The sequence below is a fragment of the Drosophila arizonae genome, chromosome 3 (genome assembly GCF_054131065.1).
Source record: "Drosophila arizonae isolate 15081-1271.41 chromosome 3, UAZ_ARI_1.0, whole genome shotgun sequence".
NCBI classification, from domain to species: Eukaryota; Metazoa; Arthropoda; class Insecta; order Diptera; family Drosophilidae; genus Drosophila; species Drosophila arizonae.
In genome coordinates this window covers 1,150,234-1,283,830 of record NC_142923.1, presented here as the reverse complement: position 1 = coordinate 1,283,830, position 133,597 = coordinate 1,150,234, and the positions used below count along the sequence as shown (strand labels likewise).

The 133,597-nt window shown below is 38.3% G+C and overlaps 19 protein-coding genes across 37 annotated transcripts; 6 read left to right on the top strand and 13 right to left on the bottom strand.

Annotated features, from left to right (window-relative positions):
* Positions 1-33,758: 33,758 nt before the first annotated feature.
* Positions 33,759-36,982, bottom strand: LOC108611211 (WD repeat-containing protein 82). 2 transcript variants are annotated; one of them, XM_018003718.2, is made up of 2 exons: positions 35,747-36,982; positions 33,759-34,939 (listed from the first exon to the last, which is right to left on the bottom strand). In XM_018003718.2, the coding sequence occupies exons 1-2, from the start codon at positions 35,999-36,001 to the stop codon at positions 34,010-34,012; spliced, it is 1,185 nt and encodes a 394-aa protein (XP_017859207.1). In that variant the 5' UTR covers positions 36,002-36,982; the 3' UTR covers positions 33,759-34,009. The 2 variants fall into 2 exon arrangements, with proteins under 2 accessions (XP_017859207.1, XP_089320979.1); XM_089464853.1 differs by lacking the exon at positions 35,747-36,982 and adding an exon at positions 35,024-35,228.
* A 13,367-nt stretch (positions 36,983-50,349) lies between these two features.
* Cyp309a1 (Cytochrome P450 309a1) lies at positions 50,350-53,089 on the bottom strand. Its single transcript, XM_018001162.2, has 6 exons — positions 52,848-53,089; positions 52,429-52,786; positions 51,944-52,363; positions 51,752-51,875; positions 50,745-51,008; positions 50,350-50,535 (listed from the first exon to the last, which is right to left on the bottom strand). Exons 1-6 carry the CDS (start codon positions 53,042-53,044, stop codon positions 50,369-50,371), a joined length of 1,530 nt encoding a protein of 509 aa, XP_017856651.2. The 5' UTR covers positions 53,045-53,089; the 3' UTR covers positions 50,350-50,368.
* A 2,070-nt stretch (positions 53,090-55,159) lies between these two features.
* Cyp309a2 (Cytochrome P450 309a2) lies at positions 55,160-60,031 on the bottom strand. The gene is made up of 6 exons (XM_089464478.1): positions 59,574-60,031; positions 59,027-59,372; positions 57,978-58,403; positions 57,798-57,921; positions 57,279-57,542; positions 55,160-55,509 (listed from the first exon to the last, which is right to left on the bottom strand). Exons 1-6 carry the CDS (start codon positions 59,873-59,875, stop codon positions 55,346-55,348), a joined length of 1,626 nt encoding a protein of 541 aa, XP_089320604.1. The 5' UTR covers positions 59,876-60,031; the 3' UTR covers positions 55,160-55,345.
* A 2,495-nt stretch (positions 60,032-62,526) lies between these two features.
* LOC108611212 (4'-phosphopantetheine phosphatase) lies at positions 62,527-64,531 on the bottom strand. The gene is made up of 2 exons (XM_018003719.2): positions 64,383-64,531; positions 62,527-64,319 (listed from the first exon to the last, which is right to left on the bottom strand). The coding sequence occupies exon 2, from the start codon at positions 64,068-64,070 to the stop codon at positions 62,991-62,993; it is 1,080 nt and encodes a 359-aa protein (XP_017859208.1). The 5' UTR covers positions 64,071-64,319; positions 64,383-64,531; the 3' UTR covers positions 62,527-62,990.
* On the top strand, positions 64,521-65,372 carry RpL37A (ribosomal protein L37A). The gene is made up of 3 exons (XM_018003720.2): positions 64,521-64,668; positions 64,853-64,981; positions 65,048-65,372. Exons 1-3 carry the CDS (start codon positions 64,666-64,668, stop codon positions 65,192-65,194), a joined length of 279 nt encoding a protein of 92 aa, XP_017859209.1. The 5' UTR covers positions 64,521-64,665; the 3' UTR covers positions 65,195-65,372.
* A 909-nt stretch (positions 65,373-66,281) lies between these two features.
* Positions 66,282-90,816, bottom strand: Pgant5 (polypeptide N-acetylgalactosaminyltransferase 5). 3 transcript variants are annotated; one of them, XM_089464477.1, is made up of 11 exons: positions 90,533-90,816; positions 90,126-90,178; positions 75,552-76,395; positions 75,126-75,481; positions 74,838-75,004; positions 73,899-74,217; positions 73,471-73,648; positions 72,978-73,158; positions 69,097-69,236; positions 68,693-68,926; positions 66,282-68,636 (listed from the first exon to the last, which is right to left on the bottom strand). In XM_089464477.1, the coding sequence occupies exons 3-11, from the start codon at positions 75,729-75,731 to the stop codon at positions 68,490-68,492; spliced, it is 1,902 nt and encodes a 633-aa protein (XP_089320603.1). In that variant the 5' UTR covers positions 75,732-76,395; positions 90,126-90,178; positions 90,533-90,816; the 3' UTR covers positions 66,282-68,489. The 3 variants fall into 3 exon arrangements, with proteins under 3 accessions (XP_089320603.1, XP_017859206.1, XP_017859205.1); XM_018003717.2 differs by lacking the exon at positions 72,978-73,158 and adding an exon at positions 70,727-70,907; XM_018003716.2 differs by lacking the exons at positions 90,126-90,178; positions 90,533-90,816 and adding an exon at positions 80,601-80,749.
* Positions 90,817-91,344: 528 nt separating this feature from the next.
* qtc (GRIP domain-containing protein quick-to-court) lies at positions 91,345-106,996 on the bottom strand. 9 transcript variants are annotated; one of them, XM_089464470.1, is made up of 8 exons: positions 106,842-106,996; positions 102,122-103,536; positions 96,329-96,729; positions 94,906-95,788; positions 94,417-94,515; positions 93,559-93,651; positions 91,889-92,088; positions 91,345-91,800 (listed from the first exon to the last, which is right to left on the bottom strand). In XM_089464470.1, the coding sequence occupies exons 2-8, from the start codon at positions 103,511-103,513 to the stop codon at positions 91,680-91,682; spliced, it is 3,189 nt and encodes a 1,062-aa protein (XP_089320596.1). In that variant the 5' UTR covers positions 103,514-103,536; positions 106,842-106,996; the 3' UTR covers positions 91,345-91,679. The 9 variants fall into 9 exon arrangements, with proteins under 9 accessions (XP_089320596.1, XP_017859729.2, XP_089320595.1 ...); XM_018004240.2 differs by lacking the exon at positions 106,842-106,996 and adding an exon at positions 106,429-106,607; XM_089464469.1 differs by lacking the exon at positions 106,842-106,996 and adding an exon at positions 104,161-104,250.
* Positions 106,997-107,144: 148 nt separating this feature from the next.
* On the top strand, positions 107,145-110,049 carry Rpn11 (regulatory particle non-ATPase 11). Of its 2 annotated transcripts, none has more exons than XM_089464480.1 (3): positions 107,145-107,318; positions 107,372-108,157; positions 108,849-110,049. In XM_089464480.1, the coding sequence occupies exons 2-3, from the start codon at positions 107,393-107,395 to the stop codon at positions 109,008-109,010; spliced, it is 927 nt and encodes a 308-aa protein (XP_089320606.1). In that variant the 5' UTR covers positions 107,145-107,318; positions 107,372-107,392; the 3' UTR covers positions 109,011-110,049. The 2 variants fall into 2 exon arrangements, with proteins under 2 accessions (XP_089320606.1, XP_089320605.1); XM_089464479.1 differs by having other exon boundaries at positions 107,147-107,318; positions 107,386-108,157.
* On the bottom strand, positions 109,108-109,968 carry His3.3A (Histone H3.3A). The gene is made up of 2 exons (XM_018004239.2): positions 109,687-109,968; positions 109,108-109,552 (listed from the first exon to the last, which is right to left on the bottom strand). Exons 1-2 carry the CDS (start codon positions 109,966-109,968, stop codon positions 109,424-109,426), a joined length of 411 nt encoding a protein of 136 aa, XP_017859728.1. The 3' UTR covers positions 109,108-109,423.
* Positions 110,050-110,772: 723 nt separating the features above from the next.
* Positions 110,773-111,099, top strand: LOC108611764 (uncharacterized). Its single transcript, XM_018004557.2, has one exon. The coding sequence runs from the start codon at positions 110,773-110,775 to the stop codon at positions 111,034-111,036; it is 264 nt and encodes an 87-aa protein (XP_017860046.1). The 3' UTR covers positions 111,037-111,099.
* Positions 110,773-112,660, bottom strand: senju (UDP-galactose transporter senju). Its single transcript, XM_018004555.2, has 3 exons — positions 112,507-112,660; positions 112,333-112,450; positions 110,773-112,274 (listed from the first exon to the last, which is right to left on the bottom strand). The coding sequence occupies exons 1-3, from the start codon at positions 112,589-112,591 to the stop codon at positions 111,299-111,301; spliced, it is 1,179 nt and encodes a 392-aa protein (XP_017860044.1). The 5' UTR covers positions 112,592-112,660; the 3' UTR covers positions 110,773-111,298.
* A 164-nt stretch (positions 112,661-112,824) lies between these two features.
* On the top strand, positions 112,825-114,334 carry eIF3h (eukaryotic translation initiation factor 3 subunit h). Its single transcript, XM_018004556.2, has 3 exons — positions 112,825-112,959; positions 113,220-113,897; positions 113,957-114,334. Exons 1-3 carry the CDS (start codon positions 112,882-112,884, stop codon positions 114,212-114,214), a joined length of 1,014 nt encoding a protein of 337 aa, XP_017860045.1. The 5' UTR covers positions 112,825-112,881; the 3' UTR covers positions 114,215-114,334.
* Positions 114,335-114,736: 402 nt separating this feature from the next.
* Positions 114,737-121,728, top strand: LOC108610442 (uncharacterized). 5 transcript variants are annotated; one of them, XM_089464473.1, is made up of 4 exons: positions 116,036-116,137; positions 117,122-117,189; positions 117,270-118,532; positions 118,697-121,728. In XM_089464473.1, the coding sequence occupies exons 2-4, from the start codon at positions 117,186-117,188 to the stop codon at positions 119,056-119,058; spliced, it is 1,629 nt and encodes a 542-aa protein (XP_089320599.1). In that variant the 5' UTR covers positions 116,036-116,137; positions 117,122-117,185; the 3' UTR covers positions 119,059-121,728. The 5 variants fall into 5 exon arrangements, with proteins under 5 accessions (XP_017858028.1, XP_089320599.1, XP_089320600.1 ...); XM_089464474.1 differs by having other exon boundaries at positions 116,052-116,137; positions 117,066-117,189; XM_018002539.2 differs by lacking the exons at positions 116,036-116,137; positions 117,122-117,189 and adding an exon at positions 114,737-115,154.
* On the bottom strand, positions 119,055-126,318 carry LOC108610450 (uncharacterized). 2 transcript variants are annotated; one of them, XM_089464481.1, is made up of 4 exons: positions 126,177-126,318; positions 120,995-121,101; positions 119,988-120,194; positions 119,055-119,918 (listed from the first exon to the last, which is right to left on the bottom strand). In XM_089464481.1, the coding sequence occupies exons 1-4, from the start codon at positions 126,185-126,187 to the stop codon at positions 119,680-119,682; spliced, it is 564 nt and encodes a 187-aa protein (XP_089320607.1). In that variant the 5' UTR covers positions 126,188-126,318; the 3' UTR covers positions 119,055-119,679. The 2 variants fall into 2 exon arrangements, with proteins under 2 accessions (XP_089320607.1, XP_017858042.1); XM_018002553.2 differs by lacking the exon at positions 126,177-126,318 and adding an exon at positions 123,863-123,919.
* Positions 121,149-126,318, bottom strand: LOC108610452 (uncharacterized). 2 transcript variants are annotated; one of them, XM_089464483.1, is made up of 2 exons: positions 126,177-126,318; positions 121,149-121,599 (listed from the first exon to the last, which is right to left on the bottom strand). In XM_089464483.1, exons 1-2 carry the CDS (start codon positions 126,185-126,187, stop codon positions 121,200-121,202), a joined length of 411 nt encoding a protein of 136 aa, XP_089320609.1. In that variant the 5' UTR covers positions 126,188-126,318; the 3' UTR covers positions 121,149-121,199. The 2 variants fall into 2 exon arrangements, with proteins under 2 accessions (XP_089320609.1, XP_017858045.1); XM_018002556.2 differs by lacking the exon at positions 126,177-126,318 and adding an exon at positions 123,863-123,981 and having other exon boundaries at positions 121,149-121,604.
* On the bottom strand, positions 121,637-125,101 carry LOC108610453 (uncharacterized). The gene is made up of 3 exons (XM_018002559.2): positions 124,959-125,101; positions 123,313-123,416; positions 121,637-121,948 (listed from the first exon to the last, which is right to left on the bottom strand). The coding sequence occupies exons 1-3, from the start codon at positions 125,038-125,040 to the stop codon at positions 121,748-121,750; spliced, it is 387 nt and encodes a 128-aa protein (XP_017858048.1). The 5' UTR covers positions 125,041-125,101; the 3' UTR covers positions 121,637-121,747.
* Positions 126,319-126,339: 21 nt separating the features above from the next.
* On the top strand, positions 126,340-129,787 carry LOC108610445 (reticulocalbin-2). Its single transcript, XM_018002547.2, has 6 exons — positions 126,340-126,481; positions 126,542-126,630; positions 126,701-127,248; positions 128,291-128,438; positions 128,598-129,054; positions 129,315-129,787. The coding sequence occupies exons 3-6, from the start codon at positions 127,005-127,007 to the stop codon at positions 129,513-129,515; spliced, it is 1,050 nt and encodes a 349-aa protein (XP_017858036.2). The 5' UTR covers positions 126,340-126,481; positions 126,542-126,630; positions 126,701-127,004; the 3' UTR covers positions 129,516-129,787.
* Positions 129,788-130,369: 582 nt separating this feature from the next.
* SP555 (SPRY domain-containing SOCS box protein SP555) lies at positions 130,370-132,269 on the bottom strand. The gene is made up of 4 exons (XM_018002548.2): positions 131,394-132,269; positions 131,160-131,317; positions 130,820-131,038; positions 130,370-130,710 (listed from the first exon to the last, which is right to left on the bottom strand). Exons 1-4 carry the CDS (start codon positions 131,914-131,916, stop codon positions 130,666-130,668), a joined length of 945 nt encoding a protein of 314 aa, XP_017858037.1. The 5' UTR covers positions 131,917-132,269; the 3' UTR covers positions 130,370-130,665.
* A 20-nt stretch (positions 132,270-132,289) lies between these two features.
* Positions 132,290-133,373, bottom strand: LOC108610447 (uncharacterized). Its single transcript, XM_018002551.2, has one exon. The coding sequence runs from the start codon at positions 132,884-132,886 to the stop codon at positions 132,290-132,292; it is 597 nt and encodes a 198-aa protein (XP_017858040.1). The 5' UTR covers positions 132,887-133,373.
* Between the last annotated feature and the right edge of the window lie 224 nt (positions 133,374-133,597).

The window sequence follows — 133,597 nt, the reverse complement described above, 5'->3', positions numbered from 1 at the left end:
TATTATTGTTATACTCCCATAATTTTGTTATATTTGTCGTACTCATATATTATTCTTATACTCATATTGTTATACACATATATTACTGTTGTTATACTCTTATTGTTATACACGTATTCAAATATTGTTTTTATACTCATATATATTGTCATACTCATTTATTATTGTCATACCCATATATTATTGATATACCCATATATTATTGTTACACTCATATGCTATTCCCATACCCATATATTATTATTATTATTCTTAGTATATCTTCAATATATTTCAGAAACTGAGTTGACCAAAACTTTCGAAATTTCCTCGTCTCCCCATTCAAGTGTATTTGCTTAGTGTGCTTTACCCATTTGAAGAGTGTTTGTGGTGTGGGCTATTCCTTAAGCATGATTTATGTACACATTTTCGTTCATGTTGGCATTAAACAAGTGCGCTGAAAGCGTTTGAAAGTGCGCTTTAAAAAGTATAGTAAACATTTTTATGTCTTCCACTCCACATTGGAGCTCAATAAAAATTGATATTGCGCTGCCTCTGTCGACGGCGCCCAGCGAGCAGCGAAGACAGAGTCGAGTGAGTGTGGCTATATATGTATATAGATAAATAGAGAGGTATATAGATAGATGTGGATATGTTGTTGTAGGTAATGTGTGTTCAATTTTTATGCCTGGTACGTACACACACACACACACACGTATGTAACTGTTTGTTATTTTGTATTGCTTTTGGCCTTGTGGCATTTTCCGGCTGCAGCTGCCAAATGTCTGCCAAAAATATATATACATACATACATACATATATATGTATGTGGGGAAGTCTATTAAGTTAATGTCGCGTAATTTAACAAACTGTCAAAATGGCTCGGGAAAAAGTAACGGCAAATGCACACGATATGTACAGTTGCCACGTTCTTTTGGCATTCGCCGCGTTCGTCTTTTCGATTTTCCTTGCATTGACGACGCCGGCGACGCCAAATTGTATGCCACACGCTTTTCTTTCGATTGTTGCAGCCGAATTGTGTTCGCAGTTTCATTTTTATTTTCTTTCTTTCTTTTTTTTTTCAACGACAAACTGCATTAAACTTGGCACAGCTTAAAGTTGAGCCCCCAGCTTGGACGACACACATTTTCGACCAGGCCGCCAACATGCCACAAAATGTCAGCCGCAGCGCCAGAACTTGCAGCCGGAAAATGCGACACGACTTTCTGCTGTTATTATATTCGCATTTAGCTCGACAAACTTTCGCGCGCCAGTTTCAGCGTTGCGTGAATTATATAAATAGCAACAATTCTATACAAATAGCAGACATGCATACACGTATGCACACACACACACACACACACACACACAGAAGTGTGCACCCACATGCTTACGCTGATTGCTCTGTGCTAACATTTTTAATTGGGCTTAAAAGCTTTCACTTAATTATATACCCTATATGCATATGTACCCTACAGGACTTTAAAATATCATGATGATTATTAATATGATGATGATTATTAATATCATGAATCATTGTATTATTGTATATTGTATATATTAAAGAAAATATTTAAATAAATCATAAAAGTATTTTTATTCTTTTTGTTAATTATTTGGTGAAAAGATAAAATTAAAAATATTTAAAAATTTTATAAGTAGTAAGCATTAATATGAATACATGGGCATATAGGAAATTTGATATCAAAAAGCTCTTAGAATTGAGATTTTAATCTATGCACTAAACACTGAAATGAATCTGGGTTTAACCAAGAAGCATACTTATTTCACCAACTGTATTGCAACAGTGATTTACGATCAATACCTGTATCAGGTTTCGCTGCTTTAATCAACAAACAAACAAAAATAGCTGCAAGTGCACGCAAAACATTTAAAATGTTTACCAAGAAAAAAAGATTTTTAAATAAGTAAATGCGAAAATGCGTAAATACTTTGCTCTTCTGCTATATTTTTTCGCAAAAGAATTTTCTATTTTATTTTTTTTTTTATTTGTTTTTTTTTTTTTTTTTTTTTTTGGTATTTTGTTTTTAGCAACGCTCGATTGCCGTTGATGCGTTCAAAGTCGTCGAAGCGCTGCAGCTATACAAATTTCATAGCATACTTTTACGGGCGCTTCCGTTTTGTAAACAAGCGGCAAACGGAAGAGCGCGGAGCGGGGAGCGGGGAGCGGGGGCGTGGTAAAACGAATGGGAAGCAAAACTTGAAAAAACATAAAATTGATTATATGCATTGGCAAATGGTCATAACAGACGCAGCCATCTCTAAATGAAGTTAAATCCCTCGCCCCACCTCTGGCAGAGATATGCTCAGAGCTCGCTTGAATATGCATGCGATTGCTTGTTTGCAAATTGCTGCTGCAGTTACAGAATTATGCGTGCAACAGCCGCGCGGTAAGTGCAACAAATTTGTGCACATTTCGTAACTTATTTTGGGTCAAATATACATATGAATACACATATAGATAAATACATATATATGAGTGTTCATTTCGCACTGTTAATTGGCAATGGAATGCGCGGTTCAAATTTGTGCCGCATGCAACAAAATGCTGTAAATAAATTATTTAGGCATTCTGCGTGTGCTGCCAAATTCTGAATAGGTGTATATATATATATATATATATACATATATATTTCTAAATTATCCTGCAATTGGCAGTTGCATTAATTCGCTTGCAAATTATGCTAATGGAATAAATGTAAATTTTGGTATTTTGATATTTTGATTACTATTCATGGCATTTAGTCACAAATATGGCATATTATTTAATAATGCTTAGCTAATTTTGTTGAGCCAGCAAAAAGAATGAGAGGGCGAGAGAGGGAGAGGAAGAGTGAGAGAGATGGCACATTTAATAGTCATGTAGCTTTAATACGCTTACATTGAATATTAAAACTTAAATAAATATTTGATTTCAATAAATACAGATATTAATGCAAGCATCAATAGAAATAAATACAAACAATTATGTAATAAATGAATAATTTAATTAAATTAAGCAGTAATTTATTTTAAATGCCAATTATTGTTATTTTTACAGTTTTCGAGTTATGACAAAAAAACAAGTAATTCTTAATCTACCACATATCGATTTTTATCGATAAGCAGTAGAAAACATGTTCGACTTCTGCTTCATAGAAGACTTTTCTAGAGAATGTACAGAAATTACTTTCTAATGTAAAATCTTAAGTAAATTTTAAATAAATGCATATACCTTAAGCTATGGCCAAATACCATATACATATATACAAATTTGCATATAAATTCACTTTAATTTCTTTCATAGATTTCGATGGAGTCGCTGAAGTGTAACGGCTTTAGCAGTAATTGCTGCTGCTTCTCCTGCTGCAGTTGCTGCTTCTGCTCCTGCTGCTGCTGCTGGTGTCCTGTTGCAAGTGGCAGCAACAGTGAAGTACAATGCTTTGTTCCGGCTCTACTTAGCCGTCACGTGTGCCTTGTCCTGCTTTGGCAGCTGGTCATGCGTTAATTTTGAGCCAATTTCATGCGCTTCGGCGAGTTCGCAATGCGAAGAAGAAGCGAAGGAAAAGGATTCCAAAGCGAAGCTCAAGAGACGTGGCGCCACGTGGAATGTGAAATGGCTCATGGCTCAGTTTACGCGCTAATGAAGTGTTTAAGTGTGGCATTACGCATTACGCATTACACATACGCCGAGTGTGCGGCTCACATTACGCATACGCCCGGCTGTGCGTAAGCTAAAAACTCTCAAAATAAACATTTGCATATCGCAGAGCCCAGCACCGGCTGGGATTTTGTTTATCTTCCATGCGGAGGAGCCCGACAGAACGGATAAGAAAGAAAACGCTGCAATAAAAGGAAAATTGAAATAGGGCAGGAACAAGTTAACGTTGATTGCACAAAGCCGGGCGGATTTGTAGACCGCTGCACAGTGCCGGAAAAGTTAAGCAAAACACGAAATTAAGGATTGCTTGTGCCTGTATATGTATGTGTGTGTGTGTGTGTGTGTGTGTGTGTCTATGTGGGGGTGTGTGCACAGGATACATTAACAAAATTAGCGCAGCAAGGCGTTCAAGGGAGGCAACATCTAAGTACACACACACACACATACACACACACACAGAGTGGGAAGAGCCGCCGGCAAATCAACAACAAATCGACCCGAGCAGCTGGAAGAAGCCAAATCCGAGCTCAGGCTCCACTCAACACTCTTTTGCCAAATTGCCGGAAGTTTTGTGCGATTAAAGCGCCATTATCGATGTGAATTATTTTAACATACACACACACACACACACACATACACAGAGGCACCTTTTGAATGGCAATCAATTTGTAGCGGGCTTTAAAATGTAATTGACGCGCATTTGTCGCAGCGGCAAGTGTGAAAAAGCGAGAGAGTCAAAGGAAGAGAGTGAGACAGAGTAGAGAAAACTTTGCCTCAACTTGCGCAAATTCAAATTAAACTTTAGCTAGTTTCTGTGATTTGTTGCCCTGCGTTTCGCACTTACATTTATCATAAGGCAGTCAAAACTTTTCGTTTGACTTCTCAGCCGCAGCTAATGAAGTCTGAATCGGGTTTGGCACCGCGGCCACTGGGCTGGTCTACTGTAAATATTTCATTAGTTCAATTTACCTGCCAGCCGCAAGATTTATCGACCATTGAACGAATTGTCTCGCAATCAACTCAGCAACTGTTGCAGTTGCAGCTGTTGTTGATATTGATGCAGGTTAAACTGTTGCTCTCTCTCTCTCTCTCTCTGCCTCTCTCTCTCTCTCTTTGTTGCCGTCTCTGTCCACTCTGCCCACATTTCGTCGACCAATTTGCATAGGCCGCAAGACTAAAGACAATGCCTCAATGACTGTCTGTCTTAAGTTTGGAGGCGTGGCATTCCTTGGCATGCAACAGCGGTATTTGGTAAGCTCGTAGCTAAGCAACACATGGCAGGAATCTGTTAAGCCAGATAGCCTTGAGTAGAGCAGCATCTATTTTAAGCTGGGCATAGATTGGCATAGTTTAAGTAATGCAGGCTATAAATATATTAAGCTAGCTGTAAATATACTGAGCCTGCTAGGTAAGTGGTGAGGCATAAGGACTTTGAGTGGGTTGCAAGTCACAAAGAGTAAGCTAAGATATGTGCATGTATGTGTGCGTGTGTGTGTTTGTTATGTATACCATCATCTATAAAAGCTTAAATCTTATATGCCATAAAATTATGTTTATTTGCGATGGAGAATTTGTCCTGCATGTGGGCAAAGGTATCGATGCTTGACTACAACTGCAGCTCTCGGCTTCTCCCCTTTAAGCTGCCGCCCGTCCAGAAAGCGACCGACCGTCTCGAGTTTCAAATGAAAACTGATTTTATAGCAATGTGCACGAAGATTACGCTGAGAGTGCATGCATGCTTTAACGACTTCGTTTCTTCCCTTTCGCTCTCCCTCTCACTCTTTCAGTTCACTTACATACAGTGCACTAATCCAAATGGCTTAACCCTCTCTTTGAATAACTTCTAGCAAAGATTTTGCTTCTCTTCATTCTTTTCCATTCTCGTCTTCCGACGGCCAGTTGCGAGAGAGACGGAGGGAAAGAGTAACACAAAAATAAACCGTAGCATACGAAAATGCGACCATTCCGTTTGGGCGATCGCAACGCACTGATTTTGACGTGCCTTGTATTAACTGCTCGAGCCTCAAGCGAGGGAGCCGAGCAAATACGAAGTAGTAACACGAAGCGACTCGACGCCTTTACGCGTTGGCATTTTTATCATTACGTTTTAGGCTTCATTTCTTCTCGCTCATTTTGTTGAAGGTAGTTAATTGTGATGCACTCCAACTTAAATTCACTCAATATGTTCTATGCATCTCTCTCTCTCCCTCGAATTTATATTGAATGTAAACTATGTGACGCATTTTGGGAGTGCAGTCATGAAGCCCTCTGCACATTTCTACTATTTATTTTTGATATTCAAGGAGACATTAAATACAAGAATATTTTCAGTATTTAATAGTACAAGAAACCTTCACTTAAATACTTCAATTTGTTTTACACAAGCGCTGACTGTTCAGCTCTGCTGAATGTGCAGGACTCATGGGAGCTCGTCCTTCGGGGCCACTTTCTTAATTGCACAAGAAAATGCAACTAAGACAACGGAAGCAACTGCAATCGCAATCGCATGACAATCAATTGCTTAATTTGGCCGAAAGGACGACTCGGTTTGGCTCGACGGCAATTAGGTAATTGAGAGCTGCATAAATCAAGTCAAATGAATTGTATATATCTATATCTATACATAGCCATTGAAAGCGAGTTAAAATCAATATCAATATTGTGCTTGGCAAGTGGTCGGCGATAATGCAAATTTCATAATTGAAAACTAAGTGCGGAACAAAAACTTTGCCATAAAGCACTTTTGGCTATAGACGGCGCCTTTGTAGAGGCCACTCCCTCTCCCGCCCTTGGCTCCTCCTCCCCTCTTTTAAGCTAAAATTATAATTTGGCCCATTGGCGTGAAAAAATGAAAATAAAGTTGAGCACTTTTGTGCTGAGCAAAAACTTTGCCACGCACACACACAAACACACACACACACACACACACGCGCAAACAATTGACTTTGAAAGCATTCGAATTGGGGCTTTGTGGGGGCAACTGGGTTCATTCTGACTATTTGTTGGCGGTTGTCGGGAGGGAGGGAGGGGCTGGTGTTTACCCTTAAAAACCTTTGGCGCAGCCATTCAATTAAACTGAGTGTAGTTTTCAATAAACTGCGCGCTGTTTGAAAAATGGCAAATAAGTGCGAGCGTAACGAACGCAACTCGAGAACAAAATAAGAAAAGCGCAATGGAAATGCATTGAGTGAATTGCTAAAAAATACCCACTAATAAACAAGTGAATAGAAGTAAAGAAATATTAGATTGAAACGAAAATAAATAACTACCGCAAATTATAAGGTATTATTTATATACATACATATACAGGCTAAGGTAACTAATGCTCTTCATGAAAGAGCAGAAAATTTGTATTAGATTTTTATTTGTAGCAAAAAAAAAAAACCATTTATTTTAACATTTTTTTTTTTTTTTTTTTTTTTTTAATTTGTATTTTCATTTTTTTTTTTTCTTACTTTTATATATATATAAATATATATTAAATATTTAATATTGTTCTTTACTTACTTATTTCTACATAGAACATTCTTTATACATATTTTATTCAGCTTTATTTATTTATTTTCTTTAATATAAAATTTGTATATTATTTACTTTACTTTGTAATACTTTTTTTTTATTTATTTTTATTATTTTTTATTTTTAATTTTAATTGGTATTTCAAACTAAATTTTGTGTCTTACTTAAAATCACATTTATTCATCTGTTACGACCACGCCCCTTCTTAAGCATACCCTTTACTCTTCTTTGTAACAGCGTAAAGTTAAGTAGCTAAGGCTTGATAAGCAAAGGGATAAGTATGGCAATAGAGAGCGAGAAAGATTGAGAATGAGAGAGGGAGAAAGAGGAAGAAAGAGGGGGAGAGTGTGAAAGAGGGCGCAGTTGATGCTACTAAATGCAATTTGTGCTCAAGTTACAGTTAAGCGGATTGCAAAGCACTAAAGCACAGGGCACATATCGAATATTTATGTACACATACATATACATACATATATTCGACTGTGTGTGTGTGTGTGTTAGTGTGTGTGTTTATGCAGGGGCTTATAGCTGAACAACAAACTGCACAATGGACAATGTGGACAGTGGAAAATGAAAACAAGTTTCACTTTTGCAACAACAAACGGCCTAAGCGTAAGCATTTTCAAACATTGTTCAATCCAGAATACACTGGAAACAAATGTTAAGTTAGTTAGAAAGTTAACAAATGTATATTAGGCCAATGGAATAGCACTGTAGTTAACTATCGGCATTTAACTATAACTATCGATACTTAACTATCGTGTTATAGACATTCAATGAGAATGTCATCAGAATTTCTTCGAGTGTAATTTGCCGCTTATGGCTTAGCTCTTTTATTTATATTCATACCTTTATTTAATGGCCAACCGATCCGTTGTCTGGCTTAAACTTACTTTTGGCCCCGCCTAATGCAGCTCTATCTACCGCCATCTCTCTCTTCCCCTCACTCTCCATCTGTGGCCGTATCCGTAAATATATTTCGATTTGCTGCCCGCCTTGCTTTGTTTTTATCTGCACTTTTTGCTGCTCTCGCCCTCTCGCCTGCTCGCCCTCTTGCCTTTGCCATTTATCCAATTTTTGTGTTTTGTATCTGCCTTACATGTGTTTTATACTTTTCTATCCAGTGGTGGGCTACGGCGGGGCAAACTGCGGGGCGGCATGTGCGTGGCACGCTGTCGTTTTTAGCTGCCCCACGTCCACAAAAAGGAAGGAAAACTTCGATGTCAGCCAATGTTGAGCTGAGCGATAAGCAGCGACAGCAACAGCAACAGCAACAGAGAGGGGAGGGTGGATAAAAAAGAAAACTTTGGCAGCAAAACTTTGTTAAAAACTGCAACTAATTGTTTTGGCCAAGTTAGCGACGGCACGTGACTAAAATAAAGCTGCTGGCCAAATCAATTATGCGCGCGCAATGAGCCGGCTAACGAAACTTCTTACAGTCACGCACAAAAGTGTGCAACAGTGGCTGCACAAGCAGCAGCAACAGCAATGCAGCTGCAACAATTGCTCGTCACACATCATCAATAAAAGATTTGTGGGCTAGAACGCAAACCCCAAAAATTGTGGCCAATTGCAGAATGAGAGAATGAGACAGAGGGTGGGAGGGGGCACTCTACATGTGTGTGTGCGGCATAAATCAATCACTTCCGCTGGCTAGAGCAATTGGCCACGCCCCATGTCGCTCGCTCTCCGACTGCAGCCTGTTGCCTCGCTTGGGTCGCTGACTGTTCAATTTTATTTATGGCTAGCCAAGAGAGAGAGAGAGAGATCTCGAGAGAGAGAGAGAGAGAGAGAGAGATAGAGTGGTCAGTCATTTGGCCAATTGTTTTTGGCTTTCAATTATTTTGTTGACGATTTGTGGAGCCCGTCGCCGCGTTCGCTCTAATAACTCTGATTTTTGAATGGCTGCCGAAGCAGGAGCAGAAGCGGAAGCGGAAACGGAAGCGGACGATGCCCCGGCAGGGCCTGCCACAGTTGCAGCAGCAACATTGACGCCCGCTTGTAATGAGGCAGCTGCAATATTTTTAATGAAAACTAATGGAAATTTTATGGACACCCAAATAACAACAGCAACAACAACAACAAGAGCCAAAGTATTGGGGCGTGAATAGCCTTCAACTTTTTGGCTGCTCAATTTTATTTTACTTGTTTGTTTGTTGATAGACTTAAGGCCTAATTGATGGCCGGCTGCTGCATAGACATTGATTTATCGCCCCAGCAGCAGTGGACAAGGCACGTTGCGTATACGACGTGTGCCGCTTCCAAATTAGGGAAGTCACTTTTTTTTAAACATTTTTAATGTATTTTAAAGAATAGAATATTTAATATAACATATATAAATGCTATATTACATATTAAATCATTCTCTTGAATAATGATATTCACTTTGAAAACAGTGAATCTGAATCTGTTTTTATTATGTAATTAGACTTACACTAAATAAAAATATATATATTTTTTTTAAATTTACTTTTCCTTTTTTTTTTGTGTTTTATTAAATATAAACCAAATAAATTTGTATTTTATTAATTTTTAAATGAATTTGAAATTGGCCAAATTCATTTTGTATCTATATTTTTATGTACAGATGTTATTATTATTATTTTTTATTTACTTTTTTTTAATAATTCTACTTGATTTGATTATTATGTTACGTTCTTTACATATTTTTTTTAGTGCTTCAATAAAATCGCTTCTTATGATTTTAATTTTTTTTTTTTAAATATGTTTTATTTTCAATTTATTTTTACTCCATTGGCATTGTATTATTTTTACTTTAAATTATTTTAATATTTTATGTCCACAACACAGAGTTGAAAAAGGTTTCAAAGAACTCTTTACAAACAGTGTTGCTGCCCTGTGATGCTATGTAAATTCAAATCTCTTTTAACTTGTTCAATACGTACAAAAATCGATTTACATTTATTTATTTAAGCCACACTCAAACCATTTGTTATCTGTTTGTGTAACTTTTGTCATTGATTTAAAGCGTATTTAAGACTTGTTACCCCCTGGAGTTGATATCTTTTTATGCACATATCCACACACATCCGCCCACCCGGCCATGCCCACTTGGAGCTGCTCCACGGCGTCGCGTCGCTCACTCCGCCGAAGTGCCACGTTTTACTACATTATGCACTTTCAACACTCGGCAGCTCATTCATTTTATTTATTCTGCTCTTCAAAGCCGTGTGTTCTCTGCTCTCTATGCTCACCTGTCCAAACACCGGACCGAACAGCTCAGCCCGCACCTGAGCTGCGCTGAGCTGAGCTGAGTTCAGGTGAGCTGAGGTGAGGTGAGCCGAGACGAGCTACACAAAATTTGCATAAAACACAAGCGTGCAAAAACTTGGCACTATTTCATTTCAGTTGTTGTCACTCACTGCCAGCAATCAGGGTAGCTGAACTATGACTCGCTGTTTGCCAACTGCACACAGGATATCAAAATATAATTGAGAATCGTCAGCAAAAATATTTACCTGTTTACGAAGATTGTGTATAAGGTAAGAGAAATAAAGTACTTGATATAAAAATTGAATATAGGGAAAAAGGTTAGAGAGAACAACTGGTTCCTTTGAAATCGAAGACCGATTCATCTAGGATTCAAGGATCAAGTTTTTCGAGGAAATGAATATACAAATTAGAACAGAATTACTCGGAAGCCATTCCTGAGACTGAAGGAGCCCATGAAAGGTGAACGCAATGATACGATTGAAGAGCGTTGAGCTATTTCACAGAAAATAGTTTTTCAAACTGCTTTGTTTGTTGGAAAAGCTAATATAATAAATTTGATAGGTAAATAATCATTATCTAACTATTTTTGAAAATCCATGAAAACCCTTGAGTCTTTTCCATATACATATTATATTTATCAGCATAAGGGAAAATGCATCAATTGGATTTATCCTTCACTGAACTGAATTTATCTAATAAACAACATAAGTTTGGCCCCTAGAAAGAATTAATTTGTAAATATGTTTTACTTGATTTTTTTTTTCGCTGTTGTAAATTAATTTATAAGATTTTTTTTGCATTTATATTTGATTCATTAACATATTAAATTTCCACTGTTTTATAAGAGATAATTTAAAAAATACAAAATTTTAATTTTTTGTATATATTTCAAATTTATACTCAATTTCCAATATATTAAGATTTAAAAAAAAATTGTATAGTTTTTAATGATGCTCAAGTGTATCTCAAATCAGTCTATAATTTGTGTGCATATATATTTTATAATTTTGTACAACAATTTTATAAATACTTAATTTCATATCTATTCACTCAATTACCAAATCGTTATTCTCACCTGTCTCTCAAATCAGTCTATAAAGAGTATTCGAGTAGAGCCTACGCTCACGTCAGCTCACATCATTAATGTGTTTGTTGCTGTCGCAGGTTTTATGCACCTGCCTGTGCTTTGAGTGCGTGTGCGTGTGTGCGTGTGTGTGTTTATTTATTTTGACATCAGTTCTTCATTACGTTTATCACGAATGCGCATCAGCCGAAAAGCAGCTCAAATTGTGGCTTCAAATTGTATTTAACGGCTTCAAGCTGCAGCAGACGTTGCGCATGGCATTTAAACGGAAATTTAATTTGATTTGCCAGCCATTTCTAGCTCACATTCATGCTCCCCCCCATCCCCCATCTCTGGGCAACGCAAAGTCGCTTTTCGGCCAGCACGTTGCAACATTTCTAGTTCATTTCCGGCTAAAAATGAGCTGCTGTCCGGTTGGGTTTAGTGCCAGCGCCGCCTGGACGTGGCCCACATATCGTGTCTTGGCCAACTGCGAGCTGCATAATATTCCAATTAGCATCAATAATAGTGTGGGCTTGAGCGGGAAGGGGGGAGTGCATTAAAATTAATTGAGAAATTATTACGCGGCACTTGGCTTGTGTTGGGCAAGCGAATGCCCGTTGCCAGTTCGAACAGTTTGCACTTTAATTACCGTTTAGCATTTGCATTTTGGCCAACTTCCTAGCCTTTTTTATAAGTTTCTTCTTTTTTTTTTTGTGCTGCCAGACATTGCATAAATTCGCCGGCAATGGCCAATAAAATGCCCCATGGAATGGCAATCATTTCCTCCCCATCTCTCTCGCACTCTCACTCTCTCTCTCTCTCCTTTCGACTTGGCCGTAAGCCAGTGGACCTCAGCTCAGCCATCTCGCAATTTGTTGAAAACGGATTGAGCGCGTGTTGCAGGGTGAGGGGTGAGGGGTGAGGGGTGTCGGCTGCCATCCCTGAATGTGAACAGCATGCGAAGCAGTTGCTCCAGTTTATCTCAAATCAGTGACACTTCTCGTCGCATCACATTTGCAATGCGAATTGTCAGCTAAAACAATCTGAGCGAATTGAGAAATATAGATTCCTATCTGAAAGCGGGAACTGATGCGATGTAAATGGAAAGCAAAACGGATAGCGACGGACAGCGCACAGCAGCCAGATTGATGCCAGAGATTTATGTTTTGAAGCACTTGATTACTAATCTCGGTTCTTAAAGCAGGGTAACTACATTTCAAATAGTAATTAAGGCTTGAGTAAGATAGAAAGCTGTATATTTTTAAATATAATAATATATGATTATATTTTTCAATATATACATTATGGTTTATATTTATTTTTTATTAGTTAGAATGACATAGAAACTATACAAATTACTCTGTTATTATTATTAAAAAATGCATAAAAACTCAGATTATTAAAAAAAAAAAAAAAAGTAGGTCCAAAGCTAGTTCGAAACTTGAATATAGTATACTCGAATGTATAAGTATATAACAGCCTTAAAATCATCAGTTTAGATGAAAAGAGTCTTATATTATCTCATATGAATAATGAATCATGAATATTATCTGTTCTGACAGATATATTTAAATTAACTTTATTGAATATTGTATCTAGATAATTTTATAAATATACATATGTGATAGATATATTAATATTCATGAATTTCCTTCTCTGCTATATACTCTCTAAAGTCTATTCTCTGCAGTAAACACATATTATTTGGCGGAAAACTTTGATATGTTCTCTCTCTCTTTACTCATATACTCTTCCCAGTTAATACATTTCCCTTGAATACAAATCAATTTGGCATGCATTTCTGTAATTATTCTCTTAACCAACTCAATCGCTTTACATCTCTAGAAGCCCTTGGTTAATTGCCTCATCAACTCGTTCAATTTATGTATTACGTCGTTAAGGTCTGCATCTCTGTATGTATGTGTATGTGTGTGTGTGTGTGTGTCGTCGATTAAAACAGCTTTTAGCCAGTTGATGGCAAATGCTGTAACCATTTGGCATTTGCCTCGCACAGCTGTCGCTGCAATGAGCTACGTGACATGCAAGCAGGCAGCATTTCCACATTGTTTTAAACTTCCCACACACACACACACACACAGGCACATGCACACACCCACACAGATATAGAACGACCTGCATAGCATCAAATCACAATCGTCAACAGTTGCTACAGCCCCATGCCGCACAACGCCCGATGCTGCCTCCGCTCGCTTAGTTTTTTGTTATGCATAGACAAAAGTGCAATATGCATTCGGTTGCCTATGCCAGGTGCATGAAATGAATACACAATGAGAGCCGAAACGTAGAGGCACGCACACACCTGCAACACCTGTTGCCATTCTGGCATTTGAAGCTTGCCGCAAAATGCCGCCCACTAATTGGCCCAGCCGCACGGCAATTAAACAACTTGCTCTGCGCCCTCAAAAGTAGGCAACAAAATATTGTGCTGCACAAGTCAATAAAAAACACAGCTTAAAACTTGAACAAAAGATGTGAATGCATCAGCTCACTCATCGCCCCACTCACTCTCTCTCTCTCTCTCTGTCTCTCTCTCTCACGCTCTCTTTGTCTTTCTCATTATTTTTAGTTTTCAGTGTTTTTCTCACTCAACTTTTCATCGAAGTTTGACTTGCAGTTAAAGTTTAGCTCTGTTCCCAGCTCTGGGTTTACCCTTGTTCACGGCATTATAAATACGCCATGAAGTTGGCAACGCTCTGCTTAGTTTCTGCCACTAATCACGGGATCTGATGTGCTTACAATTCAGTTCAGCTACTGTGGGGAATGCCTAAGCACACTTTGCATTACTTTGTTTAGGAACAATTCGCTTAAGCTAAGTATTGAACTTTTGTGCAACTTATTTAATTTTTAATTTAATTTTTCTCAAAGCATAAAATATTAAATATTGCTACAAATTAATATTGTAAAAATATTTAAAATTTTGCAAGACATTGATTTATAAAATTATAATATATATTGTAAAAATATAAAATATATAATAAATTAAAAAGTTTGTTAGATATTTTTAACATTTTATTTCAAGCTAAAATTATCGCCAAGATATGTAATATATATATAGATATATATATATATATATTTTTTTATTTAAGAAGATGGGCTAACATCTTCTATGAATTTTTTACATTTTTTAAACTAGTTCAAGCATTTTTTTTTAATTTTGACTGTCTTTTAACAAACATGTAGAGCATATCAATGGCGTTGCCCTAGAGCTAGTTGCCTTTGCCATCTCTGCTGTTGTCCAAGGGGTTTTTTGTCATCTCGTTGGAACAACAGCAGCAACAGCAACGGCAGCAACTACAACTACAACAACATCAACAACAACAACTACAACAGCATCAACGAGCTGCAGAACAATCGCATTTGCCAACTTCATTTATTGTTTTGTTAAGCTGCTAACTTTTGTTTATTGCAGGCCGTCAGCAGCAGCTACAACAGCAGCAACACCAAGAGAAAAACTCGTTCTATATATATATATAGACTATCTACACTGCCACTGCCACTGCCCCTGCCATTGCTGTGTCTCTCCCCTGGCAGTCGCAGTCCATTCACCTGTTCGCTCTGCATATAATTTGTCATATTTTTAATGACTTTCCAAGTGCGCATCGTGTGCATGGTAATTGCAAAGCAAAGCGCCAGCAAAATGCAAGTTAAATAGAAACAACAAACAGACAACAAGCAACAACAATAACAACTATGATAATAACAATGTCACCTTTTTGTTGTTGCTAATCTGTCTATAGCAATATCCCTCTTTCAGTTGCACGCGGCGTATGCGTAATTTGCTGTTAGCAGCACAACACGAGCTTGAATTACAACTGTTGCTGTTGTTGTTGTTGCTGTTGCTATGATTGTTATTGTTTCTTATGTGTTGTGTAATTTATTTGCGGCCAGCCGCATTGCCTGGCCATTTATTATGCAAATGGCCAACAATTTTTGGGCCACAAACTCAAACAAAACCTGGCGCACAAATCATTTTCATTATTTAGTTACGTCCAGCGCTGAGCGCTGAGCGCTGAGAGAATTGTGCTTGTGTTAGCAATTTTTGGTCAATCAACCGCAACCCTGGCAAGGGCAGTAATAGAAGAATTACCGTTGTTTGCATACTGTTATACTGTTATATATTGTTATAATGCTATTAAATGCTACTTTCATTATTTCAAATGAAAATGTTTTGCAATTGATATTGACTTTCATTTGAGGTTGGCTCAATTTGGCATTTATTCGCAATTTATTTAGATTTATTATTATTTTCATTTATTTTGGGTTGCTTTTAATATTTTGGCAAATATTTGGCAAATATTATTTGTTAGCTGGGCTGAGCTTCGAATTAGTCAACTTATTTTAAATAAGAGAACAAGTTTCTTTAAGCAAAGTTTTAATGAGTAAAATGAAAATAAGTAAATATTATAATTGATAAGGGCTTTTCATATATTTTGTCGAACAAAAATTATTCAAAATTCAGGAAAAAATTTTAAAAATAAATTTTTAAAAAGTTTTAACTAATTTAACATAGCGCATTTATTACTGCTGGTTACCTCTGATAGCCTAAATATGCCCCAATTTGACCGATTTCCACGTTGCTAGGTAAAGAAGCATTGGGTAGGAGCGAGCAAGGGACAGAGACAGAAAGCCGAAGTTCAGTCAATCATAGCAGCTCTGATAATAAGGCTTAGGTCTGAAACTGCGAGCTGTTCACCTGGCAGCAGACTGATAGACTGAAATAATGATTATAGATTCATTTACATTTTATTAACAACTTCTTCTTTATCTAAAAACTTTTTTTAAAAATTGTATATTTTCAATTTTCGAACCAGAAAAACTCACAGAAACAATCTCAGCCATAATCCCAGCTCAAATACAGCATTCATTTGGCTTTCTGTCATGCTATCTAGCGTGTTAGCCAGGCGAAACCAAACAATTTCTGCGGCAAACACTTTACATTTGCAATCTGATTTTTTTTTTTGCGCACAGACACACGAACACACACACACACACAGACACACGAACACAAGTGTCAGCGAGTGGTGGACGAAGATGCTGACATAGACGGGCAGCTATGCGGTCACATGGCACTTCCACTTCCGACTGGCGCCGCAAAGTATGCCACATTCTTTTTCGCGCGCGACCTGGCAGCCATTTTGCTCAGCTCTCACGCACATTTCTCGGGCGCAGTGAGTGAGTGAGTGTGAGTGTGAGTGGGCGGGTGTAAGTAAATTGCTGTATGTATATGGCTACGTCACTCACACTAACTGTCACCTCGACTTCTATATATGTCAGCTCATGTTTTATTTCACTTAAGCGACAGCAAATCGGTTTTTAATTCCCCCTTTGACTTGCAGCTAATTCAGTTCATATTTTTCTTCATATTTATTTATTTATATGCAGTGAATTAAATATTTATAAGTTATTTATTATTTAATTTATAATTTTTATTTTTTAATAATATTATAGACCAATTAATTTTGGATTTATTTATTATTTAATATCAATTTCTAATTATTTTCAGTTTATTTATTTATTTATTTATTTATTTATTTTTTTTTTTTTTTTTCATTATATTTTTACTTAATGGTTTTTTGTGTATCAGTTTTTTATTTATTTTATGTTTAATTTTTTTTAAATTTTTTTTTTTTCATTTTGTCTTTTTATTTAATTTTTAATATTTTTACTTTTTTTTGTCAAATATATATACCTAATTGAATTTTATTAATATTATTGTATTTTTATTAATATTTAACATTAGTATATAGTATACATTTTTAACTTTTTTTTTTTTTTTTTCATCCTAACAAATCATCAACATTTTCATGAAACTATCTCTAGCATTTCGCCTGTTTTCAATCTTTGAATTAAAAGCTAAAATGTTTTATTTGCTGAAATATGCGAATCTGCTTCGAGCACTGCCTCTCAATCGAACGAAGTATTCGCTGTAGCAAAATCTAATATCAAATAGCCATACAAGACTCTTCGAAATTTTTGTTCGTTACTTTTTCAATCATATTTCGCACACAAATCTTGTCTTTCAACTAGCTTTTCCCTGCGCTCAAGCAACATTCCATAGCCACATTCAATTAAAACTCTGCATAGGAACTCATTATGAAGTTCGAGCAGGCATAAAGCTCTACAGATAACACAAACACACACACACTTACACTCGTATATATATATGTGTGTGTATTCATGTATATTGTGCATATGTAATAATCTTTGAAATTGCGCTCAATTGGTTATTGAAGTTGGGCCTGGGGCATACTTAGCATGTGGGGCCAAGTCCTGTCGCGGGGGCAATTGCTACCTGAAGCACCTTTAGCACTCACATCACTTTATTGATAATATTGCCGCTTGGCAATTTCAAAGGCATTCACATTTACGTGTGTGGGTGTATGTGTGTGTGTGTTTCTGGCAGTTTTCAATGGATGTGGAGCAACCCTTGCATGTCTTTCGAACTTTGTAAAGTTGTATTTTCTTTTTATTATTTTTCTATATTTTGTAATGGAGCGAAATCCCAACAATTTTGTCGTCGAACTTATCGAAAATAGTTTTTCCAACATGACGGCAAACTTGCGTGTCGACACACACATGCACACCCACACACACGCACACATAGAGGCCTCGCCCACTCACCCACACACTCAGACAGGCTTGTAACTGTAGTTTTGATAACTATATTAGTTTATATAGGCAGCTTAAGTCTCTCTCTTCCAATTTCGCTTTGCCTTGTGATAATTGCTAAACGTTTTTATTGCTGATAACGTGCCACGCCCCTAAATTTAATCAAATTTATGCTAATGCGTTTCTATTCATTCTCTCTCCTTTTTTATCATCTCCTCTTTATGGCGCCTGTAAATAAGCATGATAATAATTTTATAGTGTTAAATGGCGCACAATATCAAGAAGGGCAGCAAAAAATGTGCGAAGCGAAGAGAAACCAAAACCCGAGCGAGAAACCCTTTCAAAGCCGTTACACTACATTAACTTTGCCGGGCGACACATTTCGTACGTCGAGCATATTTTCTTATCTAAACCGAACACACACAGTCACACTCACTCACACACATTCGCACACACTCTATCACACTCTTGGGTTCTGGCTGACTTCCTGTAACATATTTCATTAGACAGAGCGCATAAATCATCACAAAAAATGATAATTAACCAGCGGAACCTCCCTTTAGGGATGCTAACATGCTAACATACTTTCACACAGACACACACACACACACACTTGCACTGGCACTCACACTCACACACACTTTTGAATTGAAATTCGTTAAACATTTGACCTTAAAATATTTACGCAATTTTATTTCGACTGCAATTGCAGGCAAAGGCCGCACTAATTAAACGTCAAAAATCGTTTTATATACAATTAATGAAAATGCTATCAACTGTTAAACGCTGCGCAGAGAGCTCTGGTGTAGCTCAAAATCAACGGACAGATATGCGGCGGCACAGTGTGGCAAACTGGACATTTATTGCAAATAAAAATTTTGGTATTATAATTTTGAATAATTTTGGGAGTTTTTCTAATCCCAAAAAAAATAAATATAAGAAATAATTCATATTCGAATGAATAAATATAATATATATTTCATATTAAATATATTATATATTTTTTATGGCGCTTGTAATGAATTCAAATTTTACTAAATGAAAGTTTTACTTTAATGTAACTCGACCTAAAATCCAAATTATGCTAATTTCAGTAGCTAACAGCGCTGCTCGTCTGTTAACAGTTATGTTAAATGTATTCGATTATTAACTGTCTATAGCACTGTTAAGGCTTCATATAGAAAGCTTATGCTTGATCCATGATCATATACATACTTAAATTATGTCCAATATTTTCATAAACTTTAAGAATTTAATTTAATAGCAAAATGTCCTTAAAATGATTTTAAATATTTTATATTAAAATTTATAGAATTTTAAATTTGTTTAAACCATAATTTAGTTGTAAATTCCCTGAAAATCGTATTTATATTTTATTTAAAATATATTATATACTTATATATATTCACAAAAAAAATTACCAATTTTCAAAAAAATGAGCAACCTGTCGCAAATTGTATTTCGGTAAATTCTCTGTGAAGCACACAGTGCGCGACACTTGAAAAGGGGCAGAGGCGGGCAATCGCCACATCCGCAGAGGCCCGGCCATAACGTTGGCTTATTTAATGGGCAGCCACGTTAGCAGCGATTGCTGTTTGGGTAGCCTCATTAAGAAACCATCAGGGCACCGAAAAACGGTAGCTGGGCATCTTTGGCAGCCGCACAGCTCGCATGGGCCCGGGCAGCCCCAGTGTCCACGCTGTGGGCCGCCGCCATATGTCCGTGAGTCTATAAATGAAATCGGAGCATGCAAAAAAATTCATGCCGCCTGTCGAATGCCGAATGGATATGGATAACCGAGTATTTGCATGCCAAGTGCCTGAGGCAACAATGCTCAGCAACACTGCACGAAATGCCAAGTCTTAAGGCGCAAACCTCCAACAAATGCAAAAATCAAGCACGTTCTCTCAGCTTTAATCTGCCATCCACTTCAATCAAATTAATTAAAATGCAGCACGAACTCCTGCAGGAATCAAAAGCAGCAGCTAACATCCAATGAGACGTGCTGAAATAGCTCAGTGTTTGCCCTTAAGGTTTAACTACAGCTCTAAGCCCCTCGATCCCTCAAGCCTTGCTTGCAGTGTCAGCTTGTCAATGCACAAAGCCTCAGAGGCTGAAATATATCCACATGACGTGCAAAATGAGTCCTCAGCTTACATATTGATTTCATTTGATTTGACAAGCCAAACAGCCGAGGAATCTATGTTAAATCTGCCGTCTATAGCCTAAAGATATTTCCTCTTAATGTTGACCTTATATTATACATAATTTATTTACATAATATACCAAATTTTATATTTAAGCTGTAATTTTTTCTTTATTTAACCTTTTCTTTTTCTTTCTTTTCGTCTTCTCTTTTTCGTCTTCATCCCTCATTCTCCCTCTCTCTCTGTTTCTATACAAATATCTCTCTCCCTCTCTCTCTCACACAGAGTCTCATTGCCTATCTCTGTCTCTCTCTATCTCTCTCTCTCTCTCTCATTCTCATTTTTTCTGTCTCTCTTTCTTCTCGATTTCTATCCACATTCTCAACCATTTGATATCATTCAGTCCCTATCAATAACTATTTCTTCAAATTTTCTTCTTCATATAATTCAACTGATTTTTTGCAGATCTTTGTTCTCTCGTATTTCCAAATATCAGCTCATCTCTTCTTCTTCTACCTTTCCCTTTTCGAAACTGAACAGTTTGAAAATTATTTCAATTTTTAACCCACCGCATTACTCCCTCTCTCTTCTTCTTCCTCTACCCGCCGTGTCGCTGTCTAAAAGCTATACTAATTGTTCCGTCGTTACACTCGGCAACTCACGCAACCGCAAAATCTGTGACAAACAGCAACGACAAGCAACAACAAGCAACAAGCAACAACAACAACAAAAGGGCAAACACAAGCCGAGCCACACGGCAAACAAAAAGTCAAGCAAACAAATTAAGCGTCAATGACATGCAAGTTTAGCAGCGCCTCCGTCCACACCCAAGGTGAACCACAAACAGCGCAGCTCACTCTCTCTCTCTCTCTCTTTCTCTCACTCTGTCAATTTGCATAGAAATATGCACACAATATAATAATACCTGCCAATAAAAATAATTGACAACTGACAGTAAAAATAAACAAACGCACACACACACACACATCATCACAGATTCGCACACACACACTCGCACTATTCGTGTGCCGCTTAGGTAAACAAATATTAAATAAAATATGTGCTTGCCACAACGACTCGCATAATACCTGAAGTAAACTTTAAGCTCCAGCGCAGCAGCTGTCAAATGATTAGGGAATTCCAGGTAGGAGCGAGTGCGGCGCGCACACGGCGTATGCTTAATAAAGTTTACACCTCACCTTGATTTAACGTACGTGTAAGCTTTCAACTGTATGCCTGACTCTTTCCACTCTCTGTGTGTGCGTGTGTGTGTAAAAGTGTGTTTGGGTATGTGTTGCCTGCACGTGATTTTCATTTTAAATAGAACTAAAAATGCTTCATTTACATCGAATAAAAGATACCCTGTACTGGCTGAGGGATGGCTATTTGAGTTATGAGAGCTTAAGATAAATTAAAAATGATTATTGTTCCTAAGAATGAAGTTTTATAAGAAACAACATAATACACTGTATTTATTATGTTTAAGGCTATCAACTAAATATATATAAATAATTAAAATAAATTTACTTAGGCAACTAAGTAGAACTGAGTGGAATTAAGTCTAGAATTCGGATTATAGCTTTAAATAAAGAACAGAAATAGCTAGACATTTTCTCAGTCAAACACTCCAGAACTAGAGAGACACATCTCTTGCATTTTAGTTTTTTTTTTATACCCTGAACCCATTGAAAATGGGAAATCAGGGTATAATGGTTTTGTGAAAAAGTATGTAACGGGCAGAAGGAGGCGTGGCAGACCCCACAAAGTATATATATTCTTGATCAGCGTGACGAGCTGAGTCGATATAGCCCTGTCCGTCTGTCCGTCCGTCCGTCCGTCCGTCCGTCCGTCCGTCCGTATGAGTGCGTCGATCTCAGAAGCTATAAGAGCTAGAGAGCTGAAATTTGGCATGCATACTCGTGTGTACCATACGCAGTACGAGTTTGTTTTATTTTTTCGATAAATCGTCCGATAACTTCTTTATCGAGAATAATCGAAAAATTGATTTTGTTTTTTTAGCCTAATTTGAACATTTTTAAACCTGGAGTCTTCAAATTTGTGTTGTATATAAAGTTAATAGATACAAAGATTTTGTAATTTACAGATTTTGCATACCACGCCCCCTTCTCCCCCAATTTGTAAAAAACGCATTTCAAGTACTAGAGACTTGTGCTTTGGAATGTACATACATATTTACCATATGATTACCCTCTGAAAGTTTCATTAAGATCATATGTTTACAAAAGAAATTATTCGACAAATAAATTCTCATAATATTGCCCACACTGCAGCGCAGCCCAAGCGCAGTCGCTGCTTACTGCGCAGTTAGCAGAGCGCAGGCTTATGCGTGCGTGTGGATGCATCTGTATGTATGTGTGCATAAAAGAAGTGCAGAATGATTAGAATATCAGCTTAGAGGGTTCAGGGTATCTCCTAGTCGAGCAGTCTCGACTAGAGTCTTCTTACTTGTTTTTTTTTTATTTGTATCTTTAAAGTAATTCCCAGCCAAATATCTTACACTTATCTCAACATTTTTTCCCAACTCCCAATATTTATTTTGTGATCTTGTTTAATATTTCTTCTGTGATCTTTTTCAAATGATCCTTCGATTCATCCTTCCATCATTAGCTCCTCAATCGCAGGGCAAGTGAGTCCTTCTATCAATATTCGGTTGACTCTTCGAGCACACCTCGCAGATCAATAATTTTTGAAGCGAATGTGACAGAGCCGCCTTGATGTACACAAACAAAGCTTTCTGACATGTCACGCAGCCATCAGGTAAAGGGCTAAATTGAGCTGTTCAAGCGGCTTGCAGCAAACAGAAATCGAATCAAATTAAACTGTCAAACTGTCAATTTGTCAATAAAAAGCGCTCGCATGTCAGGGAACCAAGAAAGAGGCGTTGTCATGCTTAAATACTATATTAATTCATTCAATGCGAAAAAAAGAAAAATGCAGTGCGCTATCGAGAGCATCAATTATAAACAGATATCTGTATTAATATCTGACTCGACAATGAATGTATATATATATAATATATGGATATCATTATGCTGGAATGACAACTTGGAATAGTCGCACGAAAATATAACTCTATTGAATATATTGATATCTACTGATATCAAATATTAATGTAAATTTAATTAGCCTAAATATTTAAATCGCTTAGAGTTCGGGGTATTTACTAGTCAGGCTCTTTCACTCTTAATGGCTACACATAATATAGATAGATATAATTTTATGTGCAGTAATATCAAGTCTAAATCAAATCAGTTCTCTACTCATACATATAGCTCTACTATAAATCGTAGTTTTCTAGCTATCTATTAATATCTAGAGAATCTCTGCTCAGACTTCAGGGTATTTGCTAGTCAGTCACTTACCTGATTATACTAATCAAATACGGCTATGTAAATCACTTGATGAGCTAACATACTTACTATTTCAGAAAAAAGAAGAGGCTTACCCTTTACATAATCCATTTCCCATCCCCGTTCATATCGAGCGGCCCCTTTTACTGCACTTTAAGTCAACTATTTCTAATTTCAATCGCAGCTGTTGCACCTTTTTCTGACAGTTGCCACGCCCACGCCTTCCATTAGACATGAGGCTAGCCGCATGCCTCATAAACGCAAAGCCAAACATGCCTCTCTCCCTCTCTCTCTCTCTCTCACACTCTCTATCACTCTCTCTCTCTCTCTCTCTTATCTGTATTTATAGCTGGTTCTACAACGACTTCAAGCTAACAAGAAATAATGCGGCGTTGCTTGCGCACTTCATTTGCTATGCACAGCCCACAACCTACACTCACACTCACACACACACCCACACCTATACACTGCCACGCCCACTCATATGGCTGGCAACTCGAATATTGCCGGCACACGCTCGTTTGCTGCGGCATTAAAGTTAACAAATAGAGCTTAAAACTTGCTGCGTCTACGCTCCAGCCACGCCTCCCTCCCTCTGCGCACCACCCAGGCACGCCCCTCGCTGTGTGCGTCAAGCTGCGGCTGCGGCTGTGGCTGTGGCCCGGGCTCCGGCTCCGGCTCCGGCTCTGGCTGCTATTGGTTTAATTAGTTTACGCGCTTTATAATTAAAATTATGTATTGTAAATCTGTTTAAGCTGCTCGCATTGCCGCCAAATTGTTTGCTTAATTTCATTAAGCGCGCTTAAAGGGCAACTTTTATTTTCGCTCATTTTCGCTTCTATTTTCATTTCATATTCAATTATGGACGAGGACTAACCGCATTTTGTGCCACTTGGGTAATTAATTAGCTGTCAGTCTGTCCGTCCAGCCGTCCGTCCGTCCGTCCGTCCGTCTGTCTGCCCGGCCAAAAAGTGTCACAGTGTCAGCTTTCTAATTGACATGCCATTATTGTAATTAAAATAACTCATACGCAGCGTGCGACGGCATTCCTTCTGCTCCCCAATTTCCCAGCTCGATTTTCAATGCTAGCCGGAATTTCCCTGCTTATGAGCTGCTCTCTACGGCCATAAATCAAGCTGTGTGCCGCGTGTGGCCCTGTCACATGTAGCATCGCATTTATTTATAAACTCGCTAGAAAAAAACAAAAACAAGGAATAAATCAACTAAGAGTGCTGCCGACTGGCTAATACCCTGCATGCCTTATAATGCTTATTCCAAAATGGAATATAATAAAGGTGACAATAGCTGATACAGCAGATCTTTTCTGGCATTCAAGCTATGCTTAAGAGCGAAAGTATTGAAATTATCGATTATTATCGATAGACCAAAATAATATAATATATGCTATGGCTTACAAGAATGTACAATTTCAAGTTAATTGCTTATATATACGACAGAAGGGACAGACAGGTAGGTAGACAGATGGATGGACGGACGGAAAAAGAAACGAATAGAACTATGGCAGGACAGATAGCCAGATTGACAAACGGACAGACGAATAGACTAACAAACAAACAGACGGACAGCTAAGCGGACGACTGAATGAATAGACGGACGGACGGACGCATATATGAATGAACGAATATATCTCAAACGGACATGACTTGATCAACTTAGATCACTATACCCATCAAAAATATATATACTCTCCGAAGTCTATCCTTCACATGAAGTTTTATACAATCAGTTGGAAGTTTAATGGGTATGGAAAGATATATCAAGTAAGACTGCCAGAAATACCTTTAAAGCATATGCAATATGTAAAGCTCTTCCAAATATATCTCTATTGATTTTTGAGAGTCACGAAAGACCTCTTTCCAATTTAGCTAATGCCTATTCAATTACCTACAGGGAAAAAGGTCAAATTACCTCAAAAGTATCGCACCCATAACATACTCAATCTCAATGCTAAGCACACCCCATGCTACAGGGTATTCAATGGAATAGCAATGTTGTTGTCTGTTGCTGGCGCTGTCATTTGTTCGAGTCTCGTTTTGATTTTTGTGGCAAAATAATTGTCGTTTAGGTAATAAAATTTGATTTATGGCTTTCGGCGCTTCACACACACAAACACACACACACACATACACTTTCAGTTTCACTTTTCGCAATTCCCTTGATTTTAATGACGCCCAGACACGCCCCCTTTTTGTGGGCCAAGAACAGCAGAATAACATGCATATAAATCACACTTTTATGGCCAGCAAAATCTAAAGCGTTTCGCCCACAGTCAAATGCAAACTGTCCACAAAAGCTCCCACAGCAACAATAACACTTACGACAACAACAACAACAACCCGTTTAATGAAGTGCGAGCTTCATTTCTATTGTTGGCCACCTGTCTGCAGTGTATTTTAATTATGGCCATCGAGGCGTCTAATTGCCATAAAAAACGAAGAAACAACAACAACAACCAGTGAGCTAACCAGTCCGGCAATTTCCACTGATTAATGCACACACTCCCCACGGCGTATGCGTAATGTCGTGAGCGTATTACGTATACGTCATATTTGATTTACATTTGATTGACTGCATGACCTTTGCTTAGCATGCATTGATTTTTAATTAAACTCGTGCCAGCACTTGGTAGTACTTGGTATTTGTATACCCCTTCAAGGACTTGATGAACCGAGAAGGCGTAAGGGCTGCTCGATTGGCTAGTTGCTTCACATGAGTATAATTATTAATAGAATACAGGTATATAAATACATTCGTAAGCTATTTTTGAGTGAGTAAACTAAAGTTGTAGTTAATGAAGGATAATGGATAATGGGCATAATGGATATGCCCAACCTTTAGCTGCCTTGGCCTTTATACAGGGTACTCAAAAAGTTCTGTCTACTTGATGGCTTGCACTTTGCAAAAGTGTCAAATACAAATGTTGCCCAATGGCAATGCAAAAGTTGTTTGCCCTGAGTATATATGTGTGTGTGTGTGTGTAAATCACTTGTGGAGCAAGTGCTTGTGCTTGTGGTTGGAAATGAGATCTGAGCAATTGAAACGAATTTAGCAGAGCGCAAATAAATTGAATTGAATTTATTTTATCAAGTGCCAGCCGAGCTGTTCTCTCGCTTTCTCTGGGCTGCTTTAATTGCAGTATTTCTTATCAATATCTGCCTGCAGTGTAATAAATGTGCGCACACATTACGGTTTTCAATTAAGCCAAAAAACGCAGCTAATGCGCTGCCGTCTGTTGGCCAGCAGCAAACTTGGCCTCAAAACAAATTGGCTAAGCAGCGCGATGCACGGATTGCAGCTAACTGATGGAAAACACAAAACCAAGGAGAAACTGAGCTAAGCGCCAAACAGCGGCAGCAGCTGCAGCTGCACTAACAAAAACACAAAAGTGCAGCCAACCACTGCACCACCCAACCACTCAGCCCAACCACTGCACCACCCACTGCCACAATGACAACATTTTCCGCGTCGCACAATTTTTCACTTAGCTTGCAGAAATTGCAGTTTTCTTGATTTTTGTTTCTCTTGCCTCTCTCTCTCTCTCTCTCTCTCTCACTCTGTATCTCCCTTTCTCTCTTTCGCCCTCTCCCTCTGCATTGTCCGGCTTCCCACGGCTCTGGCCAATCACGCATTTGTCCACGGCCAACAGAGCGGCACAAAGACAAAAGATAACGATTGATGGGCTAGGCAAACAAAAGAGGGGGCGGCAGGAGGAAGGCTGAGTGAAGGGGGCGTGGCAAAAATGGGGATTTAAGAATGGCTGTCAAAAAAAAAAGAAAGCGTAACAGAACAGCCGAAAAACGCCGAGAGCGTTACAGAAGAAAAAAAATTAACAGCAAAAACCCGCTTAAAAATAAAAATATTGCACTAGTTCATAAAAGAACAAAAGATACCCTGTAAAAGAAAAAACTAGTATTTAATGTAAAAACAATCAAGAAATTTGTAATTGAACGATATAGATCTTGCCTCCAATAATCATATATATTTAAAGACTATATTTTTGTGTATGTATATTAAAAAGTTTTAACTCTGATTTCCCTTCAACTATTTAAGGAACTAATTTTTAAAATATTTTTCAAAATATTTCCAGATCCAAGTCTCAATTTGTAAAGCTCTAGAGAAGCAATCAAATCAGCTTAGACATATTCCCCTTTTTAGAGCCTATACATACATATATATATACCCTGTAGCACCAATATAGATCAATTGAGAGCAAACTGAATCCAATACAATCCAAGTTAAGCTGCTTATTTATTATTTATATTTTTCTTGATATCTCAATTAAATTCCATAAAATCGAACAGAAATAAATCCCATATAAGCTTTAAGCCCTTTAGAAGTTGGGCAGACCCGCTAAGCTGCCCGGCTGCAGGGCATAAAATGTGAGAAAAACAAAATCGAATGCAATTTATTTTCTAGTTACTGTTAAGCTGATTGCAACTGGCGATGCCAACTCTGGCCGCGGCCCGCTGCTGGCAATGGTATAAACCTTTGAGCTCTAAGTTCCAGCGAGCGCCAGCCCCAACCCTGAAGCCCTGCCCCGCCCCCTGGCCACCCTGGCATGCCATAGCAAAAGAAAAATAAATAAAAGCATTTGCCCAGCCGCGAGTTTTGCAGTTCAAGAAAAGCACAGCAAAAAAAATAAAAACAAAATGATGCTTAAAAACCTATCAGCAGAGCAAAACTTTGATTGTATTTGCCGTTATTGCTGCTATGACAGTTGTGCGAGGGGTGGCAACAAAGGGTAGCAACACAGTCAGGGGTTGAGTGTGGATTGAAAAATGCCAATTTGAGAGGCGCGTCGAAATTGCAAATCAAAGTTTAGCGTCGGCAATTTGAGTGTTTCGAGTGTTTTGTATGAGTGGCTCGATTGAATGCCTGATTGACAGCCAGTCAATCAACGAGCCAAGGCACGAGGACAGCCTGACAGGCGGCGGACAATTGACAAATCGTCAGGCCCCCAAATAGGCTCGGTTAATTTGAGGCAATCACAAACCAAATCGAGCCTACGGACAACTCTGCTCACATCGATTTCGAATGTGAATTCTATGAATCGTTGTAGTTGTTGCCTATTGTTGTTGCTGCTGTTTTGCTAACCTTTCTAACCATGGCCTGAAAGGGTGTTTTATGCCTTGCCAAGGATCAATCAATGTGTTGGCCTGGTCATCATCTGCGGGCTCCCTGCGTCGCCCTCAAAATGGGCTTTTGAGTGTTGACTACAATTGCCCCAATGGCCAGCAACAAAGGGGCCGGGCCCATAAATGGGGTTTTGTGAAAATGCACATTTTCCTCTCAACTTGTTGAAAAGTTGCAAGCAAATAAGTTCGAGCTGGAGCTGAGTGCTTCAAAGTTGTAAACTCAACTCCATCAGCAAATTAGATAGGAATATATCTTTGGGTGAGAAAAAAGCCATTGATGGCATACTATATAAATCAATATTACTATTAGTATTACTATTATTATTATCATTCTGATTACCAGTGAAGTTGCCCAACTCTCTGTGCCATTCTCAATCTATATCAAGGTATATCAAGATCCATTACAAGTATCATTATTATAACTAACAACATTGGCATTGGCATTACCATTAGTATTGTTATTGACGTTAGCATTAGTCATTATTATTAGCAGTAGCATTAATATTCGAATAGGGTTCTTAATTAAACTAGCATTAGCATGCAAACCTGTATTCATATTAGTATTAGTATTAACATTAGCATTAACACTTTACACTAACATAACGATTAGCATTGGCGTTAACACTAGCTCTAGTATAAGCATTAGCATTAACATTAATATTGACATTAGTATTAACATTAACATTTGCATAAGCATTGGCTCTAACATTATCAACAGTAGCATTAACATGGCATTGGCATTGATATTAGTATTGGATTTGCCATTATCATAATCATTTTCATCACAATTAGAATTATTACAATCGAAATATATAGATTCATCAATTAGTTATATTTATACATTTTACACACCTATGATATGATATATGCATACCCACTCTTACTTTCATTGACCTAAGCTCTGGCAATAAAATTGTCCTTCACTTTAGCTTTTAACACTCAACCCCAACGAAATCTGGAATCGGCTAATACATCTGCTCTCGGGAGGGCCGCACAAATTGCTTGCTAATTTTGAAACCAATCAACGGCAGCAATTGCACAACCAACCCACAGCAACAACAACAACAACAACAATAACAACAGCAACAATAACAGGAACAGGAACAAGAAAGAAAACAGTAAGGGAACAAAAGTCCAAAACGTTTACCAAACCACATCCTCACATCCACAGCCATCCTCCTCCTCTTCCTCCGCCTCTTCCAGTGCAGATGATGCTGGAGCAGTTGCCAATCCACCAAAAAAACTGCCCATTAGCACGTGCTGTCCATGTCAATGGCTAAGCCATTTTATTCCAGTCGGAAGGAGGAAGTGGCAAGTGGTCAGAGCAGAGCTGAGGAGTGGACAAGGGGAGGCAAAGCGGCTCGTAACGTGCATGTAATTGTGTCACCAGGGATGGGGCCTAAGCCGGAAAGTTAAGCCCGTAGCTGGCCCGTGGCCACTTTTGCTGCTGCCACTTAAAAATCCACTTAATCCCGCCGTCTTAAAAAAGACGCAAAGCAAGCACGGAACTTGGCGAATGTTGCTACCGCCCCTCCTGCCCCTCTCTGCCTTCTCTGGCCATTTCTGTGATGTATTCAAACTGCAAGTCGATTGTTATTTTTACGCCCGTAGCGGAAATAGACATCTGCGCCCCGCCTCCCCCCTCGCTCGGTCGCTCGCTCTCAAGCCCTTCGGCAACTCCAGCAAAAACTTCCAAGACAACTTTGTCGAAAGCATTGGGGCTAAGTCAAAGTCCTGGCTGAAGTTTCAAGGCATAAGTACCAGATGATGAAAAAAGTGAAAAGAGTACGAAGTAAAAGTTTTGCCGCCTAAAAGTCTGTTAAGACCTACAACTAGAGGTCATCAGGTAGGGGAGGAGGAGTGGAGAGGTGGGTAGTACCTGCTATTATTGAAAGTGCCCGCCGAGTAATTTAAAAGTTTAGCAAAGAGGCAGAACATGCCCCGCCCTCATTTAGTCCCGTTCGCATTGTATTGAGGTCGAATTGATTCTTTATAATAAGTATGGATTGTTGGCGACTTTAAATCACTTTTCTTATAATGCCCCAGTGACCCGCTTCGCCCGACTGCTCCGCGATGCATGCAATTGATTGGCTCAAGTACAAAATTCTTCAATAATTCTGCCAGCAACTCCAAAGTTTGGCAAGCAACTTTTCATTGTGAGTGTTTTTTTTTTTTTTTTTTTTTTTTGATCCTGCTCGTGCTTTTCTTTGCTCTTCATACTTCATAAAAGAGCAGCGGGCTATGCACATGTTATGCCACACCCACCCACAAGCCGCCCACAAATTGAGTCCAAACAAGATTTGTGAGCTGAGCCCAAAAGAAATCCGCTTTGATTACCCAACGAGCAGCGCATTAAATATTCTTGCTTCATTTCACAGTAACAGTCGATACACTGCGAGAAACAACGTTGAATTGATTTTTTATCATACATACATATATGGAGAAGAGATTTACAATCAATAGAACAATTTTTCAGAGTATTGCCACAAGACGAAAGATATAAAAACGTAAATTAAATGTAAATTAAATATACAAATATGAAATAATAATATACAAATATTTTTTTAGAAACAAACATAAGATTAATTCATCAGTTCATTATATTGTTAAATATATTTTTTTTACTTTTAAAATTCTCAAACAAAATTAAATTAAAAAAAAAAATTTATATAATTTGTTTTTATTTTAAACTATAAACATTTGTAGTATTTAACAGAAAACTCCTCAAGTTCGTTCAGTGTATTATTGAGGCAGTTTTTTGTGTTTTATTAGTCGGATGCCAGCGCCTTCTCTCAGGATTTGTTTTACAATTTAGTCACGCGCTGCGTTTCGTTTTTTTTTTTTTTTCTTCTCTGCCTCTTCTTCTTCTACTTTAGCAATTTTTGTTCACCTTTTTTAATTAATTTTATTTTGCTTGAGAGCGTGCGGCGTTTATGCGCTTCAAAGGATGCTAAGCAGCAGCAGAAACAAGAACAACAGCAATAACTACAACAACAACAACAACTACCAGCAATAGCGTTCGTTAATGGTAATGGCCATGGCAAATCAAAATGGCGACACGCGCGCTTCCGTTTCCGCTCAACTGCAAAATTTGTCGCTTGCCTATTTAGTTTATATATTTATTTAGGCTTTCGCTAGCAGCATTTCTAGTTAATTAGCCTAATGACTGCTGTTCTGCCTCGTCTGCTTCAGACGGCGACGGCGACGACTGCCAACCTCGTTAAACAGTCGAAAACTATTCGAGCTGACATCAATTCAAATCTACTTTGACTCCCGCCCCCCTCGTACGACCACAGCCACGGCCATGACCAGAATATGCAAATGATTCCATTATCTAAGTGCCCGCCTGCAAATGGGTTGAATTTTAATCCCAGCAAAGGAATCAAACTCATAACAGTTATGCCATTGAAACAGTCAATTGCCCTCGGCTATTTCCATACTTAATTGATTTAGCATTCCGATAGCGACAAATGACATTTAATTTTCATTTTAAATATATTGTAGTGTTTTCAGAGGGGGAAATTTGCTACAATGTAGTCGATGCTCATTAATAAGATTTTATTCTATTGGAACTTGTATAAAATCACAAAGCAAATTATTTGTTTTATGTTTTAATTTAGATATTATAAAAGTATATTATCATCAACCGAATTCTTGACGTAGCAGTACCTGGATAGAGCTGCAATTTCTGGCCTTCACCTCGACCTCCTCATCGCGCTTCCAATTCAAACTGACTTGAAAGTCTTATGAGTCGCGATAAACAAATGTTTTCAACACAATTGACATCAACTAGTTGTTATCGAGCTTATTAAATGCACAGATTGAGTTAGTCCAACACAGCGTCATTTTATTTTGCATTGCACTTGCAAATTTAACTTTTATAAATCGATTTGGCAATTCTTTCGATAAAAGCGCTTTATTTTACTCTACTCAGCAGACAGCAAAAGTTTCACACGCAGCCACATACATGCTCATTTGTAAATGTGTGCTCACACATGCACATGTGTGTGTATGCATGTGCATTACAAATGTCTACAATACTTAACACATCAACGCTTTGATACCCTACTCACACATAGTTATACAAATATCCGCATGAAAGTTGCAAAAGCTTTTCGTGTGTGTGCTCTGCCCTTTCGCTCAGAGAGTATGGAATTGTCTTTCTTTCTCTCTTACTCTCCAATTGGCAAAAGGTCAATTGCTGTAAATAAATTTGAGAGAGCCCAGAGCAGAGAGTAAGCTGGCAAAGATAGCGGGACTTCTCATGAGCAGCGATGATCATTTCGGGCGGGCAATAATTGTGAGAGATTTTTTTCCTTTGGTAATCGAATGAAAGCTGAAGTTGAACTTGGAAGCTGATGCACACATTTGTTGTGTTAAACAAGTTTGTTCTTGTTGTTCCATCGTACACACGTACATACATACATATGTTGCTGTTACTGACCAAATCATCAGTAAATTTCAGTAGATATTGATATTATTAATAATAAGCATAAATTAAGTATTTTAAAAAGTTTGCATATTTTGAATAATCTGAAAATTTCATGAAATACAAATTAATGTACATAATATTATATCATATTGAAGTTGTTTATATACTAACATACTTTGGTAATCATTTCCCTAATTTATTATTATAAATACCATATATTATAATTCTAAATGATATTCATCAAATCTATTTCTTGTTTCACCTCTCTGTTCCCAGTCAATCATATTTATTGATTCATCAAATATTACTGTGTTCAACTTTTTTGTTTAGCTCCGAGTGCATCGAGTTGAAAATCGAGCAAAGTTTTCAAGTAAATGCTTTCACACATAAACTCCAGGGATTTATGCGCCAAAGTTATGGAAAATCTTCCAACTCTTTCGCAATCGGCCACAAAATTTGAAAACTCGAGTCGAGCTCTGAAAGTGGGGCACATCTTCAATTAGAGTTGCATGGAACTTGGGCGAAAGTTCAAGAGCAATTTGTATAAAGTTCTGGCAAAAGGATTTCATTAATATTAAAAAGACAACAAATAATATGTTTTTATTCTTCTTTTGGCGTGGCAAGTAAATGGAAAGTTTGCCTCGGCTGCAGCCAGCTGTGCAATTTGCTCGAGCTCTGTTGGACTCCAGCTGTGGGTGTCCTTTTGGCCAAAGTCTTTCTGGCCAAGTGCAATTGAAATGCCACTGGAACTTTCAATGTCCGACTGTGATGGGTGGGGATTGTATGTGTGTGCGTGTGTGTGTGTGTGTGTGGATCAAGGTATTTCGCCCTCTTCCAGACTCTCCGACTCATACTCAACGTCGGCTATGGGGATCCGTGGGAATCGCCGCCTGCGCCAGCGACTCACGGGGACTGGCGAGGGTGTGCGGGGTAGCAGTATGGGCCTTGGCCACCTTATGTTGATTTTATTGAAATCGAAGTCGTCGCTAGTCAAATCGATAACGGGCAGCTCCTGGTCCTCGTCCGACTCCTGCTCCACAACAATTTGCTGCACTTCACGCTTGTCCGGCAGCCAGATGCGCGTGCTCTCATCGCTGCTGGCGAACATGCTGCAGTGGGGATGGAACTGCAGGCAGTGCACCGCCTCCCTGCACCTGCTGTGCAGCACAGCCATCAGCTGCCCGCTGGCGGCGTGCCACACATGAACGCGCCCCCGATCCGCGCCGGCCAGCACGTGCTGCGAGTCGGGGGTGTAGCAGGCCTGCAGCGGCAGCTGATCCCGGTTCGCATAGCTCCCATACGTCTGCCCGAGGCGCCCGTTGAACGCATCCACGCTGAAGCAGCAGCCGGAGTCGGTGCTGACCAGCAGGCTCTGGCCGTCGGGCGCGAACTGCAGCTGCGTCCACTTGGCCCCCTCGGTCGGCTGATAGTCGAATTTCTGGCACGGCTTGCTGCCCATCTTGCGCACGTCGTAGATTTCTATGCGCTGCGCATTATGGCTCGTGGCACAGACCAAGCCGGCCGGATCGAAAGCAACCAGCGGGCGCTGCAAGTGCTTCAACTTCTCTGTGTAGCGCTCACAGCGCAGATCCCACATCAGCACGCGATCATCCCAGCCAGCGCTCAAGAAGTGATGCGCACTGCCCGGCTGAAAGCATAGGCCACGCAGCGCCCTCTTGTGGCCCTTGAAGTACCTCAGGTACTGATGACTGATCAAGTCCAAATATCGTATGCGATAGTCCTCCTAGAATGATTGGAGAACGCACGAGAAAGTTCTTAAAAATATGATAAGTGATATGATAATTTTATGCTTAAGATTCTCGCTAACCTCTCTCTGCACCTGCTGAACAACTTCTCTAAGACTCATCTTACTCCTCTCTCTGTATTTCCTTACTTTAAGACAGGAGTACTAGGTAGTACTCTTGCTCCTCTTGAGCTTATCCAGACACGAGAGAGCTCTTAAAAATATGGTAAATGATGCCATTAAGTGTGTGCTTAGAATTCATTGAACAACTTCTCTAAAACTCATCTTACTTGTCTCTCTATTCTTCCAAAATTTTCTCTTAAGCAAGACAGTAAGACAGAACCACTAAGTACTACACCTGACACAAGCGAGTTCTTAAAAATATGGTAAATGATGCCACTAAGTTTTCCTCAATATCAAACATACCTGCTGGCTAACTTATCTAAAACTCATCTTACTTCTGCCCAATTTCTGCCCAGCTCTTGCCTTAAGCCAGACAGTCAGGCAGTACTACAGAAGCACTAGTACTAATCTTGCTCCTCTTCAGCTTGTTCCCAGCTTCTCTCTACACTTCTATCTACTTTATCCCCAGCTGCTGCCCAGCTTTCTACTAGCTTCCTCTGGCGTCTGTCTTCTTTTTCTTTTGCCTCCAACTAGCTTTTCTTTTACTTTCGCTGCTCTGTAGCTTCTCACTTGCTTTTCAGCAGCTCCTCTCCAGCTTCTCCCTGACTTTCTTTTCTGCCATCTACCTCGCTTCTCTCCACCTTGCTTTTCTCTGTATTCTTTTCACCTTCCATCTCCCCTTACCTTCGATGAGCTATGCAGTAGTCGATCATTTCGCTGGGTAAAGCAAGCCAGTTTGGGTCGATACTTCTGCAGGTTGACCAAGGACAGCTGCCGCAGGCTGCTGCAGTCGATGACCAGCAAATAGTGATGATCGCAGACTAGCAGATGGCGTCCGTCCTGCGAGAAGCACATGGAATGCTTCAGCTCACACGACTCCTCGAAGATCTTGGCCACGCGAAACTCTCGCAACGTCTCCGCGTTCAGTTTGGTGCTCATTTTGAAGTGAGTCAATTTCAAGTTCCAAGCAAAATGAGTTTTGACTCGATGCCAGCTGCTTGAGGCGAGGGCAAGGATGTTGGGCCAGTGCAACGCCTACTTCGACTTAATTAAATCAAATCTAGCCAAGCAGAGGGACACGCCTCCCTCTTGGCTGCAGCTGGTCACTGTTGCATTTGACTTAATTTCCATTTTGTGGCTCCCATTGCGTCTCATTAGGGCGCTGTTATGGGGTGGGGGCGTGGCAGGGGAGTCTCTGGAAAAACGACTGTCGAGCTGGCAACACAGTCGGCATTGCCTATAATGCCATGCAACCCCGCTCCCGCTCCCCCTCCCGCCTTCTCTTTGTGGGTATTTAGGCCGATTCGCGTCATTAGTGCTGCAACAGCATTCGACCAAATGTTGCCATCGGCGGCTCCCCAGATGCCAGCATCCAGCATCCAGTATCCAGCATCCAGCATCCCAAAGATGAACTAAATTAGACAGCAGAAGTTTTCTCTTGGCAGCAGCAGCAGCAGCTGTCGACTTGCGAGTAAATAATGAAAACTGCAAATTGTTTATTTTCTGCATTCTGATTACAACAATTACTTATAACAGTGAACAAAGCGGGAGAGGGAATATCATCAATGTTAGATTAAGGCGATAGCAAGTAAATTCTGATTTAATTTGTATTTAAATGTGTGTGTTCTCATATAACAAGTGGTGGGGATTGAATATGAAACGTTACTGAAAATTGAACTTGAAATGTATAAGAATATACAAAAAAGTGGAGAGAGTGTATGGAATGAGATGAGAAACACTCAATATGGAATACGAAACATAGAAATTTACAAATTATATATCAAACATGCAAAACATGGATAATGAAACTTGGAACGTGAAATATGCAATATAAAATATGGAAAATGAAACATTGAATATGAAATATGGTTTCTGATATAGGGAATGGAATATGATATATGGAATATGATATGTGGAATATAAAACATGAAACATAATCAAGAAATATGAAATATGGAATATAAAGCATGCAATGTATAACATGCAAAATTCAAAGAGTAATATGAATCATGACGAAAAAAATATATGTAGAACTACTGAAGTATATTGAAATGAAATATATATGTATACAAAAACACGTAAAAAAAAATCTACAAAAATTGCAAAAAAAAAAAAAATAATAAAATAAATAAGTATATTTGTGTGAATTAATTTCATCTAATTTTCATATATACAAATAGCCATCAAGGTTCATTCAATAAGACACACATATATTTATATTCAATCGATAGACTTGTTGACAGAACGGGATATGCAACATTTAATGTAGAAGAGAAATGCAAATGCATATACTTCACATACGAGTGTAATATACATATGTATATGTATAATACATATGCATTATTATATGATGCTGAAATCAGAATACAAAGATGAAATATGAAAGGTGGAACTTTTAATAACATTAATTAATTTAATTAATTAATTTAAGAATCAAAGATTCTTTATGAAAAGTCTACATAAAATTTTAATTAAATATTCTTTTATATATGTATATATATGAATTCTAGGGTACAATATAAAATGTAACAAATGTAACAAAAACAGGCATCGCTCGCCGTTAGGTGAATGCGAATTTCAGCATTAGATCAGGTGTTAAGACCTCAACTAAACGCTGGCTGTATCCATGGCAAATACCTGGACGCAACCTGTGGGCCAGGACTCGCTGACTCGCTGACTGACTGCCTCGCCGGGCCGGGCCGGGCTGACTGGGAAATGAATGTAATTGTAATGTAAGCGGAAATAAGCGCGGCTGATGCTGTCGTTGACGTTGCTGTGCGAGCTGTGCGCATTTTAATTAAAATTTATAAGCCTTGGCCGGGGACTACTTGGCTGGCTGGCTGGCTGGCTGGCTGGCTGGGCTGTCTGGGTTGGCTGACTGGCTGAACTGGCTATTTGGCTAGAATATCAGTGGGTCCTGCGCCAGGACCTCGCGTGGCGTTTTAAGCTTTTAAGTTGCGGTGGATTTGCGTAGCTATGCATTGGATTTTATGTGAAAATCAACTGCGGTGCGCATAAATTAAAAATCAAGCCACACAGAAAACAAACAAAATATAGAAAATTAAAAAACAAAATCAAATATATATATATATATATATATATATGCGAGGTGTGTACAAAAAGTAAAGCAAATTTTTATTAGTTTTCTTTTTTATATATTTTTTTTATTTATTGAGAAATATGTATTAAGTTATCAATATTGTTTTTGCATGTATTTATTTGAATAAAAAATACTTAATTTTAAATAATTTTAAAGTTACTTTCAAAAGCGAACGACTTTCCTGCATAAACAGCCAATCTAAAATAAAATTTTATATAACTCGTGTAAATGAAAAATGAAAATTAAGCTAACTTCTCAAACAGACCTCGCAAAGGGATTTTGTTCTTTATGTTGTGCATCATTTGTAATTAATTTGCATCATTAGCTTTGGCGTAAAGCATTTCCATTCCATGTGGAAAATCCTGGCCACAATTTACGCATTTTGCGGCTTTGCCCGTCAAATTCAATTATAATACAACCACAAAATATAAAAAAATAAAAAAAAAAAAAAAAATAAAATGAAATGTACGAAATTTAATAAAAAACAACTGCGAAACAAACAAATTTGGAATTATTTATTTTAATGGATTTCTGCGCAATTTATAATTGTTTTCATTCAAAAAAATAATATTAATAAAATCAATTTGAATTAGTATTTCTTGTTGTTTTAATCACTCAACAAAGCCTACAGAGAGAGAGAGACAAAGAGAGAGAGAGGGAGAGAGTGTACACAAAGCCTATTGCATATATAATTATAATTATGTAAATAAACATATTCACATAATCATAACATTTTAAAGGCGCATAAAAAATGCATTTTATTTTTACTTATTCATATCAAATTTAATTTGCTTCAATTCTATTTAATTTTTATTGTTGCGGCAAACGAAATAATGCCAGGCGATTATATAAATTAAATTACTATATTACTGAATTTTTTAAAGGGCTTTGCAATATATTTACAAAAATATTTAATTCGGTATTTTATATAAATTTAAACATTTGCCCAGAATTATATAAAAATAGTCTTTAATATGTAAGAGTGCTCGAGTCGAGATTGCAAAGAGTACAACTCAAATCATTTTATAATGCGATATCTATAAATATAAATAGATAACTACATATGTAAGCTACTCTACTATATATGTGTTCTATCACTTTTAATTTTCATCTTTAATATGTAGTTAGCCCATAAATCTATTTATAGTCGTCATAGATTGAATATTCTCTTGACCCAATATTCACTTCATGCGAGCCACTTGAATAATCGAATATATCAGATTGCACATATGCGTATGTATATGTTTATGTATATGTGCATTTATGCATCTATATACTCACATACATTGCTGTTATTGTCGCCTCGTTGGCCAATGCTAAATTGGATTTGTGTTTGCATCTCTGTTGGCCACTTTTGCTTGATTTTCGGTACTTTTTGGCCGCTTTTGTTTGCCAACTGTTTATTGATATTTTATGCGCCATTTTGCAGAGCAAAATTGCACTAATTGCAATTTTAGGCACGTTCCATAGGACACTCGACATTGCATTCGCATTCGCAATCGCATTCGCATTCGCCTCGCATTCAATTGCCAATTTAATTGTTGCCAGACAACGAGCCATTAAAACAGATTCCAATTTTATGGCAGCCAAAAACAACAAATACAATGCAAATTATAAATTTGTGCTCTATATAGCACGCCCTTCATGAAATGGAACTAGGGGTATATGTGGCGGATTTTTGAAAAAAGTGACGTGTTATGAATAGATAGATGCTATAGATACCTCTATAAGAATATAAAGAAAATTAAAAATATTTATCTATATGAATTTATGGATAGATAAAAAGACAGACATATATAAATAAATATATACATATATACACATAAATCATGCGAGGCAATGCATATAAATATGGTAATAGTAAATTCGAATATAGATATATAGTTAAAGAAATATAGATAGATAGATGTGTAGATACATAGAAAGATAGATAGATATATTGATAGATATATTGATAGATACATAAATAGATACATAGATACATAGATACATAGATACATAGATACATAGATACATAGATACATAGATACATAGATACATAGATACATAGATACATAGATACATAGATACATAGATACATAGATACATAGATACATAGATACATAGATACATAGATGCATAGATACATAGATACATAGATACATAGATACATAGATACATAGATACATAGATACATAGATACATAGATACATAGATACATAGATACATAGATACATAGATACATAGATACATAGATACATAGATACATAGATACATAGATACATAGATACATAGATACATAGATACATAGATACATAGATACATAGATACATAGATACATAGATACATAGATACATAGATACATAGATACATAGATACATAGATACATAGATACATAGATACATAGATACATAGATACATAGATAGATAGAATAGAATAGATATAGATATTTATATTCCTACGCAGTATTTCCATAGTCGTTCTATGTAAGGCAATGAATTCAATTTCGTTGTCATGGCAAAGGCATTTTAATTGAAACTTGTAAAGCTCATATCGATTGCTCTGGATTTATGTCGAATATTTTTTTGAAAATTTTCCATATCAACATTACCATATCGAACCACAGGCAACAGATTTCGCCTGTCATTTGTTGTTGTTGTTGTTGTTGCTGCTGCTGCAGCTGACATTTGAGCCAAAGTGCAATTTGTAGCCAAGTTTAGCATGCATTTCTTAAAAGTGCATAAATTGCAGGAGTATTAAATGGTGGGGATACCTCGATTGTCAAGTTTATTACGGCAAAGGCAAGAATACGTCAACTTGTCTGCAGCGCTGACAGTGGGGCTATTAGGGCGTGGCTGGAGGGAGGCGGCGGAAAGGCGGAAACTTTAACTGGCAGCCAGATAAAAATTTGTGCAAATTTTTCAATCAGCGTGGCTGACGTTTGCAATGGATGTGTGTGTGTGAGTGTATGGGTGTGTGGGTGTCAACAAATCGTAGGTTTTGCGTTTGTCAAGCAACCAAAGCAACAACAACGACAACAACAACAACAATGGCAAACAACAACCAGCAACCGATTGCAGTTCACACGCCAGCAAAGTGAGTCAAACCAAAGTCAAAGTTCAAACACAATTTCTCAAATATGCAAGAGCATGTGCATAGCTCCCATATATGCAGGTGTGTGTCTGTCTGTGTGCGTGTGTGTGTGTGTATGCATACTTGGTGCGTTGCTCAGCCAGCTGCCTGGCACCTTTTGAAATTGAATGGGCCGGCACTCTGCTGCCGTAAAAGAAGATAAATGACACAAGTGAGCCATATCAGCCGCAGTCAGCAGCCGAGTCGGAACCAGCCCAGATGCTGGTTGAGCAGGGCACCGATAGGTGGACAAGGAGTAATGGGGTGGGGTGGTAGTAGTGGGTGCCGTTAGACATACTCTGGCTGCCATCTTGAGGCCTGCAGTTGTCAGACGACAGCGGACAGCGGACAGCACAATTGGACTGGCAACAGGATGGATGCTTCCTCTTTTGCTCTGACTCTCATTCTCACTCAGACTCAGATTGTAACTCTGTATCTGGCTCTGACTCCACTGCACCTGCACCAACTGCAATTCCACTCCTGCCCTTCCCCTTCCCCCTGGTCAGCTTTGCATTTGATTAAAAACGGATAGTCCTTTGCATGTAGCGCAGTTGCGTTTCCGCTACACTGACTGAGCCTCTCTGCTCGCTCACCTTCAACTTGATGCCTCAGATAAAAAAGTTGTTATATATACATATACATTATGTATATAAATGGCACACATACATATGCATATATTTTAATTTAATATTCATGTGCATTGTGAAAATGTTGCGAAAGTGCCAAAAACAGACTCAAAGGCCGTCTCGTTATATAAATGAATAAATAAATAAGAGTGAAACTGAAAGAAAATATAAAAGCTAAACTTTTGGCAGCCAAGAAAAGGGGAATAGCGCATACACTGCAAAGTGTAAATAGTTTGAGAATATTATAAATAATAATTTTTTGAATTCTTAAATGTAGTTAAACATAACAATGCTTTAAATTAAGTATTTTAATATAAACAATTCTAAAAAAATTAAATTTTAGTTAATTTTATACTAAAAATAAACATCAAATTTTAGAAAATATTATAAAAATAATAAGAATTGTTTTAGTTACTTTTTAGAAAATTAAATAATTTTACACTATTAAATAATCAAAATATAAAAACTTTTAGAAACTTTGATTTGAAATTTTTTAAATTTGTAATGTAATTAATTTTTTTAATTGCACTGAAAAATAGTTATAATTCTTCTGAATTATTTTTTATATATTATTATATATAGCATTTAAATAATTTGTATTTATTATTATTTTTTTTACATTTACGTTCTTTTATATCCGTAACATATAATATCTATATATATAATATAATTTTATTTAATCAATTTGTTGAGTTCAGTAGATCAGATTGAGATATGACAACATTGGTGCAGATCGCTTGTGCCTTTATTTGGGTTTCCTGCTCTCTCAAGCCTTCACACAGGGACACGCGATGCGATGCGTTGCGGCCTGACAGTGGGCATGAAAATTTATTACTTTTGCCGGGTGTCGAGTGTCGTGTGTCTGGGTTTTTCGGCTGCCAAGCTGCAGCAGGAGCAGGCAGCAGCAGGAGAAGCAGCAGGAGCAGCAGCTCACTTTCAAGTACGAATCCATTGCGCGTTAAATTTGGCGGCGTTGGCGGCAACGTTGCCAACTCGCCGACATCTCCGACCATCCAACATAAAACTGACAAAAGTTGCGCCAAGGCAAAAGTTCGCTGCAACAATGTCCAATTCGTAGCCGAGCAAAAACGAAACGCATAAAAAATCATGAAAGCAAAACGAAATAAATGCCAACGCATAGCTGAAGTGGATGTGGAAGTGGCCATGGCGTTGCATTCATATATGTGTTGCTGCATATATGCCATATATACATATATAGGTGGGCAAGTGGAAATATATAGTTTTTAATATGCATAAATTGCACTTATTTTTATTTTGCTTTCATTTTTTAAGCACCCTCAAAGCGGTTGCAGTTGCGAAATCCCTTATAGTACCAGGTCGACAATTCTATACGCTGCTAAAAAGGCGATGACACGCACAGAAAAGTATATGAAAAGCAAGTTTATTAAGCGTGAGCTTTATTGACTTCAGCTTTTCCCATCTTAAGCCAAAGTCCTGCATTTAGTCAGCTTTAATGAGCTTTAAGCTATAATGAGCTTCGAAGCCTTTGATATATGTTGAGCTTTTAGCCTGCCTTTTTTGTCTTTGTAATTTGTTAAAAATCTTCAATTGCTTTAAAAACCCAGATTCTAGCTTCAAGAAGAATATCTGGAACTATTTAATGCTATACAACAGTCAAAACTAGGGCGTGATATAATATATTCTATTGAGTATTGATTGAAATCTGAGCGAAAAAAAGGGAACAATAGGTCTTAAGAAATTATTCATAAATTAATAAAAATAAATCAACCATGCAGAACTATTCCATACAAAGATTATAAATGATTTAAGCTTGTTTGGATTTTTAGAATTAAAGCTCTTTACAATAAATAAAAATTTAAAAAAAAAAAAAAATAAATAAGAATTTGATTTACGTACTATTCATATAAATTTCCATTTTTATAAAAAAATTTAAGCGCCTAAGTGCTCTTTTCAAGTTTTATACACACATAAATTCTTTTGTTTTCTCTTATAATTTAACCCCAATATTTCTCCTTAATTTTTGCAAGCGCTATAAGAGTCATCCGTCAAGTTTATTCAGCTATTAAAAAATCACTTCCGGCCCGTGTTATTGTAATACCCTCCGTTCAGCTTAATGACTTTTACTTGCTTCACTCAGTTGCTGCTCGAAGTATATCAAAGAGCACAAAGCTGCGGGTGCCAGCTCACAGCTCAGAGCTCAGAGCTCGCTCTCTGCGAATGCAATACGATTTATATTTAAGAGGAATAAAAAAGAAAGGCAGCAAGAAGAAGAGAAATCGGACATATATCTTCATGAATTTTCAGCTGTAGCTGAAATGAAAAAGCAAAGCTGACAAAAGTTAAGAAGTAAAGCGGCTTGTGCCCCGAGTCCGAAACGCGATGGCCCCTGGTGACAGGCGCTGGGTAAAGTGCCCCCCTTAGCTGTCTGATAGCCAGCGAGCAACAGCCACACAAAGTGTGTGTGTGTGTGGGTGTGTGTGTGTGTGTGTGACAGCAATGGCCCCGCAACGTTGACAGTTGTCAATGTTATTAGCGACATGTGAAGCGAGCCCTGAAAACCTCGCAGCATCAGCATCAGCAACAGCAACGGCAACAGCATCCGAAGTGAGTTGGCTTTATGTAACTCTGAAAACAAATTGCTTGTAATATTTGCCGAGGAATGCCTCCTAATTGAGCACGGTAAGGTTAACTGTCTGTCGATTCACTTAAAGCCAAACAACATTTTCATTTACCGGCGAGCCAGTAGGCTAGAGAGAGAGAGAGAGACAGGGGGAGAGAGAGAGGGAGAGTGGGAGAGTAACAAATGTGAAACAGCTTCATCTTCGAGTTGCCATGGGCTGCTAGTATTGCCTCTGCTATTTGCTGATTGTGTAACAAATATTGACAGGGCCGACAGGGCTCAACTGGCCTAAAAAGTAGCACAGAAACGGAACTGGACTGGCTCGGCCCGTCCGGCGGGACATTTGTGCCATATCATGTTCCATGTTGACGCACCAGCACAAAAGCTGAAATTATATTTAAAAGTTTGCAGTTTATTTTTTGCCTCTCTCACTGCATACCTCTCTCTCTCTTTCTCTCTCTCTGTCTCTGTCTCTTTTGGCTATTCTTTGGTCCACTCTATTCGGATTGTGGCATGTGGGGCGGGGACCCGCACGTTATTTACTTTTGCGGTCATTGTGCGACGTTGGGGGACGCATGGCGAGTCCCCAAAGTTATAATTCTTAAAGTTTTTATCTATCGCACACATCCGGCTCGGCTGTCCTGTTTAAACGGGCGTATACGTAATATTCAAGCTTAAACAGATTTAATAGCCGTCCTCTCTCTATTATATTTAAGCATATTAACGATTTGCTGTCCCGCCGTCTAATTCCATCTGAAATTCGCTCAATCCTCATTTATTTCGCCCAGCGAAGCGCTAATGAAAATCTTAATGCGCCGCAGTTAATAATAAAATGGAATTAGGCGCCCCTCACCCCCCACCTCTGTCTGGGGCATTCGTTTGAGCATTGCCAATGACTTCTGGGTATTTTCAATTTTAATTAAGTACCCAGCAGACAATCTGTCCGTCTGTCCGTCTGTCCGTTCGTCTATCTGCTGGTTCGACCTACTGGCGCCTACTTTTAGGGAATTTATGTGCAACAACAAAATGGCAATTTGTTAGGCTAATGATGCCATTTTTCGCAGCAAATTACCTGACCATGCCCATCCAACAAGCAAATAAACAAACTGCCAACAAACATATTCACCCACACACACACACACACCCACACAACAAGCATAGGCATGTGTGTTTATACAACACATGTGTTTACTCAATGTTGTAGCAGCGGAACTAGTTCATTTAGAAATCGATTGCCTAGTTGCTGTGATATTTATTGTTCAATGAGTGGAACTAGTTCTTTTACAAGTTGATAATTCAAATAAAACTAGCTCCATTAATTTTTTTAATTCTTTAGAACTAGTTCATTTTAATATAATAATTTATTTTGCATTAGTTTGCTTCAGCAACGTGACTGTGGAACTAGTTCATTTTAAAGTTCATAGCTTAAGTAATGGATATTTCTCTATATATCTCTTAATAAAATGTGAAACTAATTTGATGAGATTGAAAAAGAAAAACACTTTCTTAAGAACTAGTCTTACCGCGGAACTAGTTACTTTTGTTTCCGAGCGTTAATTGGATGTACTACTCCATTTTTAATGCGTTATTTATTCGAATCAATCTTTGAATAAAGATTTCAGTTTAATTAAATTAAACTTGAAATGGAACTAGTTCCAAAAGATGAAAACTTTGCTGTAAGTAGTTTAAATTACTTCCATTGGATGTAGCTCCACCTGATTTAAGATACAGCAAGATAAAGACGCATTCCATTTTAGTTTCATACGATATGTAAGCCGTCTAGCCATTGAAACAAGTTCCCTTAAGTGAACCATCACAAAAGCAGACGTAACTGCAGTCTAACCGAAGCAATAGCCATTCGAAACGTAACTCAAATTAAGGCTAAACAGCTTAAGCAGCCATCAATAAAAAAGGTGGAATGAATCCCAACTGCCCATTGAGTTAGTTCGTTCACGTAAACGGAACGGAACCATAATGACCAGCACTCGCATTACGTATACGTGTAGTGGGTCAACAAGTTGTGGCAAGTCAGCAGAAATTTGCTTTCGCTGCGGATTTTGCTTCTCTGCTTACACAAATACTTACCTGTCATAAAAGCCAAGCACTTCAACGCGTTTGCTGCGGCTGCGGCTTCGACTTTCCCTTTGACCATGGCCCAGAGCAGATCCTGTGGCGTCTCCTGCTGCAGCCCGTAATTTCGGTGGCGTATTTGCGGCAAACTGAACAAATTTCATTTTAATTAGCGCTACGTTGCACTATGCAAGCGATTCGAAATTCGCGCAACTGTTGCCAGCAATAAAAGCCCCAAAGTCTATTAGCCACGCCGCGGAGCCAAAAAGGCAATAGCAAGGAGCCAACACAGCTCCAATGCCAATAAACGGCGTCTGGCACGCAGACAGATAGCACGAATAGTTAGCTATGCACAGACACAGTCTCAGTTTGCTCGACACTCGACAATGGAGACCAGAAGTAATCACTAACTGTTGTTGTTGTTGTTGTTGCTGCTGTGCGGCTGCTGCAAATCGCAGCCAAAGTCCGAAACCCAATGCCAATGCACATGATGTGTTTAATGGTTAAATTGTTGCTAATTCCATTTGCCCACGCTGCTGGCTGCACTTCGGTGGCCAAAGTGTTGCAATGCCCGCCAGCAGCCAATGGCAGCCCATGGCAGCCAACAGCCCAGCAGCCAAACAAGCAGCCGCAACAACAACTGCTGCTACATCAGCAACAGCTCTTCGATCCTATCGAAATCGGAGCCGCCGGCAAACGGAACGTGCGCAAATTAATGTAACGTTGACGCAATGTTAGGCACGAACCAATTTCACTTAAAACCTGCAGCCAACAGGCCGCAGCCCACTGCCTTCTCCTCCTGATTCTCCTTACCCATAAACTTCTCAACTGACCAAGCCCCTATGCCCCCCTCTGGCAGTCTCCTCCTTCAGTCCACTTCTGCAGCCTCCTCCTCCTCTTTGTGTCCCCTCTTCTTCCTTCTCCCCCTGCACAAATTGGCACCTTGTTTGGCCTATCAACTGATTTGTCACACAGCTCTTTGGCCAAGCGCCTGCGTTTGCTATTTGCATCTGATTAAATGCTTAATCGAAAAGCTTAAACGTGTGTTTGACAACAACCAAGCAAACAGATAAAATAACTAACAAAGAAAATCATAGAGAAAGTATAAGCTTAAATATTTGAATAATATATATTATATATATCATTGAACAAGAATAAGTTCAAATATATAAATAATATATTAGACGTAATATCAGTTTATACAACTTACAAAGTTCTCCGTTTTTAAGCATTCATGAAGATTAATTAAACTAAAATTAAACGATTTGTGTCTTTAAATTCAAATGAAATTTGGAGCTAAGCAGCCAGATAAATTAAAAGCAGTAAATTTGAATTAATTCCAAGTGATATAAACTGATTTTTGGGACACTGAATATTAGATGGGGAATTCAAATGGACGCTCATCTCATATTTATCGGATTTCCCCGCATTTCCACCAATTTCCATGGCAAACAAATGTCGAGCAGCGTGCCGAACGCATTAAATTTGCTTAGTAACTGTACTAAATATACGCGACGGCATACAGATGAGCATAACCTGCAGCTGAGTGGGTACTAGGCGTGCGAGGGCGGATGGCAAGGGGCGTGGCTCATTCTGTTAACGCGCCGTCGCGCCGTAGTTGCCACTTTTCTATTTATTTGGCCATTAACGCTCATTTGTGGTTATCAGGTAAATTGGATAAAAGCCAACGTAGCATGAAGCCAGGCACAAACAGCGAACAGAGGTGACAGGACCTCTGGCTGTGCCGCACACATACACAGAGTAAGACTGAGAGAGAGAGAGAGGGAGGGAGGGAGGCAGTGGCTGTGTCTGGCTGTTGCTGCTGCTGCTTATCTTCAAGTGTTGCAGCAACATGAAAATGAAGGCTTTGACTGCAAACACTGCTAAGACGCTAGCTATATACATACATACATACATATATATATATATATATATTCCCTTCGCGGCACTAACTGCGCCAGTCATTAACTTTTTATGTCTCTTCACTCTTTATCTTTCTATCTCCCCTCTCTCTCGCTGCATTTACATTCAAATCGAATTCAAATATTTGCGGTTATTTTTACGGGTTTACAGTCAGCCTTTGTTTTGTGGCCACAATTTGCTTTTAGACTAATAAATAAAAGCAGCGACGATGGCGTCATAAAATTTAATTTTCATGCACACACACATACACACATACATATACAACACAAACGCTAACAAAATATAAAATAAATAGAAATAAAAAAGGATATTTAAATGCGCCATATTGCAAGCTCAAATGAAATTTTGTGGCTTGTTGCAAAACAAGGGCAAAGAGCTAAACATAAAAATAAAAGAACAGAAACATGAAAAATAACACAAAGTGCAACGTAAATAAAAATGCATTTCATTTGTGAATGTTGCACTACAAATATACCCTGTAACATATTTTATTTAAATAATAAAAAAATAAATAAAAATAGAAACAAATTGAATTCTCCGCATTTTAAATTCAGCCTGTATATTAAAAGTGGAAAGTTGAATATTCTGCACATGAGAGTTAGGCGTAGCTATTCCAGCTAATTAAATAATTAGCTTAATCAAGTTGCTTAGTTCAGTAACAACACTTACTAAACACTTACTTATCTTTCATTTAAAACACTTCAGCTTTAATCAGTTTTCTGCGCGCCTAAGAGTATGCAATGGAAATTTACTAGAAAACATTTTTTTTTTCTTTTTTTTTTTAATATAGTTTTATTGCAGCTTTTGTCGAAAACTCTATAGCGCATTTATAAAGGAAAAAGAATTGCAATAATATTTCGTAGATTTTAGGTCTGCAATAGTGCATACTATATATACATATATGTTTACATCGACAATTACCTAATAGGCTTAACTTCACTCCTTCATTTCTCTCTCTCTCTTCATTCGTTCTATTAGCTCATGCGCTTTACCTAGCTAACTCAGCTTTCGTAGGTTTCTCATCGAAGAAACCTATTTTCTGCTTTCATCAAATTTATAGATAATCTTCTTTATTTTTCAATCTATCTGCTTGAGAGATCTTCGTGCTCATCTTGTTCTCTTTATAATGTTCATTATTTGATTATCTTTTTATTACCACTAGTTTCAGCTGATGTAGCTAGTGCCTTAATAAATATTTATTTATGATATATATATGAAGCGAAAATGTCTAGCCTGCTCTTAAAGTACTACATAGTACACATAGTATAGTCATTGCAAGTCATTCTTATTTGAAATTTAATTGATTATATAGCATATATATAAACTATAAGAGCTGTACGTACACTACTTAGAATTTCCTTATCTACATTAAAACATATATGTATATGTATATACATATTTGGATTCTATATCAATTAAAGTCCCTCATCTAATATGCCCATCTCGCAATCTTTGTTACTGGATATGCTATGGAGAGGCAACGTCTGCACCAGAATAGTAAAGCACACACACACGCACGCACACACACACACACACTCACTTGTGTACAGTCATGTATTTGAAAGCACAGTTGCATTGGCGACGCGACGCACGCGGTCGCTCAATATGAAAATTCTTGTACATGGCATAAAGTCCGGCGGGTTGGCCGCAGTTCCATTCAGTTCAGTTCAGGTTTGCGGCGACATTTGGGGCGGGGCTAAAAGGGAGGCGGCGCCTTGGTGTCAGTTGGTCTGCGGTCGGTTTGCGCTAAATTAAATTTTCGGTACACGGCGACCCCAAGCGTCCAACGGAGGGCGAGGGACGCGTTTCATAATGCGCCGAGTGTCGCCCAAAAAGTTGACTGCATACAATGGATACATTGAAATTCGAATTTTTATTTGGAAAGTTCTATGCGCGTATATCTCAAATCAACATCCCCATCCAAATACATTCCCAGGCCGGAGTCGGAGGACAGGGACAATTTGTTAGTCTGCTCGATTTTGTACTGGGATAAAATGCGTAGCAAAGCCATTTTCACACTTAGCAAGCCAACTCGCATGCCTGAAATATAAAAATTGAGATTTATGAGTTAATAAATTGTAAAGCTTTTATATATAGAAAAAAAGTTGTATATAAGAACTGTTTAAACTTTAAAGTGTATCTATACGTGTATGATTATAGCTTTTTATAATAGACGTATGAAGTTAAATGTAGACATTTTCAACAATAATAAATGGTCATATGTCATCGCTCCATATATGAACACTCACCCAGGCAGATGCGTGGTCCATCCCCGAAGGCCAAGAGGCAACCACGCTTGGTGAGCTCGCTGATGGCTTCATTGTCAAAGCGTTCGGGCCGAAACTCGTCAGGTTGAGGAAAATAGGCTTCATCGTGATGAAAGTGATACGCGGGTATTGCCACAGTGACGCCCGGCTCGACATTTAAGATTTTATCGTTGCCCAAGTCCATTTTCGTGGGCCTAGTGCAGATCTTGAGCAAGAAGCCAATCACGCTGGTCATACGCATCGATTCTGTGAATATATATGGAATATATATAAATAATAATTTACAAATATATTACTCATATTCATATAACAATATTTGATAGTTATTGTTTTCATATTAATGTTGGCATTTATATTCATTTCATTCATTCCCATTCACATTCATATTCAGACTTTTATTCATATTTACACCGTATTCAAATGCACATTCACACTCATATTCACATTCATACTCACATTCATGTTCAGATTCATATTCATATTCATATTCATATTCATATTCATATTCATATTCATATTCATATTCATATTCACATTCACATTCACACTCACATTCACATTCATACTCGCATTCATATTCATATTCATATTCATATTCATATTCACATTCACATTCATATTCACATTCACATTCACATTCACATTCACATTCACATTCATATTCATATTCACATTGACATTCACATTCATATTCACATTGACATTCCCATTTATACTCACATTCATATTCACATTCACATTCACACTCACATTCACACTCACATTGACATTCACATTGACATTCACATTCACATTGACATTCACTTTCATTCTATTATCATTCACTTTCACATTCATAGGGACATTCCCATTCTCATTCACAATCATATTCATTCACATATAGACCTATTCGGCAAGACTTATCAATGACGCCTCCATCAATGAATCATAACAGAACAAGTCAATATGGAGATGACAAGAGGTGGACAATAATCAAAAAGTTCCCATACCGTAAACACACTGATCGAGATAGGGTAGAGCATTCAGCTGTTCGTAGCTAATGCACTTATCAACGCCCAACGCAGTCAAGATTTCGGAGCGTAGCTTCTCCTGCTGCTCTGGATAAGCGCCCAGCTAATGAGGTCAAAATAACAGATTGTTGTGAAATAGTGAAATGAGATTAGGAAGACGTCTCTACTTGCCGTATAGAGCATATGATAGAGCACAGCGCTCGAGGTTTCGAAGCCATCCATCAGCACGGTCATAGCATGACCCACCATATCGTCCAGGCTGGCGCCCTTCTCCTGCAGCTGCAGCAGATGCGCCAAGTAATCTGAACGCTCTCCTCCACTGCCGCTCTGCCTCAGCTTGGCCGCATCCCGGGTGAGCTTCAGATAGAAATCATCCGCTGCCTGGGTAAAGAAACGCATGCGAAACAATCTCCGCACAATGGGCGCAATCGTCGTACGATTGAATCGCGTAATGCCCAGAAAGGCATGCGTAACCCACTCCGTGGAGATGCGCTGGAAGGAGCTCGTCTCCTTGACGCTGCCGGTCAAGGAGCCAGCATCGATGCCCCAGATAAAATCGCCCATAGCCTGAGCTGTGTAGCGATAGCAGAGCTGTCGGATAAGAAGATTTATATATAGATAGATACATAGATAGAGGGGGTTGATTCACTACTCACATCTCTGGTTTCGATGATATTGCTACCCCGCTCCTCGATGCAACTCTGCATGAAGCTGACGAGCTTCTCTCCCGTTTGCTCCCAAATGGCATAGGCCTGCTTCAGTTTATTGGGCGTTAGGCCTGCTCCGGCATTCACGCGGTGCTTCTTCCACTCATCGCCGGCGCTGAAGAAGGGATTGCGTGAGACGTACTTATCATAGTCCTTCGAGTGCGTCACATAGCTGCTCGTCACTGTGTCCCGAAAGTCGCTGAAATTCGTGACCAAGACCTCGTGCGCCAGCTGCGGATCGAGCACCAAGATCTGCGGCTGTCGTGTCAAGAATACGCCCACAGCTCGCTCCTTGCCCTTGTATTTGCTATAGATATATTATATATTATACATATATACATCACGTATAAGTATATAGCTCTATTTACTTGTAAATCTTGCCAATGTCCTCGATGAAGCTGCTGCCGCCTCCAAACAAGCCCGGATAGCTGCCGAGCAGAGTCAGCGGCTGGGCTGTCACCAGACCTCGTTTCGTCCAATAGCTATGGAACCAGGTGAGATACAGGTAAACCGCAGCAAAGGCCACATGCACAATGCCCAAGAGCACCCCAATCAGCGTCCACATTACGGCAGCTCGTTCGTTTAGCAACTGTTTGTTTAGTGCTCCGAGTGGAAATCTATTTGAGCTCTACTCGCTGATAATGGCTATATGATTACACATACACATGCATTTGTTCTATTATACTAGACTCGCATTATCTTGAGGCACGCTCACTCGACCCCTGTCGAGATCCCAACAATGTTTTCATTCGAGCTCACTTAGTCTGGCACTTGTTTACTCTAATATACAATAATTTAGTAATTCATGTAATTTATTATTATTATTCATAATATAATATATTATTATTATTCCTTACATATTTTAAATAGTGATAGAGATGTATGAATAATTTAATTTGAGCTTTATTACTTATTTGTTTTTTCTTAAAAAAAAAAATACAAAATTATTTTTATTACTTTTTATACCCTGAACCCATTGAAAATGGGAAATCAGGGTATAATGGTTTTGTGAAAAAGTATGTAACGGGCAGAAGGAGGCGTGGCAGACCCCACAAAGTATATATATTCTTGATCAGCGCGACCAGCTGAGTCGATATAGCCCTGTCCGTCTGTCCGTCCGTCCGTCCGTCCGTCCGTCCGTCCGTCTGTCCGTCCGTCCGTCCGTCCGTCCGTATGAGTGCGTCGATCTCAGAAGTTACAAGAGCTAGAGAGCTGAAATTTGGCATGCATACTCGTGAGTACCATACGCAGTACGAGTTTGTTTTATTTTTTCGATAAATTGTCCGATAACTTTTTTATCGAGAATAATCGAAAAATTGATTTTGTTTTTTCAGCCTAATTTGAACATTTTTAGACCTGGAGTCTTCAAATTTGCGTTGTATATAAAGTTAATCGATACAAAGATTTTGTAATTTACAGATTTTGGATACCACGCCCCCTTCTCCCCCAATTTGAAAAAAACGCATTTCAAGTACTAGAGACTTGTGCTTTGGAATGTACACACATATTTACCATATGATTACACTCTGAAAGTTTCATTAAGATCGTATGTCTACAAAAGAAATTATTCAACAAATAAATTCTCATAATATTGCCCACACTGCAGCGCAGCCCAAGCGCAGTCGCTGCTTACTGCGCAGTTAGCAGAGCGCAGGCTTATGCGTGCGTGTGGATACATATGTATGTATGGGTGCATAAAAGAAGTGCAGAATGATTAGAATATCAGCTTGGAGGGTTCAGGGTATCTCCTAGTCGAGCAGTCTCGACTAGAGTCTTCTTACTTGTTTTATTTTATTCCTATCATTTTAGTTTTTTTAGAATTAAAATTTAAAAATAGAAAATAAATAAATCTGTGAAATATAGCTTTATTTTATTCAACAAAGAAAAATATATGCAATATATGTATATATGTATGTACATATATACATTTAAATACATAGTGAAATCCCTATCAGTGATATGTATATACATATACAGTTGTAAACTCTTTTAAAACTTTCCACGCTCTATCAGTTCATCAATAAACAGTCAAATTTGCAGCTCTCAGCAAGACCTTTGCAATGCATTGCCCATCAATCATTGTATCAGATGCATGTATTAGCTTATTTATTATTCTTCTAAGGGAATTTACAGTCGCTTAAGCTAAGCAAATGTTGATATAATTAAATCTTTTATCTGTCCGTATGAGAGGGAATATGCATAAAGAACATGTAATGTGATCGATTGAGGGATTGATTTACTAGTTCAGAGACTGATTCAAGCTCTGTCATCAATCAGACTCTCAGTCCATATGATATCATATAATCTTCAATCCATCAATCAATCACATTATTTGCCTCTAAATTTGATCAATGTATATGAATTTAAAAAGATGTTATAATTTATAAACGCAATTTCTTTGCTTACTGATATCATGACAGCCAACATCAATCAGTCAATCACCCAATACACAATCGCATAATCTATAGAATTTCATCAGGGCCTTCAATGAACTGTGGGTTAGTGGACTCACTTGCTCTGGTTCCTACAAAGATAATGTTGAGTAATAATAGATGACCCAGTCAAGTTCTTTTAATCACTAAATGAACCAGTCCGAATCAGCTTGGAACTGGTTTCCCAAGAGAAATAGACCTTCCCGGCTTGACCCGTGAACGAGCATTTTTATAGACAAGTCAAAACATAACCTCTCACAATTTATTACGAGTCAATATACTCAAACCAGAACTTGACGTAATTTTGGTGGCACAACAACAGTTGAGTTGAGTCAAATCGAAATAGATAATTATATTTAATCGCTTTTTGAGGCTCGGCACATGCGATAGCTCTATTTGATTGGCATATCTCACTGCTAGTTGAAAACCTATTTCTATCGAACAAAGCGACGATATTCCAAATTGATATCACCTTGTAGTACGACTCCGAAGCCCGAATCTCCATCCGTGACTATCTTCTGCTTACTGCGCACAATTTGATAGTTGCTGATGATGTGAAACAGTGCGGACTTGAGAGTTAGCAGAGCCAGGCGCATACCTAAAATATCAGTCGATACATGGAGTATAAATAGATATACAGTTTGGCAAGAAAGTGTTTACACATAGGGAAAAATTTTTAATTTTTTACTTTGAAGCGAAATAAAAGCATTAAGAATATGCATATTCAATTTTTTTTTAAATGAAAATAGGTAAATTAGACTATAAACTATATTAGTAAGTAAAAAAAATTACAATATGTTTCCATTAACAAAAGAAAATAACAAAAAACAAAAGAAGTAACAAAAATCAGCTGACAAGAAAGTGTTTACACAACTAAAACAATTAATTCATTATAGTGTTTTAACTACTTTTTAGTTAAAACTAATCATTTTTTTGGCCACCTTTGGCATCTATGACTGCTCCCAAGCGTCTATTCATCGATTGGACCAAGTTTCTTACATATTCCACTGGGATATTTTGCCATTCCTCCAAAACATTGGTTTTCATTTCAGTTTTATTCTTTGGATGCCTCTGAGCGGGTAAAACTGCCACAGAGATTGGCCAAATGTTTTTGATTTCTTGGAAAACGGTATATAATATACTAAGCCGAGCAAAAAAAAGAGGATAGGCTTGAGTTAGAGGTTAAAGGTTAAAATTAAAGGACGGCCTCTTCTATTATCACCCAGGGTAGAGCGAATTACGCTCAGAAAAATGGACGAGAAACCAACTATTTTGATCAGGATGCTTGCCAGTGACCTGAAGGAGGAGTGTAGCATAACCATTTCCCGGGAAAGTGTCAGAAGAGCACTAAAAAGTAACGATCTGTCGTCCCGACTAGCCCGGAAAAAAACACTGATGTCGGCAGATCACGCTCAAAAGCGTCTAATGTTTGCTAAAATGCACGAAAATCAGCCAGATTCATATCGGGATGATGTAATATTTTGCGATGAATCCAAAAAGATGGTATATTATAAAAATGGTCCAACTAGAGAGTGGCGCAAGCCCCTAAAAGCCCTCGAGAAGAAAAATATAATACCGACTGTTGATTTTGGAAAGCGTTCGGTAATGGTCTGGGGGTGCATCTCAAGCAAAGCAGTTGGATATCTCTGTTTCATTGAGAACACCATGGATGTTGGACAGTATTTTCACATTTTGCGCACACATTTAGTAACCAGTGCCAACAAATTTGGATTCTTTGTCAATGGCTAACCAACTTTTAGGTTTTATCAAGACAAAGATTCAAACATAAGGCGCATATTGTGAGGTGCTGGCTTCTTTATAACTGGAAAAATGTGATGGATACGCAAGCTAAAGGCCCGGACTTAAGCCTCATTGAGAATTTGTGGGCTTATCTGAAGAAGAGGACCGCAAAGAGGTAACCAAAGAATAAAACTGAGCGAAAAACCAATGTTTTGGAGGAATGGCAAAATATCCCAGTGGAATATGTAAGAAACTTGGTCCAATCGATGAATAGACGCTTGGGAGCAGTCATAGATGCCAAAGGTGGCCAAAAAAATGATTAGTTTTAACTAAAAAGTAGTTAAAACACTATAATGAATTAATTGTTTTAGTTGTGTAAACACTTTCTTGTCAGCTGATTTTTGTTACTTCTTTTGTTTTTTGTTATTTTCTTTTGTTAATGGAAACATATTGTAATTTTTTTTACTTACTAATATAGTTTATAGTCTAATTTACCTATTTTCATTTAAAAAAAATTGAATATGCATATTCTTAATGCTTTTATTTCGCTTCAAAGTAAAAAATTAAAATTTTTTCCCTATGTGTAAACACTTTCTTGCCAAACTGTATATCCAGGGTTCGACTTACCCATGCATATGCGTGGACCATCGCTGAAGGGCAACAGAATGCCTTGCTGTACCATCTTGATGTGCTCCCCATTATTGAACCGTTCAGGTCTGAATGCTTCTGGATCGGGAAAGTATTTGGCATCGTGGTGAAATTGATAATTGGGTATCATAACGGTCATGCCCTCCTCCACCTCCACTCGCCTATTCTCGCTCAACTGTATAAACGTGGACTCTGTGCAGATTTTCGTGTATTGAGGTATCAAACTGCTCAAGCGCAACGATTCTGAAAAAATAAATTGATATAGATTGATTATGGATTTGATCTAAAAAAGTATTAATTTTTTTATCATATCTATACAATGAGAAAAGATTTAGAGAGTAGCCGACTAGAATATACCAGGGTATTTTATTTACTATTTATTTATTTAATTAAAAAAAAAAAAGAACTATCTAAAATAATATAAATATTTGTCAATACTTTGTCTATCTCTTAAATTTCTTTCAGCTTCCCTTTACTGGGTATATAATGCATACGCACCGTAGACAACCTGCTCCAGGTAGGGCAACTGGCTTAGCTTGTCGTAGTCCAGGGATTTCTCGTGCTCCGTGTTCTGGCGCAACTCCATGCGCAGCTTCTGCTGAGCAGAGGGAAACTCCGACAGCTGAAAGAATTTTTAATTAGATTTGATATACAAGCATAAATGTAATTCTGGCTTACATAATAGAGCGCGTGAAGCAGCGCAGTTCCGGTGGTATCGTAGCCATCCAGCATCACGGTCAGCGCATGGCCCACTAGATCATCATGCGAGGCATTCTTTTCGTCGCGCAGCTTCAGCAGATGCGATAGATAGTCTACGCGTTGCGGTTCTTCGCCTGTCTTCAAGCGCAAGTTAATCGATTCCTTGGTCAGGTTCGAAAAGAACTCATCCGTGTCCTTGGGATAGAAGCGCAAGCGCAAGAGCAGCCGAGTAAACGGAGCTATAATCGATGCCATAAAGATGGAGATCATGTAGAAGGCATAATTGGTCCACTTGCTGGCCATCTGCTGCACCTTGTTGGGCTCCCCCGTGTGGCGAGTCAAGGTGCCCGCATCGATGCCCCATATGAAATCACACATCACATCGGCTGTATATCGAAAGCAGAGCTGGAAATGGGGTGTATTAGTTTGTGATTGATAAGGGGAGAGAGAGTAAGATAGAGAGAGAAAAAATATTAGATAAGGAAGTGAGAAATGAAGGAAAAGAAAAAGATAAGACGGAAGAGGGGAAAGGGAAAAGAGAAGAAACGTTCTGGTTCCTCTCTTGTAAGAAAGAATAGAGAAGAGAAAATACCCAAGAAGGAAGGCAGAAAACAAAAGAGAAACGAAAGCCTCAATATGGCTTTATCTGACTTGAGATCGAATTTATATTATCTTTTGACTACTGCTATCATTTTCTCAAAACATAGGTTGTTCGATAAATAGGTTTATAATACATGATTAAAGAAGAAATAGAGATGCTTCACAAGACTTATATGTATATGAAATATAATATTAAATAAACTGTTCATACCCTATATAAGCATATTGTATTTGATTTAGGATCTCTATTAAATATGATGAAGAAACTGTACATACCCTAAAACCATAACTAAGTTTCTAAGAACTTTTATTAGAAATAAAAAATTCTAAACATTTAATTCGACAGAAATTCCCATATTCAATTTCCCACTATCAAATATCACGACTATCAAATATTTCTGTAAATTTCGCCCAATTGGTTTACTCACATCTCTGGTCTCCAACATATTATTGTTTAGCTGCTCCGTCATGTACTTGGTCAACTTCCTGCCGCTCTGCTCCCAAATACTATAGCCACGTTTCAAGCGATTCGCCGATAGCCCAGCTTGAGCCTCGGAACGCAGACGTCGCCAGGTGTCGCCGGATGCCCAGAAGGGATTACGCCTGGCGTACTTGTCCCACTTGGCATGCTGCATATAGGAGCTGGTCAGCGAGTCCTTGAAGCAGCGGAAGTTACCCACGAGAATCTCATGGGCCAGCTTGGGATCGAGCACCAGGATTTGGGGCTGTCTCGTAACAAAAACGCCCACAGCGCGATGTTTGCCTTTATACTTACTGAAGGGAGCGAGATATATATATATATATATATATATATATATATATATATATATATATATATATATATATATATATATATATATATATATATATATATATATATATATATATATATATATAAATATATATATATATATATATATATATATAAATATATATATATATATGGTATATAATATCTGGTGCATGTATACCTACTTGTAGATGTTTTGCACCTCCACAACCAGATTGCTCTTGCGGGTAAGCAGCCCCGGATAGGTGCCCAGCAGAGTCAGCGGCTTCGCCGTGATCAAGCCCCGCTTGCTCCAGTACTTGTGGTGCCAGGTGAGGTAGACGTAGAGGGGCAGCAGCAGTATGTGCAAGAGTATGAGTATTAGGGTGACCATTATATAGATGTTGCCACGCCTCGCATTACGACAGCCCCAGCCTCCAGTTCTCAACTGAGCCTCCTCCGCTGGCGCAGCCGCTTTTGAATACACCTCGATGCTCGATGGCAACATGTTCGCTCATCTTAGCAACAAAACTCACTCAATGTAAAAATACACATGTGTATATAAATATAACTTATATATATATATGTATATATATATATATATATATTTGAGATTATTAAACTATGTGAATTTGTATTTGTTTTGTTTCATTATTTGCCTTGACATTAGATTCATAAACAAACATATTTTAAGACTCAACTAGACGAATGAATTCAACTCGCGATAACCGTTCGTCTCCCAGAGTTTCGCTTTTGATTTATTTACGACGGACAACAATTACCCGGCATTGCCGTGCTGAAAGTTAAAATAAATAATTATTTAATATATTTTAATTTATATTTTTTATTTTATTTTGCATTTTACTTTAACTTTATAAAAAAAAATTTTACTTATTTTATGGATAATATATTGTATTCAAAGAAGTTTTTACAGATCTTAGAACTCTCTATTGTCCATCCTGTTAGATATTACTTTTAGCTATCATTAGTATCGTTTGTTATTGTTTACTTTAATACAGATAGCATATGAAACATTAAGTGAAGAAAAATGTGCCTTACAACTCAGAATCAATTTTATGGAGCTATACATATTTGTTATCTCAATTTGAAATTACATAAATATATATATAAAATGTATACATAATTTCGCATTTTTTTTTTTTTTTAATATGATGCATGTCTTTTTTTCATTTATATATAGTTATTTTTATCTTTTAAGTACAAATATGTATATATTTATTATTTGACATTATTTTGTTATATAATTTTATATGATAATATTTTATTTTCAACATCATCTAAATGAATCGTTTTTTTTTACAGTCTGTCTGGCGTATTATCTTATCAGTACCTCGCACAAGACTCAACGAATGGGTTTTATATATTTTGTTGTTAATCCAATAAAAAAAAATTATTTTTTCAAGCAGCAAGGAGGCATACTAATACAAAATTAAAATTTATAAAAAAATAATAATTATTATTTATTTAATATGCATTAATAGATCAAATATAGTTCTTTTCGGCCTTAGCTAAAAATATAAAAACTTTTTTTAATATATAATATATTAATATATAAAAAAAAAAAAAAAGAGAATATTATAAAGGTGATTTACAGTATAACTCTCGCTTAAGCAAAAGTCTGGATTGGCATGCAGCAGCGCGTTAAGCTTTATCAGTTGACACAATTATCGGAATAAAGAAAGACCTTATCAACAAGGTGGCCGAGAGTAAAATGTACAGACAAAAGTGGCACATAATATGCTAATTACAATCGTTTTAATGGGCTTCACATATAAACATTTTATCACGTTCCATATAAACAATTAGCTGCTAGAAAATAAAAAAGTTTTTTTGTTTCGCTAGCTTCGTGTCTTATCGACGCGAGTGGCTTTAATCCGCCACCATCAACCACTGTTGCTGTTTTTTTTTTTTTTTTTTTTTTTTTTTTTTGGTTTATTTTAGTCATTCAGGAAAATGAAATGAGTATATTGGTTTTGTACAATGCCTGTCTTGCTGACTGTCCGTTCGTCTGTCCGACTTAGCTAGTGATTTAAGGCTTGCATAAAATATTACAATTTTCCCAATCCGCCCACTATGGGCGTGGCAAATCAGAAAATTAAGAATCCCAGAAGCCATGACAGTCGAGCTACTAGAAAGTTCACAACACTAAGTCAAACAACCAGTAAGACAATAATATATGTATATATACTAATTGGGGGCGTGGCAAATGAGAAAATGGGTATGTCGCAGTCGGTAACTCCCGACTGCAAATTTTATTTTTTTTTTTTTGTGGTGTTGGTGCTTGGGCTCGCTTATCAGTTGGTTAATTTATAACCATATGACTGAAAGAAAAATGTTTAATGGGAGCTGTGGAGCTTGATAAACAAAAGGCATTGTTATTTATATTTTTAATAATAAAAAGATAACTGTGTGTGGTTTGTAATTGTAATTGACATTCAAGTCCCTAAAGCGAATGATCTCTGGCTGACATTATAGACAAAACTGCCAATTAAATAATTACAAAACATTTTTAAAACTATAATAAAAGTTAGTAAAAATAAAAAAAAATACACATTGAATATTAAATTTATAAGCTTAAATATTTGTACATAAAGAAATACTTAAAGCGAATTGGACTATCTCTATGAAACTTGTAAATCGTTATCATAACATGGGAATACATGCATCCAAAGCACAAGTCTCTACGCCTTCTACAAATATGTGGGTGAGGGGGTGGATATAGGGGTGAGGTTAAATTAAAACAACAACCGAAATTATATAAAATACATAAAAGTTTACTTTTTAAGTTTGGAGACTGTAGATCTAAAAGTGTAGGAGATATAATTAAATAACTAAATTTTGATAAGGTTTTTAATCGATAACAAAATATCGGGAGTAGTTCTCGTTTTTTGGAAAAAAAAATCACGCGCATATCGTGATATACACGAACCTAGGAAAAATTTCAGTCCTAACTCCTATATCTGAGATCAACGCGTTCATACATACGGACGGATCTACTCAGCTCATCTCCCTGATCAAGAATATATATACTTTGTGGGGTCTGCCACGCCTCCTTCTGCCTGTTACATACTTTTAACAAAACCATTATACCCTGATTTCCCATTTTCAGGGTTCAGGGTATAATAAATTAAATTTAAATAATTTAAAAAAATTATATTTAAATTTTACAAAAATGCCACAAAACTAAAACAAATTTCCTTAATAATTTTTATATTATAAGATTTAAGTATTTAAAAAAGGCCAAAAATTCAATTTTAGTACAAATTAGAAACACGAGCTCTTAAGTAATTAAAAATATAAAAACAAATTTCACATTTAAGCACAATTTTGTTGTAAACATCATTAGGTCGTACAGCACTGTTTAATTGCGTGTCCTTGCATGCCCTTGCTCTAAGGGACGCGTTCTCTCTAAGCAGTCTTTAAATTGGGAGATAAACCACACGACAATTGAATCTGAATCTCAAAATGTTCCCATCTCTTCGTTTGCTTCTTCTTCCTCTTCTGTTTTTTTTCGACTTCCGGTTCAAACAATAACAATAATTTGCAATTTAAAAAAAAACAATGCAGAGTATAACAGTAAATGAAGATCCTTCGGCCAAGCACTAGCTGCGCTCGTACTTGCAGATGACCGCGAACATCTTGTCGCCGCCCAGATACTTGGCCAGCCAGCGGTTCTTGACCACGGCCAGCTTGAGGGTCTCGCACGCGAACTGGGCATTCAGATTGGTGTGGAGGGCCCGGCCCATGCCCTCGATAACAAGCAGATCAGTCTCATTGGCAGCGATGGCGTCGCACAGCTCCCGGGGCAGCGTGCGCATGTCCAGGCAGGGTCCGCTCTGTCCGTTGGCGTACACCAGCAGGCGACCCGAGCGCCAGGCGCTGTCCAGGACATCGCACTGGCAGGCACAATCGTCCAGCAGTTCGCTCAGCTCCCGGCTGGTCACATCGTTCAGCGACGGTTCGCTGTTGGCGCAGAGCAGCACCTTGGTGCCACGTCGCAGCAGCTCGCGCGCAAAGGGCAGCACCCCGAGGACGACATCCACGCCGCTGTTGTCCACAAAGATGACGGCGCACTTGTGTGCCGGACTCAGATGCAGCCGCTGCAGCCAAGCATCCAGATTGTCCAGCAGCCAGGGCCGCTGCTCGATGCGCTCCAGCGCCGCATGCAGCCCGAAATTGCTGTCCTGCTCCAATATGGTAGCTATGGCCTGGGCACCCCAGTCGAACATGTTGCCAGCCAGAACACCGCGCACCAGCTCCGTCCAGCGCGCGTCTTCATTGGCAATGTCGTCGATCTCCTGCAGGCGCTGCTTCAGTCTGGCCTTGGCCGAGGCATTTTCTTGCTGCTTCTGCCGCAGCCAAGGGTCTGTGAAGCCGTATCGCCTCAGCATTGTCTCATTTAACTTGAGCAACTCGCTGGTGCCGAGCACCACCTTGCCCCGGTTGTTGGCTATGTTATTCTGGTGCTCCTCCAGCTGGCACAGATATGCGGCCTGGAACTGCGCTGCCCGCTGCTCGGCCGTGTCATCGTCCAGCTGGCTGTTTGCTGCCTGTTTGGCGAATTTGCCCACCAATTCGCGGAAGCAGGGGAACCAGTAGGCCGCCGCCTTGGCATCTGTGTTGAGATCCAGCGTGTCGGGCTGATAATTGGCAGCATCCTGCAGAAGCGTACAGCTGTGCATGTTTCGCTTGAACAGTGGGCGCGTGTAACGTAACAAAATGCTGACGGCCGTCTTGTTGCTGTGTGTCTTGCTATTGATGTTGCCGTTTGTTGAAATCCAAGTGCGCACTAATAATGCCTATCGAATGTAAATTCGTTTCGTTTCGTTTTCTTATTTTTTTTTTTTTTTTGTGTGTGTGTTTTTTATCACAACCGTCGTACATTGGACAGCACTGGCAGGGTAACAACAAACGCATTTTGCACCAAACAGCTGATGAAACAAAAAATTACGTTAACACGTGATTGGCAAGTGCAAAGTAAGCCGTGTGTTTACCAGCCAAAATATTGACCCATTAATTTATGTAAACCATATTAGACTTTTCGCATAATGTTCTATTATTTTTTTTTTTTTTGTATATTTCAATAATTATCTTGATTCTTTTACTGTTAATTATATGTTTGCGAATTTTGAATACACATATATTTGCCGCCTTTTCACATTGCACAGCGTTTAGCTTTTGTCTATATGCTGTGAGCAAGCGCAGCCTACTTCACGTCATGGATTTGACAGGCCGTCTCTTTCCTGTTGAATTTTTTGACAAATCAACAACTTAAAAATGGTACGAATTGATAAAAATCGTTAAATATTCAAGTAATCGCTGCTTTTTGTTAACTTAAATAACTGTTGAATGATTAAGCAAACAATGTGGCATTAGTTGACAATGTAATTTGTATACTAAAGTGCTGAAGATAATTGTGCTACTGAATTTATACTAAAGCTGATCTATCTTATTCTCTAATCAGGCCAAGCGCACCAAGAAGGTTGGAATCGTTGGTAAATATGGTACCCGTTATGGTGCCTCGCTGCGTAAGATGGTCAAGAAGATGGAAATCACGCAGCACAGCAAATATACCTGCTCTTTCTGCGGCAAGGTGAGCAGGCATTAAATTCGAATTCAATGTTCGAGTTTCAAAATAGAAATTCTTTCCGCCCTCTAGGATTCCATGAAGCGCTCCGTCGTCGGCATCTGGTCGTGTAAGCGTTGCAAGCGCACCGTTGCTGGCGGTGCCTGGGTCTACTCCACGACCGCTGCCGCCTCAGTGCGCTCCGCCGTGCGTCGTCTGCGTGAGACGAAGGAACAGTAAAAACACAACAAAATGCTCCGTTACGTTTAGAAGTTCCCGTAGTTTTATAGACGACACGCAATTTTTCTGTGGTTTGCGCCGCGCCGGTTGAAAGAAAAGTTCTTGCTTTTACTCTCTAAAAGCATAAAGTGAAGAAAAAAATATAAATAAAAAAATGGTTTTTACTTTCTAACAGTAACGCAAATAGTGTTTTCATTATACCCTGTACTAAATTGTGAAAGTGGTCGTTTTGTACTTGAACGCTGTACGTGCAATGTGGCATATATCTGAATATTCCTGATCAGCCTATGTCTATCTATTTCCGAATTCGGCAAATTAATTTATGATATAAAATTGTGGGCTATATTCAAAATCCATTTCATTTTGAAAGTTTTTGTGTATACGAATACCAAATGCTTCATAGACTTGGAATTACAATAGACTAGGGTATATTCTAGTTGTTCATTTTGAATATATACTCGGAGGAAAATGTTTACATGTACGAAACCCAAATCCTTCACAGAATCGAAAATACGATTCACTAAGGTGCGATGCATATTTATAAAACGCACAAACATTTTAAAACTGGCCAATTAAAAATTAAAAATAGGGTATTTTCCAGTCCATGATTTCACAATACGATTTTAGGCTTGTATGTGGAGCCTATTGAATTTCTAAATGAAGTTGCTTGATTTCATTATAAGGTATATCTAGTCGACAATTTATTTCCTACAACTCTTGTAAAGGCCTCAGAAAGTGCCCGTAATTCAAGTCCTCGAGACATTTTGCGCCTGCAGTTTATTCGTCTTTTCATGAGTAGATATAGATGAGAGATACCCAATAAATTAGGCTCTTAGCCTAAAAAGGAAAATTTAAAACTACCTTTGCTTAAGAAAGTTCTATTGACACTGATTATATAGATAAGCAGCTAGGAGCTACTATTTGTACTAGCTAAAAAAGAATTAGTTTCATGCATTTATCAATAGGTTGGTTGGTCCATCTGAAAGTTCTATGCATGACAGCAAATCTCGTTCAGTGTTAGCTTACGGCAAAGTTTTTACAGCATTCAGTACGAAGGATTTCCCACACATTTCAAAATGAAATTCAATTTATTTTGTTGAATTTTTCATTTAATTTTTGTCATTTTTTATTTATAAAATTTAAAAATTTCTAATTAAACAAAAAAAATACATCTTACAACTTGGTGGCTTGCTTTATAGTATATAACTTGTTTTCTTTCGTTTCTTGTTGGGAGATTTCACAATGTATAAACAAATTACAAATAATATGTATATATATTATATATTTAGCTAAACTAAATAGGAGATTGTGGAGGATGCTGGCCAGCCTGTTGCAACTTGATTGAATCTTGTTTATGCTAAAATTAAAATTGCACCGTCACCAGTTATACGTATATATATAACTAATTATATATATACTCTATTTTTAGGTTTGTTAAAAAATTAATTTAGCTAAAAAGTTTTACTTGGCTTTTATCAATTTGTATATATGTGTACATACATGTATATATGAGTGTGTGGGTGGATAAATTTTTCTTTCATATTCGTCTCGATGATGTTTTTAATCAGGTTTTGTTTATAAGATTTGGAATACTTCATTAAATAATATTTACACAACAGCAAAAATAGCATAAAATTTGAGCACAATTTGTTGTTAAATTTTACATCTTAAGTTTTTAAAATAATTTTTTTAAGAGCTGTTGGTGTTTTCTTTACTTATTTCTTTTCGACTAAGTCTAAAAACTCTAAATTCGAACTTAGAGAAATATTTTTATAGTACAATTTATATAATTATTTTTCATTTATTTGCTTTACACACACAATTATATATATCTGTATATAAATAATTATTTTAGATGTATATTTTTTATAGCTACTCTGTACATTAGTTTATATATATTTATATCATTTATAAATATATTTGCTTTATATATATCTGATGTGGGTCTTAATCAAATACTTTTTTACACTGTTTATGATATGCGTGCATTTAATTTTTAACTTTTTAAGAATTTTTGTTTTATGATTATGATTTGAGAAGCTTCTGTTATTTTTTTTTTTTTAAATTCATGATATGCAGCGCAAAGTTTTTCATTTGGTACAAAGCGAAAGAAAATTTCAAGAAAAAACAAAACAACAAAATTGTATCTTAAACATTAAATATATGGGTATATGTATATATTCATTTTATAAAACACAACGCTTGATATTTTTATTAGCTAAGGGAATGTGCGAGCTGCTTCGGTTTCCATATGCTACAGATATATATAAATATAAATATATATATATATATATATATATATATATATATATATATATATATATATATATATATATATATATATATATATATATATATATATATATATATATATATATGCAGATAGCTTTACTTCATATCGATTTTGCTGCTATGACACATAATTAATATTTGTATACTCGTTCACGAAATGAAAAGGGTATATTAGATTTATGCAACGTACCTCTGGCTTGATCCTTTTATCGAAGCTAGGGACTTTGAAATACCTATAGGCCGTTAAGAATTTCTAGATACGCCCATCTCAGGCATATAAAAACGGGAAATACTTTATGTGCCCTTACTGAAATGCTATTGTCAAAGCTGTTAGAAGCTCGAAATTCGGAATGCATAGTCAAGCTGAGATAAAAAATATATGTATATACTTCGTCCGTTAGAGGCGTTCTAAGCCGGATGAGCAAATTGTAGGTTAGAGACCGGCAAAATTTGACAGTTAACTTGATGCAAGCTCCTGATCCGTGAACGAGCATTAGGCAGTCGGTCGCGCCCGACTGCAGCTTTCTTAGTTGCTTTATTATATTATTATTATATTTGTTTGTGAAGCACAATGTCATTTAAATGCCAATTTATTGGTACTTGGTCGGGGCTAGTTAAATATATGTATATATAGAAGTATACATATATATATATATACCACAAAATCTATGCTTTATATAGAGATATATATGTACACAAACACACGCACGCATACACGTTGATTGGGAAGACATTCGGCACACACGCACTCACACACACACACAACAGAAATAACTATCAACTTAGAGCTACAGAAAACTCAGTTAAAAACACGCACACAATGCTGGGAATTCTTGCTTCTGCTCCTTCTGCATGTCCTGCTGCTCCTGGTCCTGCTCCTGCTCCTACTTCGTCTCCTCCATCTACTGGCAAATTAGTTAACACATATATTTTAAACACAAATTGGAAGTTCTTCAGTAATTAGTTTTTAGTTGTAGTTCGTAGTTATCTGTTTAGCTATTAGCTAGTGCGCCTGCCACTTGAACTTGGACTCCATCAGCCACTGCTGTCCCTTGGAGTAGTTGCAGGGCCGCAGCAGCGGCGTGCTTGCATCATCTCGCGTGGCACGTTGCAAGCACTGGCCCGTGTTCGTGTGTCTGATCCACTTCTCCTGCAATACAGATTACGTTCGGTATCTATTTACATTGGTATGCATCCAAAACTTACCTCTGCATCGTACACCCATTCCTGATTGCCGCCCATATTGTGGCAGCGCACCATATTCACTGGCCCATTGGAGCTGGCCGCATCCAGGCACAGATCATCCGACATTATCTGCTGCCGCTTGGTATAGGCAAACACCTGATTGCCGCCGAGGCCGTGGCAATAGCTGCTGCCCACCTTCTCATTGTACTTGCGACCCATGGTGTCCAGGCAGGTTTCAGTCTCGGCATTACGTATCTATCAGAAATTTGAGTAAGCATATATATTAATAGGGGTATTCCTTAGACATCATCATATATTTATTTATTAAAGCTTTATTTAATTCACTTTTATCTAGTGATTTATCACTGTAGTTTTCGATAGGATAATAGGGTATTCCCAACTTAAATCGATCACTCAAGCCTTACCTCGCCCAGATAGTAGTAATCCAGTGGCATCAAGCTCTCTGGATAGACGTTCTCCAGATACCAGCGGAAGCTTTTGCATTGCAAACGTTCACGCAAAGCTTTACGATCGCTAACGTCTCCAGCTGAAGCTTTGCGAGCGCCTAAAGGGGTTCCAAATTGGATGTCAAAAAGAAAGACATAGAGAGAAGAGGGATACATTTTTAGTAAACTTTCAGGAGAATAACTGTAGAACATCTATGTTAGTGTGCGTGTGGGTGTTTTTTTTTTTTTTTCTTTTTTCCATTTGAAGCTACAATTGTGTTGGTTAACAGCTATATACAGAGAAAGTGCGATTAAACAAATGCAAGCAAAGGAGAGAGTGCAGAACCTTCTCCTCAAAAGATTTAAACAAAAGCCAAAAATGTGCAAATATACAAATGTAGTTAATATGGTTATACAAAGCATGCATAATAATTCATATATACTTTTCTAAATACAAAATGTAGGCAGCATATATAGCTTAAAGCTTAGAACATTAGGGGTATTCAGGTGCAACAAATTTCAATTCAACAAATTCATGGAATACCCTTAATCAAATAGAAAATACGAGCTAAAATGCGTGAATGTCGGAGAGCGGGGAAGGGACAAAAAACAGGCGTCGTGTGGGTGGGTGTGGCATTATCATTTCGAATGTTTCTTTTTCTTTTGGACAAAACAATATACAAACCAATAATTTGAAAAAATATATAGACATAACGGAACCTTCGGGAGTGAGAAGAATGGGACAAGAAAATAGACAAAGAAAAAGTTAAGAAAAACAATGGACTTATACAAAAACGGATAAGAATGTTTCAACCGGTCGTATCCGGCTGGCCAATACTCGTTCACAGGTTAGCAGGGCTTATACATATCTGAAAAAATTCCAGATGTATTTTATGCTTAAAGCTTTTCCAAGCTATCTCCAATATAGTTTTGATCTTGACTTGTCAATACGTCAATATATTTATATTCCAAATTTATTGTTATAGAAAACTTGGAATTTACTTACATAGTATATAAATTTTATGATGATTAAATTGTACGAGATTATAGATTCAATATATCAGGCCTTAAGTCTCTTAAGCGGAAAAATGGTTTGTATTCATCCAGACAGACAGACGAGCGAGCGTACAAAATGGAGGTTACACTCAACCAATATACTCTTTTCACTTCGTGAACGAGTATACACAGAAAACACAATTAAATAAATACACGGGGTGAGCTTTTAAAGGGGTTCTTGTGGGGGTGATGGGTGGGTTTTGGTTTAATACTTGGCCATGCCATATATCATATATATATATATATTATCTATATATATGAATAATAGAATATAGGTAAATTATACAATATACATATATGTGTGTAGTATATAAGACAGACAATTGCAAAATGCAGAGCGTGCTGCTTGCACAAGAAATATATAGGTATATATATAGATGAAACATATTAAACTATATATATACATATATATATATATATTATAGAGAGATATAGAGAGAGAGAGACAGAAAAAGAGTGAGGCAGAAAAGCAGGTGAGAGAGACAGACAGATAGAGTGAAATTGCATTCAGCGAGAGTTTTATTTGATTTTGTTCTAGTTGTTGTTCGTTAACCTGGATAAAAACTGTAGTAGAACTCTTTCCAGTCGTCCAGCCACACCTCGACCAGACGCGCATTGTTATGATTAACAATCTCCGTCGTACCGCCCGGGAAGGTATATGGGGTTGATTTACGAAAGACATGACCGACACGGGAACAGGGCGCTATCTCAAGCAGGCCGCCGCACATCCAAACCTGGACACAGGGGCACCAATAATCAGTCAAGAGTTCAGTTAGTCGGGCAGAGTTATCATGAAAGTGGGGTTAAGGAGAAAGAAAGAAAGAGAGAGAGAGAGAGTAAGTGATAGAGAGGGAGAGATAGAGTTGTACACATATATATTCAGTAATAGAGCTGGGCCAAGCGCAAATATTGATTGAGTTGGAGCTGTACCTAGGGAGCTGAAAAAGGCAGAGAGGGATGGGTAAGCAGTTGGGTATAGAGGTCACTTAATAATTAGCTTAACGAATTAGGTTACTCTTTGAGTGCAATACATCATAGAGTATGTTGTATATGCAACTATGAAACACTCGCTACTCGCTATAGCTAGTTATAGCTAGCAGCAGCTGTACTAAGCGAGTATGAATTGACTCATAACGAGTAGCCAATCATAGCTAAAAGTGGCGAGTAGCTAGACGTTGAAGCTGTATAAGCAGAGACGCATAACGAGTACCTCTAACGAGTAGTTGTAATAAACAACCAACGAGTACTTATAGCGAGTAGGTTAAAATAAGTAAGCGATTTGTAACGAATAGCAATAAGCGAACAAGCTTCATAGAGAGTAAATCTCAACGAGTAACTGTTACTCGTTATGAGCAGCCGCGAAGCAAAGCAGGCAAAACTCTATAAGCCGGGTTCAATGCTGCAACGAGAATGGCCAAAAGGTGAGTCCAACAATCCTAGCCAAGAACGAGAGAGAGAGAGGGAGAGAGAGAGACGCCTACAAAAATGTAACAAATAAACTTATAGAAAATAAATTGCAAAAAATTATATATTACTTAAAAAAAAAAAACTTAGGTGTAAAAACTAAGCACTAGAATATGAAATACCAATTCGTGTAAAAATACATAAATATTAAAATTAAGTTTAGTTTAGCCTAAGTTAAAGGAAAATAGTACTCAGTGTTAGATGAGTGTTATGATTAATGTATTATTTGTATTATCCAAAATTTTCTGTTTTGCTTTCTTTGTATTTTGGTTAGTTTTCAGTTAATAACAAAAGGTTCGCGCTTGGCTGTTGCCCTTGGCGTCTCGTTTAGACAAATATTTACGAAACATTTAGAATATAAATGAAGAAAATTTAAAAATTAAACAAATCCATATTTATCAATATACTAATTATGATCATTACCAAATTATAAAATATATATGCCGGATTTTTAACATTTGGTTAAGCGACGACAGAGGCAGTAGCTTTTCTTTGTAGTTTAGTATTACATTATATTCTGTGTGTGTTACGATACATTACATAAAATGCATGTAGTATATATAGTTAGCTAGTTATATATATTTTATATATGTGTATATATTTCAATATATTGCTCAGATGTTTTGTTAATTATGCTCAAAATAATGTTTATGGTTTGTTTTTCTGGCATTGTGTTTTGGTGTTGTTCTATGTGTTTTAGTATTTTTAGTATATTGTAGCGCGTCTGTATGTTGGTTGGTAACTGTTTTCAAAATATTCTTGCAGTTGTGGATATTCATTTCCTGTAAAATATATACTGTAGCTATATGTTTAGCCAATTTAGATAAAAAAAAATTAAAAAAAAACTTTTGTATTGTTTTCTTTTTCTTCATAAAGTGAAAATCTTGAATTAAGTTATTGTGAACAAATTATACTAAAATAAAAACTAAAGTATATATTTATAATGAAAATGGAGAAGTTTTACCAGATTTTAAATGATTATCGTATATGTAAAGAAAATATATACTCATATACTATGTACACTACTCACAATCATAATACCATATATATATTTTCCATATCTGCAAAAATATTTTAAATCCGGCAAGCCGAAACGAATTCTTTGGTCTTGGGTTAATTTTGTTCTTAGTATTTATTTTTTATTTTTTTTTTTTTTTTTGTATTCTTTGTTTAGTAACAAGTGAAAGCCAATCAAAATATGTATATAAAAATTCAAGTGTTAGATGCGCATTAATAGTATTTAATAATATATTGAATTGAATTTAGTGTGGTATAAGTTTTGTTGTATTTTGTCAATGTAAATCTTGGTTTTTGTATTTTCGGTATTTTTTTTAGCGAACCTGTGCTCATTGCATAATAGAAATCACGCCACTCGTCCAGCCATACCTCGGCCACCCGCGCCGCATTATGCAGCACAATTTTGGCCACGCCTCCCGGGAAGGTGTACGGCGATTTGTCACGGAACACGTGACCCACATGCGAGCAGGGTATAATTTCTAAAATGCCACCGCATTGCCATATCTAGAGAGTTGTCACAGAATTTGGTATTTTTTTTAGTGTTTCGTTGTTTGTGATTTGATTTTTTAATTTTAGAAATAATATTTAGAAAATAAAACATATATTAAAAATTAAGATATGACTCAAATCAGGCGTAGAGTAAATGAAAAATGATAAATAATAATAATTAACAATATTATTATTATAATGATTATATGATAAATGTAGGCAAATGGGCAACACTTTTTTTTATAATTTTTTGCGGCTTGGCTTGGTAGCTGTAAGAACGAATAGAAAAACGATAGAAGGAAAATAATTCAGTGTGTTTGGTCTTACTCGGAATGACATTTCCAAATTTTCACCGCCCCAGATGTCCATGCCCTCGTCGTAGGAGCCAATCTCATAGAAGTATTCCTTGTCGATCGAGAACAATCCGCCAGCCATAGTCGGCGTCCTCAACGGAGCTGTGCGATCGTTATTCCGTCTCGCCATCTCACGCTGCGGCACACGATACCTGAACGAACAGAAAATTCAAATAGAATCCAATGTAAAATATTGATAAAATTGATAGAAAGCCCTTTTTGAGGATAAGCATAAAGAACTATGGTTCAGTTACCCCTTAACTTATCATTTTTATGATAAAGAGTTCTTCAACACAGAATTCCATCTCAATAAAAGCTCGTCTACATTACAAACACAAATGAGAGTCTATATGTATAACTAAGTTTATACTGAGTGAAACCCATAGTAGTACTAGCACGCACCATCTGAAGTTGAGCTTCCAGTTGAAGCCGCCCCACGTCGAGTCCGAAGCGGTTATATACTCAAACGTGTCGTCCGAGATGACATCAATGATGGGGCAGACGACGGTGCGACGATTTTGCACGATGCGAGCGAGCAGAGGCTCCAGCCAGCCCTCAGTGCATTCGCAATGGGCGTCCAGGAAGGTGATCACCTCACCTGTCACATGCTCAGCGCCGAGCAGGCGAGCGCGTATCAGGCCCGAGCGTTTCTCCGTGCGCAGCACAAACGTACGCACAGGTAACTTGGCCACATAATCCTCCAGCTGTTTGCCAAGGAAGTCTGAAGTAGTTAAGTGAAACATTTAAATAGATGAACACTTATCAAAATACTGAATATACAACAAAACCCTTAAATAACTAAATGCAATAGTTTCAAGCGCCAGTGCGAGGGAGATGGAGAAACATTCGTACAATTTAAGCAGGCAACAAGACTTACGCACGCCTTCGAGCATGCACGCACACTTGAATCCGCCTGTACATGCATAAGCAATAAAGTGCTTGTATTGCTTATGCATGTGTATTTGTGTGCAAGCTCCAAGGAGTTTTTTCACAAGCGCACTAACACTTGAATACTCCATACAAAAATAATCAAGCATAGCTAACGACAACGAAGCTTTGCTGCTTATGCATGTGTGCATTTGAGAGAGCAACCAAAAGAGAGCAAGCAACAACAAAGTAATGTAGCGGGACCATAGAGGAGAGAGAGCAGCCAACTCGCTCACACTAAGTCCCAATGGCACTCAAGTTCCGTTGTGCATTGCGAGTGCATGAAGACATCATGAGAGGCAACTATGCAAATACGAACCAGAGGAGCGGCGAGATGAAGAAAAGTTTGTTCTAGCTGCCACAACTAAGTACATTCATATGTATGTATATAATGCTCTAGGTTTCGTTGCTTACCTCGCTCACTGGCATCGTCCACCAATATGATCTCCTTTAGTAGAGAGCGCGGCGAGCGATTGATGACGCTCCAAACTGTGCGCAATAGGGTGGTCCACGCCTCATTATGGAAGACAATAACTATTGAAGTCGTAGGCAGCTTTGAAGGATAGTGCTTGTGACGGCAGCTAGAAAAGAATAATGATAAGGTTTATTAAAATGATGAATTAGTAAACTAAACTATTCACTCATTCTTTTAACTGCTAACCAGTTTAGCTACAGAATATTCTCTCCTTTCCGCACACTTACTTCTCATGCCGCACATCTGTTAGCGAGCGATTCAATGAGATCATATCGCTGGCCAATAGATTGAATTGATTCTCCTTGAACTTCTCCTTCATGAGATCCTTCATATCGGCGGGTATTTTGACGGGTTTGCCCATTTCGCCGGGTTTACCCCGAGACTCTCGCACTGTGGGTGCTTGGAACCATTTCTTTAAGACAACACTGCGATAGGTCATCGAAATGCCACCGGAGACAAAGCCCTGACCCATTATGGGTGCCGGACCACCGCCATTATCCTCGCCATCCAGTGATTTCTCGGTATTTATTTCATTGTCATTAACGAGCTGATTGTCGTCCGCCAAACGCTCAGCGTTGGGCAGCTAGAAAGGGATGGGCAGAGATATAACAGTTTATGACAGTTCCTTTATATGCGATATATCATTAGCTCACCTCAACATCGTATTCGCCGGCTCGCCTGCAACGCCAGCCATCTTTACCGATGCAGTCCGAATAACGGGCAATGAGGACAAAGTCAAAGATGACCCAAACCAATGAGGTGAGCAGGACAATGCGACAGGTGTTTGAGCGCATGCGTCCGCGCATTTTGCGTGTAAATGTTTGCAGCGTCATGTTAACTCTATATATGTATATGTGTGAATGCTGTGCGCTTGTCAAACTGTCAAAGTTTGACCTTTATTAACTGTACAAAGTTTCAATTGCCAGACAAATTTGATTTATTTACTGTCAGTCGTTCAGTATAGCAGCAATCAGCTTTTGTCTGTTTCGGACGTAGCTCAACTCAATGCTCGTTCATGTTAACTGGTTGCAGCAATCTGGTTTTGTCTGTCATGCTTGGCTACCATTGATTAACACTCATATTATCGCGCTGTTAAGTTGAGTGCTAAGGATATGTGAATGTTGTTGTCGTAAATGTAAACAGTATAGAACTTTTCTGATCAGACTTTTGGTTAACACGCGCTGCTCTTCCTATGAATTGCTATTATTTTTTCGTTGCTGCTATTGCTGCTGTTGTTGTTTTGGCACATTTGTGTAGCAGTCGCACTCTCTCTCTCTCTCTCCCTCTGTCTCTTTCTCATGCTACGCAGAGTCAAGCGGCTGCTGCTTTTGTTGTTGGTGTTGCTTAACTAGTTGCCCCCCTTGTGGCATCCTCTCCGGTGCACTCCAGTCCCCTCGACACCCGCTGCCAGCTCATAGCCCCACCAATAACCAGTTTGTTGCTCGCCTCTTCCTCTTCCTTTTATGTGTCTCCAAAAGACCTTGAGAAACCAGTCAACTGTAAAGAAAGCATACAAAAATCAACATTAACAAAAATTCGACAAGAGAAACAACAAAAAATACCATAAAACTATAATTTATGTATGTAAATATATGTCTAAAGCGAAAATGAAAGTTTTATTCGTTGAGATTACGAGTTTTTGGTCACACAATAAATTGTTACCTCTTTGTTCAGTGACGAACTCAACTTGAAATATGACTTGCAAATATTTTCGTTTTCAAGCCAAACTTGAATCCAACAATTAGTATTGTTTTTAAAGAGCAATTGTGTCATGCACATATTTTTAAAAATATCAATAAATCTTATAAGACCTTTCCAATTGTAGCGCAGAAACCAATTCCAATACGAATACTTTCAAACAACAAAAATACAATCTGTTAAAAGCTTATACTGCTGTTAACTAACAGTGCGCATTAATCCTATGGGATCCTATGTAAAAGTCCAATTGTAAAATACGGAACAATACATCTCAACAATATACATATAAATTTATATCAACAATTTTCCACTGATACCATAAAGCTTTTTGTAAAGCTGTTATCTGTTTGCTTAGCTGTTAGCTAACAGTACATATTTATCTTATAAGACTGTATGAAATGCTCAAGTTCCAACTAACTGTAAAGTGCTAACGCAATAGGAATTTCTCCCCTAAGCTTATCGCAAAAATTTGCTACCGTGATTTCCTGGAATTTTTCCCAGCTGCAAATTTTGTGTCAATAAATTGAGTACAATGGAGAAAAAAGACACATTCAAGTGGCATTTTCTCTAATGTCAGCTCAAACCACAAAATCCTCAGAAGCATTTTACGAAAAAGGAGGAAGAAAAAGAGACACAAATTGGTACCCAAATTCCGTTGACAAAGGTCATAGTCGCAGCGCTCCTAAAAATGCCACAATACAACAGCAGCAACAAAAACAATTTGTTAAAACAGACTAACGGAAACCGGCACCAAAAACGAGATTTCAGTGGCGACTCGAATCATGTGAAAATTTTACAACGTAGGCTTCTAGACTCCAAATATACCCTATAAAAGTAAGCGAATTATGTTTAACATTAACATTAAACTAGAGTCCATATTTAACATTAATTGTTAAGTAAGTTTACAGTTTACAGTCTGTTTATAAATTTCCTTAACTGTTCCATCAACTATCAGAGCAGCTTTAAGTATGTTTGTACATACATACATATATCATCTGTTAATAATAGAGATGAAATTGAAAATATCGAATAAGATTTCCATGCATCCAATAGGAGCTCCAGTGCATCAATGGGTATCACGAAAAAGCGCAACAACTCTTAACGGTATTTTTTTCGTCTTCTTTTTGCGCACATAACATGCATTTGAATCATTCATAAGGCATGCGACGAGTGCCAAAGCTGCGCCTAGATAGCATGATAGGGCAGTGCAAGCGAGAGAGATTGATGCATAGAGTGAGGAATGGGAGGGAGAGCGGGTAGGCGTAAGCGCATTCCAAACCAGTTTCCCATAGCACGATGCACGCACACGTCAAGCGCTTGTGGAGAGGCCACGCGAGTGAAAGAGATGCAAAGAGACAGACAGGAGTGAGGAGAGGGCGGTTAGTTGAAAGGGCAAAGCTGTTAAAATATGCAGTTGCATGTGCAGAGCAGCGAATGATGAGGAGAGCAGCAGAGCGAGCGGGGCAGAATAACGAAGTGGCAAATGACAGCCAGAGCTAGCAGCGTTGCCAGAGTGTCCTTCAGTGTGCGCCACAGGACAAGCTGTCAATAATGCACCCAATAACAAAGATACAAAACGGGATTTTGAGCTGTTCACGGAAAAGACAATATTGTAAATGTATATAAAAATAAATTACAATATTAATAAAAACGGCATTAATTAAAATATCATAAATAATTTTGTTCTCTTTTTTTTTTAACTTTTTTATAGGCATTCTTTAATTTTGCTGCAATAATTTTTTACAGTGTATATACATTCATATGAATGTCTGACCGAGCAATTTAATAATTTTTGCAAAAGCTTTTTGTGTAATGCTGCTGTCACATTTCGTTTAATATATTATTTACAAAATGCTTTCAAATAAACAGTATTTAAAATATTCATAAAAACATATAAAAAGTATTTCAATTAATCAATCCAGTTATTTTTTGTTGTGCTTTAATTTATGAATAATTTATGCAACAATTTTACGCAGTCGTGAATCAAACTCAATAAATTATTCATGTGTAGGATTTGTATAGGAAACGGTAAATGATAAACGAAATTATAATTTGAATTCAAATTAATTGAAATGTCAAAAATGTGCGAGTGCTATTGTTAGGCGTGCATACATTTAGAGCACCCACTGTAGCAGGCAGCACATGAAAGTAAAAGGTCTTCAACTGTTAGACAACGCCTGTTAATTGGACTGTTAATCAACAGCTAATCACTGCTAACAGGCATGTGCAACAGATAAACATCTAATTTTCTGCTGTAATCAATGCAAACAGCTTATTGGTTCTTATGCTATTAACGTTAAAAATATTAATAAAGACCCATTTATCACCTAATTATAATTCAATTCAAATCAATTGAGGCAATGCAGCTCAACACAAAAACGACAAATCAGCAAATGCTCTACACACAGCGAGAACAACAATATTAACAGCCTCAATGTAAACAGCCGCAGTGTAACAGAGTGTGAGTGTAAGAGAAAGAGAGCGAACGTGCACTTGTGTGTGTGTGTGTGTGTGTGTGGGCGCCGTTTGTGAGCTGCCGCTGTCGCTGCCGCAGCCGCTGCTGCTGTTTTGATTTGTGTTTGTCGCGTTTTCTCCTTTTCACTTTGATTTTGGCATTGGTGTAAGAGTTTTTGTCTGTGTGCTGATATGCTCTTGTTGTTCAACATTCAATTTTAGTAACAAAGTTTTGCTAGCAACGCTGCATAGCGTGCGTAAATTAAATTTTGTATTTTAATTAAAAGTCGCACAGCGCGGCGCACAGTGTTTCGGAAAGCTGTCAAAGTGTAATAAATTGAAACGACACCACGTCGTGCTGCTGTGCGCTCACACACACCAGCACAAACATCTCACCCAGCATAGACTCTCGCTGTCTGGCCCCCTCTAGCGTTCTCACTCTCTCTGCTACACTTCGTAACGGCGCTCTGGACATACTGAGCGCGGCGGAAGCAAAGTTTTTTTTTTTTTTTTAAGAGAGCGACGACTGTTTCTAGAGCTGTTTATGGCTACTGATAAGCGTGTCTGGTGTAGGCGTGCTACACTGTACACGTGTGTATGTGTAAGTGTGCGTGGCACTTGTAGCACACTTTGACATGTTTTTGCTTGTTGAGTGTGCGGCGCTCACTTTAAACGCCCCACAACAATTAATTTGATGAAAATCTGTGTCAATTTCATGTGAAAAGCTTTGACGCCCAAGATAGCAGCACATAAAATGAATTACTTCAGATATTTATTGGAAAGGGAAGTAATGAAAATTACTGATATTGTATTCTTGAATTCTTTGTGCTAAAGGCTAAAATAACTCTAATTACGTTTTATCAGCCACATCCGCCGCTTAAAGCTGTTAGCGAGATTTCAGCCATATGGACAACACTGAAACATCGCTGTAACGTGGTGACAACTGAGCAGTAAATAACAGTTTAAAAAAAAGCTGTTTTAAAGCTATTTGAGCAATTTATTAATGAATTGGCGAGTTGGCAAGTTGGCAAAGGTCGCGTCAAGTGGCTGTCGGCTTGTTTTACAACAACACAACAACAATAACAACAACAACAGCAGCAGTTACAAATGAAATTGTAACAGAAAATGCAATTAAGCGGCGGAAAACAAAAAGCACAGTGAAACACAACCATTCGCAAATGTCAGAAATTAAGCTCAATTAATGAAAATGTCAAATTGTGTAATTACAAAAAAAATTAAAAATTTAATAGTTGCAGCGACTAGAGGCCCCTGAACGACGATTATGATGACGGTCAACTGGTTCCCATGGTACGAATAAAGCCAAATTATGTGAAATTAACATGAAATCAGTAAATTAATGAAGCTGTGCCTCTGTCTCAATCCCCTATTACAATTTTCAGATATGCCCCACATAATAGATATACAACGTAAATTTCCCTTTAAAATATACCTATGCACAGCTCAAACAGCTCGATTCATCTGCCACAAACACATGTGTATGTATATACTTATTTATAACATCACAATCCACAATCAGTTCCACTACTTACAATCCACATTGATAAATGTCCTGCAGTAGTTCAGCATCATAAATCCAAACTAAATTTCTCACATGCTTGATATCACCTTTATGAATTCCATGCCCACAATTTATTATTGCAACAACAAATGCAGCACACAGGCACACACACACATTCCACATGCCAAACGCATTCACACACAAATAAATTCATCATTCGAATGCTGCCGCCAGCGAGCTACCAAAATAAATCACTGGGCTGTTAAGCCGAGCGCAAAACACATTTTGTATAATTAAGCACGCGCTGAGAAACACAAACACAGGCACAAGCGCACATGCACACAAGCGCAAACAACACCACAAATGGGGAACAAAAAAATCCCACATAAAAATACCGCTCTTTGGGTGAGAGCAAAAACACATCAAAAGCCGCACCCGCATGCATTCAGTAGCCTACATTAGGCAGAGCGAGGGAGATAGAGACAGTGAGAGACGCAGAGTGCGACTGCATTGGCTGGCCCTGCACTTGGCGCGTTTCAATGATCCGTGATGGCCAAACGCCAGATGAGGACAAGCTGATCCGCCTATTGTTGGAGAGCAGAAGAGCGGGGGGAGCGAGAGCAGAGAGCACGCACACAAATAAAATTAATTCAGTTACTTGCTGCTGGCAATACACAGTGCTACAAATTATGTCTATAAATACACACAGAGAGTCACAAGCACACACACACACACACAAGCATATGAGAGCTCAAACACGTTCTACTTTAAGCGACGCATCGTCTTTGGCGCAACGGGTTAATGAACTGCGCTTTGATAATAAAAATAATAAAATGTTAATTCGCCAACCGGCTCTTATCGAACATTGATTAGCTTTACTACATCTAAATGTATTCTGACTCTGAACAAGCTAACGGATCAGCTGTGCGATAAAAATTAAATGTGGGTTAGAGAGAGTGAGAACAAGAGAGGAAGATCGGAACTACAAATTCTAAAGCTTGTTTTTCATATCAATATCAAATAGTAGATTTACGGTAGGTAAACGCTGTTTTCCCTGAATTCCAGCTTACTATTTCTAGCAACGTGATGTTAAAGATCTTACTACTTGAATAATGATAGCAATTGGCTATAAAATAACGTTAGTTAAACAAAGTTTGTTGTCTCTATAAATAAGATTCTGCGAATTCTCAAGTCACTGTTCTCAAGTGTTTCTATCTTAAAAAACTCCACATTCATTTTTAGGTTATTAGGTTCTAGTCTCACTTTAGATATCGTACCATAAGCTTTAATATGATAGTGTTAAGAACTTCAAGAATAAAACACATACCCCTAATAAGTACGTTCCATAAATAAGTAAAGCTGCAAACCAAAAGCTGTGCAAATTAACGAAATTTTATTTACAAATGAAAACAAATATAAGAAAAAGCTGTTTAAATTGTTGCCCATTTTTATCCATATATATACATATATACATACATATATACAGTAAATGAGCCTATTTGTGTCAATAAACAAAGAAATATCTCTCAGTCTTGGCTTAAATTCCTCAAATGACGAAGAGATCCTAAAATGGAATCGAATACATTTATAACACTTAGCTAATTTACTATATAACAGGTAAGCTCATAAAAAAGCTCTTCGAAACTGTCGCGACATAAGGCTAAAAATCTGTTTTCTCCTGCGAAAGTCAGCTCTACTGAATCAAGAACAACTTAATCATCATCGTCATCATCATTATCTTTATCATTATGACTCTCTGGTCATCAGATATTCAACGCATTTGCCTTGTCTCTCATCAGCAGCTCATAAACCGAATCTTTGACACAAAACCCAAAAAAAAGGCACAAAAAAGAAAGAAGAAAACATTCCTGACACGCATTTTAATTAAAAGCAAATAGGTTCTGCAACAGAGGCTGCTACCGCTGCTGCTGCTAGGGGGATGGGGGTGGTGGGTTGGCAACGGGCGCGATTGGCGCGCATACAAAAGCTTGCGCTAATTCCAACAATTTGTATGGTAAGTTGCACGAGTTTTTCATTGCAAAAAGAAGAACAACTAACCCTGATATGACACGCACAAAATACCCTATACTGTAATAAAACAGATACATGTTAGATAAAATCTTATAATATACAACTTTTCTTTTATAAATATTCGGAGCTATTATTTCCTATAAATATAAGACAATACCATGTAAAAAAAAATTCTTTTATTATAACAGTTGTTCTATACACAACATACCTCGCGTCTAAGCTTCCTGCCATAATTAAAATGCCCTCTACAATATCCCTTCGTTCTCTCTCCCTTTTACTCTCTTTAAAATGTATAACAAAGCCGCATACAGCTTCCCAATGCTCAGTGATGGGATTTTGGTATTTGGTTTTAAATATTCCCTCTGCTGTTAAATGTACCAGACAAATGGGTGTGGGCGTGGGCGGTGGGCGGTGGTCTGTACGGTTAGAAAGCAGCAAATATGCTAAGCGTCCGTGTCCAACCGTTTGCATAGCAATGAGCAATTGCCAGCGAGCGAAATTACAAAAAAAAAAAAAAAAAAAAAAAACAAAAAAAAATTAAATCCCATTGCAAAGCAAATCATTCCCTTCCTTTTTTTTACAAACATAAAAGTGTCCCAATTTTTTCGCCGTTGTTTTGTGGCATCCCAATTCGAAAAAGTTTGTTTTGCTCTATGCCTGAAGGCTGTTAACATACTCTGTAAATTGTTCCTAAACACTAATGATTACTTTCTTAAAATATATATTTAAAACATTTTCTTCCGCCTCCATTTTATATTTAAGATTGCTTTTTCCTTTTACAATGCTTTGAGGGAAACTTTTTCTCTTCGGGCTCAAGCCTTACAAAATGGAACAAATCCGCAAGCTTGAGAAAAGTTTTTCACATTTTGTTCTCTCCTACGTTTTTTTTTTCTTTTTGTGATTTGACATTTGGTCCATGGCCGTCAACGGACACCGACGACTTGACCCGCATCATTAACTTTTTTACCATGCGCTCATTACAGCATTAGAAACACTGTTTTCTCGCTTATGCGTTACAGCTAAATGCGATCAACATTAAGCGATGCGAATCATGAGTAAAGAAAGCGTTGACAATGAAATTGTGATAATGATCCATAAAAAGTTTCATATTAGTTAACAAAACAGTTAAGTTCAAATTTCTATAAACAGACTCTAAATGAAATGCTTATTATTTCAATAAAAATATATTCAGTAAATAAAATAAAAAGTTTGTGCATTTTTAATCAATGTTGGCTTTTCTGTAAGCAGTAAGCACTCGTCATAAATCACGTTTAAGCTTCTTCGCAATAATGTGCGCGCATGAACCTTAACAGCTGTTGACATCATTCGTTTGTCTTGCGGTTTTCCTAGCAACCCTCACGCATCCACACACACTCATTCCCACGCACGCACACACACACACACACGTGCATACGCACACATTCCATAATACTTGTCGTCGTCGCTCTTTAGTTGCGCCCGCTCATCTCTCTTCTCAGCGTTCGCCCTTCTTCTTCTCTCCTTTGTGGTGCCATTAAAATGTTATTTCCTTATTATTATTGCCCTCAGCGCTTAATCGTCCTGCCCAACAGCAGCGGCGGCGCCCGTCGTGGGGCACTCAACATGTGAGTGAATAGCTGTATAAGCGATTGACTCACTGACTGACTAACTGACAGATTGACTGCAATAACAATACGTGTATTGTGTATATATACACTTATGCATACATGTATGTGTGTGTATGTACATACATAAATATATTATATGTCCAGTGCGTGCCGGCGACAATGGCAACACATTTCTATGGCATGAATTTGCGTGAGACGTGGCCACGTAATCCTCAGCTTTTGTCTGTGTGTGGCGCCACGAACACACTCACACACACACATGCACTCAATCTTACCCTCACACACACAAAGACGTCCACGGCTGCTAACTTAGCAAGCGTAACAAGTATGGGTGCTCCAGTTGACGAAGAGAGTGTGACAGGTTGGATGACGAAAAGATACCCTACAATCAAAATATAAGCTACAGCATCTATAGAGACAGCATTGGAGATAGAAGTTGTGGATGAAAACAATATTTAGGATAATTCACCCAATGAAAATAAGCCAAAGTTGCCAATATATGAAGATAATGAAAATTGCATAGAACGACGATTGTCATTTAAATACCAAAGCCAAGCAATAGGTTTCTATGCATTAAGAAATAAAATTTATTTGATGCAACAATTCGATTTCCTGTCACCCAAGCCGTCTGCAGTAATTCCAAAATATTTATAGGGTATCACAAAGACCTTTTCTGCAGCTACGTCACGTGCATTATGATTACAATAAAGCAAGAGAGCAGGAGCTCGTAATGCGAATGCAAATGCCAGATCGCTTGAGTAACTAGTTTCAAAAATCGATGAGTTTTTAATGCGATTATTCTCGTCGGCTCGTCAATATGTTTGCCCTGAGGGGAACCTCTACTAAAAACATCTGAACTAATTAAAAAGTTGCGTAACTTTTCGATTACCCCTTGCCTTGGCCTATGGGTGGGACGGACATGACCCTGGGCTAGTGGCCCGCTTCGTAATTAGCCAAAGTGCAGTCGTGCGTTGCTTGGCCTCCTTTGCTTCTGCTGCTTCTTCTTCTTCTTGTTCTCTTGCGGCTCTTATCAAAGGCGAGACGAACGTCCAATCAATCTAATATATGAGAACCAGGAACTACTGACGCAAACTAGCTCATACACTTGAGTGCGAAACAATGTTAGGCGAATTCTCAAACATGATTTCAAAATGTTGTCAAGCCAAAAGGTAAAAATACCAAGACCTGGCTTGATTTTTAAATAATTAAAAAAGCAATGATGCATTTTTTGAAGACTCTTTTTGAACATTGAATAGATTAGTTTATTGAACCAGTTCTCTATTACCTTAAAAGCCTGAATACTCACTAGTTTATTCGTATCATACCCTAGATGCGATATTCTAGTACTCAGGTGGATATGTTGACTATTTCAGTCGAATGAAGGAGTAAATTATATCGATCTCTAGTTAATTTTAAGGAACTAAGGCGTATTTTAAGGAACAGGTTCCCTTTCACCTAAAAATCTTGTTTACCTTCTATTTTGTTGTCATGTTTATTCAGCTGTATATTTACACTAGTTCCTTTTAATGAACCAGCTCGCAGACCCCTAAATGTTAATTCCTGGCGCCTCGCTAAGTGAACAATTGCAACATAGTTTCCTCATCAAAACATTGTCACATTGTTAACTTTGATAGCACATATGACACACATATTTTAGCATATTAAGTGGAACTAATTACTTAATGAACACCCCTCGGGCGCCCTCTCAATATGTCGCTCTCTTTCTGGCTACGACTATCTGCAAAGATTTTTTCCGCTTGTTAGTTGCGTGGCGGCGTTTCATGCGCTAATAGTTAACAGCAGCAGCAGCAGCAGCAGCAACAACAACAATAGCAACAACAACAACAAGAACAGTGACAGCCATAGCTACAGTCATAAAACAAACAACAGTTGATCAACATTTATGTGTTCGCTACGGCTATCGCTATTTCTCTTCTGCTTCCCCTTCTTGTTGTTGTTGTCATTGCTATTGCTACTGCAACTCCAACGCTGCCAACCTTGGCAAAAATGCTGCGCTGGCTGCTGCGTTGGCGTTGGCGTTGACTACGCGTCACTGCCGCTGCTGCTGCTGCTGCTTTTGTTGTTGTTGTTATGGCTGACTTTGTTGCTGCTGTTGTAGTTGCTGCTATTGTTGTTGCTATAACTCCAGGGCTTTGTCAAGTACAGCTACGTTTGGCCCTGGGGCTGTCGCTGCTTAGGTAGGGGGCGTCGAGCAACGCATGGCTCATAAATTTCTTGCTGCTTTGCAATATGAAATATTTGCAGCATAATTGAATTAGGTATGTATATATATATAAATATATATAGGTATGTGTGTCTCTCTCGTGTGCGTTGCGCTGTAAATTTTTAATTTATGCTCATAAATAATCAAGCCTTATTCATTAGACTACATTCGAAAGACAGCAAAACAGACAAAAAGTTGAAGCAAAGAAAAGTAAAACAGAATTTTCCCTCTCGGTGTGCACATTCCCAATGCTAATGCGACTCTGTGAAGCAACTATTTTAAATCTCGAAGAGCATATTATCATAAATAATGAAGTAAGTCATGTCAAATGTGAACTGTGCATGCATATTTACATACGCAAGAAGTTTTTGATAATTCTGAAAGTCATAATATACTAGAAAGTTTCCTGAATATCAAATGTAAATTAAAGTCAGCAATGTTCAGAAAGAAAATTCAGTCGATGTAGACTTATCTATCAAATATACATTACATATAAATTAACATGTATATGTTAATATATACATCTGTATTACATCTAAATCTAATTTACTGCATATTAACATGTATATGTTAGCTTCCATGTTAAGCAACTAAAGCGCTGTTATTGCTTATGTTAACTTTAAATAGCTATAAATTCCCTCACACGTTCACATTGCAAGTCAAAATATAACACAAAGTGTCACAGCTGTTAACGTTAGCCACTCTGTAAAAGACTTACAACAACAAACCCGACAGCCGGCAGCGCGTTGTATGAAAAAATAAAAATTATTATGTGGCAATAAAAAAATGTCGTTTCTTTTGTGTGTACTCCACATTAACTACGTTTATACATTTCAATTTAATTTTTTTTTCGTTTGTGAAACTTTTTTTTGTCCGCCAAAAATAGAAACTAAAAGAGCGCTTGGAAACTTCAAAAGAAAACGATTTTTTTGGTGATCAAGTCGCAAGAGAGCAAGTGAGAGAGGCAGAGAGAGAACGAGGAGGGCAGTGGGCGGGTGGGTTTTGAGTAAAGTTCTCAAGTAACAAAGTGGCTGCTGCTAGTTGAAAATGCTGCGTAATCATTTTTCGGAAGCAAATGGACAGCAAGAACAAAGATTCAGCGAAGGAGAGGTGGGGATGGGGAAAGAAAGTAAGTCGAGTAAAAGCTGTGCAAATAAACGAAGGCGGCAACGTCAGCTGTAGATAAAAGTCGTTGCATGACTGTGTGCGTGTGGCAGTGGCTGTGTCTGTGTGAGTGGCAGACAGAGCAAACAGTAAGAGCAACAGCAGCAACAACAACAATAGCGACGAGAATAGCTTAAAAGAAATAAGGCCAATGATGCTTGTAATTGTAGCCAAAGCAGACGCCAACTTGACAACGTATTTGTTGTTGCTGCTGCTGCTGTTGTTGTTGTTACTGTTGCTGTTGCGGGCGTGCAGCTAAGGCCAAGCCAAACTCCCAAGGCAATACCACATTATAAGTACGAGGGAGAGCGAGAGAGGGACAGAGGTATGCAAAAGCACAAATGAACTCAAGTAAAAGACAAAAAAATTTAAGAAAAAATGTGCAATGTGCGAGCTTTGAAAGTGATTAACGTTTTCTGTGAGAGCCCCTAGCAGTTGTTGATGATTATGATGATGACGATGACGATGATGGCCTTCTCAACGAGAAGTCAATCAAGCAGCAACAACTAGACAAGGCACACAGAGAAGTGAAACAAAAACAGAAAAGGATGAATAGCGCCGCCTGCTGCAACGGTAAAGTGCAAACAGTGTTGGCGCAGCAGAAATAAAAGAAGCGAGTTTGCAGCCAAAAATAAGGCTAGCTTAGATTCAATACATTACTTAGCTATAAAATAAATGTTTTAGTGAAAATTGGTTGATAGGTCTGGCAAATATATTATACTTAAGCCAAATTTATGGTCATAGATTCGATGGAATAAAAGCTAAATTTATCATTCATCAAAATCAAGCCGCTAGATTTGGCTTGAAACAAAGTCAAACGCCCAACGCTTACTGCAAATTCTACTCCTTCTCCTCCTCGTAGCTGCAAGCTTTTGAATGTTAACATAAATGGTTTTCTCGCCTTTCAATTCTGTTCCATTTTCGTTTGCTTCTCATATTTTTAATGACACGCCAAAAGCAATCAAAAAATTAATAATTTTTTATCTGCCATGAACCATTTGGCTAATACCCTAACTTCTAACGGCAAATGAGCTTTAAAAATTAGTAAAGTTCTCATATTTCATTCATATTTTTTATGTGCAAAGTACCAAATGACATTTTCTACACAGTATTGTAAAAACAGCTGCAGTTGGACTGTGGGGAAATTTAGAGAGCATCACATCTGTGCCTGTGCTGCTGTAGCACTAACTGTTATTGCAGGTGCCATGTAGTAGTCTCTATATCTGTGTGTGTGTGTGTGTGTAGTTTTAGTGCCTGACTCTGAGGGGAATTTTCGCGCTTTTGATAGCTTTCTCTTGTACAACTTTGGACATTGCAACAACGATCGGGGCACATTAAATGTGGCTAGTTATCTGCTTGTGGTCAGTGCGCCATGGCCCACTTTATAGCTTCATTTGGTCAGAAAACAGCATTAGCAAGCAGCAGCAACAACAACTGGAGAAACAGGCAAGTTGGCAAAGCTGGTAAAGCTGCAGAGCTGGCCAGGCAGGCAATTAAGTACTTCGGGCTAACTGCTGGCTATAGTCGGAAAATTTCCATACACTCGGCCAAATTCCTGTATAACAGTTATTATCGATATTTGCATATGTGATATGGACTTATTTTGAAATTTCCTTGAAATTATACCTTCCACTTAGAAATTATACTTGCAGTATAAGAGTACATAATATGGGGATTTTTGTGAATGTATTAGAATATTTATTTTTCTTTATTATTTTATCCAACTTTGGGCGTACAAGCAGTTGCAAGTATATAATTATAAGTGATATCTATAGTATAGTATAGTAAACATGATAGTTTACATACATGATATTGGTATATTTATAATTTTTTAGATATTTATAACGATAATAGTTTATATAATAACTTTACAAGTACAAGTTCCAGTGTCTTTTGGTCTATCAGTATTTCTCTAAGTGTAACTGCAATAATTCGCAATGCAATCAGCACTTCCAGTACTTGCAGAGGCTCCCACAATACCGGACCACCCCACCCCATTTCACCGCTTTGATACTGCTCGCTCAGGTGGGCAAGCGATGAGGGATGAGCACTTAACATTAATTACAGCGCAAAAAGCGGCCTTAATGCATTTGGTGCCACTGTGCGCCGGCCAGTTGGTTGAGTTGATAAAAGGCAAATGGAGAAGGCAAAAAAGCAAACAAACGCATTTACAATGTCCCCCAAACGACGATAAAAGCGACTGCAAATGAGTGCCGAGCAGATAAAAGAAAAACCTGCGTCGACTAAGACACACAAACACACACAACATCAACTTAGGCGAAAAACCAACAAAAAGCTGAATTGCAACCGCTTGAATTAGAGATGAGCATCTGGTTGCATAGAGAGGTGAGAGGAGAGAAATCAGCCGCGAACCGGTTTAATTGAGCGACCTCCAATCAGAATCAAGTTCAAGACAATGCAACAAAAATACCAATGTAAACGCACTCGAAAAGAGATTAGCAATAAAAATTAACTTAAACAAAAAACCAAGAGAGAAGGAAAGAGGAGAAAAACTTTGCTTTATTTTTACCTTAAAAGTTGCGTAGTCGTCGTCGCTGATGGTGTCTCTGGCAGGGGAAATTCCTGTGAAGCACACGAAAATGTTAGAAGCAGCAGCTGAGGCAGAGCATAAAATGTGCACGCGATTTGCCCGGATTATTTACTTATTTACGCGCTGCAATTGGATGCGAGAACGCGCCCGACGCACTTTCTACAACTACAACTACAATCAGTGGTGTGTGTGTGCGTGTGTAGTAATTTTTTCTCTTTCTTATTTCGTGTAGTAGGTATCAAGTGCCTGCGCACTCAAACACAAACGCACACAATAATAGCGGTGTTTATGTATGGATGTGTGTGTGGCACTTTGCCTATTTTCTTTTATTAGTTGTCAAATCTTCACAATGCGAAATTTCTTATTTTTTTCAAAATTTAACTCACTTTGAAGCACTTAAATTTAAAAACTTTTTTTAAATTTTTTAATATTTTTTTTTTTATAAACAAACGGGTTGCTGTCGCAGCACCGGCTCGACTGCTGCCTTGGGTGTGCGTAAGTTGTATTTAAATTACTTTCGCGTGTATTTTTTGCTGGCGTACACGTCGTACGCGCCGTATTTCAACAAAAGCGCTTAATTTGTTTTTTTATTTATTTTATTAAATACATACAAAACAGACCACGCCACGCGTCCGCACCGTTTGTTGAATCAGAAAAGAATGAGTGAAAAAACCCCAACTGATTATCGATACATCGATAGAGCAGCTCTATGTTGATACAACTTGCCTGGCAGCATGTTGACAGCGCTGTAGCCCTGGTACTTTTCGCTTGGCAACATGTAGCCAGCTGCTTGGAATGGAAGAGTGTGAACAAGTGCAAGTTATGACCGCACTCCACGTAAATGTTGCGGGAAAATCAAGGAACACGCGGCCCATATGCTGATACATATGTATTTATAGCTTATACATTTGCTCATAACTTAAATCTAATCAATATTAAATACAAGAGTTTATCAAATGAAATACGAAATAACTATTTTCCTTTGTTATTTATTACATTTAATGAAATTAATTCAATCAGCTGTTACGACAAATCCATATCGATACTCACCGCACTGAGCTCAAATGCGCGCTTATTGACGCAAAAAAGAGCAAAGTAAATTTGTTGGCACTTATCGATTGTGTTTTTATGCCGCGCTTTTTAAAATGTTTACTTCTGACAAAGCATTTTGTATTATTAAAAAAAATCAATAAAACAGTTTTAACTAATAAATATATCATTTATTATGAGTAAAATTTCACTGAAACACGATCAAAACTATATATGACTCTGCTTATTTGCCCAATTACAAATGACAAATCGGGCCTACCAAAAACTAAATCCGTTTTTGTTTTGCATTAAAATATTCTATATTTAAAATATTATTTTCATAATGCACTGGGCATTTGCTATAGGACGTACTCATATCATGCTTAAAACGAATTGTATAAATAAAAAAAGCGCCTTATTAAGATTTTGCTTCGACATTTTTTCTCCATTTCTTTTTTTTACAATATTTTTTCGTTGTTGCCGCCGAAAAATAACGGTACGTCTTTAATTTATCAAAATTATTTTACATGACAAAATAAAATTGTAAATAAATTCGCGAACTGAACAAAGACACAAAACAATGAATTTAGCTGCACTAAAAAAATGTAACATTATTTTGCGAATTCTACAAAAAGAATGAAAATTAAATTAAAATCTAAATTTAATTATATATATATGTATATATATCTACAGATATATATACGACCATTTACTTTGGAGATCGCGCTTGATTTATCTTCGCCTTCTCCTCCTCGGTAAACTCCAAAATGCTCTCGATTGCCTGCAGATGGCCCTGCGAGTTCTCCTTGTCCGTTAGGAAATAGAAAATGGCGCTTTTCAGGAATTGCAGCGTTACTTCAGGATCGACGCGGGTGCGATTCTTTTGTGCCTCCAACAGACGTCGATAGATCGTCTATATTGATTATTGAGTTAGTCGGTGGTGTGTGCGAGAGAGAGAGAGGGGGAGAGAGAGCGAGAGATAGTGCATAAGAAACGCTTTGTATTAGTAAACATATAAAAGCTTAAGCAAATACATATATATGAAATGTGAGGTTAGGTTAAAAAAATAATTGTAATATTTACATATAATTCTTTTCTGAATCATCGGTGCTATATAGATATATATATTTATATATATATAGAGAGATATATGATATGATATATGAACATTTAACATAGAATATATTTGAGGTAGGAATTTTGGGCGGGTGGGAAATGTTATATAGATTGTGGAGTTTATGAAGTCTATGGGAACTTTATATGAGAAATACATGCTAAATATGTTAAGTAATGGATACAGATCTGGGCTTTTAATAGCTATACTTCTGTAAATTTTCAGTAATAGTTGCTCAACAGCAACGAAACAGCTAACAAAACTAGCATTTGTAAGATTCTAAATTATGTAAACATAAAAGAGGGTAGTCTTGAAAGCTTTTATATTGTTTTAATACATTTTTAATAATTATATTATTAATATATTTTTTGTTTGTTTTATATTTATTCATTTAAATAAATTTTTAATTACTAATAATATAAATCTAAACAAATTCATATTTATAAAAAAAAAAATATGGAGCATGGAAAAATTATTTTACTTATTATTTTTTATTTATTTTTTATTTTATTTTTAATGTAATGTATATTTAAATATGTTTTTATATTTTCATAATGTAACGTATATTTTGATCTATTTATTAGAATGTATACACACTTTCAATTGTTTTTAGACCACCCTCGTTTATGTAATAAAGTATTATAGATTATATATACATGTATGAAGAGAACATACCTCTCGTTACCACTAAAAGAAAAACATTAATGTTCTTTTAATTTAAGGCAACAAAAACGTATTGCCGAACCCCACAGCTGAATGAAATGTTTCAAACTGAATTGGGTCCTTACAGTATTTGGGAAATATAACCTGAATTGCATGCTTTCAGAGAAAATCGACGGGATTTGTTAGTCCCAGTGTAAACACCACCTCGATAGAAGGGATTCTGCAATGTTTCCAAGGGAAACAAAATGTGAACTACCAAAGTTTCAGTGAAGCAAGCTAAAAATGAACAGCTGTTGCATTTCGTGTTCTATTCCACTCGTTCCTCCGCCAGAATGCCACCTTTTACCTTTTACCACGCATGATGAAATGGCGCACATGTGAATGAGGTTAGGTATAATATGAATTGCCAAAATATGTTCCATTAGCCAATGATCAGAAAATGAAGATGAAAATGAAAAGTGAAAATAAAATTAAAATAATTTTAGTTCTCAAAAATTTTGCAAATAAATTAAAGAAACTAATTGGGGATTTAGGTACACATTGTTAAGGAAAGAGAAATTATTGTTTTTTTTTTTTTTTTTTTTTTTTTTTAGGAATATTACAAACCTTACGCGCGCCAAGTACCCACAAAGAAATGGCCTCCTTTGCCGTAAGGAGAGCTTGATTACTGCCGCATTCCCTCATTCTACACTCTGATGCCTACAAAAATAGTTTCGATTTTTGTTGTTCGATATTGATTTTCGATTGTTTTTTTTTTTTACACGACAATATATATATAGAGATATAGAAAATTAAATTAAACATTTTTTGAAACAATTTTTCAATAGACAATAGATATATATAGAGAGATACAGAGAGAGAAGTTATAACTGTAAAACATGCATTGGAAATAATAGTAAAATTGGAAACTAAAGACTTTTTGCGGCAACTGTACTTCATGCACTCATCCTCTAAGTTGTGACTGTACTTAATTCGCTCTACTTGAACACGCAACGGAACGCAACGGAACGGAACGGAATGGTATTAGATGAAACAAGCGCAACAAATCAAAGAAACACAAAAACGTCGGTGTGATTGAAACAAAAACAAATGTTGCTCATTTAATGCTTCGACTTGAATATTGCCAAAAAGAATGATGTAATTAATTATGTTACTTAAGCTTAAATATTTCTTGTAATTAAACTAAATGTAATCGAATAAAATGTCGACGCGCATCTCAATTAAATGCAGCTTTTCCAGCCAGGCAAAGCGCCAAATTGAAATGGAACACGCCCTAAAATGATTCTCAAATGTTGTATGTTGCTTGTTGATTGTGTGTTGGTGTTGTTGTTGTTCTTGTTGTTGCTGTTATATGTCGAGTGTGGAGTGTGTTTGTTGTATGAGTCGCTCAGTTCATGATGCAACAAAATGCAACACACAAAACAAAACCGAAAATAATATTAGAAAGATATTGAAGAATCTTACGCGAATATTCTCCAGCTCGTCCTGCGTGCTCTGCAGCTGATGCAGCAGCTCGTTGATCGACACCTTGCTATCGGGCTGTCGCTGTGCCAGTTCCATTGCCTGCGAAACAGTGGAATGGAACATTAGAATATTGTCATTCAAATTAAATGTATATATAATTTCTAGAAGCATAGTACTATATAGTATATCAATATTTCCCTATATTTTAATATTAACAAGGCTCTTCTAACTGCTAGGATATTTGTTTTCCCCATATTCTAATATTTTTTATCTTAGTATTTCCCCAAGTTTAAGGTAGCATTTCCCATACTATGGTGTGACTATATAATAAGGCAATAGGGATGCGTTATCATAAAATCCAATATTCATATGAGGAAATCTCAAAATTTCCCCATATTCGAAGCATGGTTAGCTCAAACCCTCTCCGATCTCAATGTTCCCACATTGTAATGTTACTTTTCTTGAGTCTCTTCACAATATTCATTGTACCTGATCGGCGCGCGAAATGCGCTCTGCCTCCTGCCCCTGCTGATACATATGCAAGTACATTTTGTTCTGCTTCTCCTCGTGCTCGACCAGCTTGCGCTGCAGGTCCTCGAGTTGCTTCTCCAGCTCGCGGATGCGCTGCTTGGCATGCTCATAGTCCGGGACAATGTCCGAGTATCGAGTGTTGCACTCGGCCAGCTTCTGGAGCAGCGCCTCGACCTTGTCGTTGTGCGAGCGCTTCAGGTCGCTCGTGGCGCCGTCCTGGGTGCGTATCAGCTCCTCGATGCGGTGTTCGTACATGCGAATCAGCTCCTGGCGCTGCAGCTCGTAGTTCTCCAAGTGGCTGGCCGCTGCCTCCGCCTCCGCCGCGGCCTCGGCTGCCGCCTCTTCGGGCGTATCGCTTTGCGTTTGCGAGTCCTTCGAGTGCACCGACGACATGGTCAGATCCTCGAAGTGCCCCGAGTCGGCATACGAGCTCTGCATCTCAGTGGACATTTGCATCGCGTGCAATTGCTGATGCTGGCGCGCCAGATGACGCGGACTGCACTTGGCCTCATCCACCATGTCCACAATGGGCGAGACGTCCTGGGAGGTCTTCAGGTCGGCTTCGCGCACCGTTACCGCATCCGAGGAGGCCGAACGCTCCTCGGGCGAACTCAGCGATGCCTTGAATAGGCGCAGCTCGACAACCTCGCGCGTCAAACGCAAGATTTCCGTATCCTTTGCCTCCAGATCCTGACGCGCTATGCTCAACAGCTCCTTAAGGCGGCGTATCTGACGCTGCGCTCGCTGCGTGGGCGTCAGATAATCGGAGCCCACTTGGCCCGCATAGTTCGAACAGTGCACCACGTACTTCATTTTGCGTCCACTAAAGGTGGTACCGTTTCTGTAAAGCATAAAGGAAATGTTCAGTCAATCTGAATTGGAAAATATAATATATCGATAAACTATTTTTCCAAGCTATTTTCTGATAAAAAAAAAATATATCTTAAAATATTCCCTGTTGCTCATATTCGAAATGAACTGATCCAAAACTTTCCTATTTATGATAGTTAATTTTATTTTTACACAAATAAATTACCCAATATTCAGGTATTAGTTATCCTAAAATATAACCCAAGTTTTAAACCAATTCACATTAAAAATTCCCTGAAGTTAATTTTAAACTATATTCAGGTATTTGTTATCCTAACATATAAAATAATCGGCTATATCACATGCAAAATTCCCTATATTAAGGGAACAAATTTATCAATCGTTTTCCCCATTAATTTTTAAATTATATTCAGGTATTTTTTGTGATAAAAAGTTTTGGAGCATTGCACATTTAAAATTCCCTATATTAAGGGAAATTATAAATGTTTTTCCCATAAGCTTTCAAGTACTATCCGTTTTTTACCTAATAGATCTCTGTATCAGACCTTACCTGGCCACATAGGGATGCTCGCAGGACATGGTCGAACGACCCGATGTTGTGGTCGCAAATGAGTACATCGAGTCTAGATCATCATCCAGATAGGTGCTAGGCGAATCCGGTGTCACTGGCGGTGTCCGTGGCGAGATCTTCGTCTCGGGAACTGTGGAGAGCTTTCCTCCAGCTGATGCCGATACAACCGATGCTGATGCTGATGCTGATGCTGATAGCGATGCTGGTAGGGAGTCGTGTTTCCTGTTCAGCGACTTTGACGAGCGGCTGCAATGAATGTGATTGGATGGGGCTCCGTTGAGCGGCGTTTGCGGCGTCTTTGGTGTGGACGTAGACGTGGACGTGGCCGTGACCGTTGCGTTGCCAGCTGTCTCAGCACTGCCGCCGTTCAGCTTTAAAGACTGCAAATGGAAATAGTTGTTGAAGATACAAACTGCTTAATTTGGCTTTCGCTGCCTTTGCTAATCGCTCGCTGCGGCTGTTCCAAGCCAAATCTCTCAATTGAATGCTCACTCGTGCATAGTTCGCGAAAAAGCGCGTAAAAAAGATAGCGTGAAACTAGCCGCGAGGGAACGGAGTAGGGGCTGAAGGTAGTGCTACAGCTACAGCTACAGCTAGAGCTAGAGCTAGAGCTGGAGCTGAAGCTGGAGCTGAAGATAGAGTTACCGTAACGCCCCAAAACCAATTTGTTGTTATACATTATACAAAACATTTTAAACACCCGTCGGTTTTTTTCTTCTCTTCTTCTTCTTCTTTGCTTACTTTCATTGTGGCATTCCTTCCATTCCAAAACAACAACAAAATGAAACAGAGACATCAACCGCTACCCTGCCACATTTTTGTGGTCAATTAGCTGCCTAGTCGCTCGTCTTGACTTGATTATATAGACTATATATATACTAAATATATAAATGTATAAGCCTAAACCTAGTGCTAAATGCCAACAATTTCCCATTGTTTCATTTCCTTTTTCTAGGCTTTTGTGGTTTGGTTTGGTTTGGGAGAAATGAACACCTGCCACACCTGCTTTATGAAAGCTGGCACGAATTTGATATAAGCCTAATCCCTATTTAATGCAGTTTACTCACGAATGCAAGCAAATCAGTTAATACAGAAATGTACCACAAAAGATATAAGGTTTAAGTACATTTTAAACGAATTCAGTGCACTCTATTCAGTTCATATAAGAGTTCTTCTGTCTAGGATTTCCCCCCTAGGTTGATTCCCTCGATTTACACACATTTATCACACGAAGGTACACTTGAAATTCTCTTTTGGTACACCATATGTAGTATCTTTCATAAGACTCCGAGTTATATATAATATAGCTATATATCAACTTTATCGATGTGAGGCTTTCATATTTATTTAATAAATATAATTCGTATGAAGGTACACTTTACATGTATTTGGTACATTCTAGCTAGTCCAGAACAATGCATATAACAATATATCAGAAAAGGTACATTAAAAGGCATTTGATTACTATAAATATCTTATATTTCACTACAGACCAATGTACCTACATTATAGAGCTTTTCATTTATAAATCGGTTTTTATCAAGCGCATGCAAATGATGGAGATTTTCACTTGTTAGACCAATGTACCACAGCAAGGTACACTTGAAATGCGTTAAGTACATGTGATTTATCTGAAAGCTGCTTTCGCACTTAAGTCTGCTTCATTTAAGCATATTACGTGCTGCAAACGGCGATGATATAATGCAGAAAGTAAACCCCTTTTCCCTATTTCCAGGTATAGCTTTAAAAGAGAAACAGTCAGAGCAAAAAAAGACAGAGAAAGAGAGAGAGAGAGATATACAGAGGGAAAGGGAAGAAAACGCTTCAGTTGGCAGTTTGTGACTGGCCCAAATAGCGAATTGAAATGTGATTTAGAAATGAGTGTCGCCTTCGCCAGCTGGCGGGACAGTCACTGGGCCAACTCGTCATTGGGCCGTTTCAGCGATTGTCAGCGATAATAGCCAAATGCAACTGCAACTGCAACTGCAAAGTGCAATTACAATTGCAGCCGCAACAGAAAGTGGCTTGCAAATCGGGTTAGACGCAGTTAGAAAGGGAGGCACACAGCACACAGTACAGAGCACGTTCCTCATGCATATTTCATAATCATCATTAATGAGTTTCTTGCCCTATTTTAATTGTTCAACTACTGGGAAATAATCTTTTATTTGTTTTTTTTTTTATTTATTTATTTTTTTTTTTGTAGTACTTCCACAAAAGATTCTCGCAATGGGCTTTACGCACGAGCTAACAGCACACAACTGCTTTAATAAAACATAAAAAGAAGAGACAAGATACAACAAAAAGTAAAACAAAGCTCAGAGGTGTGAGTAGTCTTACACAGTGAGAAAAAATGCTGATTAATGTGCATTGAGAATGCCATTGAAAAAGAAGAGGATGGAAATGCGGCAGAGGCCAGCTTAAACTTAAACTGATTCAGATAAAGACGGAGATAGAGCTGCATGCATATGTAGATAAAGATGGAGATAAAATTCATTCAGTAACGGATGCAGAGTCAGAAGACAATAAAGATACAGATACAAAAGTAAAGATATGACATATAGATACTCTTATAGAAATAAAAAGATTAATAATGCAGATACAATGATAGATACAGATACAAATACAAATACAAATACAGATACAGATAAACAAAGATATGCACTGATCGCTGTTTTCTCTCAGTGTACTGACCCGTTCGTTAACTGGGCTAATGTTGTTATGTTGTTATAAGAGAAGAGTCCCAAATGCTATGCTTACGCACTTCATAACCGACATTTCCTCCCCTCCCATCGCGTCGTCTTACTATTCAATTAAAGGTCCACTACAGTCACGTCCCAGCAATTCAACCTATGTACTCTCATATGGGTAGTATTTATCATTTCTCTGCTTCTTCCTTAGAAAAATCGATGCTTTTGATTTGAGTGCTGTTCGGGCTAGAGCTCTGCTCAGGTGTGCGAAACATTTCTGCATTTGTCTCGTTGCAACTGCCACAATGGTCAAAATAACCCACTTGGCCAACAGCCAAGATAGCTTTGTAGCTAAGTGCATACATATGTATGTGCATATATATGTATTTATTTCTACATCAATATGCATACATATATACATATGCAGCTATATCATTTCAATTTTGCGGCACTTTTATGGATGTCTTCATTATTTTTATTTTTTTTTGGCAAAGCTTTCAGGGTCGTCGAAAAAATGTGGAAGTATTTAAAGGAAATGCATTATATAAGCAGGTGCATTTCTTATCTCTTCTTATATATATACATACTTAAATTTTATGATATAAACGGACTCGAAACTAGGAATTCTATAAAGATAAACCCCATATATTTACGATTTTTTTCAAAGAAACACTCAAGAAAGTTGTATATCAAATATGAAATATTACTGAAAATATTTAAACATAAAAAATATATATTTAAAAAATCCCATTAGGTTTGAACGATTTTACTACTTCATTTATGAGCTGAAGGAAGTCTTCAGGTTTCTCGGCGACAAACAGATTTACGTATTGCCTTTATTTACACTCCGCTTACACTTTTTCCTTAGGTAGCAGTTCAAATATTTCCCTGTATTCGTGAAAAATCCCTAACTGATGGTAATTTTAAATATTTGTTTCAAAAGCCTTTCAGATTTTGCTGCAGCACACATACACAAATTCACATACAAATATCAATAATGATAATTTATGCAAAAGGGCCAACGAACTGTAATTATAGGCAATACGAGTGTCTTAATAGTGCCCCTTTCATTTATTATTAACATTTCGAAGCACAGCCGTACGAAAACCTTTCCACCAGCTGCTGTCGCTAAATTACAACTACGAGAATGGACAGCGACGCTGCTGCGACACAAATATAAACATCAACATAACGGTAAGCGCAGGCACCACATACTTAAAGACATTCACACGGAAAATCCAAATGATTTGCCATGGAACAATAACAAAGCGAAAAGCGCGAAATGGAAATGGAAAGGGAAGAGCGAAGAGCTTTTGCTTTTGCACGCGTTCGCGTTGAGCATAAAAAATCAACTGAAACGCAAATCGCATGGGTCAGACCGAAATGAAGAAGATGCCAAAAAATAAAACGAAAAACAGTTGAAGCCGAGAACAGCCGCAACAACAAACGAAAACAAAACGAACCCTCCCAGCGGGCAGCTGAGATTTTAACTACAGGAGAAGTGAAGAGAGAGTCAGAGGGAGAGAGAGAGAGTGAGTGTGAGTGTGGTAAGGTGGTTGAAAAGCAAGTGCATGTCCATGCATGTAAGCTTCTACGAGTTCGTCTGCAAACGGGCGTATGTGTGTGTGTGTGGGCTCCTGTCAATATTTGCAAAAGCTGCGCCGCGCACTGCATTTCCTTCTGGGACGAACAACTCAGCTGATTTTCGTTTTTTTTTTGTTTTCGACATGAAACTGAGCGGAAGTGGAATTGAAACAGCTGCTAGCGGCCTTTTCCTTTTCGTCTCACATTGTTTATGCAAACGGGAACTAAGCGAAACACAAATAAATACAAACAAGCAACGGAGATTGCCAAACTGCAAAAGCTTTGAAAGTGACTGACCCAATACAATGGCTGTTCAACTGTCGTGCACATGTACAGTTTTAATGAGATTGTTAGGTAATTAAGTATGTGTGTAAAACCAATTGATTATCAATTTAAGCTACTTATAATTAACTGGCCACAAAGTAATTGTAATTAAATCAATAATACGATAATTATTGTATTATATCTAGGTTGCATTACAAATACAATTTATGAATATGAATATCAGTGAATAAGAGTTCAAAGCCTCAAGCCAAGGACATTTATATTTATTTATGTATATTTGTTTATATATGTACATACATACATATGTACACAATATATATAGGAAATTTGGAAGGATTCAGAAATTAGTATACTATACGTTACTATAACTTATATCTGATACTTTATAAAACGATGAGAAACTATTTTAGATTCTATACGATACTTTGGCTATACTAACGGATATTGAATGAACTGCTAATCTTTGTTTCGGCTAAGGCAAGGAGGTATTTAAACACTCATTCACATTTATACATCTAAAGATTATATAAACTAATATTCAATTTGAATTTCCCAACGGAGTTGTTAAGGGTCGATGGTATATCCATATCCATATCCTAGTCTTAACAACCTTTTCCGCCCATGAATCTAACTCTCGTCTATTTATCCCTCCATATTACCTACACCATTCAGTAAGCTTTAACATGCATATGTTGTACATATATTACTCATGCATATATATGTAGTATATATGTATATTTAGCTCAAAAACCCCTATAATACATTCTTTATATATAAACCACAACGATAATCTAGAATAGAACTTAGACACTCTTCGAGTTATGTTGAAGTGTTTAAATTATTAATGCGCCAACAGTTCCCATCGACCCGCTTTAAAGCATTTAATATGCAAATGCGGGGCTGTTATGCCTGCCACACACACACACACACACCCGCTCACCTCCACACAAAAACAGGGTTGTCCTCACGTTTCGTAATGAAGAAGAGCTACGAATTGTACACGAAAAGCCTTTGACGTCGATTACGTACGCAATTGTTGGGGGCGGGTTTTCTTCTTTTTTTTTTTCTTGTGTCCAGGTTTTTGTACTTTTTGCGTTTCATAGGTCAAGCAGCAGGAAATGCAGGCAGGGGCGGTTTACAGGCAAAATAATCGATACCGAAATGTGTGCCACCCACAGCGGAAATAGATACTGAAGTAAGCAAAGGTACTCACCATATTACGCGACTTGGCTTCCATATTGGCCAAGAATTGCAGCTCAGTTGGCTGCTCTGTTAAAGCCAGGCATAATGCATGAAGCCGAGTCTCATCCAATTGGGAAGGTGTTGCCGTTGCAGTTGCCGTAGCCGTAGCCGTTGCCCCTGCTTCCGCTTTGCCCGGTTGACGCTGTCCCAAATTGCTCCAGCTGCGATAATGCGCGAATTTTGCAATTTTTTCGCCGGATAACGGTTTGCTGCTGCTGCCGTTCGTTGTGCTGCCGTCGAGATGAGCGCGCGTACTGTGGCTTACGCCGGCAGCAGCAGCAGCAGTAGCAGTGGCAGTGGCAGCGGCAGCGGCAGCAGCAACATTGCCTGTGCCTTTTGAGCCGCGCAAGCGCATGGAAGCGGAACGACGAAATGGAACAACAGGGGCAGCGCTGCTCGCTTGCGGTATGCGTGTGGGTGCCGTTATTGTTGTGGGTGTTGCTGCATGTGCTGGCGCTCTTCGTGTTGTTGATGTAACTGCAACTGCTTCTGCTGTTGCTGCTGCTGTTTCTGTTGTTGTTATTATTGTTGTGCTAGGTGTAACTGCTATTGGTGCTGCTGTTGTTGTTGTTGTGGTTGCTGTAGCTGCAGCTGCTTGAGCTGATGTTGCTGTTGCTGAATCTTCTATTACTGTTGTTGGCGGTGCAACTGCTGCTGCTGCAGCTGCAGTTGTTGTTGTTGCTGGTATTATTGTCCCTGTTGTTATAGCTGCTGTTGCTTCTGCTACTGTTGCTGTTGCTGTTGCTGTTGCAATAGGTAAAGCTTCTGTTGCTCTCGTGGTTGGTGCTTCGACTGCTCCTGCTGCTGCTGTAGGTTCTGTCTCTACTGCTGCTGCTGCAGCTGCAGTTGTTGTTGTTGCTGGTATTATTGTCCCTGTTGTTATAGCTGCTGTTGCTCCTGCTACTGTTGCTGCTGCAGTAGGTAAAGCTTCTGTTGCTGCTGCTGTAGCTTCTGTCTCTACTGCTGCTGCTGCTGCTACTGTTGTTGCCGCTTCTTTTGCTGCTGTTTTTGTTGCTGGTATTATTGTCCCTGTTGTTATAGCTGCTGTTGCTCCTGCTACTGTTGCTGTTGCTGTTGCAATAGGTAAATCTTCTGTTGCTCTCGTGGTTGGTGCTTCGAGTGCTCCTGCTGCTGCTGTAGCTCCTGTTGCTGCTGTGTCTGCTTCTACTGCTGCTGTTGCTATTGTTGTTGCTCTAACTGCTTCTACTGAAGTTGTTGCTGTGTCTGCATCTACAGTTGCTGCTCTTTTTGACATTATTGTCCCTGTTGCAGGTTCACCTGCTCCTGCTCCTGCTGCTGCTGCTGCTGCTCCTGCTGTTGGCTGCTCCATTGCAGAGGTTTGTGGAGGCAGCAATGACGTCATCGCTGGACGCTGCTACTGTGTGGCTGTAAATAGAAAACAAAAAGTGAAATTATAATAATGCAAATTAATGCAATTGTTGCTGCTGCACTTTCAAAAAGAAAAAAAAAAAAAAAACAAAACAAATTTGAGCAACCATTTTAAATGCTTCATTATCTTAAACACTCGCGCGTAATTAAAAACTTTCTATGGCTGGAAAACAAATTAATGAGCAAATATGGCCAATTGGCAACCCTCTAAATACCCCGCTCCCCTCTCTCTATCGCTCTCTCTCCCCACCAAGTGCCATAGAAAGTGAAATTGGAGATGCGCTTGCATGTTGCACTCAGCTTTTGGCGGCAAATCATGAAATTCCCATTATTTTTGTTGCTGTTATTTGCCCATCTGGTTGTTGTCTCAGCTATAAATAGATATATACATATATATATATATACCATGTATATATATATATATATTCTATGACTATGCAGCTTTGTTCTAGTTACGTCAAAGCTCAAGGCCAATGGCTTATCCACAACCAGCTGTGCACACGCATTTGCAGACACTGTACAAATTACCCCGGCCCCGCCCATTTGGGTCTGCCCAATTGGAAAAGTTACTTATCTACTTTTCTTTGAAATTAAAACAAAATAAATATATATAATTTATACTTAATGTTTTATGTAGATGTTTTGAAAACTGATTTCCTCGACTCATTTTCCGTTGACTTCGCTTAAATTTGAGTGAAAAATCAAAGTTCATTTGCAAAAACAAAACTGTTCTAAATTACATTACACTTTTAGAGTTTCTTCTTTGTAAATCATATATCATATTGAAATGCGATCTGTGTGGGAAACATTTGCCACACGCTTAGAAAACACTTTGCAATCGCTCAAAATTTGTTGCAACATTCTGTGGAAACTTGCAGATATTTGATATAAGACTTTTCGACAGAGGCAAGAAGAAGAAAAACTCCATTTCCATAAAAAAGGAATGTACATAAGATATTGAAATGAAATTAAAATTTCATTACAAAGCAAAGCTTTATACAGAGATTTTCGTATAATTTATACAATTCTAATCCATTATAAAGTTCAGGGTTCAATTCCTATGTATACAACCCAATATACTCGCTTCACTCCCTGCAATAAACGACTATAATTATGATAAAGCGATCAAGAAATTGAAAACAAAACAGAGTAAAATGAAAATGTTCATTTTAAAAACGCTTTAAGAATTGTTAAATGATATTGATCTAAAAAACCAATATACTTAAGACTAATTGGTGCAGTGAGACCATTTAAATCTCTATTAAGTGGATTTAGTCTTAGACTCTTGGATCTATTAGCTGTTGCTCCAGTTCGGCTCCCAGCATTTCTCCAGCGATTATATTTAATTATTTCCGCTTATATCTTTCGCTGACTGACAACTACAACTACAACAACAACCACGACACCAACAAGGGCCATAAAAGGTCAATTTTACAGCTGAACAAACGTGGTTTTACCTTTGTTTTGTATACGCGCCCAGGAAACAAAGGGAGTATATTGGCTTTGGGCAATTTTAAGCTGTTTGCTTGAAGTCAAAGCAGTAGTTGGAGATCTGTATATACATTGTATATGTATGTATCTATATAGTTAAATTAGATATAGTTCAGATTTTAGAGCGTATGTCTTAGGCGGACTTGGCAATCTAATCAAATTAGACAAACCTATAAACTCTATAGAATTCTATAATCTAGTTTATAGAAGTTAGTTATCACAGTTTAAGACTTAGCTTATTAAGTTTGGAGATATATAGCCTACAAAATTCTGTAAATACTAAGATATATATTTTCTAATTTACTAGTTTATATTTTTTATATATTTTATGAACGCGTATTGCGTAGTCAGTCATGCCCGATTGCAACGTTTTCACTCGTTTTCTACAAATTGTTAAGTTTTAAAATTTTAGTTAGCGTTTTCAATTGGTTTGCTGTCATGTGTTTGCTCGTACAGTGAAGACTGATTAAGACGAACGCACGCTTGTATACGAAATGTACCGAAATTCAATATATTTAGCTTTGATTTATTTAAAATTAAAAAATATCTATTAAATTGTGTACCAACTAGTCAGTCTCTACTGTAATTGTATTATGTTTTAACCACCTTTACTGTCGATAGCATTTAATTGCTTTGCAACGCATTTCTTTGAACCCGACGACAAGACAAGGTCGTTGTTTGATATGGATTGCAACGTGTTGGCATCTCGATTGAATCTTTGAAGATAGCGGGTTTTACGTATTTTCGTCTTCTTCTTACATTAATTTCAAAAAGTCAGGTTTTAGTTTGGGGTATGTGAATTGAAGCGTAAGCTTAAAAAACTCGCAATCAGCGTTAATTGGAGAAATAACGCCCACAAATAAAGGAAAATAGAAATACAGTAGAAAATACAAATTTGGAGGTAAAAACGAAAAACGGAAAAAATACATAAGGAAAGAAGAGAAGTATCGGAAAAAAATGAGTTCATTCACAAAAAAAATAAATAAAAATAAATAAATAAATAAAAAAGTAAATAAATAAAACAAAAACTTATAAAATTATAAAAGTATATGTATAAATAATACAGAACTATTTTTCTGAGGTATTAAATAAAAAATTTTAAATTGATATACAAATTTAAAGAAATGAAAATCAAAACAAAAATTTAATAAATATAAAATTTAATACAAAATAAAATATGGGCCAAATATATAAATAAATAAAGCCTGTGCAAGCATTGCAGCTCACTTACACTCGCAGTACTCGCTCTCTCATTTTCTCTTTCACTCTCCCACGTAGCTTTATCAAAAATAACAATTTTGTTGTTGCCTCTGATAAGAGGCAATCGAGCCAATTGACAGCCTCAGCGAAAAGTGTAAATAATTTCAACGTGTATGGCAATTTATGTATATTATTTACCTGTTTTTACGTTGATTTGGCAATATTGCACAAACGATTTTCCAAGCACTTAGCGTGCTTAATTAAACTAATTGTTAATGGCAAAAAGCCAAAACAAAAACAATAACCATAAAGAGAAGAAAACAAAGTCTACGTTTGATCGAAGAGCAACGCGTGTTGCGAACGACAAAGTGCAACTGAAAATGTGGAAAACGCTGTTGTTGAAGATGGAAAACAGTTTCAAGCTGCCGCTGCGGCTGTGGCGGTGGCGGGCTGCTGCCCCAGCTAAAGCGAGACAGAAAATGGAGTAGTAAATGGTAGAAATGTGTTGCAATCGAGCGACGAGCCCAACGGATGGCATTTTAAAATGTTAAACTAGGTGAAAGGCAATTGCTAATTAATTGACCTAAAGTACAATGGCTTTTCTCACTTACCCCATTAAAGTGTTTCACATGGCATTTACAGTTTTTATGGGCTGGCCAAAGAAGTTGGCGCCATAACTAGCGTCCGCTCAACCGGAACGCATTGCAACTCTCCTAAGGAGCACATGAAGTGCCTCTCTTTCTAAATGCAATGCTAAAGAGTTAAACTATAATACACACTCTTTCTTTAGATATACACATTTTTAATTTTATTACGCTTTTTTAAATTTACTCAAGTTTATCCACATTTCAGTTAACTATCGCTATCGTATTCGATAAATGCAGCTGGTCACTCAGTCAGCTGTTGTGGCAGTGTTGCTCTGAGCACAGTTATCGATAGGCCAAGTATTACTTGCACTTTGCCGACGCTGACTGTCAAAAAAACGAAAAGCAAAATCAAGAGCTGCTTTGTGTTTGTTGTTGCTGCCAGCAAAATTCTACTTAAAAAACAAAAAGTTCACAAACACCCGTTGTTAAAATACCCACAGCGTAAGTGAGACTTCTTGTAGACTTGCTTTCCTTCTTCTTACTCACAGCTTAAGGATTTATTTTGCAGTTGAATCATGGATCGTTTGCTACGTTTAGGCGGCGCTATGCCACAGGCTGCACCCCCAACAGATGCGCCCGTCGTGGACACCGCCGAGCAGGTGTACATATCATCTCTGGCGCTCTTGAAGATGCTAAAGCACGGCCGCGCTGGAGTGCCCATGGAAGTGATGGGCCTGATGCTGGGCGAGTTTGTCGACGATTACACGGTGCAGGTTATCGATGTGTTCGCCATGCCACAAACGGGCACGGGAGTCAGTGTTGAGGCCGTCGACCCTGTCTTTCAGGCCAAGATGTTGGACATGTTGAAGCAGACAGGCCGACCAGAAATGGTTGTCGGCTGGTACCATTCGCATCCGGGCTTCGGGTGCTGGTTGTCCGGCGTGGATATCAATACCCAGCAATCCTTCGAAGCGCTGTCCGAGCGTGCCGTGGCCGTTGTCGTCGATCCCATACAGTCGGTCAAGGGTAAAGTGGTCATCGATGCCTTCCGCCTAATCAACCCGAATATGTTGGTGCTCGGACAGGAGCCCAGGCAGACCACCTCGAATTTGGGCCATTTGCAAAAACCGTCGGTGCAGGCACTGATCCATGGTCTGAATCGTCATTATTATTCCATCAGCATTAACTATCGCAAAAACGAGCTGGAACAGAAAATGCTCTTGAACTTGCACAAAAAGTCCTGGAAGGATGGTCTCACACTGGCTGACTACAATGAGCACTGCTCCATCAATGAGGATACAGTAGCCGAAATGCTTGATTTGGCCAAGAACTATAATAAGGTGAGCTACAAATTTGTTAAACAATTCTAAATAATTTTAATTTTTGCATAGCGAATTTCGCATACTCTTTCAAAATTGCAAATTTTGTTGGCAGCCTTGCACGTTTGTTTTATTTTTGTCAGGTGGCAACTCTTGACGCAACAACAAATGTTCACTGCAGCCCTTTAAAAGCCGCAAAAGTTCTGAAATTTGTTCCTTTGAACTAGCTTTATTTTTGTTGCACCCAAAATGAACCAGTAATTGTTGCTTTTTATTTTTGATTTGACTTGCGTGTTGTCTCGCTCTAACAAATGAATTTTCTTCTATATCAATCAAAGCTATGAAATGATATTAGACTTAGTCTATGTAATTAATTTTTTGGTTACCTTTCGATCATTTTGATCTCTAATGCACTCTGAATTATTTAAGCTATCTTCTAGCTGTCATATATTAATCATCTATGTATAAATGCTTCCCTTATCATAAATTATAGATTTATAATAAATGTACATATTATTACATTTGTACATTTACTATTACATTTTATTGATTACAATATAAGAATGGTATAAAATATATAATAGAATAATAGAAATAATTTTAATGGAAATGGATACTAGAAAAATTTTGAATTTATCATAGATAAATCAATTGCATCAATATTTTTGCAATATATAATTTTCTCATTCTCGAATTTTCCCCCTCTTTCCAGTCTCTCGAGGACGAAGAGAAAATGACGCCCGAGCAGCTGGCGATTAAGAATGTTGGCAAACAGGACCCGAAACGGCATTTGGAGGAGAAAGTGGATAAGGTCATGCAGAATAATATTGTACAGTGCTTGGGAGCTATGTTGGACACCATTGTCTTTAAATAAAAATTGCATTTGCTGTTTTAGAGCATAAAAACAACCCTCAAATATAAATCATACCCATTCTGAAAACTTGAGTAAAATAAATTAAAAGAAAAACTGCTTTTAAGTTTTACACAGAAAACAAATAAATGTATTTTTATTGGATCGACAAATTTTGCATAAATTTTTGCGACAAATTACGAGTTATGAATTACTTATATTTTAAGTATAATAAATCTTATGAAACTTAAGACTAAGCAGACGCAGCAGCTGCGACGCCGACGCCAACGCCAACGTTGATGTCTTTGTTGTTGTTTGTAAACAGCAGCAGCTGCTGCTGCGTTTGACTGCGCCGTCGGCGTTGTCTTTGTTGCTGTTGTTGTTAACAGCGACAGCAACTGCGCCGCTTTTCTAATTAAAGATGGCGGACATGGCATTTAGGCGCGCTCGCCGCGGATGCGTCTGGCCAGCTGAATGTCCTTGGGCATGATGGTGACACGCTTGGCATGAATAGCGCACAAATTGGTGTCCTCGAACAGGCCAACCAAATAGGCTTCGGATGCTTCCTGCAATGGAAAAGTGTTCAAAATACTCATTACATGATGGCACGAAATTGGCCCCACACTCCATGCAACACCCCCCACTCCGCACTCCCACATTTGCAGACATAATTCTTTTTTTCCACTTCCCGCCAATTTACCTGCAATGCGCCGATAGCTGCCGACTGGAAACGCAAATCGGTCTTGAAATCTTGGGCAATTTCACGCACTAAGCGCTGGAACGGCAACTTGCGGATGAGCAGCTCTGTGGACTTTTGGTAGCGACGAATTTCTCTCAATGCCACGGTACCAGGGCGATAGCGATGAGGCTTCTTAACACCGCCAGTGGATGGGGCCGATTTGCGGGCCGCCTTGGTGGCCAATTGTTTGCGGGGCGCTTTGCCACCCGTCGATTTGCGAGCTGTTTGCTTAGTACGTGCCATTATTCGAAGTGGAAAATTCCTTTTTTTTCACTAGTTTGATCAGTTAGAGCACTTTTTCTCACGGGTAAAGCGACGTCCGAACTGTACGAAAACTTTTCAATGAATGATAGGTGAAGGGGTCGGGCGGAGTCGATACTGCTGGATTATTTTCGTTATTCGAGGAGTATCGATAGTGATGGAATCATGAATTAGAAAACTATCGTAACTAATTATCTAAGCGTATATTCGTATGTCATTAGGGAGCATACAATATTCATGTCCAAATCTCGATATATAAAAAATAGTTATTACTTAATAATAGTTATTCCTTTATAACAAGAGATAGATATATGCTTAAATTTATTAGTGCAGTCTTAGCCTCTACCAGCGCTGCTCTAAAATCCTAGGTTGAAAGTTTTCAAATTCAAAAAAATTATTCTATAATGGTAGTACAATAGTTTTATGACACTTTTAGAGCGTTAAAGACTGTTTTACAGCATTTGCTATTTCAATTGTTGGTGTAACATGTCATATATTTGTCATTAGTTGTGTACGTGACTCATCGTTGATGACGTCATTAAAGCATTGTGATATGTACTGCTGGCTGTACCTGGCTTTATTATTGGCATATCGTGATATACTCAATTATATCTCATCCCTACTATCGATATCATGATTAACAATCACACTGCCAATATTGCGCTTAAAATCAAAAGCCATCTCTAGATACAAAGTAGCGGTACTTTCAATTTTGGTAGTACCATTTTCAATACAATTGTAAATTTCAATTAAATGAACTTTTTATTTTAAATTTAGGGAATCACAATGAGTGATTCGGAATTCGGCATTTGTCCATATAATAAGTCGCATCGCATATTGCTCTATAGGATGCCCGGCCACATAATAAAGTGTATGCGCAATTACATGGGACCCCCCTTAGAGATTTGCAAATATAATGCGACGCATCGCATGCCAGGCGAGCTCATGGAACAGCATTTGGAAAAATGTGCAGATTACAAAAAATTCCATGAATACGAATATTTACAAGAGGCTCTTCAAGCTCGTAGATCACCGCCACGTGCTGAATAAGGGGAAGCTAAATATTATGATGTAAAGAAAAAAGAGGAAATAAAAATGTGTTTGAGTTATGTATGTTAAATGCTTATCAATTCAGAAACTATATTTGATAAAGGGAGTTGACTCTTTAGTTGTATTAAAGTAAGAATATTATCTAGAACGGAAGTATTATATACAAGAAACATTGCACGTTCCTATTACTCAACTTTTCAGAAAAAAAAACACAAATACTTATATACAGTGGCTTAAATTTAAAATTAATATCTACATATAATTAAACGATATCCATTTCCAAGTCGGTGTCGATTTGTTCGTCCAGTAGCTTGCGCCTGTCTTCTTTCTCTTTAGTCTTTGATTGAGAGGTGGCGTCACTTAAATTCGATAAAGGACGCACCTTGCCGAGATTAACAACCGGACTTTGAGTATACAAGTATATGGCATAAGAGACGACAGCTATTGCCAACGCGGTATTCATATAGATGGGAATTGCGAACAGGAAATAGCAGAGCACAGCCGTAAACATCAGCTCCAGGGCGCTGGCAAATGTCTTAAGTATTGAGTTCATGTACTTCAAAAAGAAGCTTGTTACAATGCCTATGGCAGCATTGTTGATAATAATAATCATCACACCGAATCGCGCAATGCTGCTCAGGTTCTTCGCACTGAATGCGTCCAGCAATTCGCCTCTGAACAGCAATATCAATGCATTGCAAACGATTGAGTCCATGTACATAAATATATTCTGTACGAAAATGTTGACATCTGCGCCCTTGTCCTTCAGAAGGTATTCGTTGTAGACGCCGGCCAGGCAGGAGCAGATCGTCTGGGCTAGGATGAAAATGGCGTTTATGCTAAGGTCGAAGCCCGCCATATTTTTGCCGTTTGCCTTGGAATTCGTTTGCGTGGCATTCACAGAGCTCACCCCCTGCAGGGCGACTGCTTCGCTATCGTCATTTGCATCATTGTAGAACCGATTCAAATCCACCTGCTTTAGCATGCAGCCCAGGGTTAGTAGGATTAATGATATCCACTGCCGCTGTGATAAATACTTCTTGAATATGATTTGGAAGAGTATGCCTGTGACAACCACTCGTAATTGGAGCAAAAGGTAATACGTAGTCGGATCAAATGTCGCGAGATTCAAAAAAGCCAAATTATTGTATAAGCAGTAGAGGAACGCTGGCACCATATAGAGCCCCAATACACTGCGGTCTTTGTGCACATCGCGTACCAGCGACCGAAGACTCTTGCTGTGAAAACATAAAAATACCAATTAGTAAATTACTCAGAAATATGTTTCACACTTACTCTTTGCAATAGAGGCAGGTTGAAACAATTAACTTAAAAACTTCCGTCAGCAGCACCACTGTCACTGTATTATAGCTATAAGAATTGTTCGAGTCCTGCGATGCCGTCACAAAAATGCCTACGAGGTGATATTGTAGTGATTATAATAATTTACAACTAAATGTATGCACTCACCTTGACCAATAAATAATGACATATACAGCAGAAATATAATAAAGGTCAATTTTGTGGGAAACAATTCACGCCAATTCGTCGTCATTTTGTGAGCTGCTGGTGAAGACTGTTTCTGCTGTTCAGCTCATGCAACTGTATTTTGCTTGTTTGCTTTTGAAGTCTGACACGCTAACAATTTTATTTTCTTATACTATTTTGAGATAAACAATTTTTTTTCCTTCTATTTATATTGCTATCATAGTCGGCTAAACAGCTGTTCGGTGACAGTGTTGCAAAATTGCTCGATATAGTCGGGCATTGTACAGCTTTATTTTCCTCTTAGTGTGTGTGCGTGTGCAGCCAACTTCAAGCCTTTTCTTCTTCGTCGTCGTCAAAATGGCAAACCGCGGTGGTCGTCATGCTCGCAATGAGGATTCAGAAAATACCATCAATTATGTACAATGCGATGGTCTGGTAAGTTAAATCTAGACTAAACTGAACGTGGCAAGTGCAAGGCTTAAGATCAGTGCAGTAGAAAGGCGTAAAAAAAGTCATGGCAGTGCCACGCGCTGCGCCTGCTGTTTATTTGTGTGCGTGAATATGTGTGTGTAAGAGACACAGGCTGAGAGAGCGAACGCTGCCGCCTTGATTGCAATTTGCGTTTTATGGAGAGAAAGAGAGCACCCGCCTACATTTCCACTTTTTAAATATAATTAAACATGTTCTCTTTTTAGGCCGTAATGAAAATGATTAAACATTGCCATGAGGAGTCGAGCAATATGGATTTGGCCCAGGGCGCCCTTCTTGGCCTGGTTGTGGACAAGTGCCTGGAAATCACGAACTGCTTTCCCTTTCCCAAGAGCGGAGACGAGACCATGGACGAGGAGATGTACCAGCTGACTGTGATGCGTCGTCTGCGCCGCGTCAATGTCGACCACTTGCATGTGGGTTGGTATCAGAGCTCTGATGTGGGCAACAGCCTGTCTCTGGCCCTGCTCGAATCGCAGTATCACTACCAGACCAGCATTGAGGAATCTGTCGTGGTTGTCTACGACACACAGAAGTCTTCGCGCGGCTTCCTCTGCTTGAAGGCCTATCGTCTGACCCCGCAGGCCATACAAATGTATAAGGATGGCGACTTCACACCCGAGGCATTCCGCACCCTGAAAGTGGGCTACGAGAGTCTCTTCGCCGAGATCCCAATTGTCATCAAGAACTCTCCGTTGACCAACATTATGATGAGCGAACTAAATGAGCTGCTGCCGGAAGACAAGGGACACAACTTCCTGGACCTGGGTACCGCCTCGGTGCTGGAGAACCACATGCGCAGCCTAATCGAACGCGTGGACGAACTCTACCAGGAAGCTGTGCGCTACAATAAGTACCAGCAGGTGGTCTTCAAACAGGACACGGTAAGCGGTTGCCTTTTTGCAGTTTATTAGCTTATATTAACTTTTTTCTCGTTCACCAGGAGAAACATCGTGCTCTGGCTAAGCTGGCTGCTGAGAATGCTGTGCGCACTTCGAAGGGCGAGCCTACAGTGCCCGAGGAGGAGGTCATCAAACAATTCCGACCCATGCCTGTGCCGGCTAGGTTAACGGCCACGATTACATCTGGTCAAATCAATACGCATGCCCAGCACATTGCACAATTTTGCTCTCAATCGCTGGCTAAACTTTTCATCACCGAATCGCTGCAGAACGCCAAGGAAACCAAGGAGATCAAATAGTTTAGTTTATGTTACAAATCGAGTCTTTGTCTGTATAGCGGCAACAAAAAATAAAGCCCAAACAATTTTCAGCTGTGTGTAAATACAAGGCACAGCTGAGCGAACTCTTTATGCCACATACGGAATGCTCTTATTATGTATATATAACGCTCTCTTTGTGCGATAGGTAGCTTTTCAGGCTGCGAAAAGGCCAGATCAACAACATTTAAAAAGCTAAAATGTAGCATTTTCAAATCTATGTCTAGAAAATAAGGTTCGATTATCTAGAAAAAGGTTTAATTATCTAGAAAAAAGGATGGAAGGTATTCTTAATATTAATGTAGTTTAGAATTAGATATCACTATACATCCCGCTAGGTATAGCTGTGTGTAAATGCAATTCATAGCTGGACGAAGTGTCATCTCTAATATTCTACTCTCTTTGTGTTTAGGTCGCTCTTTGTTCTGATTGGTTGATTGTAAATGCAGCAAAGCACAGTTGAGGGAACTCGCATCTCTATGGTACTCTCTTTGTTTTTGGCTCTCCCTCACGCTCTTCATGATTGGGGGTGGTAATTTTTCTTCCTTCATTTGGTCAGCTCTGTGGTCTGCCCCGTTGTTTCTTTTCAGTCTCCTTTCGTCTGCTTTTCCGTGCAGTGTTTCCACATTAAATTTTATTTCTATTTACCATTTGCAACCGCTTCGATTGGTTTGCTTGTTATTTCTCTGGACAAATGAGAAGATGCTTTCCTACGATCTCAACGAGCGTTTGATGAGCGCCGTCCACAGCGGCGACTTTGGTCAGGCCCTAGATTGCATTCTGGAAGGCGCCCAGGCCACCTACGTCTCGGCCACATGTGGGCGCACTGCTGTGGGCACCGCCGCCCTACTGGGCGATGCCGAGCTTCTCGAGCTGCTAGTCCAATCCTGCGAGGAGCCACAACTAAATGTTTATCATCAAGGTAAGTTCAAGTTGCAGACACAAAGCCTTTGGCATTAACGGGCAACAGCTGGTCGCAGAAAATCAATTAAGGGGTAGCTCTCCAAACTTGTTTTCCCATTTTCTAAATTCTTGGTCGGCATATTTTTATACATTTCATATATTTCGTTACATTTTCTTTTTGGCTATAAGAAAGTTTTACATTTTTCTAAAGACCTTTTATATATTTCTTTTCATATGTATACATATTTTAAAATATTAAGAATGGATATAAGTATATCATTCTGTATATATATTATTTTTTAAGTTTCTTTTCTGTTTAAAGAAAATTATATCTTTAAACATTTACATTTTTAGTATTGAAAATCTATTTCAGAGTGAGATAGTTTTAAAAAAAACTAGCTTGATTATGTGGGCTAACCAAACTTGAAATGATAAGGGCTGTTGCTGATACGGCGGCCTTCATAATATATTTACCATTCGTACACTGTGCACACTCAGAGAAAAACAAGCAAATATTTCCTGGAAAATAATTGAGATACGTTTTAAAATATTCCGAATTTTCCCTGAATTTTCCAAGTTTTGTGAAATTTTGTCTATCCCAATCACACCTATAGTTTTCTTACAGTGCAGCCGATGTCAGTGACCCAAATGCATTTTGAAAACTGAAAAAGAGAAACGTAAATAAAGAACAACAAAAACTAGCTAGAATGGGAGAATAGACAGAGAGGGGGTTCTTTGAGGTCAGAGAGAACCGACTGAAGGTGCAGCTGAAGATAAGTCAGCTGAAAACGCAATGAAAAATGCACTTGTTTGGCCATCTCGTTTTTCTTTTGACTTTTAGTAGGCGATCAGGTAGTCGAACGTTCACGTGTCAAAGCTGCTAGGTGAGGGAAATACAATTGAAAAATTGAAGTACTGAAATAATACAATTTTTTTTTTAATTCAAAATAGAATAGCTCCAGTTTGTGTCAAACAAATTATGAACAGAAAACAGTGTATCGAGTAAATTGATTATTTATTTATTATGTATTTTTACGAGAAATTATATGTCGACGCTCGTTATTTTAAACCTGCGATATTTCGAAACTCTCATTAATTCAAAGTGATCTCGAGTCACCTACAGAATCTATTTATATTTCGAATTATTCCCATACATTGTTATGCACTCAGTAATTCGAACTTAAAAATCATTGCTAAGAAAAACATCGACAATTCAAATTTTCGAAAGTTCTTGGCGTGTTAGTGTTGAAAATGTCATAGAAGTAGCATTAACACACTGACCACACTGTTCTCTGGCAGTGTCTCTGATTAGTACATTAACATAAGCAAATATGCAATCTGACAGCCCCATACAAAAAGTGTAACTGACTTTTTATCCCGTTTATATTGTCAACTCTTTTAATATTTAATCGAACCAGAACCTCTTTACTTTCGCTGGCATTGCATCGCCAATGTTAACCCAACATCTCTAACAGTTGGTAAGAGCTTTGAATTTGAATTTGGACTCCTCTGGATCTACCTTTCCTTATTGTGCGTGTTACGCATAACCTCCAAAACTATTATCTACAAAACGAAACTGATGAAACGGCAAATCAGGACGTTTTCTCCTTAAAACAATTATTGAAAAGCCTTCTCAGCAGCAATGTGTTTCGAAGCAAATCCGTAAAAATGAGTTCTTTTCAAATATTAATTAATTTGAAAATTAGTACGTTACGAATATGTAAAATATCAGCATTTAAATACAAACGCTTAATTTGAAGTTTTTATTCTTTTTCTCTCAATATTTCGAACCATTTAATATTTCAAACATTCGATAATTCCTAATATTTTACGAGTTTCTTGAATTTCGAAATAACGAGAGTCGACATTAATAATTTTCTAATAAATACATTACAATAAATAATAATTTGGCATAATTAATTACAATTAGTTAGCTTTGCACATATCATACCCAGAATTAAGAGATTGTTCTTTCTTTTTTTTAAGTTTCTTAAGCATTGATACAAGTTTGAATTAAAATATTTAAAACAATTGTTATTCATTGTTAAATATGGGTAATTTAAAAATTGCTTATCCTTTAATGAATGATTATAAATAGAAATTTTAAAAATTAATTTCCGTCTTCCCCTTGCAGCTCATGCCGATGCACTGGAGATAGACATTACGCCCGAGGGTATGGAGAAGCTGGAATGGGTGGACGAGTTCGAAGGCGAAAGCTGGAGCTCAGAGAATACAGAGGGAGGCGTGGGCGATGGTGGTGGAGGCGTGGCAGGCGAGGACTCGCAATTATATCACTACTATGCGAAGACCTTTGAGAACACTGGAGAGTTCCTGACCCAGTGCTGTGCCAGTTGCCGTCAACAGGATCCACATATCTACGACGCGGACCTGGTGACGCCGCTGCACTATGCCGCCGCCTGGGGCCACGTGGAGTGCGTCGCCGTGCTGCTCAAGCACCAGGCGCCCATCAACGTGGTCAACAGCGAGGGATATACGCCGCTGCACGTGGGCGCCGGCAATGCGGAGGTCACTCGCCAGCTGATCCAGCACGGGGCTTTGGTCAACTCGAAGACGCTGAGCGACGGGAAGACGGCTCTGCACCTGGCCATCGAGAATCGATGCACTGAAGCGGCTCGCCTGCTGCTCCAGACGAACGTCAATTTCAATGAGACGGACGACGAGGGCGAGACGCCCCTTATGCTGGCCGTCGCCTGCAACCAGCTTGAGTTGGCCCAGGAGCTGATCGAGCGCGGCGCACGCGTCAATCTGCAGGATAAGGAGGGATATACGGCACTCTATTTCGCAGTCATCGGCCGGCATCGGCAGCTGGCGAAACTTCTGCTGGAGCGTGGCGCACGACGTCTGCCGGCTCACCATCTGCTGCACCATTGCCTCGGTCCGGACGCCGAGGACCGGGCCATGGTCGAGCTGCTGCTGCAGCACGGCGAGAGCCTGAGTGTCAGGGACAGCGATAATCTGACTCCCGTCATGCGTGCCATACACCAACAGTTGCCGGAGATGCTCGAATTCCTTCTGGATCAGGCGAATCAGCAGCGACTCCTCGGGCTCTACACGGATGCCCAGGACGTGGGCCTGCTCCTCTTCGCGGTGCAGCAAATCGAGCAGTTGTCCGCCTTCCGTCAAATTCTGCGCGTTCTTCTCGCCAAGCTGCCCAGCGCTCGCAGGGATCTGTACAGCTTCCAGCCGCCCACTGTCGTCTGCGGCTTCGTCTACAGCGAAACGCCATTGGCTCGCGCCATCAGCCTGCAGCGCCTGGACATAGCTCAGCTGCTGCTGCGAGAGGGCTGCAATCTCTCTCAGATCTCGAGCGAACATGTGCTCAACGAGCTCCGGTCCAATGGCAATTCGCAGAGCTTGGCATTTGCGGAACTCTTAGGTATGTTCCAATTCCATTTGTACTTCACCTGTTGAATAGTCCAGCTTGGTCTGTTTCCATTTGTGTTCTCACTCTCCATTTGCTATCAACTCGTCCCTTTTCTAGTCACATCTCAGATTGAAACGCTTCCTATTTATAAGTTCCTCTGCTTTCCTCTTTTCCAGGACACGTTGGTTTCAAGTTCTCCCCGCCCACCGAAACGAGTGATAGCTCCCAGCGAGCCACGCCCACTCGCTTGGCCTTTGACCAGAGCCTGCGTCAGCTGAGCACACAGCCCCATTCGCTGCAGTCGCTCGCCCGCCAGGTGATACGCCAACAACTGCTGCGAACGCTCCAGGCCGACTTCCAGCTCCATGCCAAGTATCCCCCAACGGGTGAGAGCTCCACTCTGGCGCGCATTGTGGACGAGGAGCTGTGCATGCCGCAAACCCTGAAGCGATACCTCAGCGAGTTCTCGGATGTGCCGGCCATGCGAGGAGCCCACTTAACTAGTCAAATAATACGGTCAGCCGAGTCGTGGGATTAACATCGAGAATCTTGTGCAATTTGCAGTATTTATTTAAGTTATTTATATTTATAAATATATAGAATATGTTTTAGCGTAGGTATGTAATGTTTGTATATCGCCCGTTAGTGTAGTGTATGCAAAAATTTAGGGTATTTACTTTTAGTGTGTAGGCACATACATATATATATATATATATATATATATATATAATCATCTATATATAGAAACACACACGATATAGATTTGCGATCAAACACTTTTTGCTCTTTACATTAACTTTTTAGACACTTTCGAAAGTTACAATTGTTGCATATATATATACACACACATATTTGTATATATATATAGATTTGTGAAAATTATAAATTATGAATTGAGTTTTTCTTTCGTGTCCAACTTTTTTGTGCTTACACATTACAGGAAAAAAAAAACACATACATACAAAACACTATAAGATGGAACTAACTGTCATATTTATATATATAGACATATATATGTATAGAAAGATAGATATATTCCTATAAAAGATATGATAACAATTACCATAACAATTTGGGGCACTTATATATAGAGCTACAAAGTTGACTACTCCACCAATTACATTGTTCTTCAGGCTTGTGGCTTCGGTCGCCTTGGGGCTTAGGGCTTTAGCAGCAGCTTAAAATCGTCGTTGGCATTCTCCATGATATACTCAAAGGCGATTTTATCCTTTTTGTCCTTGAGCAGCTTCAGCGCTGGCTGCTGCTGCAACAGGTAGCGACACACCTCCAATTGGCCGCGCAATGCGGCGCGATGCAACGCGCTCTGCCCGCACTCATCCTGCAGCAAAAGGTTCGCCTTCGGCTGCTCTGCCAGCAGCTTTACAATGTTCATATGACCTATCAATAGGAGACGTATTTAGCATATATATGTATATATTGCCTATATTATATGTAGAGCTATATTACCCATCATGGCCGCTCGATGCAGTGGCGTGGCACCCGCCTTTGTCACCGCATTCACATCCGCTTTGCCCTCCTCCAACAGCAGCTTGCAAATCTCTTCGTTTCCATTGCGTGCTGCATAGTGTAGGGCAGTGTAGTCGCAATTATCGCGCGCCATTGCCTTACCCTTCCGGATGAACTCTCGCACACGATCCACTTCGTTGTAGATGGCTAAATGAGAAGAAGGATATCGGATATAAAATATTTAAGAGCTGAGCAACTTAGAGCAATCAATAGCCGAAATACTGGTATTTTAATAGAATAGTAATTATAGAGAATATTCTAATACTATAATGGATAGTGGAAATTTAATAAGGAAGGTGCAGGGAACGCTAATAATATCATTATTACTAATGATTTTTCGTGTATCTAGGAAATCTAGTAGGCATATCCATTTTATGGTTTTATTTCTCATGAAAGAAGAAAGATATACAAGAAATCAGAATTCACTTTGGAGACAATAAATATATAAATCATGACTCTTGGTCAACACATTATATGATGGGTCTATATAAAAAGGCAGTGCAAATGTATACAGAAGATATTAATGTTTGATCGATAGCTCTAATGATAATGAAAGGTATGATAAAAATCTAGATAAGATAGTGGACACAGAGACAGCAGATAATTCTAGTGTCATATCTAAACCTGGTCAACGAAAGAATCGTACGTATAATGAGGCAATGAGCAACTGAGAGGAGGGGGAGAGAAAGGGAGTGATATATGTGAAAAAATAGCTACAGATGCCTATCTGTAACAAGAGATAGCAGAAAACAGAAGTTATAAAGCCAAAACTCTAACCCAAGATGCAACTCTTGGGTTCTCTCCTTGCCCTACCTCTGACTAATTCACTCTCATGTATATATGTATATCCAAATCAGGCATATATTGAAATGAATTTTGTGATTCTACTTAAAATTAATTTGAACTGCTTACGTAAAATAGTTGAACAGTGAAATATTTTGACTCACCCGCATTCCAAATGCCCCGATCGAAATCCATGTCGCTGAGCGTCTGCTGTGCCGGCTGCGTATGCTTGTGGCACTTGCAATTGTCTGCGCTATGCTGATCCATATTTCTTGATTTGATAAAGATGAGTTGATGATTGGTTGATTGATGATCGGTATTTTGACTGAGGTTTTCTTAATGTGCTTTGAATCAAACTTTCCAACTTCGTTAGACCTCGCGCTGCATTGTCCAACAGATTTCCGCTTCGCCGCAGCTACAAACTACCTTATAGCTTAGTTGGGCTAAAGTATTCAACATAACCATGGGCGGTACAGCGACTAGGACGCCATTAACACACGGCTTAACGGACAGACGATTCGACAGGGCTTGCACCTCAGCCTGATTCAAGCCAAACACGGTACAGGTGTAATCATGCAGTGAACCCTTGACGGTGACGTAAGCGAAGTTGCCCTCCGATTGTAGAATGGGCACGGGTATGGTCACAACATTGGTCGGGCAACTGGGTGGCACAGCAGCACCAGTGGATGTTGTCGATGGCACCTGCTGTGGGCATTCGCAGTTGGTTGTCGATTCCTTCGCCACTGGCCCCGCCTGATTATCGGTCATACTTTGCTTTTAAATATATATGTATATATATATATCTATTGGATAGGCTGTCAGAAGTTTTTTTTGATGTTGCTATAGTTTCTTTACACACATATACACACGCACACACACTTACACACACACATACACACACAGAGAGGGGGAGAGTTTTACTCTGGGGAATCGACTTTATGATAATTGCCTAAACTGGCCGCCTCTCTGCCTATATTGGACAAATTCTCACGGACTACGGATACGGTTTCGGATTCAGGTTCAGGCTCGACGAACTCCTTGCGCATCGTCCACATATATTCGTTATAGTCCTGCTTAACGGCTGTCGATGAACTGGCCACAACGCGAAAACCCAAAATCTGCAACACAAAATTTTGTTCTATTCTTTGAACTTAAATGCCAAAAAGTTACAGTGAAAGCTCCGACTAACGAACTGCTCTATTAAGAACAAATAATAATAATAAAAAAACAATTTTTTTAAAAGAAATATTAAAAAAATAATTGAATTCCGATTAGAGTAAAAGAAAAAATTATGATATTATTAATTATTTATGAAATAATAAATTAATTTTGTAATTTCATTTTAGAAAATTATTAATTTTTTTTTCAGTTCTGATTATTCGAGTTATATTAAGGCTTACAGCAACATTTTATTTAAACAATTTTTATACCCTGAACCCATTTTCAATGGGAAATCAGGGTATAATGGTTTTGTTGAAATGTATGTAACAGGGAGAAGGAGGCGTGGCATACCCCACAAAGTATATATATTCTTGATCAGGGTGACGAGCTGAGTTGATTTGGCCCTGTCCGTCTGTCTGTCCGTCTGTCCGTCTGTCCGTCTGTCCGTATGTATGAACGCGTCGATTTCAGAAGATATAAGAGCTAGAGACTTCAAATTTTTTTTAAAATGTCCGTAATTACAGCGCGCATATCAAGTTTATCATTAAAATTCGATAACTCATCCCGATCTTTTTTTATCGATAAAAAACCTTATCGAAAACCAGTTATAAAATTATATCTTCTACACCTTTATTGCTAGAGTCTCCAAATTTTTAATGTATGCTTACATGCAATTTATACAATTTCGGTTTTTGTTAAAATTTACCCCCCACCCTTAAATTCACCCCCTCACCCTCACTTTTGTAAAAAGCGTATTTCAAATACTAGAGACTTGTGCTTTGGCAATTACATGCATATTCATGTTATAATCATAATCTGAAAGTTTCATGAAGATCGTACGTCCATAAAAAAAGTTATTAAACAATTAAGTTCTCATAGTAAGCGCACACTGCAGCTCATGCGTGTTTATGCGTGGTTGCTTGTGTGTGTATGTGTTTGTGTATGTGTGTGTATGTGTTTGTGTATGTGTGTGTGTGTATGTGTATGTGTGTGTGTATGCGTTTGTGTATGTATGCGTATGTGTGTGTGTATGTGTGTCTGTATGCGTGTGTGTGTATGTATGCCTGTGTGTGCGTACGTGCCTGTGTGTGTGTGTGTGCGTGTTTCTTGTGTAAGCTGAAAGACGCGAAAAATTATTGAAATATCTATTGCTCCAAGGGTTCAGGGGATCTCGTAGTCGAGCAGTCTCGACTAGAGCTTTCTTACTTGTTTATAGATATTTTTGAAATTAGTTTTACTGTACTATCCCGGTTTATGATTTATCTAAAATTTTCCTTGCCATGTATAACAGAGCTTTCACTGTAACATGTGTTTACTATACCTCTAAAGCTGATAATATGCGACACGGATGGACTAGATATACGATTGTGGACTCATCGCTGTAGCCGCCGCAGGAGAACTTGTTTAACTGTTCGATGTCGTCAGCTGAGAAAGTCGAAGCTTATCAGAATGTTGTATATATGTATATATATGTGAATATCTACATATGAGCATGTCTATATACATTAAAACTGTTTAAATTGGGGTGTTTATACAGAAGGGTAATATGACAAGCGCTGAACAAAGATAATAACAACAATCCAAAATGCTTAAAGCGCCAGCGGCATGACGTCAGTAACTGGCCTCAACGCTCTGCCTGTGTGTATGTGTGTGTGTGTTTCTGTGGCTGTGTGAGTGCTAATTAAGCAATAACTTTGAACCGACCGAATAAGTGCCGTTTTTCTTTCAACTCAAGTCTAGCACGTATCAGTATGTTTAAAGAAAATTCTATAGGTGCATTGACTTTTCCAAAATATATACTTTTTAAATATAAACTCTTTTAATATATATGTATATCTGAGTGCGTGTGTGTGTATTTGTGCTTAGCTCACCATGCAAGGCGTAATTCAACTGCACTCAGTGCGAAACAAAACGAAACTGACGGCTCGAATGTGCGACAGAAAATACAATTAATGGAGAGCGAATCAACGAGTGGGAGAGTGCAAAAGAGAGTGGAGAGCGGAGAGCAAGAGAGTGCTGAGCACAGTTGGTGCTAATAGCTCATGCTAATTCACGAATACTCTAACTATGACTTCATGTTCGTTATGGTGCCAAACCTGTTTTCATTTGAATTGCTAACGAAAAAGCAGTGGCATTTAGCATGCCTAAAACATTAATTTTAAACTATGCGAATATTAAATAAAAGCTTCAAAAAATTTGAGGTCCGAAAAAACTCAAATTGGAAACTTCACTAGGAAACATGTATACCCTTTCTTCAATATTCGAAATTTACAGGGTATACACAAAAATGAGTAAACAAGATTATAAATCGAAATTCATTTTGTGCGGGTGTACTGCTTAAAACTAATACAGTTATGTTTTGTTTACAAGGCCATAAATCCGTTCAATATACTACGGCAAAAATAAACAAAGTACGCTGAAAAGCGAAAGCAACAAAAGCACATCATTTGAAGTGATATGACAGTGCAAGCACTAATGCTTGAGGATGCCACTGTAAAGATGGACAGCACTCACAACAGCAGACACCCATAGCCAACGGCAAATATATAAGGACACTCAGACACTCAAGGACGAGCTCATTCAAAAATTAGTTGGTAGTGTAAAGTGGAATAGCCGAATACAAAGGGAAAAAAACTAAACCAGACTTGTGGGCGTGAGTTTATGCACAAGTGTTTCTAGTGTATGTGTGTGTGTGTGCCTGAGTGTGTCTGTGAAAACGTGACGAAGCACACTTCATATAATTTGTGTCGCGCAATAAGACAGAAACAATGGCAAACAAAAAGAAAAATAAATAATGAAGACGCAATTCAGCAAATTAAGTTGGCCCCCAAATATTGGTTGGCAACAAATGCATGCATACGCATAGAAAATCAACTGTTAAAATCTAATACAAACTAATTGCGAAATGAGAAAGAAAAGTGGAAGGAGAGGCAGATAGAGTGAGAGCAGTCTATACTGATGATTTACCTTTCAGTCCAGATACGAGCACACGCCATGGATATTTATGACTATAAGAGGCTAGATTGCCGCGTATGATAATGTACGGCATTTGGTATATTTTATTGTTCTTTTTTTTTACGGATTTACTTTAGCTATTAATTAGCGCGGGCGGTGTCGCTGCGTTGTAAACCGGTTCAAACTGGATAACAACAAAAATCAAATAATTATTGCTGCACGACGAAAGCTAACTGCTACGCTGACCGAAGGTTGGCTTACGACTAAATTTTGTTTGCAAGCTTTCAGGTTTTTCCGTACTGAAGTAGTTTTTATTTGTTGCTGTTGTTGCTTATTTGTTTGTTTTTGTTTGTTATTAATGTGTCTGCCGTTGCGTTACGTTGCGTTGCTCTCTGGTACACCACTCTCTTTATCTGCAACGGTTAGCAAACTATATTGGATTAACTCACATGAGCGTGAGCTATGAACAACTGATAGATAAAACTCTCCACTCGAGTTGAGAGCGTGTCGTGATTGGCTTTAAGCAAAGCAAGCAAGCACGACTTTGGATTATTATTATAATAACTAAGAGTCTATAATAAAGTTAAATGAAGACCAAGTAAAAAAAAGAAAAACGATGCAATTCAAACTACGAATTTTAGAGTTTACACAATTTCGCTTTGATTTAAGTCACAATTGCAATATTGCATATGTAACAATAAGTTTCTAAACTTGCCCATCTCTAATTTGTAGACTGAGTAAAAGCGCGCTCTTGTAAGGATAAGTCTACACAATCACACACACATATGCACATATATACATACGTATATTTGTTGACCAGTTGCATGTTTGGCAATTCACAACTCCATGAGCTATAATTACGCTGGCAACACCAGTGTAGGTGTATATATTTGGTCGTCAACCAAAAATAGTGCCGGTCAACAACTCCTACGCCGAAGCCGGATTCCAAATTGCACCATTAAAAATATCCCTCTAACTCACACAATACAATCGCACCCTTTCGATTGCCTCACATTCAGTCCTTTTGCGTGTTTTGTGCGCACACAAAAAAAAAATTAATAAATATACACCCAAGAGTCATAAACACAACTGCTGTTAGGAGGCGCTTGAACACAACAAATTGGGTGCTGTCAATGATGTCATTTGATATTATTTACTAAACTTTTGTTTCCAGTTTCTCGCCCATTCAGGTGCGCCTTTTTTACCGACCTTTTTATTTAGTCAACTCACCTTATAAGCATGCCACTTTATGTGTACGATATTTGTTTAACTTCTGTGTTAAGCTTTTGCACTTTAATTTTTATTTGATTTTATGTTTAATTTATGTTTAGTTTTGCATTACGGTCGTAGTTGGCGAAAAAATATTATTTTGCAATAACAATAGCTAGAGATGTACAGTTCCGCCGATATGCGATAGTTGCTAATGCCACTAACAACTGCAGCGATATATCGATAAAGTGTTGGCTGTGCGATAAACGCCGCTAAGTGTTGCGATTGATTTTGACGGGGGTTTGCTGGAAGCACTGACCAGAGAAGTAAATAATGTTTCTTTAAAATTGTTTGTAAATACTATAAAATAATGTGTATATTCAAAGTGCCGAGTCAAATAGATGCAATGTTTAATAAAAAAGTGCCTATCACATTCAATTGAAAAGCCAGTATGTGTGAATAGGACGAACAGCTGGTAAGCTGAAATGAAAATTGCTTGTAGTGTATGAATAAAATATGTTTATGTATATATTTGTGTATTTCAGGTTACGCAAAGCCCATTGATCGGGTTCATTAGAGTTCATAGAATTGACTTTTTGGCTATTACGTGAGTCGGCAATCGTTTAGACTCTCAAGTGCTATACAAAACAGAAGCAGCTGCCAGAGTGTGTATGCGTGTGTGAGCTGGGTGTATGTGTGTCTGTAACGCTCCCAGCCTCCAAGAGCAAGAAGGCAAACAAATAATCTCTCAGTGTGCGTCTGGCGAGCAAACAAGAAGCAACAGACGGAGGATTGCCATATAATCAAGTCGTCGCAACTGTCCGTGCCATAGTCTGTGCGTGTGTGTGTATGTGCAGGGTATATCCAAGCACAATGGCCCGTTTAACATGTTTGCCAATTCTGCTGTGCATCATTGGAGCTTTGGCTCTGGTTGGACCTATGCCCGCCAATGGCGCCGTTGCCAACAGTCACAAGCACGAGAAGCATCTGAGCAAGGAACGGGTAAAGGACGGCAGCTATGTGCCCAGGGATGCGCATCATCACAATGATCAGGGCGAACACAATGTGGAGTTTGATCATGAGGCCATCATAGGTGGGTAAACGCACAAGAAACCTCAATGCCGACTAATGTTTTGTTTATAGCACGCACAAACAGTTGTTTATATGAGGAATATGTGTATACCCTGTAGTCATTAAAAAGTGTGTAGAGTGTGGTTTGATAGGATATGGTGAAATTGTGCTAAGCATATCAATGGAGAGGAACTGGGCTAGCTACATGGTAGACACACTTATATTGGTTTGAGTTTATTTTGTGAAAATATGTATACCTTGCAACAATCGTAATTGTATACTGAAGGGTAACTGTTAGTCCAGCAAAGTATTTATATTTGGCGCAATAAATTATGTTTCATATTTTCATACCCTGTATGCGATTAAAATGTGTGCGGGCATTATAGATGGTAGTTTTAAAACGTACTCTACATCTTATATACATATATAGTATATGTATTAAATGATTTCTCTCCCTTTAATTATGATTATTTTGTCTATACCCTGCAGCGGTGTCAAGTCCATTCGGAGAGGCATAATAAAGGCCAAGTGTTTATTGTTTATATGTTTAATATGTTCAGGCTCTGTTCCCATAAGGAAGAGAGTAGTCTGTAACCATCAATAAGTAGAGTTTGGCTACAGGGTAGCTCTTTTGTGAGAACATTCTCTATAGGTCATTAAAAGTTTACTTCACAGTACATTGGGAATCCAGAAACTTTTTATTTATATTATATGCACCCATTGAAAATGGAATTCAGGGTATATTGTTTACTGCAAATGTATAAGCTCGACGAACTCTATAAGCTGTATATATTATATATATATATTCTTAATCAGGACACTGGGTCGAAACAGATTAGTCTATCTAGCCGTCTAATAAGCCACAAGCGTCGAGTGCTTGAACTTGCAGCTCTGCGTTGGCTTCAGGGTATCTCCTAGTCGGACAGGCCTCATTATATCGCAATTGTTTTTTAATATTTTAGACTTTTTGTGTGCGCACGTTTTATGCGTTTTGTGAATTAATTAGACTGCTTCCTAAAGCATATACATAAATATATTTCATATATTCCTATTTGCATTTGCAGGCAATACAAAAGAGGCGCAAGAATTTGATACCCTCTCGCCGGAAGAATCGAAGCGACGTCTGGCCATACTCATCAAGATGATGGACTTGAATAATGATGAATATATTGATCGTCATGAATTGAAAGCTTGGATTTTAAGGTCCTTTAAGTGAGTGTTGTTTGTTGATTAACCAAACGCTTAAAAGCTAACCCAAAGCTGAAGCCTAAGCATGATCGATGTGATGTGAAAATCTATCCTTAATAATTGTGTAGAAATTTATTATTAATTTGTATAGAATAATATATTAATATTAAATTTATTGCATAGGAAACTCTCAGAGGAGGAAGCGGCGGATCGTTTTGAGGAAATTGATCAAGATTTGGATGATAAAATTACATGGAAGGAGTACTTGCAGGACACCTATTCCATGGAGGATGAGAACTTCAAGAAGGAGCTCATTGACTTCGATAGCTATGAGGAGGAGCAGAAGATGATCAAACAGGATAAGGAAATGTTCCATGCAGCCGACACGAACAAGGATGGTGTGCTGAATCAGGAGGAATATGTTCTTTTCCAAAATCCTGAAGAGCATCCACAAATGTTGCCCATTCTGCTGGAGCATACGATGCAGGACAAGGATCTGAATCATGATGGCAAAATTGAATTCCAAGAGTTTGTCGGCCAGGCAGCCACGCATCACGACAAGGAGTGGTTAATAGCGGAGAAGGATCGATTTGATAAGGATTACGATACAAATGGCGATGGAGCTCTGACTGGCAATGAGGTGATATGATTGATAAGGAATGAGGATTGATGAAGATATTGATTGGAGTAGTAAAGAGATTTCGTTAAATTTTGTTCACAATCAAAGACAGACTTAAGGGTAAACTATATAGAATATGTAGTGCAGAATTGTTTGAGTATTGATGTCTGAATCACAGATAGACAAATAGGCATATAGGGTACAGTTCAATCTGAGGTCATTTACTAGATGGACAGATATTGTAGCTCCATAAAATTAATGCGCTTCTAAAATGGTTTCAGGTGCTCTCATGGATTGTGCCCAGCAATACGGCCATCGCGGATGATGAGGTAGATCATTTGTTTGTCTCCACGGATGAAGATCACGACGATCGTTTGTCCTATCTGGAAATTCTGAATAACTACGATACATTTGTTGGCAGCGAGGCCACCGATTATGGCGATCATTTACAGAATATACATCATCTTACCGATGAACTGTAAAAGAACAAAAGATTATTTTACGAATTTAATTAGAGAAATCTCTGTGCTTAGAATTTTTGTATTTTTTATTCATTTAGTTAGTTAAATTTAAATTGATGTACTAATTCATGTGGCATACATAATTCAGATATACATGTATACCCCTGTATTTAACAGTTTTCAATTTACTTTACACACGATCGTAGTAATTTATATAGACACCAAAAAAATATTTATATGTATATGAGAAGCTACAAATATGAAAATACATAAAAATAATTTTTACTAAATTATTTGTCTGTTTTGTGTTTAAGTACTTAAGCTCTTAAAATTCTATTAATATTTATATGCATATATATATCTCCATATACACGCACTTAAGTGGTATTTATATATATATCTGGATAGATATATGTATATCTAGATGTATCTATTTATCTTATTAAGTGAACTTTTGCTGTATCTCATTTTGGTTTTTGCACATTTGGACTAGAATTTGTTAAAGTTTGCAACTGAATTAATTACTTAATACATAATTTTTATAATCATTTATAAACATTTGCTTAACATTAATAAGCTGACTAGCCGATAATTTATACAGAATGTTTTGGGTGCAGCTTTCTCTCTTTGACTAGATTTCACACTCGTAGCAAAAAATACATTTTTTATACATAATTTATGGGGTTCACTTAGATCAAAGCTTATGTTATTTAAGCTATATATATATAAATGTTTTTAAGTATTTCTAATTTTTATTCATTTACTTTTCCTTGCTGCCCTTTGACTTATATCACAAATATTGCACCTAATTGGCCTATTCATTGGGAAACATTTTAGCTAGGGAACAAAACAAAACAGAACAGAAAACAATGAAATTTATCGAAAATATATAATATACAGATATTATGTATATATATACATATATATTTATATATGCCGATATATACATATTTACATATATATATAGTATGTATCAAAAACTTGCTGACATTAAAACTTGAGATTTGCGCATAGAAACAACTTGCATTTGTCCACAACATATATATTGTATGTATATCGTACAGCTGTACAGTGAGCCCTCAAATTATGGCACATATGTTCGAGTTTCACGGGCATTGTCATTATCATTCGTCATTCGTCATTCGTCATTCATCATTCGTCATTCTTCATTCTAAATCAGATCATAGTTGATCATGCACATCTTCCCCTCATCCACCTATGGAACATAGCTTATCATAGATATATATAGACTATTTGCATAGACCAAGACCTAGCCAATTATCATCTAACCCCTAGAAACCACATAATATATCATAGTTGTCTACCTGGCGCAATGGCTCCTTGTCATCGATCACCTCGCACAGGTAGTCGCTGATGGACTGTGGCAGCTTCAGCTTCTCTACATCGCCGATTGTGTGCAATCTTCGCATGATCACCGCTCGACAACGATCCTGCAGATTGACGAACTCCTGGCGGGCGCACTTAAGAGTCATTTCCGTTTTGGCTGCGGTGGAGCAGACAATGGGATAGAGAGGTTCGGTTACCTAGAGTGAAATATATCAATATATGTATATTATTTAAATAATAGAAAATATTTTGGAATTAACTGGGAATTATCAATATCCCAACTAAGACAACTAGACGACTGTATCGTGCTTAGCTCACCTTGTCTAGATCTCTGAATGCCACGCCCAGGCATTTGCCATCCTTATAGTAGGTTAATGTGCCATCGATGCCATCGAAGAGAATGCCAATTTGTGTGGGATGATTTTCGCGGAAGCGTTTTGTATATAGAAGTGCCACGCCCTTGTGCCAGAGAACGCCTTCAGGCGAAATGGATGAAAGGGATATGGTATATATAGATATTTGATGATCCTGTTTAATTCAGTGGGTACTCACCCTTGTGGGACAGTCCCCACCCATGCTCGTTCTCGCCGAGCATGTTGCGAAAGGCGTTGGCATGGAGCCGGCAGTTTTTGGTACCGATGCCGAACATGATCGAGGTGCCGAAGACTCGCTGGGAGACGTGCAGCTCCCAATAGTAACGGCCGTTATTCAAGGGTCGTTTACCCTGAATGCCAGCCGTGCCCTTGCTCCAATTGGGATGGAAGTGAACTGTGCGAAAGTTGGGTCCACTGAGGACCACCTCCTTGGACCGATTTCGCTTGCTCCACGTCCAATCGTCCTCGGTGCCATGCCCCAGGGGACCGGACGATAGTTCCGTTAGCGAGTGCTGTACCGAGTTCTTCTCCTGCATCAGAAACTCACAGCGGTTCTGATGCTGTTGGTTGTGCTGTTGGTGGTGCTGGTGTTGGTGTTGGTGTTGGTGTTGGTGTTGGTGTTGGTGCTGTTGTCGTCGACGTCGCAACGGCTGCTGAACCTGCAGCTGCAGTTGTTGTTGCTCCCATTCAAAGCTCGACATTACGCAAAAGACTTTTATAATCGATCTTACAGCTGGGTGTCAATATTGACAAACGTAAAAGATTCACAGCAAATTTGTAAACAATAGACCTCCTCGAGACGCAGCCTACCTGATTTTGACGAGAGTTTTTTCAAGACGCAATGGTCTACCAGCTAAGTCAACGCCTTCTACACCTGGTTTCAATTTGATGTGAAGTAGCTTAGGCCCTATTGTCAGTTGAGATGCTCATGCTGCTTCCCCTCATTGAAGAGAGCCCTTATCTAAGGTGGTCGAGAAGTATCCTACGCCTTTGCCTCCGTCTTTTATGAGTTGAGTGCCAATGAGGTCTTGCCGCTGCTTGTGTCTAAAGAGCTCTTATTGTGTTGGATCTGCTCTAGAGATGACTCGTTATCAAGTGATTAATCGATTCCAGCTCTGGTCCCTCCTGCCGCTCTTCCTGCAATTGCTTTTGCTCCTCCTCCTGCTCCTGAAGATAGCTGTACGTGTCCTCTTGCAAATTGGATGCCAATGAGCCGTAGCCGCTGCTCAAGGAGCTGCTGCTGCCTCGACTATATTGTCTATAGTTGATGGGATAAGTGCTCCTTGGCTCCAGGCTGCGTTTCAACTCTCTGCGTATCCGGCGCTGCTGCTTGTAGTCCTGCTCGTCGCCACGCCTCTGTGTGTGCAGCTGCAAGTGGAAATGGTGCCGACAATAGCCTTGCGGACTGTGGGCACAAAAGCGACAAGCCTCCAGATTGAGACCCGCTCCGAGTGGCAGAATTGGCTCCAAGAGGCGACGCTTTTGCTTTCGCTTCGTTTGCTCCAGCTCCTGGTTCTCGAGATGCTGCAGTGCCTTACGATCGCCCACCGTTTCGGCCAACTCCTGGATCACACGGACGTTCCGGGGAAAGCATCGGTCGTGAATACGGAGCACCAAACGTTGGCAAAAGAGGCACAGCGATTGGAAGAGCAATAGCAAAACGATAATCATATAGACTGAAGTTTATGGGGGTTGTCTGCCTCTATCTCTCTCTCCCTCACTCTCTCACTCTGTGTGTAGGAGTTGCTGGATTGCCCACTCGGTGTGCAGGGCTTCTCCTGGTCTCTCTCTGTTTGCGACTTCCGGAACTTCCTTGCCGTTCATTCAGCTCCAATTGGAACTACGCGTTTTTGCACTTTCCAAACTTTATCACTTGCCTTACATTTTAATTACAATTTTGTCAATATTTATATTGCTTGCAGCTTTTATCCTCCTCTTTGTTCCTTCCTTATTTTTGTATTTTCTTCTCCAGCTGTTTGGCTGTAATTCCCAACCGCTCTCGCTGAGTTCTTTTGCTGTTCTGCTCGATTTTCCAATTTGAATTTGTAAAAGCTACCCCTATTTTCACACAGCTGGAACGTTTCTATATGCTTTGTTTCTTCTTTTTTTTCCACCACCAATTGGAATTTCGCAGAGTATACGGGGTAGTATCAGCAGAGTATATTTATGTAACACCCAGGTAAAGACAGTTGATAATATGATTCATTAGGGATTATAAATTAATATTTACAAATTTAGCATCAATCAAGAACTGATCTGGAAATTAGGTTTATATAATTTGGAAAGAAAGCAGAAATAGATTACTATTTCTATTCAACTTATAAATCTTATAAATATTCTAAATTTCTATAAGAGGTATTTTCACAAACCATTACGATATAC

Bases quoted from the DNA above. Each gene is read 5' to 3' on its own strand.
- LOC108611211 (XM_018003718.2), bottom strand. From the start codon at position 36,001: ATGAGCACCAAACTGAACGCGGAGACGTTGCGAGAGTTTCGCGTGGCC. The intron at 34,940-35,746 runs GTAAGGGGAGAT...CAATCATTCTAG, and splicing joins TACTGCATAGCTCATCGAAG to GAGGACTATCGCATACGATA.
- Cyp309a1 (XM_018001162.2), bottom strand. From the start codon at position 53,044: ATGTGGACGCTGATTGGGGTGCTCTTGGGCATTGTGCATGTGGCCTTT. The intron at 52,787-52,847 runs GTAAATAGAGCT...ATATATCTATAG, and splicing joins GACATTGGCAAGATTTACAA to CAAATACAAGGGCAAGGAGC. The intron at 51,876-51,943 runs GCAAGTAGAGAC...TGACCTCATTAG, and splicing joins TCTATCATATGCTCTATACG to CTGGGCGCTTATCCAGAGCA.
- Cyp309a2 (XM_089464478.1), bottom strand. From the start codon at position 59,875: ATGTTGCCATCGAGCATCGAGGTGTATTCAAAAGCGGCTGCGCCAGCG. The intron at 58,404-59,026 runs GTGAGTAAACCA...CCCCATTTCCAG, and splicing joins ATATGTTGGAGACCAGAGAT to CTCTGCTTTCGATATACAGC. The intron at 57,543-57,797 runs GTGCGTATGCAT...TTATTTTTTCAG, and splicing joins CCTGGAGCAGGTTGTCTACG to AATCGTTGCGCTTGAGCAGT.
- LOC108611212 (XM_018003719.2), bottom strand. From the start codon at position 64,070: ATGCACAGCTGTACGCTTCTGCAGGATGCTGCCAATTATCAGCCCGAC.
- RpL37A (XM_018003720.2), top strand. The intron at 64,982-65,047 runs GTGAGCAGGCAT...TCCGCCCTCTAG, and splicing joins CCTGCTCTTTCTGCGGCAAG to GATTCCATGAAGCGCTCCGT.
- Pgant5 (XM_089464477.1), bottom strand. From the start codon at position 75,731: ATGACGCTGCAAACATTTACACGCAAAATGCGCGGACGCATGCGCTCA. The intron at 74,218-74,837 runs GTAAGCAACGAA...TAACTACTTCAG, and splicing joins GGACGATGCCAGTGAGCGAG to ACTTCCTTGGCAAACAGCTG. The intron at 68,927-69,096 runs GTAAGGCTTGAG...AATTTCTGATAG, and splicing joins ATTACTACTATCTGGGCGAG to ATACGTAATGCCGAGACTGA.
- qtc (XM_089464470.1), bottom strand. From the start codon at position 103,513: ATGACGTCATTGCTGCCTCCACAAACCTCTGCAATGGAGCAGCCAACA. The intron at 96,730-102,121 runs GTGAGTACCTTT...TTCCATTTGCAG, and splicing joins AAGCCAAGTCGCGTAATATG to TCTTTAAAGCTGAACGGCGG. The intron at 92,089-93,558 runs GTTTGTAATATT...TAATCAATATAG, and splicing joins GGGTACTTGGCGCGCGTAAG to ACGATCTATCGACGTCTGTT.
- Rpn11 (XM_089464480.1), top strand. From the start codon at position 107,393: ATGGATCGTTTGCTACGTTTAGGCGGCGCTATGCCACAGGCTGCACCC. The intron at 108,158-108,848 runs GTGAGCTACAAA...CCCTCTTTCCAG, and splicing joins TGGCCAAGAACTATAATAAG to TCTCTCGAGGACGAAGAGAA.
- His3.3A (XM_018004239.2), bottom strand. From the start codon at position 109,968: ATGGCACGTACTAAGCAAACAGCTCGCAAATCGACGGGTGGCAAAGCG. The intron at 109,553-109,686 runs GTAAATTGGCGG...TTTCCATTGCAG, and splicing joins CAGCTATCGGCGCATTGCAG to GAAGCATCCGAAGCCTATTT.
- LOC108611764 (XM_018004557.2), top strand. From the start codon at position 110,773: ATGAGTGATTCGGAATTCGGCATTTGTCCATATAATAAGTCGCATCGC.
- senju (XM_018004555.2), bottom strand. From the start codon at position 112,591: ATGACGACGAATTGGCGTGAATTGTTTCCCACAAAATTGACCTTTATT. The intron at 112,451-112,506 runs GTGAGTGCATAC...ATCACCTCGTAG, and splicing joins GTCATTATTTATTGGTCAAG to GCATTTTTGTGACGGCATCG. The intron at 112,275-112,332 runs GTAAGTGTGAAA...ATGTTTTCACAG, and splicing joins ACCTGCCTCTATTGCAAAGA to CAAGAGTCTTCGGTCGCTGG.
- eIF3h (XM_018004556.2), top strand. From the start codon at position 112,882: ATGGCAAACCGCGGTGGTCGTCATGCTCGCAATGAGGATTCAGAAAAT. The intron at 112,960-113,219 runs GTAAGTTAAATC...TTCTCTTTTTAG, and splicing joins ATGTACAATGCGATGGTCTG to GCCGTAATGAAAATGATTAA. The intron at 113,898-113,956 runs GTAAGCGGTTGC...CTCGTTCACCAG, and splicing joins TGGTCTTCAAACAGGACACG to GAGAAACATCGTGCTCTGGC.
- LOC108610442 (XM_018002539.2), top strand. From the start codon at position 114,752: ATGATTGGGGGTGGTAATTTTTCTTCCTTCATTTGGTCAGCTCTGTGG. The intron at 115,155-117,269 runs GTAAGTTCAAGT...TTCCCCTTGCAG, and splicing joins ACTAAATGTTTATCATCAAG to CTCATGCCGATGCACTGGAG. The intron at 118,533-118,696 runs GTATGTTCCAAT...CCTCTTTTCCAG, and splicing joins GGCATTTGCGGAACTCTTAG to GACACGTTGGTTTCAAGTTC.
- LOC108610453 (XM_018002559.2), bottom strand. From the start codon at position 125,040: ATGCCGTACATTATCATACGCGGCAATCTAGCCTCTTATAGTCATAAA. The intron at 123,417-124,958 runs GTAAATCATCAG...CGACTTTCTCAG, and splicing joins GCTCGTATCTGGACTGAAAG to CTGACGACATCGAACAGTTA. The intron at 121,949-123,312 runs GTATAGTAAACA...TTTGTGTTGCAG, and splicing joins GCATATTATCAGCTTTAGAG to ATTTTGGGTTTTCGCGTTGT.
- LOC108610450 (XM_089464481.1), bottom strand. The intron at 120,195-120,994 runs GTGAGTCAAAAT...CTTCTCATTTAG, and splicing joins TCGGGGCATTTGGAATGCGG to CCATCTACAACGAAGTGGAT. The intron at 119,919-119,987 runs GTAATATAGCTC...TCCTATTGATAG, and splicing joins GCATCGAGCGGCCATGATGG to GTCATATGAACATTGTAAAG.
- LOC108610445 (XM_018002547.2), top strand. From the start codon at position 127,005: ATGTGCAGGGTATATCCAAGCACAATGGCCCGTTTAACATGTTTGCCA. The intron at 128,439-128,597 runs GTGAGTGTTGTT...TTTATTGCATAG, and splicing joins TGGATTTTAAGGTCCTTTAA to GAAACTCTCAGAGGAGGAAG. The intron at 129,055-129,314 runs GTGATATGATTG...AAATGGTTTCAG, and splicing joins GAGCTCTGACTGGCAATGAG to GTGCTCTCATGGATTGTGCC.
- SP555 (XM_018002548.2), bottom strand. From the start codon at position 131,916: ATGTCGAGCTTTGAATGGGAGCAACAACAACTGCAGCTGCAGGTTCAG. The intron at 131,039-131,159 runs GTGAGCTAAGCA...ATTTCACTCTAG, and splicing joins CATTCAGAGATCTAGACAAG to GTAACCGAACCTCTCTATCC. The intron at 130,711-130,819 runs GTAGACAACTAT...TATGTTCCATAG, and splicing joins ACAAGGAGCCATTGCGCCAG to GTGGATGAGGGGAAGATGTG.
- LOC108610447 (XM_018002551.2), bottom strand. From the start codon at position 132,886: ATGATTATCGTTTTGCTATTGCTCTTCCAATCGCTGTGCCTCTTTTGC.